The sequence below is a fragment of the Leishmania mexicana genome, chromosome 19 (assembly GCF_000234665.1).
Source record: "Leishmania mexicana MHOM/GT/2001/U1103 complete genome, chromosome 19".
Classification (NCBI taxonomy): Eukaryota; Euglenozoa; class Kinetoplastea; order Trypanosomatida; family Trypanosomatidae; genus Leishmania; species Leishmania mexicana.
Window position 1 is genome coordinate 1 of NC_018323.1, and position 114,972 is coordinate 114,972.

Sequence of the window (114,972 nt, forward strand, 5' to 3'; positions counted from 1 at the left end):
TAACCCTAACCCTAACCCTAACCCTAACCCTAACCCTAACCCTAACCCTAACCCTAACCCTAACCCTAATCCTAACCCTAAGCCTAACCCGTACCCTCCCCCGTACCATAACACACGCACACAACAACCTTTAATAGACCACACACACCAAGTCACAACAACACCCGTACCCGTACCCTAACCCTAACCCTAACCCTAACCCTAACCCTAACCCTAACCCTAACCCTAACCCTGACCCTAACCCTAACCCTAACCCTAACCCTAACCCTAACCCTAACCCTAACCCTAACCCTAACCCTAACCCTAACCCTAACCCTAACCCTAACCCTAACCCTAACCCTAACCCTAACCCTAACCCGTACCCTCCCCCGTACCATAACACACGCACACAACAACCTTTAATAGACCACACACACCAAGTCACAACAACACCCGTACCCGTACCCTAACCCTAACCCTAACCCTAACCCTAACCCGTACCCTCCCCCGTACCATAACACACGCACACAACAACCTTTAATAGACCACACACACCAAGTCACAACAACACCCGTACCCGTACCCTAACCCTAACCCTAACCCTAACCCTAACCCTAACCCTAACCCTAACCCTAACCCTAACCCTAACCCCGTACCATAACACACGCACACAACAACCTTTAATAGACCACACACACCAAGGGATAACAGCATCACAACCACAGCCATAACCACATCCATCATCATCACAATCCTGCACACAGACCCGCACAAAGCGCAGCAGCAAGGCAAACAACTAACAACACACACAAATACAGCAGCAGGCTAAACAGACACAACACGCAGGGCAGCTAGCGCAGTGGTGCAGTGGGCGCTCCTCTTAAGGCTCCACCACGTCACAGAGGCAGGACGCACAAGTGCACACAATGTAACCCTAACCCTGGTCGCTCAAGAGGCGCACTGAAGGGAGAACCCACAGAGGAAAACGATCGAAGCTGTACGGAAGGCACGGGGAGAAAGAACAACACCGCGTAAAGGTCGCCCCTACTCGCCTTGAGCGAAGCGCGATTGCGCTTTTCAGAAGACTTGTCGGTGGCCAAACACTCTCACCAGCGGCGCGCGGCACAGGAAAACCACTGCTCTCTACGGGACAATGCGATGTCGCGTTGTAGATGTGGGCCGAGCCTTAGGCAGCTACGGAGTGTGAACGACTGGTCCATTGTCAGACTGCTTCTTTTCTGTTGCTTGGTCGCTATTCGATGCGGTCTGTTTGCTACATTGTCGTGGAGAAGAGTGAAGAAGATGGGGGATGCGGAACGGTGGAGGTGCAATGGCGGATATGCGGCATAGGTGTGAGGAAAGCAAAGGAGGGACTTGAGGAGCGGTGATGTGGCTCAGAAGAATTCTCCGTGCGTTCACACGCGCCGCGTCGGGTTCCTCCTTTTCGTCACCGACTGTCGTTTTTGGTGCCCAAAAGACAGGTGCATATCTAGCAAGTGCGTTACCGCACAGAGTGAGGGTGAAGAGAGGGCAGTCGACACACTCCATCCCTATGGCTGCGACTTTTTTCTCCATTATTTTTGTTCTCTGCCTCGTCATGAGAGCAACCCTCGAACCAACACACAACACAAATAGGAGATAAGAGAAAAGTTGAAGGCATAAAAAAAAGGACGGGCAACGCAACATAGCAGCAAGGCGATGTGGGCAACTGCGCGGGCAAGAAGAAGGATCACAGTTGAGGTGGAAAGCAAAGCAAAAAAGGGGTAGCAGGACGGAGGAAATTATCGTTGGGTACTACACAAGAGGCGATCTAGTGTGCACCCGCAGCCAACCCCAGGGTACACGTAACAGTGCAGGGCGAGGTAGGAAAATGGCTGAGCACGCGTGCCACCCCCCCCCACAACCTTCAAATGACGTTGAACTGCACAAGAAAGAAGCCGATGAGGGCAATAATGAGGAAGACGCAGCAAACGTACAAGAAACAGTTCATTGGACGGGTCTCCTTCAAAAACTTTTTGAGGCGCCTGTTCAGGCCACGCAGCTTCTCGGCGTTCTTGTCAATCGCCTGCTCGGCATCATCCAGCATTGTGTTCTGCATGTCAATCTGCGCGCCGATTTGAACGGCCAAGTCATGCAACCGGCCAACGCCCTCTTTAATGCGATGCAGCCCCGCGTCGATCTTCGCGTCCTGAGCGGCGATCGTCTTCATCTGCTCTTTCGTTTCCTCGTGTTCCTGCAGCATGCCTCCACCCACGGTGTTGTCCACCAACTCCACATCGCCGGGCCCAACCGTCTCGCCGTTGCCGTTATCCTTTCGCCGCATGCCGAGTAGCTGCTGGCGTAGCTGAGCACGCCTGCCAAGCTGCATCTCCTGCATGGTGTTGATTTCTTCATGTCCCACCTCAACGCGCTGCGCCTCCATCTCTTTGAGGTTCTGCAGCGCGGAGACGCAGTTGTCGTACTGCGATCGTCGCTCCTCGTAGTCGCGCTCGAGCAAATGGACCTTGCTTTCCTTTGGTTTCTTCTTTTTGCTCTCTTTTGCTAGCCGGCGCTCCGCCTCGAGCACTAACTCGTGAATCTCTTCTAGTGTTTCTTCCATGAGTCGGAGGTCTTTGCGAATCTCGTTGGACTGTACAATGGCCATATGGTCCTGCCCGTGCTGACGGCAGCCCTCGTTGCGCTCATTGATGTTGTTCTTGGCCCGTGTGGCCGCTCTAACGAAGTCATTCGTCAAGTCCTGGAAGGGGTCACCGGAGGTGACCCGACACTCTTTCTCATCTTTGGCCCCAGCCATCGCACGCACGCGGTGAAGGCGACGGATGGTGTCGCGCAAGGTTGAGCGCATCAACCCATCTGTGTTCGGAATGTAGTGCATTCTCGTGCTTGTTCTGGAGAGGTGTGCGGCGCGGCGACGGCTATGCTACGCGTGTAAACATACGGCCACACGCTGCAGCGAAAAGCACCGTGTAGCTTTATGTGTTCGTCTGTGCACTATGAAGCATGCGGGCAGACGGATTGAAGCTGGGGGAGAGAGTAGCCGAAGTTTCACACTTTGCCTTGCTGAAAAGGAATTTAGAATAAAGGCGCGATCAACAGCCCATTGAACACCAATTGTACCGAGGAACAACATACAGAGAGAAAGACAAGGAAGTGTGGTAGAAAAGAGCGCGAATCACAGATATCGTAGTCTAAAGGTGCGCATGTGTCCACAACCATGGCGGCAGAGAGGCTCTCTCAAGTGTGCACCATCGCAAACAGGTACCACGCCGTGGTGCCCTCCTCCATCAGTCGACATAACAAAGGTGAGGGGTAGTATTCGCGCTAGAATGAGGAACAACACCGGCGTACAACACGTACATCGAGCAGTATAGCCGAAGGTGGCCTTTATCTAGGTCGAGGACAGCAAAACAGAAGAATGAACATATGCAAGGTACGCAACACCGAGCAAGGTAGAGGAGAGCGAGTGTTCAGCATAGCGTGGCGGGCCAGCCATCGTCCTCTCTATCTGCTCTCGCCGTCTTGCGCATGATGTTGGCTGTGTTTCTGTTGTTTGTGCTTCTCTTCTTCTTGTTGCCACGATTTCGTCTATTGCGGCCGTCCCCGACCGTCGGTCGTGTTGTTCATTGCTGTTGTTACTTACGGAAAAAAAAGATGCAGGCACGCAGACATGCACACAAACGCAAAACACACAGACAGACGCCTTTGCGTGATGAGAGCTACTGCGGGAAGCTCATCGTGACGGGGATATACTCTTGGGGAGAGACGTGCGGAAAACCCTTCATCTTTGTGTGTGTGTGTGTGTGTGTTTCCACTGAGGAGGAGGAAGAGCCGCGCGTGGCGATGGTGGCTGTTTGGGAGGAGACGAGTGAGGTCCAATAAAAGACCGCTTCCTTCATCATGATGCGGTCATGCATGTTGTGTTTCCCTTGGACCCGAGCAATCGCCGCTTGCTCAGTTGCCCCTCCTCCGCTCCTTTCCTTGCCATGACACAATATGATTCGAGGATACGGAAGGGCGCCTGTCTCTCACAAACGGTCTCATTCACCAGCTTCGTCTACCACACGCCACCGCCGTTTGTCTGCTGGGAAGCACGGTTAAAAGGGACAGAGGGCTGCTGGCGCAGGGCGGACTCCGGCACCTCGCTGGAGCGGAAGCGAACGGGGAACGCATTGCCGGTGGCGCGCTGGTGCGCGAGAGGCACCGCCGAGGGGTACGAGTTGTACGGCGCCTGTGCCTGGGTGCCCATGAACGGCCGCGACGCCTGAACGCGCTCTGGAGCGTTGTTCCAGTAGTCGAACTGGCTAGCCGAAGGCCAAGCATGCTGCTGCTGGGGGGGCTGCTGAATGCGCGAGTCAGTGCCGAGGGACCACTGCCGCGTTCCGAGGTTCGCCGTGTCGGGGCGGTACACAGCGTGCTGCTGAACCGTCGGCGGAGGGGTCGGAGGCTTGCCGGCCTGGGCCGAGAACATGTAGAGTCCGCGCTGCGTCTCTGCCGTCTGCGTCACACGGAGAGGCAGCTTCACGGACACGACGCGTTCAATCTCCAGTACGTAGTGCGGCGCAATCACAAGCGCCACAGGCGCCGGTGGGTCAGGAATCGGCTCCATCTCCACAACGGCAGGGGCTTGGACGGTGTTTACCACCACCTCCTCTTCCGATGACTCCTCCGGCTGCGCGAGCACAGATTGCTGCACAGACTCGGGCTGCGACTGCAGCGGCTCCGGCGGCGGTGGCGTCTGCACCTGTGACGGCGCCCCTTTCTGTGGAGAGGGAGTCTCTTTGGCGGCGGGTACCCCAGCCCCCGCGCTGGTGCGCTGACGCACCATATCCGCAAATGATGGGCCACTACCGTTCTTCGCCCACGTCGACCCCGAAGCAATGTCGCCCTTCACGTGCACAACGGGACCATGCGCTTTCTCCTCGATAGTTGGCTTGCTTCTCTCAGCGGCAGCAGCCGGTCCCGCCTGCGGGCGGCGCGGACGCTCCTGGCGCTCTGGACGATCACGGCGATCGCCGCGCTCACCACGGTCACCACGCTCACCGCCCTCACGGCGCTCCGCATTGTCACGGCGGCGCTGCGGGCGTTCTGCGGGAGCACTACTGGAGTTGGCGGTGAGGGGCTTCGGCGAGTTCCGCCCTCTCGGGGCCTGGCGGGGCTCTGGCTTCGGGCCTGCGCTCATTTTCAAAAGAAAATTAGCACCTTTTCGCTCTTGACTTTTTTTGGAGCTCTCTGGTCCAACGTCGGGTGGTATCGCTTCTTACAAAGACGGAGGGGGTTAGAGAAAAACAAATAAAAATCGCGTGTGTTCAATAGCTGCATGGTTTCCGCGTGCGGGTGTGTGCATGCGTGTGTGCACACCGTGGCAGAGGCATGAAGAGGGGTGGGTGACGGGAAGGGAGAGAGATTGGAGGTGGTAGGGAAACGAGCTGAGTTGCTTGCAGCTCGAACGGGCCAGCTCCCTGGCGAGACCCAGAGATCAATACGGGGAATCGGTGTGAAACAGAAAGTGCGACAAGAGGCTAGAACAGCTGCGCGTAGGTGAGAGCAAGAGGATGCTCCTCACGCGTGTCGCCGTCACACTCCAACACCCCTGCTGAGACGGCAGCACCCGCCGCAAGACGCGATCGACCACCCTCATCTGCGGCTCCGCAGCAAAGGGGCATTTCTTGTTCTACTTCATGTCCAGTACGCTGTCACATACACTTCACATTGAGGGAGGGGGAGGTGAAAAATAAAATGTCGAGAGAAAACAAAAGTTGCATCTATGAGGGGGCGGAGTCAAGCAGATGCATGACACACACCGCCGGAGGAGAAGGAGAAGGGAAGCGCCACACCGCAGGCGCCGAGGACAGCGTCTGCGGCAACCACACACGCCCCCCCCCTCCTTTACTCACACGGCATCCGGCAAGCCGGTTTAACGGGACGCGCTCGACACGGCCTTCGTGCCCTCAGCCATGGCGTGCTTCGCGAGCTCCGCCGGCAGCACAATGCGCACCGCCGTCTGCACCTCGCGCGCACCCAGCGTGCGCTTCTTGTTCGCGCGAACAATCGACGCAGCCTCGGTGCAGATGCGCTCCATCACGTCGTTCACGTACGAATTCACGATCTTCATCGTGCGGTGCGACATCGACATCTGGGAGTTGATCGCCTTCAGCGAGCGGCCCACGTACACGTTCCACGTGCGCTTCGGCTTGCGGTGCGACTTACGCACGTGGGAAGCCTTGCGGGAAGAAGCCATGGTGGTGTGAGGGGGTGGGAGGTGTAGAAGAGCGGGAGTGGCTGGATAAATCGAAGGCGAGCTGGGAGGCTGTTGCAGAGCGCATGAGGAGAGAAAGCAGGTGGCGAGGGAGGGAAAAGTTGGGGAAGCCGACGTGGCGGGAGGGAAAGGCGAGGAAGCATCCAGTGGTCATAGGAGAGGAGGAGATGCTACAAGGCGTCGGCACCGCTACCCTCCTCTCCACAGGCTGTCTACGGCGACAGGGCTAGATGGGCATCACCGACGACGTTACAGAATGTGTCTTGTGCTTTGCTCTGCGGTCAGCGCGCGCCGTCCACGTCACGCAGTGATCAGTGCGGCTGCAGCTCAAACAGGAAACGAAAACACAAAAGTTGCATCTATGAGGGGGCGGAGTCAAGCAGATGCATGACACACACCGCCGGAGGAGAAGGAGAAGGGAAGCGCCACACCGCAGGCGCCGAGGACAGCGTCTGCGGCAACCACACACGCCCCCCCCCTCCTTTACTCACACGGCATCCGGCAAGCCGGTTTAACGGGACGCGCTCGACACGGCCTTCGTGCCCTCAGCCATGGCGTGCTTCGCGAGCTCCGCCGGCAGCACAATGCGCACCGCCGTCTGCACCTCGCGCGCACCCAGCGTGCGCTTCTTGTTCGCGCGAACAATCGACGCAGCCTCGGTGCAGATGCGCTCCATCACGTCGTTCACGTACGAATTCACGATCTTCATCGTGCGGTGCGACATCGACATCTGGGAGTTGATCGCCTTCAGCGAGCGGCCCACGTACACGTTCCACGTGCGCTTCGGCTTGCGGTGCGACTTACGCACGTGGGAAGCCTTGCGGGAAGAAGCCATGGTGGTGTGAAGGGGTGGGAGGCGTAGTAGAAGGCTTGTCGGTTGGAACTTGAAGGCACGCGCTGAGAATCTGTCAGTGAAGTGTTTGTGGATGTGTGCACGAGAGGTAGATTCGCCAATGGCAGCGAGTGTGATGCAACGAGAGAAAGTGAAGGCGAGAGAGCGGCGTTGTGTGTGGGAGAAGTCAGAGCAGTCGTTTTCTGTCTATGAAGGGGGCACCGCGACGTGCACGGAGTGCGTTGTCCTCCGCGACTCTGCCCCACCACAACCGCATACGGGACGGCCCTCTCACCATGCGACAAAGCGACGTGGGTATGAGGGGAGAGGGAGGGAAAGGGGGTAAAAAAGAGAACAGCTGCAACAAATACGGCGGCGTGCAGCACGAGCGTCCCCAACGCGGCGGTGTCACTTCCCAAGTGGGAGGAGTCACAACGCAGCTGCTGATAAGCGTACTCAACCAATATGCTAATTTTCTTTGCGAAGACGTGTCACGAGAAAAATGAAAAAAAGTGACGAAAAGAAAAAGAGAGGGGAATTGACTGTCACCCTTGAGGTACAAGGCCTTCTCAGGTATCCAAGCCTTAGGCGGTGGTCATCTCGGCAAGCAGCTCAGCATGCTCGTCTGTCGGATCGCGGCTGGGCTCCGTATCCGCCCAGAGGTCGGGCGTGAGGAAGCCGTAGGTCTTGCGCAGGGCGTAGAAAGTGGCCATGATCAGGTTGCCGTGCGTGCGGGTCTTGCCACGGGAGCTCGTGTACACGTCCTCCACACCAGCGAACTCGAGGATCTTCTTGGGCACGGGGGCGGCGACGATGCCGGTACCGCGGGGCGCGGGCACGAGACGGACCGCGACGGAACCGCACTTGCCGGTCACCTTCATCGGGATCGTGTGTGGCTCACCGATCTTGTTGCCCCAGTAGCCGCGGCGCACCGGCACGATGTTGAGCTTGGCTGCAATCATCGAGGCGCGAATCGCCAGCGACACCTCCTTGCCGACGCGAGCACCGATGCCGATGTGACCGTCACAGTCGCCGACGACGTTGAAGGCCTTGAAGCGGGTACGCTGGCCGGCCGACGTGGCCTTCTGCACTGGGTAGATCTTCATCATCTCGTCGTGCAGCTGGCCCTCAGCGATGAGGGTGTCGACAATCTGGTGCTCCTTGATGGGCATCGAGAAGAGGAAGATCTCTTCCAGAGAGGTGACCTTCTGCGCCTTTACAAGGCGGCCCAGCTTGGTACACGGGACCCACTCTTTCTCCTCACCCGGACCACCGCGGCCACGGCCACGGCCACCGCGTCCGCCACGGCCTCGGCCGAAGTTGCGTTCGGCGCGGGGGACGTCGGCGGCGGGCGCCTCCTGAGCAGGCTGAGTATCTGCCATATCTTCCTTTCTAAGAGAAGACAGCTCGTTTGTGCATATGGCGTTCCCGATTTGTGTGCGCACATGCGTGCAAAGAAAGGGGTCGACACCAACAGAAGGGAGAGCAGTCATCGAGAGCAGGGGTGGGGAAAAAAAGTGGAGGTGCGGAGTAGAGGGTGACGTCCGCGTAGCGCCGATTTCACACTGCGATGGGGTCTTCTTCGTTCCTTAATCTCCGCTTCTACGGTATTCATGTGAAGCGGCATTTTTCTGTCGTCAGTGTTGTGAGCGACCCTCCGCATGAGCGCACGCGGGTATGCGCAGATCTGCAGCTCGCTCCTCTTTCACCTGAAACGAGAAAGATCGCCGTGCGCATCCGGGAGGAAGCGAGTTGGAGTGACGCAGAAAAGTGCTCGAGAGCCACGCTGTTGGGCAGCTTGTACACACGGAGCACAAGGGCCTTTCCACAACACAGGCACGCACGAACACACACGCTCACCCACACGCGCAGAGCCTCTGATGCGGCGCTCTGAGCTCAGCGCTCCTTTGACAAACCGTGGCACAACAGCACACAAAGGCGTGCGCCTCTTGCGCCCCTCCTCGCTCCCATCCACGGCAACAGAAAGGAGACAGAAAAAGAGCAGACACACAGACACATGAGCGCATGCCGAGGAACAGGTCACCCGCCGCATGCGCTCATGGGTCTCCCTTTCTCCGTCACAGAGTCGAAGGCACGTAAACGGCAAATGAGAGCGTTATCGAGTGACGTAGCGCTGCACCTTAGAAGAACACACGATGAAACAAACAGAGCGACGAGACAACCAGGGACAGAAGAGGAGAGCACAATGACAGACACAGACACACATGACAGTAACACGGAAGCGCAGACACACAGAGAGAGTCAGGCGGAGAAGGAAATAAACCGAGGGGCGAGACTACACAGAGAGAAAGGGTATAAATATTTGTGAAAGATGAAATTCGGACCAGAGACCACAGGAGGAAACACACACACACACGAGGGGAAAAAAGAAGCGGTGTGAGAGAAGGAAGGGGGGAGTGAGGAGTGTCGCGAACCACCAGAAAGAAGAAATGGGGACAAAAACAGCCACCTCGCTCAGCCCCTTCCCCGCTACCGCTGTACTGAACACCGACTCGCCCCTCACTTGCTCACACAGACACGGAGACTGCAGTAGATAACCTGTCCCCCACCCCTTCTCACCCTGCTCGTTTCGCAAAAAAAAGTGTTCTCGACGGAAAGAGCTGGCAGTAAGAAACCCTGAACGGAACCCTCAGCGGCGAAAGGATAATATGGGGCGCACCCAGACAAAAGGATAGGCGCCAGGTCGTCTGCGCCTCATCCCCCACCCAGGCACTCACTCCCTTAGCGCTCCGCTTCCTTGGGAACCTCCGCACATAGCATCCTCCCATCAGGAACACTAGCTACCCTCCCTTTTCCTTCTCCGTTGCGTCGCGCCGTGCCGGCGGCGCCAACGCAGTCATTGAGGATGGGAGGGGGAGGAGCAGAAGTGAGAGAGGGAGAGGAGGAGGGAGGGGGGTTGGGATACACACAGGAAGGAAAAGGCCACAAGAGAGGGCAGCGAGTGTGATAGAGCAGAGGAAAGAAAGCACGCGAAGAAGAGCGGAGCAGGAAAGACGAAGAGAACAAGACAGCGGGTGGTGAGGGACCCAAGGGAAAGCCAGCAACGAAGCGCGGGCACCACTACAATTTCGTGATGCGCTCTGCGAGACGCAGGAAGTTGCTCGGAACGAGACCACGACGACCGTGAGACGAGTAGCTCCCATCCTCCACCGCCATCGCCTCGCACCATCTGCCCTCGGCGTAGTTCTCCACCACAAACTCGTCACCCGCCTTGAAGCTCAAGCACGAACCGTCGGCCTGCTGAGCCTGGTAGTCGTACAGTGCATAGTATACTCGACGGGTACCGTTGCCACCACTTGGCTGCGCCGCCTGTGAGGCACCGTACACGCCGTCGGAGTTGTATCTCTGTCCCCATGCTTCCGAGAGCGTCTCCTCCTCGCCCTTATCCTCCTCCGTCAGCCGCGACTCGGCGTCGCTGGAGCGGATGCTCGCCTCGTACTCATCCTGGCTAATTACGTTTCCGTAGGCGTCCTCTGCTGGGCCGGTGATGCGACGCCGGCGCTGCGGTGGCTTTGCGCGCTGGCGTGTGGCGATCCCGTACACAACCTCGCCCAAAAGGAAAAAGGCAATGCAGAGCAGCCACGCCCGCCACTTGTTCGGGCCTCCGCTGGAGGCTTTGGCGACCTGCTGGAACCCCGAAGCACCCGTCACGGCCGCCTGCGTCTTGGCGACCGCGGCGCCGTACGGGTAATTAGCGCCCATCCCCATCCCCATGCCTGGCATCCGCTCCTGCGCGTTGGAGAATGCGCGCACCGCCTTCATGCTATAGTAGGTACCGAAGCACACGCCAAAGAGCTCCATGGCAGAGCGGAGGCCCTGCACGAGCACGTTGGTGAGGTGGCCGGCAATCTCCATCCGGGCCTGCAGGCGCGCTTGTCGGTGCTGCTCCCGCTGCTGCCGAATCAGCTGGCGCTCCTTCTTGTGCTCTGCCTGGATACGACGGCTGCGCTCCTCAGGTGACTCATTCAGTGGTGGCAAAGAAGCAGCGTGCTGGTGGATAGGGGATGCTAGCTGATTGGACTGGTCCGCTTGATGTTGCAAGTTGAGCGAGGATTGCATGCCGTTGCCCTGAGTACTGTCGGCGTTGCTGCCGAGGTTGTTGAGACCGCCGAGGTTGTAGGTGGAGTTGGAGCCGAACGGGTTGTTTCGGACAAAGCTGCTGAGCCCACCGCTCATGCCGTGCGATGAGCCTCCCATGAGACCTGAGTTTCCGTACATGCCGCCACCGTACATGCCACCCATGCCACCTAAGCCACCACCGTGCATGCCACCCATGCCACCTAAGCCGCCACCGTACATGCTACTCCCCATGCCTAGCCCGCCGCCGTACATGCCGCTGTACATGATGAAGGGTCTAATAAGAGAAAACGTTGAAGATACAAGGAATTCAAGAGAAGCGTAGCACACCGGCGCCACGATCGAGTTCAACTCCTCCACGAGAAGCTACGAGTTGCGTCGAAGAGAGAACATAGGCGTGCACGTGTGAGAAAACGAGAGAGGAAGAGGGAGAGGAGAAGTGTTTCATCATGGCGAAGCCACTCATTGGCAGTGGCTCATGTAGTCCCGTGCGAACTCACTTGACGCACACCATCACACATGCAAGATGGAGACGCGCATGGCTCTCTGTTTGCATGGGCATTTGAACACGGCAGACGCGGAGGCATAAGAAAGTGGGGGAAAAGGAGCCGGCTTCCAGCGAGGGATCTGGCATCCAGTGTTCGGCGCTGAGAAGCGCGAACGCTTTTATGTGTCCTAGCTCACGCGTCTCTCCTTCAACACAGCAGCTGGAGAAGGACAGAGGGGGATACTGACTGCTCACCGAACAAAAGCGCATGCCTTACCGCACCAGACTGCGTTTCGCATTGAGTTGTTTAATGTGCGTCTGGCACATGCTCAAGAGCGAGCAGTACCGATGGAACCTCACAAGTGAGCGTTGTTTCAAAAGAAGAGTGGGAAAGGGAACTGAAAAAAAAGACAAGGGAAATATAAAAAAATGTGCGCGTACGCGTGGGGGAGTTGACGGGTGAGCAAAGCAACCTTTGCGCACGTATTCTAAATTACATCAGCTGCGCCATTTTTTTCCCTTCAGCAGTCTCGTCCGCGAGGCGAGGAAGAGGTGGGAGAGAGAGGGTGAAAAAACACGAGGAAAAGCACCAACGAGGACGGAGCTGAGGGGGAAAAACACAAGAAAAAAAATACAAAAAAAAACAACAACGCAGGAGAGTCACCCAACGACCAGATGTATGATCAACCGAGACACACACACAGACGAAGGAAGGCGAAAGAAAACAAGAGAGTGCAAGTGATAGCAAGAGAGATGCGGTGGTAAAGTAAGCGAAGGGAAAGGCTACAACTTCCATTCATCCAAGTTAATAGTCTGGCCAGAGTTCTTCGCGGCGCGCAACGCCTCAAGCTTGGCCTTCATCTCCGCCTCGATGCGATCCGTCTCCCTCCGCATCGCAGACACGTCCTCCTCGTGCTTTCGCCTCTCCGACATCATTTGCGCAATCACGCGCTTCCGCTGCTCTCCCAACTCGGCTGTCGTGCGGTTGCGCTCCTCCTCCGCAGCCTCTGCCTCCTTTTGCCGCTCGCGCTCGCGCGCCCTCTCAGCCTCTAGCGCTCGCTCCTCCTCGGCGCGCTTGAGCTTCTCCTCGTGCGCCCGCTCTTCAGCCTTGATACGCTCGTTGGCCTCGCGGAGCATTTGTTGTTCCTGTGCCTCGCGCACTTTCGCTTCTGCGCGGCGCACGGCGTCAGCCAGTTCCTGCCCGCGCTGCTTGTTCGCCATGTCCCGCGTGAAGCGGTGCTCGGCGGCGAGGTTCGTCACCTCAGCCCTTTCCTCCGCGAGGCGGCGACGCTCCTCGGCCAGCTCGCGCTTCTGTGACGCCAAGTCACGCAGATGGCGCTCAACGTCCGCCTGCTGCTCACGCTGCACCTCCGCGTACGCCTCCATCTGGGCTCTCTTCTCGGCTGCCTTCTGCTCCTTCGCCTCCGCCTCCCGCTTGCGTCTCAGCATTTCGCGCTCGCGCTCGCGCTGATCCTTGGCCTGCCTCACCTCCTCCTCGCGCTCCTCCTCTCGCCGGCGCTGCATGTCGCGCCACTCCTCAGCCCTGCGTTGCTCTTCGCGCTCAAGGCTCTTGGCATACTCAGCCTTTGCCTTGGTCACCTCCTCCGCCCGCCGCAGCTCTTCTTGTTTCTTCTTGAACCACTCGGCGAAGGTGCCCTCGGAGTTGACGCCGCGGAACCCACCATCGGGGGTAGCGGAGAAGGGGCTCTTTTTGTACTGCTCGTAGGCGTCCTTGAATAGCTGCTCGTCGGTGGCGTAGCGCGGCTTCCGTGAGGCGCCGGCGTCGGCGCCGTAGGATGACGTCGGGTAGGCAGCGGGAGACGACGGCTGTGGCGCCGCCTGTCGGAACGGGTGAGCGCCAAAGCCACGGTCCCGCCGCGTCAGCTCCCGGTCGTATGCCGAGCGCTTTGTGGGGTCATTGAGTGTTTGGTACGCGTTCACAACTAATTTGAAAATTGCCTCGCCGTTCGGGTTCTTGTCTGGGTGCAGCTGAAGCGCCTTCAGCTTGTACGCTTGGCGAATTGCATCCTTGTTTGCAGTACGTGATATGCCCAAGATGGTGTAGTAGTCTTGTTTATCCATTGCTTCGTACGGCAACGCGCACTCCCCGGTTTGAGTCGAGGGTGGGAGTGAGAAAGGGAGAAGTCGCACAAACAAAGCACTGTGCGCGGCGGCGGTTGCAGAAAGGAAAGCGGAGAGACAAAGTAGACAAGGGACAGAGAGATACCCACAAGAAGAAGTGAGTGAAGGGTAGTACGAGACACGCCGACTCGATAGGACGCACGCTGAGGCGGGCCAACGAGCCAGGCGCGCCGTGGGCGTAGATGCTCCATCGCGAGTCTCGACGCCGCATGGCGTCGACCAGAAGAAGTGGAGCACGGCGCAGCGCAGCGGCCCTCATCACGCTGACGCACACGCACAGAGGCGCCCACAGAGGCGGTGTCAATGAGCACGAGGGTGGCAATCACTGCATTCTGCAGGGGAAGAGCTGGAAGAGCAATTCAGCACAAAAGAGGCGTCGCTGAAAAGAGGCAAACCGCGAAGATGCCAGCATAGGCGATCAAAAAGGATTAAGAGAGCCCATGCACAATCACACGGGTTCGACGCACAAACATCTCTGCGATGCAGTTTCACCCACGCGCAGCCGACCGCGCACGCGGCAGGGACACGGGCAGCGACAGGGTGCGAGGGAGAGAAGCGCCAGGAGAGAAGAGGAGATGGCAGGGAGAGAGTCTAGGCAGTGTGCCGAGAGGATATATGTGTGCGTGTGTGTGCGCGCGCCTTGACAGCTGTCCATTCTGCATGCGTTCTCTCTCCACCTCGCCAGACGGAAATGTGCACCACAGCACCCACACAGCTCTGCAACAGCGGTATAACCGAGTGTGAGAGAGATGCATGACCACATCATGAGAATGGGGGCCTACTCTCTCTGCACTTCCTGCTCTGCCGCCCTCTTCTCCTCCTCGGCGTGCTCGTCCTGAAGGTCCAGCTCGTCCAGGAGCCGCTGTGAGTCCTTCAGCGCCTGAGGTAGGCGCGACAGCATAAAAAGCACGACGCCTCCGAGAACGGCGGTCTCGCCCCACACACCAATGTACTGGTGCAGGAACTCCAACCACATAATGATGATGCGGTACTTGAAGGTTCCCAGCGCCATCTCCTGCCCCCAACCACCGTGGCGGGCGCTAACGTGACGCATATGCTCCGGTGGCTTCGCGCCATAGAGAAGGTAGTACTTGCGTGCATCAGGGTTCTCAATGATCTCATACGCGTCCTTCAGCTCCTCAAGCGCCATGTTGCGGTCCTCCTCGTCCTCCTCCGTCTCTAAGATCTTCTGACGCTTCTCCTCGTACTTCATCTTGAGTTGAGCAGGGGTGGTGGACCGCACAGACTTGGTGTCCTTCGCGTCCAGCAGCACGCCGAAGAGCTCCCGATCTACCTGCGACGTCAGCTTTTGGTAGGCAAGCTCCACCTGTTTGTTCTGCGCCTCACACGTGCGACCGCAGTGGACTAGCTGGCCGTACTTCTCCTGGTGATCCTGAAAGGCCCGCTTGATTTGCTGCCGCACCTGGTAGTTCTCGCGACGGCGCGCCTTGTCGGGGTCGTCGGCAGCCTTCCTCAACGGCCCGTTCTCCTCAGACGCATCAGTCGCAGGTGAAGCCGTCTTGTGCGTCAGGTTAAGGCGACCCTCGACGCCGAGTGTGTGGTAGTAGCTCTCCAGCTCCTTGGCGTCCACAGCGCGTTCAGGGTTTAGGACCTCCCCAAAGCCCTTACCAGACTCCAGCTGCGGCACCTCCAAGTTGTACTCCTCGTCGTACTTGGAGATTGTGAGGAGGAGGATGGCAGCGAAAATGAGAACGCCAAAGAAGTAGCGGAAACACTTGCCCGAGTCTTCATGCCGCTCCACAAGCTCGCTCCATTCGGCCTGCGTAATGACACCGCGGTTGGGGTCGCGGTTGCGTGCTGGGTAACCCGCATACCCGTACATGGGGTTCCTCTGCTGTGCACCGCCCATGTTGCGCATGACCGTCTGTCGTGCAAGGAGGTCCTGCTGCACCCGCGCAGCACTCTCCTCGAGCTTGACGCGCCGATTCAGCGACTGCTGCTGCCGCACCTGGGCAGCTTTCGGCTTCATTGCACGGCGATACGGTTGTTCTGGTCACTTGTGCGTCGATGTTGCAGATAATGCGTGACGCTCTTCTCGGGAGAAGGAGCGATATGAGGAGGAGGAGCGGGTGCACGAGTCGTAGCAGTCAGGGTAGACCCGCTCTGGTGCCAAATGTCCGTTGCTCGTAGTCCGTCCCGTCACTAGGCAAGATCGCAAGTGCGCCTTGAAGGATAAGCGGAGGAGGTGTGCGCCACTGAGTGTCTTGCTACTGCTCTATGAGGGCTTGTGTGTGCTGACGCGCGATGCTGCGAGGTTTCAAGGACGCAAAGTCGACCGCGCTTTTTAAGGATGTATGTCGACCGTTTCGCTGATGCACGTAGCTGCTGCTTTTTTTTATTCGTCTCTGCTCTCTTAGCTTCACAATGTGTAGGTGCACTCAGCCCGTTCTTCAACTGCACACAATGAGGGAGACACAGTACGGGGGGAGAAACAATGATACGTGTTGGTGTTTGAACGCGCATATAGGTTTATGTGCGCATGTGGGTGAAGAGGCACAACAGAAAAAAGAGAAGTGGAGAGGGCTTGTTGGAGTGCCACCATCATAGCGAATGAGCTGCGAAGTGAATGCATGAAGGCGGCTGGGGCTGACGTAAAGGGTATCGCGCGCAGCACGCGGATGAAGAAGCGTGGCCTTTTCAGCACGCTCTGGCTGACGCGGCTGCGCTGTGCTCCATTGTCAAGGGCATCGCTGGGAAGCAGCTGTCCAGAGCTTTTACCCCCTTCACTGCGCCGCCCAGGTATCGGCAAAGGGGGTGGAGGAGGGTGGGGGTGCTGTCTTTCTCCGTTACGGAGAGACCCACCGATAATGATGAGAGGGGAGGACACGGCGCTTGCATTGCTGCCGTGGAACAGCGTTCTCATGAGACGCCCCTCTCTTTGTGTGTTTCTCCATGTTCCCTCTCCACAAAACACCTCCGCTCTACCGTTCGCTACCTTGTTTGTGTGTGTGTCTGTATGTGCTTTGTCTTCCGCTGTTGCGCCTCAGTCTCTCTGTTTTGGGGGAGGGGGTGAGATGAGCACGAGGAGACACGCCACCCCTTCACAGCCGTCATCGTCGCCACATCACGAGGACGAGGAAACCAGGAAAAGAAGAAAAAAGTGTCGATTACGTCGCAGATGTTAGAGAAGAGAAGAAAATTTTTTGGCGTTTTCTTCTCCGTTATCGTTCAAACAAAAGAAAGAGAGAACCGCACACACGCGCCCAATGCACAAGAGAAAGACAAGTTATGGAGCTGAAGCGCGAGAGAGAGATGGTGCGTGTACGTGCGTGTGCATGAGTGACGAAGCGAACAAGAAGGGGGCGGCACCACTACCACTACTGCACACACGATGGGGCGCTCCTTTTCCTCCTCCGCATGCCACCTCTCGCTCTTGCCGCTCTCACGCACGCCTTTTCTCTGCTTCACATAGATCGCGGGAGAAGAAAAGAGAAACGAAAAAAGGAAGACTAGAATGGCATGGCGCTCTGCCCTCTTTATGGGTCCTGTCCTCTCAATCATGCTCTCTTGCGCCTGTGCGCTTGCGTTACCCCTCCTCGCCTTCCATTACACAACAACACACGACCGTGCACAGACACACAGGCACGTGCGCACTGGAATGGCATTCACCACTCGCCCTCGACAGGGCCGCCAAGCCGCCACTTCGCCGCAGCCGGGGCTCCATGGCCCTTGGCCTGGCATCGCACAGCCACCCCCGCACGCAACATAACATCGAAAGCCGTGCAGAGAGGAGCAGCAGGACCGGGAGCCATCAGATGAGCGCCTCTTGGACGGGGCACGGCCCTTTACGCTGCCTGTGGGACGTTCTTGTAGTAGCCCGTGACGACGCAGTGGTCGCGCTCGAAGGGCTCTAGTGAGACTTGCTCCTTTGGGCGGAGGCCGGAATCCTTCAGCTTCTGAACCTCAGACGCAAACACTGCTGCCGGATCCGCCGTGGAGTCGATGCAGTTCGCCTTGATCGAAATCACAAAGCCACCGTTCGCCTTCAAGAAGTGCTGGGCGTTGAGGGCTAGAATGCGCGCCTGATCCGGCTGGGCGACGTCCATGAAGATGCAGTCCACCAGGCGAGGAATGAGCATGCGGTACTTCTGCGGGTAGCGGGCATCCTCCAGGATGGGGACGATGTTGCTGCGGCGCTTCGTCATCTCTTCCAGATCACGGCCGCTGCGGTGCGAGAACTCTACCGCGTACACGACGCCCTCCGGTCCGACAAGGTCCGAGACGTGGCTAACAGTGGTGCCGCTGGCTGCACCAAGGTATAGCACGGCAGAACCAGGCTCCATGTATATGCTCGCTACACCAGCGTAGATCGCGGACGCTAGCTTGGAGCGGTACGGGTTCCATACGCGGAACTCGTGCGACTCAGACTCGCCGGCCACCGTGCCGTTCACACGCTTCTCGCTGTACACCGACACGCCAGGGACCAGCGACCGCGTGGAGAGGGTGTCCTTGCCGGCCAAGAGGTAGCAGCCGTTGAAGCGGGCATGCGGGTGGAAGATGTTGCCCTTCGGCGCACCCGCACCCCCACGACCGCCGCGACCGCCGCCACGTCCACCGCCGCGGCCACCGCCACGGCCGCCACCGCGACCACCGCCACGGCCGCCACCACCGCGACCACCACCACCGCGACCGCCACCACCGCGACCGCCGCCGCCGCGTCCACCGAAGCTACCGCGCCCGCCGCGCATGATTGTCAAGTTGCAAGAACGGGGAAGTATGTGAAGGAGTCGGTCTGTTGTTCTTTTTCTCCTGTCTCGGCGCTTGTGTGAAACGACACGAAAAGACTAAGAGAGTAACGTGCAGGTGAGTGTGTGTGCCGTCCTTGTGTGCACCCAGCGTACTAAAGGGTGGGGAAAGAGTTGAGAAGGGTCGGCACACGGAAGAGATCGTCGAAACATATACGCAGAGAGAGTGAGAAACGCAGAGGAGTACGGAAGAGGAGGGCGAAGATGACCGAAGCACCGCTCTCGACGTGGTCGTGACCGCATACAGCGCATCAGCTGCCAGCGAGGAGCCGCCGGGGTGGGCGCGAGGATTCAGATCAACGCCACCGGTGATGCATTTGATTCCGCACGAAAGAAATCAAGGAACGCAAGGCAGGTGCCGTACCATCGTCGATACCGTGCTTCCTTCCCCTTCTCTGCAAAGAGAGACACACCAGCGCATGAGTAGAACGTCGAATCAGGCAAGCGATCGCAACAACACAGCGCACAGAGGGGTGTGTATTCTGACTTCTCTCTCGTTTCGGGTGTGGAGCTCATGGAAGCCCACAGAGAAAGACGTACAGAAGCAACGAGCTGACTGAAGAGAGAGGGGCGCCGGAGGAGGACGGGAGATGAGGGACACCCCCTCCCAACGCGTCCTCTTCTCTCACTGTCCGTGCACAAACAGGCAACGCTACGCAACGAGGGAATCACAAAAGAAAGACAACCGCCGAGGAAACGAGAAAAAAAAGTGTGCACGCAGGGCCAAGGGCATGTATTGAGACACACACACGCATTGGCAGCTGGAAAATGCACATCACAGTTGCGATAAGAACAAACGAGTTTGTTCGGAAAGGCACATACGTCGCTGTCAGAGGAAACGGCAGGCAGACGCGTACGGGACACGGCAGCACCGCGCGGCTCCTCCTTTGACCCTCATTCTCCCCATTTTCGTCTGTTCGTTACCCCTTGCAAGATAGCGAAACAAGCCCCCAAGACGTCGTGCACTCTTCATTGTCGAACTGTGCGTGAGAGGCGCAAAATTCTAAACACTATTTCGGCTCCAGAGCATCACAAATCACGATAGCCGCTGCCGCCGCCGTCTGCCCCACCGAAGACACAAGCACAAAGGCGCGTCCTCTCTCCCACCCACACCAAAAAAAAGAGCTCTACCTTGCATCGCCTCTCTTGGACTTCAGGCAACACAAGAGGAGAAGGAAGACATGCAATGCGTGGCGGAGAAAAGAACGCGCACACAAAAGACAAACAAAGGGCAAGAAAACAAAAAAAAACTGAAAGACAAGAACTGTAAGAACGATGCCGGCAGCTGCCGATCAGCAGCATCACTGTAAGGATTTACTTCTTGGCAGGCGTGGCGTTCAGAGTGGAGAGCACCGTGCGCATCTGCTCCGTGCTTCTGGAGTACTGGTTCGGCTTCTGCAAGTCCACCAGCAGGCCCACTGCGCTCCAGAGAGCACCGCTCTTCTTGTACTCGTTGATCTTTTCGGCGCCGACCTGCTGCTCCTCCTTGTGACTTGCCTTTGCATTCCTGACCTCCTCCTCGCGCTTCGTAATGAGCGCTTTGAGGTACGCCTGCGCCGCTGTCATAATCTTCGTCTCCTTCTCCTTCGTCTCAGCGTCCATGGCGGCGGTGCGGTTGGCAATCTGCTTATTGAGTGCGTCCGTTTTGGCGACGTGAGCCGCGGAGGGCTTCTCCGGCGGCGTGGGCGGGCTTTTAGGCGAGCCCCCCGGCGAAGAGGAGGCGATAAAGCCATCCATCAGCGGTGGCGACATCGCGACTGGCGTGGGGTGAGGCTCAGCGGGGGAGCCAGGGTTCGTCTGCTCGACTATGAAAACCGGAGGAGCAGCGTGATTCTCCGGAGGGGGTAGGGGATTCGCCGGTGCTCCGACTGAAGCAGGATGTTGCACGGGTGCGCCTGGCGTGTCCCAGTCATCGTCATCCCAAGGGGCATTCACGTCAGCTGAGGGGTGCTGGCCCGCGGTGGCCAGCACTTCCGCTCCGGACGTCAGCGGCGGCGAGTGTGGCTTCGAGTGCTGGCCAACGTCCGCGTGCATCGTCAACGGAGCTTGAGGGGCGTCGCTGTCTTGCATCTCGTCGGAAGAGTACTGATTGCTCATCTGCTCAGGGAATGGAGAGCCCAAGTTGCCAGGAGGCAAGTCTGGCGAGCCCGCGGTGATGCCGGAAGGGCCTGGGTAGCCGGAGTCCACGGCAGAACTTGTCGCCGCGTGGTGATAATGGCGCTGAAATGAACCACAGCAACGGCACACACAAAAAGCGGGGGCGGCAGTAATAAGCAGTGCGTTGGCTTTGTGGGTCAATGCGGGGCCGTCTGCATGTACACAGAGATGGAGACGGTGAAAATGGCAGGAGGAAGCAAAGAAAGACGAAACCAAAAGGGGTAAAAAGAAAAACGGCAGATGAGCAAAGCTGCAAGCGTGGGCGTGGACTGAGCGCGGAGGTATACCCGCGTGTGTACACGTCAAAAGATAGTGAATCACTGGGAGACCCACACGCCGATAGGAAGGGGGGAGCGGTAGTGAAGTGGCAAACCGAAATAGCGGCGCACCGGCGGATCACCGTTGATTTGAGCACAAAAGAAGAGGAGGAACGAACTAAAGGTGAAGGTGAACGCTGCGAAAGATGGTGGGGAGATGCATGCACAGAGAGCAAGGGGAAACATATCGTCTGTGCCCAATCAAACACGCAGCCGTCTGTGTGCGCGTGGATCCCCGCTCAACAGCGCGAACAATATTCTCATCGGCGCGGGTGATCGGGAGTCACAGCCTCTTGCTCGCAACACTGATTTGCACATCTTTTAGTTTCTCGTGACTCTGTGACGCTTCATTTCGGCTGAAATCGGATGGCGGTGTGGCGATCATAAGCGTCTTTGCCGCGTGCGAGTCCGCACACGGACACAGGTATACGCACACCTATAGAAACACAAAGCACAAGACAAAGTGGAGAAAAGCGTCGACGCAAGGAGGGAAACAAAAAGAGGAGAGCAGTGGTGAGTAAAAAAGGAGGAGGTAACACGCAGAGACAACACACAAGCACAGAGCATGGCCGCAGCGGCGTGATTAGCGTGACTCGCTGCACAACACGTGCACTCCAGATCCGTTTCTGCTCCTGTGCAGGCGAGAGAGAGCGATTGGGGAGGAGGGGAAATCGGGAGAGCGGCGATGGAAACAGCAGAAAAAGAAAAATGGCAACAAAGCAAGCTACAGTCATCAGGTGAGAACCATGACTACAGTTATGACGATGACCATGATGACGATGACTACAGTACCGCTAATGCAGCCAATTTTTCGATAAGACCGCTGCCGGCGTGTGGCGCCTTGGATCTGATCGTGTCCGCGCTCAATGAGAGAGCGGGACTCCGTCACATTGTTCGTCACACGATCTAGGCTTTCCTGTTGCTGATGCACGAGTGAGTGAAACTCCTGGTACGTCATCTTGAGGTCCATCACATCCGACTCGACCTCGCGCGCACTCTGTAGCTTCTCACGCTGAATCGCCTCCTCTGTGTGAAACTCCGACACATTGAGGGGGCGCGCCTCGCAAAATGTCACCTGCGACTCTAGAACGTCGAGGTCGCCTTCCCGAATGCTGGCCGGATCTGTCTGCCGGAAGGTCTGCCGCTCCCGACGCGTGGCCTCGGCATTGATGCGCTCGAAAACTGCCTTCTGTTTGGCGTACTGCTGCCTCAACGACTCGAGAGAAGGTTCCGCGTCGCTGAGCACCTCCTCTACGCGGCTGTTGCACTGCTGCACCAGGAGCCGGGTTCGACGGAGCCTATCTCGGGCAATGGCGTCCCGACCCGCCCCCAGCTCTTTCACGGAGCTTTGCACATCACTGCAGGCCTTGGCGACTTGCTGGATACACCGTGAAAGGACCTCTCCATTCTCTAAGGGCATTTTCCTGTCGTGCGTTTCCCTTCCTGTGAGTACCGCGTGTGCGTATGCGGATCCCCGACGGTGATGCCCGCCCTCGACGCGACGAAACAGTTAAGCGAGCACTTCTCGCTCTTCTAATGCGCCGCTCCCTCTTGCCCACGAGCACGCACACTTGCGGGCCTGCGAGATGCGCCGCAGTGGACCAAGAGACAAAAACAGGAAGCAGCAGAAAAAGGTACGACGGTCAAAGGGTCAAGCGGGTGAGGTGTCACACAGGAGAGAAAAACGGCAGCATGCAAAAAGAAAGTTGCAAAACGCGCTGAGCAGAGAGCACGATGAAGTACAGGACAACTTGGCACTGGAACGATGCTGTTGGGTGTGTGTTCGTCTGTGGACTGATACGCTCATGAATGTTGAAAAAGGGAAACAATGAAAAAAAAGCGAGTGTCGTGAATGAGAAGGTTGAGAGGTACGGGAGGAGACGGGTTCCAGTGTGTGATTGCTGAGAAAGATACGCCAGCACCGATTATTTGGCAAGTTCAGCAGCACAGCGGGGTGAGGGGTGCAGCTCGCCATCGGATGGAGGTGTGTTTATTTCACGAACACCTTTGCGTAATGTACTTCGTTCTCCTCTTTTGTTTTCTTTCTCTCTGGTCGAAGTTCAGCGGACAAGAGCGAGAGAGCGAGAAACACCAGCCATGGCAGCCAACAAAAGACACACGCATCGTACGCGGCAATGCCCAAATGCGCACGTCGTCAACATGCACGTCCGTGAAAGAGGAGCCCACACCCCCACAGACACAGATGAACAAAAAGACAAGAAGTGATAGAAGATGGGGAATCGGGGAAGCGCACACACACACTCCAACCCCTTCTTACGGTGTATCCACGGGTTGCACCCGTGCCCCCGTGCAACAAAGCAGAGACAAAAGTAGCAAAAGGCAGCGCGCGCTCATACGTTTGGGTGCGCGGAATCGCAGCCACTGCACGGGTGATTCCAGAAAACTAGCACCGGTACTTCAGCTGCTACCGAGCGTCTGGCCACGTCCCCAGTTGTGCGAGCCACTGCTCCTCTGCTGAGCTGCGCCACGCCATGCCGCCTGAAAGCGAGGGTCGTACGGGTGCACCTCAGGGCCAAAGGAGCCGACGCGGTGCGTCGGCTGCGGGAACTGGCGCCGCAGCCACATCGGAGTCTCCAGCCACCGCTGATTGTGTGAAACTGGAAAAACATCTTTGAAAAATATGTAGGCGTGTCCGGCCACTATGCCAAAAACATCAGCAAGCAGCCCCTGCCCCATGACGAGGTGCAGTGCCATCAACACCCACGGAAACACAGCCGAGCGGAAGGAGAATCCAAAGAGCGTCAGCTCCTGCTCCGGGTGTCGCTTGCAGAAAATCCAGCACAGCGCCATTAGGAACGAGAAACTCGTCACGTAGACATTAAAAAAGAGGCCGGCAGAGGAGAGGACACCCACCAGCAGCAGAAACATGTACGCCATGTCTGCCGTCTTGCCTTTGAAGTCGCTCTCCTCGTTGTTCTTGACGTACGTGACAAACATTGCAACCGTCATGAGCCATGGAAAAGAGAAATTGCCGAGGTAGAGGGCGGCTGTTACAAAGCGCCATACCTGCAGCGAGGTGATGGCCTCGGAGGTGAGGATAACCGAGCCGACACCCACCACGTTGAGGGAGCAGGCGGCGGACAGGCCCACAGACGCGACGAGCGAGGCACGGGTGATGAACCCCAGCTGATTGAACCAGTCGCCAAAGTTCTGCGACATGACGATGACTATCTTGATTCTCTGTGTCTATACGTAGGTATCGTACCGATGTGTTTGTTTTTGGTGTGTTTATGTAGTGCTTTCGCTTTGATTACCGCGTGCATATGGGTGTGATACGCCAGCGGCCAAGTGAGACATGGATCGATAGAGAAGAGAGAAGAAACACGAAGTAGTTGAGCACGTTGAGGACGGGGGAGGGCAAAGAAGCCGCCCTATCACCACAGGGGAGGAAGTAGAAGCAGCGACAGTGTCAAACACTTACCGTAACACGCACACTCACAAATCCCTCTTTCGCTCGCCCTCGCGCGCAGAGGGATGCTGTGCCGCACGCGCACCTGCATCCAGAGAGATGGGCCACCATGTGACTGCCAAGAGACATACGACGGAGATTCGCATGAGAACCGTGTGACACAGAAGCCGCCTCTATGGCTCTCGTCATGACACACAACCACCAGGGGTCCAGAGGGCAAGGGTAAGCAAAGGCGGCGGAGCAGTTGGACGGGACACATGCAATGCCCCCCCCCCCGATCCACCTCTCGCGGTCAATTCGCGCATTCGTGTCGCGGGTTTTCTTTGCTTTCGTTTCTTGTGTCCTACGGAAAACGTACACACGCACGCGTTACGCAGTCATCTAGTACACTCATGCACACCAATATGCGTGCAGACAAACACAGAGAAAGAAGAACGTCATCAGAAACAGACGGAGACGGACAGACACACAGCATCGACCAGGGAAGCAACGACAAGGGAGGACGAAAAGGAGACAGTGAGAGAGGGTGTAGTGGTTTCACTGAGAAGCACCGGAGCGACATGAAAAAGGGGAGGAGGAGACAAAACACAAAAAAAACGGGGGAAGACCTCTAAGAAGGAAGGAGTCACAGATACAACGCGAGAACGGAGAGATGATAGAAGTACGACAACATATACTGTATTGAAGTACATGAATGCAACGCGTGCTCGAACGTCGACTGCAAACAGTCGACAAAGAAGCGAAAACGCCGCGCAGAGTGAAGAGACAGAGAACGGCGAGAGGGCAGCAGCGGAGGCGGAGAGGAGCGTAAGAGAAAGAGAACTGTGGATTGTAAGGACCGCGATCCCACATATTCACCACTCGCTCACCGACACATGCACCCACGCCTCAGCCCAGCTTCTTCACCTGGGAGGCGCGCACAAACACGCCCTTGCCCTTGGGGCACGTAAAGTACTGCTTCTTGTCAATGAACGAGGAGCCGTCATTGGTGCCCTCGTTGCCCTCTAACATCTCCAGCCCGATCCAGATGCCAGCACCGAACGCGGTTGACCCGTTGAACCGCACAATAGCGCGGCAACCCTTGTACGTGACCTGGTCGCCAAGGTGCAGTTCATTGGCGGGATTCACAGCGTTGGTGGAGTGCGACACGCCGGAAGTGATGCCGTTGGCGCTGCTGTGTGGAGTGCGCGACCGATCGTGGGCGCTGCGGCCTGGTGTGGCGGAGCGTGTCGGTGTGGCTCCGCGAGTGGAAATCATAGCTCGCGCCGCAGAGCCCGAGCGAGCGCCGGTGGTCCGAGACGGCGTTGCGCTGCGGGCGGGGGTGGTGCCACCGGCTCTTGCAGGGGTGCCACGACGCACCGCGGCGCCGCCTGCGCTGCGCGCCAGCGGGCTCCTGCCGCGCGGCGCAGACGCGCGACGAGGAACGGATCCAGCGCTGCTGCTATCACGGCTGCCTGTGCGGCGGTGAGTAGTGACGCGCGCGGGCGAGGAGACGCGAATGGCCGACGCAGGATAGCGTGTGCTGCGCGGCCGCGAAAGCCCACTTGGCGTCTGCGCACGACGGGCCGGCGTGTGGGTCTCTTGTAAGGCGGGCTGCTGCACCTCGCGCACCCGGTCGCGCTCCTCTCTAAGCGCGGCCACTTCACTTTGCAGCTTGGCCATGCATATGCGCAGGCGGCGCGCCTCCTCGTCGAAGCGAGCGGCAGCAGACTCGACGTCAGCCGAAATGGCGCCCGCTCGCAGCTGCGCCGCCACGACGGAGCCGCGCTGCACCACCACGTCAGCCAGCCACGGATGGTTGAGCGCAGCATACAGGGGGGTACGCTTACTCGGATCCTTGTTCAGCATCGACTGCACAAACTCCCAAGCCAGCGGCGAGATGCCGGTCGGTTTCGGCAGCGGGGTGGACATGATCGTGCGAAACACCTCCTTCTCTGACGCGTTCGATCCCGGCGAGTAGGGGAAGCTACCGGAGAGCGTGATATACGTGACGACGCCGATCGACCATGTGTCGGCGTTGAAGCCGTCGTAGTGGGTCTGCGTGAACTTAGCGTAGAACATCTCCGGGGCGCCGTAGCGGGGAGTGCCAATGACGTCCGAGCAAACAACCCGCTTGCCCAAGAGACGCTCGCAGCCTGGGTACGGCATCATCAACGCCGTCACGTCGAGCGGGTCCCTCGGGGAGTCGCCGGTGCACACCCCGCGCGAGCGCTTTGCTAGACCGAAATCCGTCAGTTTGATGTTGTCGTCCTCGCTTACCAGCAAGTTCTCGGGTTTGATGTCGCGGTGGATGATGTCGTGAAGGTGGCAATGCAGCACCGCCTTGATGATCTGGTACGTGTACAGTTTCGATTTCTCCTCCGTCAGCTTGCCGCTGGAGGACTGCAGAATGAGTTCGCACAGGTCGCCGCATTGAACCTTCTCGAAGAACAGCAGAAACTGCTTCTCCGTCTCTACGTACTCGAGAAAAGTAACCACGTTCTCGTGCGATGGAATGTGCCGCAGGACGTCGATCTCTCGCTTGATCTCCGCCATCGCCATATCGACGTCACCCTTGGCAAGCGAGATGAGGTACTCCTTTTCGATAATCTTCACCACGTACTTCATCCCAGGCCTCGACCCTGGTGGGACGTACGGGTGAATCGGTGTGCACACCTTTACCACACTGTATGCGCCACGGCCTACGATGTTCGCATCCTGAATCGTGTACTTGCCCTCCACCACAACGTTGGCGCCCGTGCTCGCCCCGTTGTCGCTACTCGGCTGCATAATCGCGCGCACCTCGATAAAAAAGGATAGAAACGAAAAAGAGGGCACTGCGAGGATCTGGTGCACTGCGCAAGCGTATCAGCAAAGGTGGATACAGCAGTATGGGCTAAGGGGCGTGAGTGAATAGCAGTGAGTATTGGGCAAGGCAGACCTGTGTGCAATTGATTGTGCTTGTGCGAGTATACCGATGTACGGTGCCGGGATGCTGGAGACAGGAGGCAGACGACCAGTGTCGTCTTGTGCGATGTCGCCCCTTGCTTTGATCGCGCTGTTGCCCGTCGATGTCTCTCTAATGAGACCCGATAGCTTATCACGAGGTGTTCGTACAACAGACGACCGATTCACAGACACACACGCGCCAATAAGGGAGACTCTGTAACTATGGTAGTGTGGCGTGGGCTCGGAGTGAAGATGCGATGGGGACTTCTGCGCACATGCATCTGTGAGTGAGTGTTGAGATCGTGAAGGCGGAGAAAAGGAAAGGGGAAGGGGGGCGACGGTGGCGTCGCAACGACACAGGCAACAAGAAAAGAAAAAGTGAGGAGGGAGACTTTAGAGAGCCAGAAAACAGCACATTCGCATGGGACATCAGTGTGTGGCCTGTGATGAGGGCGCGGCGGTAAGCACAGCCGCGCCCCCACACTTTCTTGTGCTCGAGAGAAAACGACTCTCAGGAACGAAAAGGTGTCGGGAAGTTGGTAGGGCGATGTGTGGCGGCACACACGTTGCGGACCCAACAACAACTGAACGCAACACCTTTTCCGTGGGACAGGCTTTGAGCGACGCGAGCGGGAGGAGGAAGAAAGCCTGCAGTGACTGAGTACACTCAGCGCGAACCGATAGCGCATGTGCGCATGCGCGGAGCGCACACCACTTCGCGTCTCGCCCATTTTCATTTACGTCACTTTTCCATACATTTTGTTTTGTGTAGGCGTGCTGTTCACTGTGCGTGTTTGCATGCAAAGGGTGGGGCTCGCATGTAACCCTGACTCATCTCTCTTTACTTCTATCCCGCCTTGCTTGCATGCGCGCGCGCTTACACAAGGCCAGGACACCTCTTCGAAACACGTCTTTGGTATACTGACTGTTGCTCTAAAGATTCTTTTAGTGTCTTTACTGCACACAGCTGCAGCGCCCGCGCACACACACACAACGTTGATGTCACTCGTCGCTCCCTCCCTGCGAGTTCACGCCGCATTGTTCACGGACATTCGCACGCCTACGTGTGTGCGGTAGACGATGACGAAAGCAAAAGGGAGTGAAAACAGGAGGAGGCGCGGGGCGACGCGAGGAAGGATCTCGGTCCATCAGCGCGTGTACACAGAGTGGGGGAGAGACAAACTCATCATACTTGCCTACGGGCCCTGATTGCCGCTGGGCGAGAGAAAAAGACATACGAACAGAAAGATCGGGGGCGAGGGGGCGTGGGTGTAGAGAGGGAGATGTATGGGTGCGCAACAACAGCAACGCACACACCCATACATACCGCAAAGACCGCAAGGGAATGGGAAGAAAGAAAAAAAAAGCGAGCTACAGTGAGAGAAGCAAAAATAAAAGATAAAATCATCAAAATGCAGCAATCACACGTGCAAGAGAAAGTGCAGAAAAAACTGAAGAGAGATAAGACACGATCGACATCACGAGGAGGCGGCGTGAGGTCCTACACACCCCAGCTCACCAAAGCCCATTCAACTCCACTCCACACCAGAGAGGCGCACAAAAATACGCAAACCCCAACACACACAAAGTCCACCATAAAACGAAGGACTGCACAAAGAAGAAAGGAAAACGAGAAGAGACATAGCGATCGACACAGCAACACACAAAAGGAGGTCGGCATCTCAGTTTGGTGGAGCGCAAACATCGCGGCAGTGCCCGCGTGGGCTCGCCAAAGAGCACAAAACGAAAAAAAGTGCACAGCGTGGCTTACAGCCACTGTTGCACGGCGGACGCAAGCAGGTTCACGCATACTGCTACACCGCACCCTTTGTGAAACAGTGCACCGCACAGAACTACATGAATACTCAAGGGAGGTAGACAGAGAGGATGAGGGGGGCCTTCGTGAGACACCGAAGTGGACAATTACGTCAATTTCAATGATGCACAGATTCAGGAAAAAGGAAAGACGCACCCACCCAAGCTTGGAACGATCCGCCCCTTCTCCCTCACCAACTTCACCTCACACACTGAGAAATCACCATCGCAACTCTTCAGCGTTTTCCCCCCGATCCAGCCGTGAATCTTTTTCTATATAGATGTACTACCTGCCATGAGTTGGAAGACTGGGTCATTTCATCTCTTAGCGCCATCAGACTCGCAGAAACACGTGCTTGAGGAGGGTTGCGGCAGGCGGCCGCTTCGACACATCTCGCTGGAAGCACAAGTCTAAGAAGTCGTACGCGTCTTGCGAACCGAGTTCTTTGGCGTCCTTCGGCACCGCATCAGGCCAGCCGGTCGAGAGCGCCAGCTTGTTCATGATGTGCATCACATTCGGCATCGGGGTCCACGGAGCACGCCCTGTGATCATCTCCGCCACGGTGCAGCCCGCTGACCAGATATCGGCCTTGAATGGATCGTAGCCGTCCTCGTCTGTGATCACCTCAGGCGCCATCCAGTATGGCGTGCCCGCCAACGTCGCCGTCGCTGCTTTGCGCAAGGTGCCGTGCGTGTTCATGATTTTGGCCTGATCAAAGTCGGCTAGCTTTGCCGTGCCTGTGTCCATGGAAATAAGCACATTGTCGCCCTTGATGTCACGGTGGGCAACCTGGTTGCTATGAAGATACTCCAATCCTTGAAACATGTGCCGTGCGTACACGCGCACTACTGCATAGGGCAGGCAGCCGTTCGGTAAGCTCTTCATCAGCGACGTCACCGAGCCACCAGTCACAAACTCCAGGTAGACGTAGAGTTTCTTGGGTGTGCTTTCCAAATCAATGCGGCTGTACAGATAGCGAATAATGTTGGGGTGTACCATCTTCCGGTGAATCTCCACCTCGGTGTTGGACGGCGCGTCATCTGAGAGCTCCAGTATCTTCACCGCAACGAAGTTGCCGCTGGGAAGCACACCCACAAAAACAGAGCCGAAGCTGCCAGCGCCGAGCTTCTTGCCTAGCGTCACCTCCATCAGCTCCTTGGTTGAGATTGCCGCCATTGTTGGATGCGTATGAATCTTTCCGCGCACGTTACGCTGTCACGGGTCGTCGTCTCTATCGCACTTTTTGGCCTCCTCGTGTGCTTTGTGGGTGGTGTTCTCACTGGAGGAGCAGGTCAGGGGGAGAGAGTGGAGTGGCAGCGCCGGGGATTAAGAGTGGCTGAAAGAAAAAGAAGCGTATTCTCTCAGTGGACTTCAGTTGACGGTGGTGATGTGCATGCAAGCGTAGCGTCGTCGATGGACACTCCACTGCGCACTCGCAAAAAAGGCGTGTGTGTGTAAGGAGATGAAGGGAGACGTGGGTGTTGGTGAGTGCGGCGGAGGTGATGGTGAGTTCGATAAAGCGCGGTGGGTTGGGGGAGAGGAAAGAAAGCAATGCGAAGAGGGGGAGGGGGAGGGGGGCGCAGTGCGGTGTATAAATAAGCGAGCAAAAGCCTTCGAAAAAAAGAGCACGGCAACCTCAACAGAAGAGACAAAACAGTCCTTTCAGGAGGAGAGAGCGCTTGATGTCGATGATGCAGATATGGGACAGGGGCCGTAGACAAAGAGCTCACTGGGGTGGGGGTAGCGAATACAGCAAGACAAAGTGAGAAACAGTGGAGGAGGCAACAATAATGGGAAAAGGAGAGAGGACGAAGGCACACAAACGCCAAAACAGTCCAAAGAAGCAAGAAAACTGCAGCGGTTGAGTAACGAAAGCGAAATGCCCCGCTGTGTCCGGCGAGCAGGAGAGGAGGCAACGCGGTGGGCGTATGTAGCCGTGAGGAATCGCGTGCTTTGTCCTTTTCTTCAGGCGTTATGTTGCGTGCGTGTGATTCTCCTCTCCGCGTATGCAGAAATGTACGTAGCGATGCGCGTGTGGCTTGCTGGACGTGGAGGAGATAAATCTCTCTGTGTTTGCCGGTGCCTATGAATGAGTGGATGATCAGGCGTACTCGGGAGTAAGCTGCGCACACGCACGTGTGAGAGGGAAGGGCGAGGAAACAGCGTTAGATGTTGCGCGTTCAGGCTGATGAGTGTTGAACGGGCGCGCACATGAATGCAGCCCGCATGTAAAGCAGAAAAGAGAATTAAGCGAAGGAGAGTGAGAGTGATGGAGAAAAGAGCAGATGCAATGTGCACCAGGGTCAAAGGATTGCAACGATCCACACTACACACGCATGACAGGCAGGCATCGTCTACGTACGCGCCGTACTCTCCGGCCCCCCTCCCCCACGTGGAAATCGTAAAACGTAGCGATGCAAAGGAGTCCTTGTGAATGACCGTGACGACGGTAAGATGGCCACAGGCCTGCTCCTTTTTACACGCTGTGGTTGCCCCGTCGGAACTTACCTCACGAGCGACACGCACACACATACGATGGGCAGAAGCCGCGCATACCAGCACACATTTTTAGCACTCTCCATGCCGTATCGCTGTGTCGGTAGTTCGCTGTGCGCCTCGCGTGATCATTTTTTTGTCTGGGGTTTGCTAGGCTTCTTGCTCGTGAACTTCATGTCTTCTTAGGAAAACTCGCCCGCATTGCACACTTAATACACACACACACGAACACAGGTATGTACGTACCCAGACAGGTACACGCAGGCACGCACTGCAGTCGACCTCGTCATAACACGCGGGCGCCATACAGAGACACACGTAATGAATGCAAGGGGAGACAGCAAAAGAAACAGAGGAGAGAGACAGGGAGAAAGGGGGGGTACACGAGGGAGGGAAGGAAGGCGAATGCGCTGGCGACACACAGCTGTCGAATCCTCCCCCCTCCGTTCTCCGCCGTTCCGATGCGCTATGCATACTCCCCACCCACTCACCACGCACAGACACGATCGCTCTCTGCGTCCCGCTGCCATCCTCCCTCCGTCCCTTCCAATGAGACAGAGGAGACGCACGCACGCATGCACGCGCGCGTACCCGGCCAACGACGAATGCACACTTCATTTTTTATTTTGCGTGTTCGTTTCTTACGTTCCTGCTTACAGAAAGAAAAGAGCCACAGAGATCGAGTCTCTTTCGTACTTGTGGCACGGCCCCCCCCCCGTACCGTAGTCGCGTATGCACAGGCAGGCGAGTGGGCCGTTTCTCCCTCGCACATCACACCACACTCCGTCAGAGACGCCATCGTCAGAGAAAACACCGAGAGTAGCGAAGAAAGGGAGCAGGAGGAAGGGGAACAGAGTCGGTGCTCCCTCGTCTGCAAACAGCACACGTGTACGCCTCACAAGAGACGTGCGCCTAAGAAAGCTCGCAGTGCAGCGTCACGGATGCCACGGCCGTCTACTTAGCCGCCTTTTTCTCTAGCGACAACGAGAGCTTGTTCGTCGCAAGCAGCATCTCGTCCGTGTACGGCTCGAGCGCCGGGGCCTTCTGCGGCTTCAGGCCGGTGATCGGTTCAATCTTCTTGTTGCCGATGAGCACAGTAATCTTGAAATGGGCAACGACCTCGCCTTCCTTTTCGAAGAGAATAGGGTACGGGATGACGGCACCGTGCTTCGCCATCTCGTTGAGACCGAGGCGCGCCTTCTTGGCCTCCAGGTTTCGGATGGCAAACGGGAAGGTGGCATACTTAGAGTCGATTTCCTTCTGAACCTCCTTCGCGCTCTCCATCTTCACAGAGTAGTTGGAGTCCAGTGTCACCTTGAACACGCACGGCCGCGCATCGCGCTCCTTGAGCTTGCCCTTGCCGGAAGTCATAACAATGTCTAGCGTCCACACCTGCGCCTTCTCGAGATCGTAGTCGTGCACCATGTGCTCCGCGACCCTGCGCTGCGGGATACAACGGTATCCGTCTATGATGTAGCGCTTCATCATGTGCGAGAGGACGCCGTCAACCGGAGTCACCTTATAGTGCTCTGCAGCCTTCTCAACTACGTCTGTCACCTGGTAGATGGTCGCACCGGGACGCATCTGGCGCAGCGCCGTGTTCAGGATGTTGTACGCCGCTGTAATGACGCGCGCCGCCTTCTCGTCCTTGCCGAGCTCGTCGTCCTCTGTCACCTGAATGGTGTGCGCGACGACGGCGCAGTAGCCGTCCACGTGGATGCCCAGGTCGTAGTGCACGACGTCACCCATCGCGATCTCTTGCTGCGTCGCCTCGTCCGACACACCAGGGCTGTTGTGGCATACGCAGTTGTTGACCGAGATGCAGGTTGGGAAGGCTATGCCTTTTTCCGTACCTTTGAACATCGTCTTGACCTTGGCGGTGATGGTGTCATCACCGAGGCGGCACAGGTCGCACACCTTGGCGCCAGGTTTCGTTGCATCGATAAGCACGCGCAGCGTTTCATTGCACCACGTGGCGGCCTTCTTGTAGCGCACCACCACGTCGGAGTTGTTGATGGTGGTATCCTCCTCCTCTTCATCCTGCACCTCTTCGTCGCCGTAATCCTCCCACTCCTCCTGATCGGCGTTCTTTGGCATTTTGGGGGGAGGGGGGTTGCGTTTAGTTATCGGAGAGTCCGGGAAGGCTGCCCTGTCCGGCGTGCGCCACTTTCACGTGCGCGTGCGTATGAAAAAAATCCTGAGGGGAGAGAGAGTGAGGAAAGCGGTAGCCCCAATGCCCGCGGCAGTCAAGCAGCGGTGATGAGCTCAAAGAAAAGGAAACAAAAAGGGAGTGCAGAAGGAAGCGCGCAAGTTTACTGCAACGCATGCAGCGACGTGCGCGCGCAAAATATTGATGTTGTGGCACGTGTGATGCACAAGGGCGAAGAGAGCGACAAGGCGGAAACGTCAGAAGTGATGAAAAGGGAATCGCGGAAGAACATGAGGGAAGTGTGGCGTATCACCATGCATGAGCAGGGGGAAGGAGAGGGGCAAGAGAGACAGGAGATGCACACCTCAGCGATGTGGTCAGCAAAATGGGAGGCCGAGGATGAGGAAAGAGACGACGAGTGCAGCATGGAGGCGCCGCATACCACCTGACGCACCCAGCGCCGACACTCCTCCTATCATCACGTCACTCGTACGCAACGGCCGTGCGTTACGCAAAGAGCAGGTGTGATGTGCGTCGAGCGCACGCCACCCCACACCGTCCTTCAGTGCAGTGCTGCAGCTGCGGAAGGTGGAGAGACGGTGGTAGCACCGGTAGGGATGAGAAGGGCGGTGTACGTGCTTCCTTTCCTTCATCCTCATGCTTGCGCTGACTCCCACCTCCTCTCTACCGCAAGCCAGTTTAGCTGCTATGCATTCCTAAGCACACACGCAGTCACACGGGCACCTCGCTGGCACTCCTACATATACATACGCACACGCAGCCATATATGTTGCGTTATCCGCATCAGTTCTTCTCTGTTCAGGTGCGCAACCTTGGTTGGGACATGATTGACTTTTTCGCTTTTTCGCCTTCTTTCTCTTGGGTGCTCGGTTCGTGTTATACACGAGTCCGTCAACGTCGCACCACTACCACACACACGCGCACAATCGCACACATGCCGAGCAAACCGTGAGGCCCCTCACACGCACGTACTCGCGGCCTCCGCGCACGGCATCACTAGACACCAACCGCATCCCCCAAATTTTCCTCTCCACGGCTTACACACGTCTTTGCAAGGAGCAAAGCGGCCTCATAGGGGCCGACAGAAGAAGAAAATGCCGGGCGAACCGAACGAATAAGGGGGGGGGAAGAGAAAGTGGGCGGCGGAGAGAAATGAGGGGGAAAACAAGAGGAGAGGGGAGAGGGGAGAGAGGGTGGGCGACACGCCGTCGCGCGCACAAACGCACGCACGTATGCACAGATGCCCATACAGCTGCCGCCACCGACAGCGTCAAGGACGCACATAGACACACACGCACAGCCACATATACATACACAAGCACACACGTGAAGCGTGAATTGTTTAATCGGAAAAATTAATCAGTCATCACATAATGGGCCGAGAAAAGGTTTAAAGAGGAAAACGCCAGAACTTCTCCACACACACGGCTGCGGTGGCGACGTGGTGTTCGTCCACACGCCTCAGTGCGAGCTCTAGCTCTTCTCTTCATCCTCGACGGACGAGCGGGAGGAGATGCCCCTACGGTGTGCCATGACGAATGTGTCGTTGCGCAGAGGTGGTGAGGTGCCCATATCCTTCATCTCGTGCGTCGCCCCCTCGTCGTCCGAATCGTAGAGCGGACACTGGGCAGTGTCCTCCGCTCTCGGCACAACCAGAGGGACGTCGCGGGCTTTGTCCTTCGTGGCACCACCCTCAACCTCCAGGTTCACCCGCGAGCATGGGTTGCGCGGCGGTGGTGAGTCGCCAGTCTCCACGCACACGGCCGCCTTCTTGCCGAAGTGCGAGTGCGAGAGGGTCGGGATGGTCTGCTGAACGGAGAAGGCGACGAAGCCGATGATGGTGGGCGCGACGACGGCGCAGAAGAGCGCGATACTCAGGCCGGTGTAGTTTAAGGACTTGCCTGCAGACCACGATACGGGCAGAGCCAGCGGTGGGTAGGCATCAACGGAGGTTTGGTCGAGCAGGTGCACGGCTTCCGCTTTGGCAAGGACAAACCAGGCCGTGACGTTGTCGCGGCCATTCAAAAACAGAGGCAAGTCGGTCTCCTTGGCGAGGGTCTGGTAGAGCTGTTGCGTCGGCGTCATCGTCGACTGCGGAGCTGCGCCGGTTTGCAGCGCATCGTCGATGAAGAGCTCAAAAGCGTTGTTGCCGAGGGAAGCCACCAGCACCGCCGTCTCCGGCATCTTGAGCTCCGTTGCAGCGTATTTGGCGAGGGCGTACTGTGCAGCCTTGTAGTCGAGCAGGTCCGTGGACGAGTTTAGTGGGAGAAAGGTCAACCGCAGCGACATGGGGTTGCCGGCAAGGTTGGTGGCGTTGGCACTGAGCACCAAGTATGCGTCCACAGCGACGAACTCCGGGTTCGCGCTACTCGATGCTGTGGCGCACATCTTCAAGTACACCTTAGTCGACCCGCTGCCACCGAAGGTCTGCGGCACCCGCGCCGGCACCGTCATCCAGCGGCGCCCAAGGTCGTCTGTTTCAGTGCTCAGCACTGTCGCATGCGTAGCGGCAGCACCGCACTGGGGGACGTCGCTCGGGCTACTCATCACTTGCAGTGAAACCCGCATTATCGGAGGGTCTTGAGGGTCCGTGAGGAGGATGCGCGTGTCAGCCGGGGCCAAGACGGAGAGCTCGAGGTACGGGAGATAGAAGAGTGAAGAGAGGGTGAGCTGCGTGACCGTGATGGAGCGACCACGGTGCTGCTCAAACGGCATCGGCGCTGCCGTATTACCGAACCTGTTCGCCGCGTAGCACGGGTACAATGTCGGTGCTGCCACGCCTGCCGGCGCGGCGGCAATCAGCGACGCCTCGACTGTCACATTGGCGCTGCTGGGGGAGATGTAGCGAAGGGCTGCCGTGTACGCCGCGTCCATCGTGCACGTAGCGTCCATCCAGGCCAGCTTCAAGAAGAGGCTCACGGAGGGGGAAAAAGTGCCCACCACGCCCCACGTCACCGTCTGCGTTTGGTACAGGTGAATGCTCTTCTGGTTCGTCAGCGCGTCTCCGGTGCTGATCCCCTCGGCCTGGTACACCGTGACGCCACCAATGACGACCTTGATGTACGTGCCCGTCACACGCGTCCACGCGACGCCGTTGCGCACGCACACGGCGTAATAGCCCTTTGTCTTGGTAAACAGCAGCCCGCTCATGTCGATCACGGAGACGCCGGCTGCCGTGCGCGTTACCATGACATCCGCACCGGTGTGCACCCCGCGGCACATCGCGTTCCACGGTACAAACCCCACTACAACGCCAGAGACATCGGTGACGGGGCTCAGCGCGATCTGCGGGTGATTGCCGAGTACCACGGCAGCCGCGCCGTACGTTGCCCCGTCGTCGGTGGACAGCTGCAACAAGCTGAACTGCTGGCAGTGCATAAAGGCAGCCGCAACCGGAACGTAGACGTCGTTCATTAGCACAATCGCCTGCGTCTTGTGCAGACTGCCGGCCATGAGCACCATGACACTGTCGGAGCCCACGAAAGCTCCATCTAACCGCTGCGGCCACACGTTGCGCCGAACGGCGCCGTTGCACACCTTGATGTATGCCTGCTGCGTGTGAAGGCCACACGTGGAGGCGCTGCCACATGGCGTCCACTCCGTTCTCTCGATTCCTGCTTCGTGCATCCACTTGCGTCGGCCCCGCACGTACGACGCCAGGTCCAGCTGTGACCCGGTAGACACAAACATGGACGTGCCGGTCTCGTTGAACAGCCCGGCGCAAACCGTGTGCACGCCCACGGACGCCGTCGGGATGACGATGTACTGCTGGGTGTCGTAAGACTGGATGCGGGCAGTGTAGCCAAAAGCGCAGCTGCCGTCTTGAGAGAGACGCACCGCCGTGCTAGACCCGACAGAGGCGAGGCCGCTGCTGCGCACGGAAAGCGGCACTGCGTCGTACTCCGGGCCAGAAGAGAGTACCAGCATGTGGGAGGCGAAGTCGCTGACGCCAGCCATAGACATCAGCCAGTTCGTGGGCTGGATGACCGTGTAGTCAATCCGCACGTACTCGTCGTCGGCGCACAGCACACCGTTCGCCTGCTGCAGGTAGAGCGGGAAGGGGAACTGTATGGCACCATTCACGGCGTCTCGCGTTGCTTCCTCATTGAAGCGTCGACACGCAGCCGCCTTGTCCGCCGCGGTGGCGCCTGCTTTGACTGGCACGAAGCGAAACACGCGGTAGGCCTCTGACACCGTTGAAGCAGCAGACAAGTAGGCGGCTATGTCGTCCGCGCTGGAAGGCGGACGCACAAACTCTAGTAAGTTCAAAGAGCCACAGCTGCCGTTGAAGATGGTTAGCACTGGCGCCGTGGCGGCGTCCGCCGGCAGCATCGATGCTGCGTCAACTGTGACTGGCTTGCCGTGGTACTTGACAGAAAACCTTCTGTTGGTGGAGGTGTGCCGCATGCACACGTAGCTGCCAGTGGGAACTTCGCTGCTTGCGACGAGGAGGGCGCCTGGTACGGTGGAGGAGTCGCTGCTGGTGGTAAAGGAGTTCACTGCAAGCAGTGAGATTTTCGCCCGCTCCGAGGTGCAGTCCGACGACGCTGACGCGAAAGCTGCGTAGGCACCCCTCGCGATGCCGGTTGTCGTGCCACCCTGTAGCCTGATCGGGATCGCCGCTGCAGCAGGAAATCTGGCGGCCGTAGTCGTCACAACGATGCCCTGAATCGCGAAAGGGGCCACGACGACGCTCTTGCCGTTGTACGTAGCGCAGACGCTTTTGTGGCCAGCGTGCACTCGCGCTACATAGTTGCTCGGCACGAGGAAGCGCACGTCATAGCGGGTGATGAAATACGGGATAGGCGACGTGGACGGGTTGCAGCGACTGCCGACGGCGCCGTTGTTGACCATCGAGAAGGACAGCGTGGACGTGATGACTTTGGAGACATCCGTGGTATGCAGTAACGCCGTCCCAGGCCCTGCGAAGCGCACCGTCGCCAGGATATCTGTGCCTTCTAGGATGGACTCATCGCGCAGTACCACACCGATGGACATCTGCTGAAGTGCGATCAGTACCGGTGTGATGCGCAGCTGCGAGCCGACGGCCAGGATGTCGGCGGTGTTTAGCGTAACCAGCGACAGCGCATGCGAGGTCACCACAGAGACGTTGTACAGCTCATTTGGCACATGAAACGAAACGGAGGCGGCAGTCGCATCCGTCAAAAGAGCGGACACGGGGCCTGTGGCACCAAACCGTACCGCGATCACGGTGCTGGCTGCCTGCAGCGCTTGCATGTTCTCCACAAGGGTCGCCGTCGCCGGAAGGTAGACCACATTCGAGGTGAAGTCCATCACATCCACCGTCGGCACTGCAGCGAAGATGACGCTCTTCACTGTCTGCATAACCGACGACACCGTTGGCACAGATTGCGGCGGCGCAGCGGTGGTGGAGGTTGTCGGAGAAGGAGCCAGAGTTGTCGTCGTGATAGGCGACGCAAAGCTACTGGAGGCTGAGCTTTCTGATTGAAATGATGATGACGACAGGTGAGGGTTGGCCGTCGGTGCAGGCGTTGTGGTCGTGGTGGAAGTCGTCGTCGTGTCCGGCATTTGCGTTGTCGTTGTCGTCTCCGCGTCTTCGCGGCCATCGGTGCACAGGTGATTCCACGTAAAAGGCATGGCGATGACGGCCCACCCGCCGTTCTTCCGCAGGATGAGGCGGTAATGGGCGTCAGACGGAGCTTGGAAGTCGGGCGGCATCCACGCAGCGACCTCGCCGTTCTCCCACATGACAACGCCATTGGTGACCGTAGCAGGAAGGATAACAAATGCGATGCCGTTCTCCATTAAGTACTGCACCCCCTTGTCGTTCTCACCGGAGGAATGAATTACATAGCCTGCTGTGCCGGCCTCGCAGCCGCCAAACGGTGCGGTGAGGGCAGCCTCGCTCCTCGCCAGCAGGAAGCACAGTAACAATAGCAGAGCAGCAAGTGCGCGACGGGCCATGATGCACGTGGGTTGGTCGAGATAATGGCAGACACTCAAAACGAGAGGAAAACGGCAAGAGGAAGACACTTTTCCGCAGTAGGGAACGGAGGCAACGAGCGAAAGCGGAAAACGAAAAAAAAAAATAAGGAGGTATACGCGTCCGAAGGGGCGGGGTATCGGCGCTGCACTCTTTTTTGGGGTCTGTCTCGACTCCCGCGTTCTCGCGATGTTGCTCTACACTCGCTGCGCCACACAAAAACGGATAAAGAATGTGCGATAGAGAGGAAAGAAAACAACGAAGGTTGTTGGCACACCAGTGCAAGACGAAGGGCTCTCGAGATCACGGGCAGTAGTACGCCTCCCTCCTCAACTCGCGGTCTCTCGCGGAAGGGGCGCAAACTCGCGTTGGCAAAACTTGAAAGGCGAATAATAAAACAGACAAGACAAAACGCAACAGCTGGAGGGAACGGTGAAAGAAGAAAATAGGCACAAACAGAAATAGCGAAAAAATATGCGTGAGGGAAATGCAGTACGGCAATGCAGTCGCTAATGATGCATGTATGAATGATGGGTTTCTCTCTGATGAGAATGTCGTCGCTGGGTTAAGGTCGACAGCAGAAAGACGCACAGCAACGGCAGAGACAACGAGAGAAGATGAGGTGGGGCGTCTATGAGTGGTGTTGAGCGGTGAGGCGAGACTTCTTGTATAGACGTCACCGAAACCCCTCTGAAAATCATCAAGAATGCGGGAGACAGACAGCGCCAACGCTTCGCTGCCGCTTCTCTACTCTTCACGTTTTTTTCTCCTGCCGCTGTACCAGCCGCCGATGGGCAGAGAATCTGCCCCTCCCCGACCTCCTTATACACCCACTCGCGCGCACGCCGGAACGAGAAGACGAAAAGGGAACGAAGAACGTCGTCGCTCACCCTCGCTATGCGTGTTGCATTCAAGCGTGCTAGCGCAGCGGGTAATCGAAAAGCACGCCTGGCACGTGAAAAGTGTTCCTTTCAGCAGAGGGGTGCGGAAGTGAGAGAAGAGAGAGAAGCCGTGCCCCTGCAGCAGCCCTTGCGCTTATTTTTTTTGCTTGTGTTGACCTCCTGTCTGAGTGCTTGCCTACTATCTTTGTGCCTTTTGTTGCTTTCGATGGTGCCCGTTCGACTCACAGAACAGCACTCTGTCGTCGAGCAATTGGCATTTATGCGGCCCTGCGTGGTGTCCTCTGTTCCTACAAAAAAAGGGAACAAAACAAAAAAGTCCCTCGGCGTGATGCGCCGGTGATGAACAAAAGCGATGCACTCTTCCGGCGTGACTCCGTAGTTTTGAAGGGGAGGCAGTGGGTCGTGTTGTATCTGCTGCCAGTGGGCGAGAGAAACGATAGACTCGGTGGCATGCAAAAGCGAGAGGCAGACACGGAGTGAGAAGCGGTGAAAGTGGTGAGAAAGAGCAAATCAACGGGCACGGCAACACACAAAAGCAGGTGGAAGCGGAGACGGATGGCATCATCGAGCGCAGCTCACAAGGGCTTTCACTCGCCGACTTCGGTGGGAGTAGCTACAACGAGTGGTGACGCCGTTTTCAAGCTGTAGCTTCTCATCCCACACCCTTCCTGACACCCATGGTCTTCTGGCATGGAGCGGCCTGCAAGTAAACCAAAAAATACGTAAGGAGTCAAGGGCAGTGATGCCCCTGGCCCCCTGCTCTGCCGCTGCGGTGACCAGCGTGAGATGAACGCTGACGGTATAAAAAAAAACGTCCTTGCCCAGTGCTACTATTGTGTGTGTCTTTCTTAACTGTCAAGACGTTTGTGTGTACACTAAAGGTGAGCTCGGCTGAACATCATCCTTCTCGCTCTCGCTTCCCCTGTCGTGCCGGTGTGCTTGTCCGCGGTGCCCCATCCTGCGCCTACATTTGTTTGCATGCGCTTGCAGCACCCCACCACTTCAACGCAGTCATTATCCTTTCCCTTGTGTTCTCGCCAACCGTTAGCACTCCTGCTACATCTTTACGTGAAGCAACGTGCAGAGAAGAGTGTGGAAAGAGTGAGAAGAAGCCACAGGCACAAAATGCAACAGAGGGAAAGGTCAGAGGAGCCAGAGCAATCGGAACAGATAAAGGACAGAGAGAGACGGGAGGCAGGAGAACCACACAAACACGAGGCCCAGACGAAAAAAAAGTTGGCGGAAAGGCGAAGCTTTTTTTTCCGACCGTGTGTCCGTCCTCCGCCATACAGCACGAGCTCAACTCCACCCTACCCCTCACAGCCTGCCACAGGCCCCCGTTCCGCCTGGTGCGAAGCAGCGCCAGAAGCGCGTTACAGCAATGCACCGACACAGTCATCGGAGCACCGTCGCTGCCTCATACTCTGCCCACCCGCTGAGCAGTCCGCCACACAGTCGCCTCCCATTATGCCGCCCGCCACCTCGGCGCACCACCCTCGGGGTGGCACACAGGCGTCCCCCATCGGCAGGGCAGTGAGGGCCGGGCGAGATACGCTCGAGTCACGCTCACGCTCTAGCCATCATATGGATGGCACAAATATGTTCACTCTCACAGGTCGCACCAACGCAGCGCCATCCAGGACCCGGCCGCCGACATCAGTAGCGATACGTCGAACTGGCCTCCCACACGCCGTAGGTACCTGGCCCTATCAGCAGCAGAAGTGCTTCGGCATTTGGCACGGACAGAGGGGCTGCCTGGTTTCCCCCCAGAGTGGGGGTACGGGACCGTGGATACCACGCATGGAGGTGTCCCCTCCGCCGCCATCAGGGTTGCCTCAATGTACAGACAGAAAAAAAAGGGCAGATCCGCGAGCACCCCAATCATGCTCGCAAACAAACGCACACAACCCCTTACAACGACAAACGCGAATTTAACAGTCAAAAAGAAGGAACAGAAGAGCGGCAGAGAAAGCGTGGAGGGGGTAACGAGAGAGCGCTCGAAAACAGACAAAAGAGGCCCAGAGGAATATGGAAGAGTGCACCGTCGAAGGCGGTGGGAGACTTTGAGAAGAGCACGGCATGTCATAAAAAAGAAAAAGATGAGCAGTAAAGTCGAGCAAACACCCACAGAAAAGGAGAGGATGGGGAGATCTACTACACATATAACCTCTTCTGTTCCCTTGTAGTCAGCAGTTTTTGAGTGCAGTCTCCCGAGGTACGCGCTGGCGGTTCTGTAAAGCGAAACCAATGATAAAAAATAAAAAAGGAGCGATATAAGTATATATCGCCCCTATTCCTGTGCGTGCGTGCGGGCGTGTTGGCAGACCCTGTGCTGCTTGCCACCTGCGACGCCTGGCACCATTGAAGGAAAGCAGAGCCCACAGACACCAGCACAGAAAAACATGTGAGTACTACAAAAGGGAGAAGCCGTACGCACACAGCCCGCTGCATGGAGTGCTGCAGCAACACAACAACCAAAGCATACAGATCGATGAGAGGAGCCAAACAAGAAAAGAGTAAAGTCGAGAAACAAAGAGAGAAGCGACCACTACATTACACAAACGCATACACGAGCCCCCCGCGTGAGGAAAACAGGTGAGAAGAACAAAGTCGTCGCCACTTGTTTCACCAACACCATTACTCCCAAGCCATCACTTACATATATATATATATATACATAACGCACACGCTCTTGTGAATTTTTCGTTCTCTCTTTCCCTTTCCTTGTCTTCGACTTCCTACAGCTGGCACGCACCGGGAAAAAAAGAGAGAGCCAACGATGCGAAACGGCGAAAACCAAAGAAGGGTTAGTGGAAAAGGAAAAAGCGAGAACGAAACGTAGTGAGGAGCGTAGCTTACATCGGACTGAGCTCACAAACGGATGCACTCAGAGGCGGATAGACATGAAACCAACAAGGAAAAGCGCGGAATGAAAAACGTGAATGAGAGACGAGAGAGAGAGTCAAAGAAAACAGAGCACGCAAAACGAGGGGAAAACTAGAAGAGACAAAAGAGGGGGAGACGCGAAAGGAATGTGACATGAGATCAAGCTGGCCTGGCGGGGGGGAAGGGGGGCGTCGGTTTCGTTGCCAAAAAGAAGGGAAGGCTCTGGGGTGTGAAGGGGCGGGAGCGTTATCCCTTTAGACCCTCTAGGAGGTACCGCAATGAGCTATGGGGATAGCAATGGAGAGAAAGCCTGATAGCGGGAGACCTCTCGATGTAGACGCAGTGCGGCACATCGAAAGAGGAAAGAATCAGCAAAACAGCACCAAAAAAAAGTGAAGCACACAGTCAATAAGGCAGGTGGAGCAGTGGCAGCAGCGCCAGCAACTGCAAATCAGCTTGCACGCAGACAGACACAGACATGGTACCAGAAAATGAATTCTTTTCTTTCTCATGAATCTTCCACTGAGGAGCTCCATCCTCATATCCACAGAGTACCCCGTCTCCCCTTCCGTTCCCCCCCCCCTTTGCGATCTCCCACACAAATACAGATACAGACAAACACACACAAAGACGCATGCGCGACAGGACGGGGAGAGGACGAAGAGGTGAGGATAAAGAAAACCCACAAAGAAAAACAAAGACAGACATGATGGCGATGGAGAGAGGAGTGAGAGCGACGCCATATCCGCCGCATCTCGACAACGAACGGCACGAGAGGGAGGTGGGGAAAAGCAGAGACACCACCCTACACGCAACACGCGCACACAGGAGAACAAGAAGAAAACCAACGTGAGCAGGGGAGAGGGGCGCGCGTCTGTACGTATGTGCCGTTATGTCTCAGAAGTTGAACTCGTCGTCGCTGTCCGCTGCATTGGGGACGGAGGTCTTGCGCTGCGTTGGTACAGAGCGGACCATGTTGCTGCTAGTCACGCCTCCCTGGAGAGCACTGCTGCCCGAAAATGGGGCAGAGGTGCTGCTAACGGAGAGCGGGCTGCGATTCCCCTGGTTGAAGAGATTAGCGTACTTGAAGAGGGACGCGTTCGACGTGGTTGGTGGCGGGCTACTGTTGCTGGTCAAGCCCACATTTGGCATCGACTGCGCAGCAATCGCGCCGCTGGCGGCCATTTGAAACGGGTTGTGCGGCTGGCCGGTGGCGATGCCAGCGTACAGCGCAGAGCTGCCCCCACTGCCGGTGAAATACGGGTGCTGCAGGCACTGCGTTGCCGTGGGTCGCTCCGCTGGGTTGAAACGCAGCATCTGCGCCATAAGGTCCACGGCCGCCGGCGGTGCCGTGGTGAGGATGTGGCGCAGCGGCGTTGGCGCAACAGTTGGAAAGCGCATGTTCATGCGGCGCGCTAGCTGGTACCCCTCGTCCCACTCATTGGGGGCCGGGGAGCCGAGCACGGAGCAAATTTTAAAGAGCTGGTCGCTCTCTGAAGTACCCGGAAAGAGGGGACGGCACAGGTAGAGCTCAGCAAAGATCACCGCGCACGCCCAGATGTCGACGGGGGAGTTGTAGTGCGTCGAGTGCAGCACAAGCTCCGGTGCGCGGTACCACCGTGTCGACACGTATTCCGTGAACGGTGGGCGGGAGCGAATCTCCTTCGCGAGGCCAAAGTCGGCGACCTTCACCAAGTCGCCCGAGATGAGCAAGTTCTCTGGCTTCAGGTCACGGTGCATAAAGCCAGCCTTGTGGATCGCCTGCACCCCGAGCAACGTCTGGCACATGATACTGCGGATCTCTTTGTCACTAAAGGCCATTGGGCCGCTCATTTCATTGGCACGCTGACGCTGAATTTGAAAGATGTTCTTTTCACAGTACTCGAAAATCATGAAGAGCTCTGTCTTCTCGCGCACCACTTCCTTCAGCTTCACCAGGTTGGGGTGCTGCACCTTGCGCAGCGACTGAATCTCGCGCAACTGCAGACACTCCTCCCAGCTGTGGAAGCGCTGCTTCATCTTCTTCACCGCTACAATTTCGCCGGTGCTCGTGTTTTGAGCTTTACTCACCGTTCCAAAGGAGCCGTCGCCCAGCTGGCCCATCACCGTGTAGCGCTCCATCTCTCCAACCCAAGGAGGGGCGCGACAAGAGTAAAAAAGCAACCAAAACCAAAAAAAAGACTGAGGTTAGAAAGCGAAACGGACGTCGTGGATACGATGCGTGTGTTGGAGGGAGGGAGAGGGGCTCAGTTGTACTCAGTGGAGGTCGCATCCAAATAGCCTACGGAGTGGGCGACGATTACCTCCGTAGGTATGCGTGTGTGTGTGTGTGTGTGTGTGCGAAGGGGTAAGTGCGCCCACGCTGGTGCCGTAGTTGGAGGAGGAGGGAGGGGAGCAAAAATGAAAAAGCGGCAACAACGTGAAGCCGGAGAACGCGAAGCAAATGAAGGCTAATGATAATTCTTGGGAAAGCGTTGTGGTAATGGTGATCGGTGTCTCTTTCTATCCGTTCCGATTGGATCTTGATGCTGTTGCTGGCTCTCCTTCGCACTGTCCCCCTCCACCGCGTGGAGTGACTACCTCCCTCACACGCACACAGCTTTGCGCGTCTCCGTCAGGCCGAATGTCGCTGTGCCTCAACACGGAGATAACTATGTCCGTGTGTGTATGCGTGTAGCACTTGGAGGGAGTAAGTAGGAGGAGAACGGTATAAAAAAAAGCAATGCAGCAACGAGCACTTTCGCTGAATGTGCATGAAGGGAGAGTAGGCGCGGAGAGCAGCAAAGGTATGATGCAACAGAAGCCAAAGAGAGGGGAAAGAGTGGGTGACTAAAGAAGTCACATGGATCACGTTGATGATGGACGGAGCGCGTAGGCAAGCGCACAGAAGCACACACACACACACAAACGCACGCATATGACAATGAGTGGAGCATGTGATGTCGAGACCTTAATTTTCTCTCTTGTTGTTCATTTTGCTGACGCTTCTACCGTTACACCGCCTATGTGCATCGAGCCTGCAGTCGAACCAAGCAGAGAAATAGGGAGCAGAGGCGGGGGTGGCAAGATTCTCGAATCTATTCCGTGTCTCTTTTCGTACATGACGTTTTGAAGGCACAACGTCACTTGCGCTCTCCAGCGCACAAAAAGTCCCCGCCCACTCTCGCTCCCTTCCTCTCTTCGCACACACGTCTCCTCACCTTCCACAATGATTGCGCGCACACACACGGGGCGCCGAGCACGGTATTCGCTCGTCTTCAGAGAGAAACGAGAACAACACAGATGCGTAGAGAGAGAGCGGTCGCGAAGAAAAAAAAGTGGAGGGAAGCGAAAGGTCTCAGCAGCGCGTCAGCGTCCACTTTTTATTCTGCTCGGAATGGCCGCTGACTTGTTTTCCTCCTGTTTGCTGGGTTCATGTTGATGAGTACTTCGTGTGCGCATTTCGCTGTTCTCGTATCCTCTTCTTTTTTTTCAAGTAAACTAAGACACGCACGCGCTCACATACACGCAATGAGGAAGAGAGACGATCAAGACAAGCGTTTCATATGGTCGCTCTCTCCAATCCATCTTCATCCTTCGCCCTATTCGGCTCCCCCACGCCAGCTCCCAGGTCAGAACCAGGGCCATACAGTGCGCGGTCACCGACTGCCGGCAGGGCGCTGCCGCCGCCGGAACGAGAGGAGCGTGGGCCTCATTTCCTCCGCCTATTCCTGAGGCTTTGGAGTAGGACGAGTCTTGCCCATCGGCTCGCCAGCCTTGGCGCCGCGCAAGTGCACGCCGAGCGCCTTCTCCATCTTCACAATGACTCGCTCTTCCTGCACCGCCTTACCGCTCTCGTACTCGGCCACTACAGATACACGCTCAGAAATGCGCTGGGCGAGATCCTGCTGTGACCAGTTCAGAGCCTGGCGCTCCTTCATAATACGCACGCGGAGGTGCGGGTCCACCTTCTTCACCTTCAGCGTCTCGTTGTCCTCGTCGAGCTTCTTCGCGTTCGCGCCCGCGCTGAGGGCCTGCTGGTTGAAACGCTGATGTTCCTTCCGCTGGACCTGCACGTTTTGACCGCTTTGCATTGCACGGTTAGCATCGCGCTCCGTCACTTTTCGAGGCTGCGTCGAGCCACCGCCGCCACGCTGCTGGAAGTTGAAGCGCTGCTCCTCCCAGTCCTGGCCCGTTGGAATAGCTCCCCTCGGCATTTTCTGTCGCTTACCTTTGATAGAAGTAGTTGTGTGAGAAACAGTGTGTCGTGTGTATGTGTGTGCGTACAACAACAAAAGTACCGAGGCAAAAGATGAGGTGAGGCAGTCAATGTCAAAAAAAAAAGAATATGTGGATGTAGCACGTTGGTGCTCACACAAACACGTGAGTGGATGTTGGTGGCTGTGTTCGCTTTCAAGTTGAGCAATTCTGAAGTGAGACACGTGTAAAAGCGCCCAAGAGAGGAGAGAAAAATATGAAGTCGGGGAGAGGAAAAGAAAGGGGTGCGGAGTGATAAAGAATCCGTGGGAGAAATACAGGAGGTGCGAGTCGGCGTCATATCATTCGACTGAAACAGGTAACACCCGTGCATCATGGATAAGGGGAGGTAACGGACCGAAGTGGTGAGCATTCTCAGACGGGGGTGGGTTGCTACGCACCAATGCGAAGATGACTGGAGATACATTGTGAGAGAGGGGCCAGCAGGTTGCCCTCATGGGCATCTCCCTCGGCACTGCCGGATTTCGGCGCACACAAATCCCTCTGCCTTATCAGTCGCGTCAACGCACGGCGTCAAAGTCGTTACTGGCTCGGCTGCTTTTTTTCCTTTGCTTGTGTTCTTTACGGCTGATTGACATCACTCTCAGTCACACTCAAATAAAACAAAAACAGAAAGAGAAGAGCACATGTAGCGTGTATGTGCGTGTGCGTGTTCGTATTTGGTGCTCAGTGTCATCATGGCTGGCGGAAGGGATGAGGTAAGAAGGCGATGTAGTGACTCTCCGCAACTGAGGCATAAGACGTGGTGCCAGAGAAAACCAGGGAGGCTAAGGAAGACGCATGACACACACACAAAGGAAGTGCAGGTCGACATCGATGAGGGGCACACAACCACAAAGTACACAAGCACGTCGCTCTTCTTGTCTTCTGCTTTGTTTTTTTATTTGTTTGTTTTCTTGCGCCTCCTCCTTCGTTTCTTCTTAGTGCGAAGCTGCCCAACTACACTGAAGCGGAGAGAGAAGCAAGGGAGGACCGCCTTCATGCCGTACACATGCCCATTGGAGACGTGGGGAAGGAAGGCCTCGGGGTCACAGAGAGGAGCAGCGACAACGAAGGGACGACAGGGAGGTGAGGTGGTAAGAGCCCGACCTACCGGTGTCGTTTCCGCTTTCTCTACAGTGTCTTCGCCATCTCCTTCCTGCGACACACATAGGCATACGCATATCACCCACGCAGACACGTGCGGCGATGCTGTGGAAACAGGAGAAAGGAAGGGTAAAGGAGAGAGGTGATAGGTGGCCCCTCCTCTCTTCCTTTCTTCAACGTGAGGAGGAGTGGCACGTGCACGTCAGCGTGTGTGAGTGTGTGTTCCTTTGTGTACACACGCATGTATGCTCAAGTGGTTGGTGAGGAGGGGCACGTGAGCATGCACATGATGATACGGTGCGTCCATTTCGCCGTTCTCCCCCTCTACGTGGAAACGCGTCTTCTTCGCTCGAGGATACTGTTCGGTTACCCTCAGAAATGCGTCGGGAAAATAGGAAAACAGATAATGGCGAGTGAGTAATGCATACAAGGTGAAATCCGAAAAGAAGTAAATCGGGCGACGAAAGCTGCGGCGAGGAGCGAGCGAGGAGGAGAGTTTACGGACGGTCTGGCACGATGAGGAACAAGACGGACTTGGTCCTGCACGTTCAGGGAAGGGGTGACGCAAGAAAAGCAGATACTCGCCACGCAAACGTACGCAAGCACACATGCAAAAACACTCAGCCGGGTTCGTGCCCGAAGGAAAGCGTGGACTCTGAACCGCAGACACTCGCACGCATGCACACAGATATACATCCACATGCACCTACACGCAGCACTGCGGCCTCACATCAAAAAGTGCTAACCATTTACACGTGTATGACATCGCACAGTAGCAAAAAAAAGAGGCCAAACACATGGACACACACACACCAGCATCATCACGCTGACACATGCTCACAGATGCGAGCACGCACACGCACAGGGAGAAGGAGGGGGGCGAAGAGGGAGAGACAGACTCACGTACGTATGGGGAGGGAGGGAGGGGGGCGTAAGAAAAATCAACAGCACAAAGATACAGAGGCAGACTGAAACAAAAATACAGTGGAAAATAAGCGTGTTGTTATGTTAGCCAAAGACACGCCGCGAACTTTCTTTCTGCTTGTTCTCCTTTTCGCTCGGGGGGTTAAAAACGAGATGAAAAATGAGAAGTCAGAGGCAAAGCGATGTGTCTGAGGGACAGGAGCAAGACGTAGCAAACATTATGTCCTCATCAACAGGCACACGCACACACACACGCTTCCGCATCCAACATTACATTGCTTCCAGTGAACTTTCACCGCGTACAAGATACGCCTGCACGCACACACACCCGCGCACCCTCCCCCCCCCCAAATCCCGGTCCTTGGAAAGCACACAGAACACACATCACGAGCAGCAACAACAACGGTGTGGCTTGGAGATGTGAGCGGGGACAAGGTGAGAAAGACGTGATATGTACACGGACTCGCGCATCAACACACAACACCCAAAAAGATGGACGTGCGCAGCCACGAGAAAGCACTACACAGATACACACTGTGGCCCACCTCAGGGACGGTTCTAAGAAGCCAAAGAGGAGAGATGGCGCTTCGCCCACTTTACTACCCCAGAAAACAGGCAAGCGAACAGAAGCTAAGTGCGGTGTGGAGAAGGTAGTTTCTCGTTCTCCAGTGCGCATGTGGCGGGTGTCGGGACATATACAGAGAGTACCGTACTGAATTCAATCCACATCGTCTTCGGATACCCCCGTCGTCCTCCAACGCCCTTTCCACGAGGAAATCAGCACACAGCATTACGTTACATAATAACCTCACCGCTCTCACTCCTTAATTCCTCGCCGCGCGAGTACTGATGTAGTACGGCTTGATAGCGTCAACGCCGGACAGCACCAGCGCACCAGCGACACCACGCAGAATGTTCGCGCCAGCGCCGCGGAACAGCGAAACCGCGCCCTCGTTCTTCACGCACTGCATAAAGCACTCGAACGAGTTGCGGTAGTTCTTGCCGGTGCCGGACGTCATCATCATGCGACGGCGCACCGTGTCCAGCGGGTATGAGATCAGGCCAGACACGATAGTCACAATCCAGCCCAGCATGAAGTTCACAAGGAAGTTGTTCACCGGCAGCATCGGCTGCAGCGTGTCGTACAGGCCAAAGTAGAAGCCGCGGTACGCAACAATGCCCACACATGACACGCAGAAGCCGCGGTACAGACCTGCCAGACCGTCGGTCTTGAACGTCTTGATGTAGCAGTCCACCATGCCGCTGTACTGGCGCTCGCCGCCCTTCTTCGCAGACTTCGTGTCGTTCGCGAGGCGGGTACGCACGTAGTCCAGCGAGTACACGAAGCACAGCGACACAGCGCCGGCAAGACCGCCGGACGCCATGTTGCCCATGAACCACTTCATGTAGCCGTCACGGTCCTTCTTGTAGTTGAACATACGCTTGAACTGGTCCTTGAAGGCAAAGTTCAGCGCCTGCGTCGGGAAGTAGCGGATCACGTTCGACAGGTTGCCGCGCCACAGCGAGTACAAGCCCTCCGTCTTCACCGTGCGCGTCAGGCAGTTCATCACACCGCTGTACGGGCGGTCAAGCGTGCCCTGTTTGATCATCTCACCCTGGTTCTGCACCAGCAGCTTCACACGCTCGATCGGCGCCGCGGCCGTCTTGGCAGCGCCAGCGGCAAAACCGCTGATCATGAACTCTTCCCAGAAGCCGAGCTTCGGCGCATCCTGGCGCGCCTTCTTCGGAGCGGCCGCAGAGTTACTGTTGGCAGCCATCCTTTCGTTGCGGTGGTGAATACGTGGCTTCGCTGGTGTATAGTGAAACAAGTGACTAAAAAATATGGACAAAGAGTGGTAAGCGGAAGAGGACGGAAAAATAGAAGAAGCGGGGAGGAACTGTATGTGGTGGTGCAGGTCAAGCGTAGCGACGGTCGTGGGTCAGTGAGTGGGGTGAGTGTGGTCCGGGGGTTGGTCAATGGGCCAGAAAGCGAGAAAATTGCAGAGGAAAGTGATTCTACAGAAGAGTGCATTTCACGAGGTGGTAAAGCGGAGGAAACACTGAAGCTGGCGGGGACATGTCGAGATGAACCATCGTCGGCGACGCTGCACAGTAGCTTCCGCAGAAAAAAAGAGAACGAGCCATAATGAAGCGGTGCATCCAGCACTTATGGCAGAAACGAAGCACCAACCATTAGTTCTGCCAAAGAGGTGGACGTGGAAAATAGCAACCTGTTGACCCTCCCAATGCTTGAACGCAGTTCTGCGTCCATTTATTTCCTTTCAGCTCTCTTTTTTTCTCTGTAGGCATGGATGTGCGAATCTTTCCCAAGCTCGCCGCATACCTCGCAAAGGCACGTCACACGCTCAGCTTTAGAGAACCCATTTGGTGTTAGCAAGCGCTCGACGCTATCTCAACGACATCACGTAGTCAAGCGAAGGCACATGCACACATGCCGGGAGTTCTGCAAACCTGCACTTCCTGTCACGTACAGGTCGACGAGCGGGGGAGGGGGGGCAGAGACGTGATACAGACCATTGCTGGCACTTTCAGCGGATACTGACGCGTGACCCTTTCGTGCGGGCAACTCCGTCTCCATCGCTTTGTACGCAGACCGTGCAAGAGACGCCGACATGTTGCAGCGGAGCAAGAGCGCAAGAAAACACAAATAACAATTCGAGAGAGAACAGTGAAGCAGAATGGGGTGCAAAAAGAAACAAAAAGAGCCGAAAGAGAGAGGGCTGCGGAGGCGTCGTGCCGGGGAAGTGGTGCAGACGTACAGACGGAAAGGGGTGACGCGTATCATCACAAGCAACTAGAGAAAAACGCGCACACACGCACGTTCTGTGCGCAAACCACACGGCAGTCGGTAAAAACGGGGGAGGGAGAAGAGGTTCAGCGGAAGGAAAGAAGCGGCTGTTGTGTGGAGGTATATTTTTTCCCCCGCGCCCGTCCTCCGCCATACAGCACGAGCTCAACTCCACCCTACCCCTCACAGCCTGCCACAGGCCCCCGTTCCGCCTGGTGCGAAGCAGCGTCAGAAGCGCGTTACAGCAATGCACCGACACAGTCATCGGAGCACCGTCGCTGCCTCATACTCTGCCCACCCGCTGAGCAGTCCGCCACACAGTCGCCTCCCATTATGCCGCCCGCCACCTCGGCGCACCACCCTCGGGGTGGCACACAGGCGTCCCCCATCGGCAGGGCAGTGAGGGCCGGGCGAGATACGCTCGAGTCACGCTCACGCTCTAGCCATCATATGGATGGCACAAATATGTTCACTCTCACAGGTCGCACCAACGCAGCGCCATCCAGGACCCGGCCGCCGACATCAGTAGCGATACGTCGAACTGGCCTCCCACACGCCGTAGGTACCTGGCCCTATCAGCAGCAGAAGTGCTTCGGCATTTGGCACGGACAGAGGGGCTGCCTGGTTTCCCCCCAGAGTGGGGGTACGGGACCGTGGATACCACGCATGGAGGTGTCCCCTCCGCCGCCATCAGGGTTGCCTCAATGTACAGACAGAAAAAAAACTGAGGGTGCGTTAGAAACTAACGTGCAAGTGCGTTTACGTGCAGCGGTCTCCTCTCCTCCTCGCCTTCATCCCACTCCCTCGCACTCCGCACCGCTGCCCCATTGCATATAAGGGAAAGAGCAGGTAAGCGGGAGAAGACGGTCTCTCACCTGCAGCATTTGTCTCGCCCCCTCCTTCTCCGGTGCTGGAAAGTTATCAGCGCCATGGCGAGAGTGACAGTGAGGTAGAGGGCGCTGCGGCACTACTGCGTCGAGCCTGAGAGAGAACAAAAATGAAAAACGCTTGTCCACCTGCCGCACAAGACGCGTCAGCTGTTCACACGCATGGCAATGGCCACCGCGAGCCCCCTTTCACGTGTCGACGCACTCAAGCGCGAGGAGACGTCTTGCAGTTTATGTACACGTGAGCAGGCATGCGTTTTCTTTTCTCCCCCTTTTCCCCATTTCGTTGTCTTGTCTTGGAAGCTCTCATTACGGTGTGTCTGCCCCGCTTGCATTGAAAGGACATGGTCACGAGTGAGAAGAAAGCAAGAGGGACGTGAACCGTGAAGGCGGTGATGTAGGCGCTTGATGCGGACGCCGTGGAAACGTGTCCTCCATTTTTTTCGTGCGAACATGAGTCACATTGTCGGTGGTGGTAAGGGGTGCATTGTCATCTCTGGTGAGAGTACCGAAAAGAAAAGAGAAAATGGACAGAAAACAACAGGAAGCACAGACGCAAAGTAAACCGCTGCACTGATGCAGAGGTGCAGAGGGCGAGTAATACAGAGAGAGCACACACATCCAGTCTCAAAGGTCCGGAGAGGGGTGAAGGAAAAGGCGGTGAAGGAAGTGCAAGTGGGCAAGAATCAACAGCAGAAAAGGTACTAGCGCGCCTGCCTGTATCTGCCGCTGCATGCTAATGATTTTGTCTGTGTGTGCATCCTTGTGACTGGGGGACACGTATACCTGTGCGTGTATCAGTGACACACGCACACAAAGCGGGAGGCGTCCTCTCTCAATTCCCACGCTCGCGGCTATTCTTACGCGGCAAGGCTGAGAGGAAACAGAAAAGGAAGAGAAGGCGCAAAGAATGGCAGCAGCAAAAAGAAGAGGCAAGGAAATGACGACGCCCTTGCGTGGATAAAGTGCAAGCATATACACGCACACAAACACACATACGTCAGTGCACGTCAACGATTATACAGCAGAGCGACACAGAATGTCTATAGTTTCACTTGTTTTTCCTTTTGATGTGTGAGCGCGTCTCTTCATTAAGAATCCGGGTGTTGCCATGGATGGGCATGAGCAGGACAGAAATGAAGCCGATGCAGGCATGTGGGATGGGTTCGATAGAGCATAAGTGGAGTGCGTTGTGTGAAGAAACGCCGCCGCTGTCGAGTCCTTTGATGGACACAAATTCGATAAGACAAAAAAAGAAAGACGAAGAGCGTGCGGGTAAGACGAGGAAGCCTTGGAAGTATTCAACGCAGCATGCCATGCGCACATTTTGCCATCGAAGAGGGGCAGGGGATGAGAATATCTCATGGTCTACTCCATTTTCCGTGCGTTCCAGCCAACGACGAGAGGCAGCGACGGTAAACCTCAGAGTTGCAAGAGGGGGGGTACTGCAACTGGAGGGAAGAGTGCTTTTCACCAGTTCAGCGGGCGTAGGCACGCCATGCGGACTTAGCTGACGACATGGGCCTACCTCTCCCATAATCAAGAGACCGAATGACTGCGTGTTGCTCGCGACTTCCCGGCCCCACACCACTCTTATGAACACTGTAGAAGATACAGTGGCACGTGTTTATGAGAAAGACATATGCGTGGATGCCTCCCACCAACAGCAACGCATCACGACACGTGTATGCCTGTGTGTGAAAGTGCCTTCCACATCTTCCGTTTGTCGCTATTTCTTACACGGGCCAAAAGCCCATCTTTAAAAAAAAACAGTAAGAGAAACAACGTTCACAGCCGTTCTCCTTTTCACTTCATTGGCCCTCCATCCTCTGTATTTGAAATGTACCCCATCAGACGAGCGCCTTTGTGAGCTTGAGCACCGTGAGAGAGACGCCAGAGGCGACCACAAAACAAAAACGATACAACGGCACTTTAGAAAAGTAAGAGCGCAAGAGAGAATATGCGCTGCCCAAGATCGCACGCAGAGACACCGACATACGCGCGTGTGTGGATGCGTATGATCTATTTCCTAGTTCTGCCGATATATGTGTGTGCTGGTTTGCGTACTTGACCACACATGTTATTCACCTTTTTTTAGATATTATCGCTTCTCTCCAACCTAAAACAAACGCGTGACTCGATTATCACATCGATAAGAGGCGCGCTCTCATTTTCCTACTTTTCTCGCTCTGGTGGGCAAACAGCACGCCCACAACCGGTCTTTTTCCCGCCCTTTGTTTGCGTGTTACATTCCTTGTCTTTCTTTGGCACATCCTCTTCTTCTGATTGTTTCACGCCCCCCCCCCATCAATTTCTCTCACACACGCACACGCACGTGGAAAGAGACCAGGCAGCAGCGGTGCAGGGGAGATCGCAGTGCCGCGTCTGGGCCCACCCAGTTCATACATATCTCACACCCAAGAATGCCTGACCAAACCAACACACAGACAATGGGACAAAGAGAGGCGCAAAACACTAGAGAAGAAAATAAGAGAAGCACACATCACGTAGGTCCGGATTACAACTCGAGAAAAGCACAACACAAATTGAACACAAGAAAAGCGTCGTCCGTCGCCCTGGCCCCTACCCTACCCCTCCGTCCTATAAGGACAGAGAGAAGCAGGGGAGATTGACGTGCATCTCACCGCTCTCACTCCTTAATTCCTCGCCGCGCGAGTACTGATGTAGTACGGCTTGATAGCGTCAACGCCGGACAGCACCAGCGCACCAGCGACACCACGCAGAATGTTCGCGCCAGCGCCGCGGAACAGCGAAACCGCGCCCTCGTTCTTCACGCACTGCATAAAGCACTCGAACGAGTTGCGGTAGTTCTTGCCGGTGCCGGACGTCATCATCATGCGACGGCGCACCGTGTCCAGCGGGTATGAGATCAGGCCAGACACGATAGTCACAATCCAGCCCAGCATGAAGTTCACAAGGAAGTTGTTCACCGGCAGCATCGGCTGCAGCGTGTCGTACAGGCCAAAGTAGAAGCCGCGGTACGCAACAATGCCCACACATGACACGCAGAAGCCGCGGTACAGACCTGCCAGACCGTCGGTCTTGAACGTCTTGATGTAGCAGTCCACCATGCCGCTGTACTGGCGCTCGCCGCCCTTCTTCGCAGACTTCGTGTCGTTCGCGAGGCGGGTACGCACGTAGTCCAGCGAGTACACGAAGCACAGCGACACAGCGCCGGCAAGACCGCCGGACGCCATGTTGCCCATGAACCACTTCATGTAGCCGTCACGGTCCTTCTTGTAGTTGAACATACGCTTGAACTGGTCCTTGAAGGCAAAGTTCAGCGCCTGCGTCGGGAAGTAGCGGATCACGTTCGACAGGTTGCCGCGCCACAGCGAGTACAAGCCCTCCGTCTTCACCGTGCGCGTCAGGCAGTTCATCACACCGCTGTACGGGCGGTCAAGCGTGCCCTGTTTGATCATCTCACCCTGGTTCTGCACCAGCAGCTTCACACGCTCGATCGGCGCCGCGGCCGTCTTGGCAGCGCCAGCGGCAAAACCGCTGATCATGAACTCTTCCCAGAAGCCGAGCTTCGGCGCATCCTGGCGCGCCTTCTTCGGAGCGGCCGCAGAGTTACTGTTGGCAGACATGCTTGATAGAAAACGGAAAGAGCTTTGAAGTACAAAGCACGATTGAAAAGACAAAAGAAAACAACGAGCAGATGTGGGGAAAAAGACGAAGTAAAGGAACCACTTCGGAAAGTACGAGAGGACGGCGTCGTGGCGTCGAGTGCAGACTGCACCACCACCACCTTCGTCACACTCCTGCCCACTTTCCGTGACAGCAGAGGCGGCAAGAAAGCCTCCAAAAGAGGATATGATGGTTACATTCAAAAAGCAGCGTATCACGCCTGCCACTTCACTCGCTGTTTCGTCAAGTTGCAGGGACAAAGCATTTTCGGTACTGGCGTGACCGTATTACAGCGCCGCAAGCAGGGCCCGTTTTGTTTGAGCGAGTGGCTCTTGCAGGTAACGACCACTGCTATTATATACGATTGGTATCGATTTGGAGAATAAAAGCCTGTAGCAGACAGATACGACCCACAATAAAGGACAGCAATCCTTGGCGGGTTCTGTACGCACATAGAGCAACGGAAAGTCTATCGAGTACAGCACTGCAGTACAAGAAAAAAAGTACAGGCGAAACAGACGTGAGGACGAGACCGCAGCGCAAGCCATTGAGCACCAGGCCCAAAGAAAGCTCACACTGTCTTTTTCGTTTCCGACGCACCCACCCTCCGCCATACAGCACGAGCTCAACTCCACCCTACCCCTCACAGCCTGCCACAGGCCCCCGTTCCGCCTGGTGCGAAGCAGCGCCAGAAGCGCGTTACAGCAATGCACCGACACAGTCATCGGAGCACCGTCGCTGCCTCATACTCTGCCCACCCGCTGAGCAGTCCGCCACACAGTCGCCTCCCATTATGCCGCCCGCCACCTCGGCGCACCACCCTCGGGGTGGCACACAGGCGTCCCCCATCGGCAGGGCAGTGAGGGCCGGGCGAGATACGCTCGAGTCACGCTCACGCTCTAGCCATCATATGGATGGCACAAATATGTTCACTCTCACAGGTCGCACCAACGCAGCGCCATCCAGGACCCGGCCGCCGACATCAGTAGCGATACGTCGCACTGGCCTCCCACACGCCGTAGGTACCTGGCCCTATCAGCAGCAGAAGTGCTTCGGCATTTGGCACGGACAGAGGGGCTGCCTGGTTTCCCCCCAGAGTGGGGGTACGGGACCGTGGATACCACGCATGGAGGTGTTCCTCCTTATCGGGGACAAACTAATACCGCAACAAAAATAAGGTCACTGAGGTATTATTCACCATTCGACGATGGGTTTGTTTGCAGGGTGTGACGTCCAAAAACCGGACCATCTCGTCCCTTCGCTCTCATTGCGCTGCTGCATCTTTCTTCATACGAGGCCGTGAGAGCAGCGGCGACACTACCCCTCTCCGCTAAACTGCGACGTGCTCAGTACGTGCGCTCCACAAGGAAAGAGCAGAATGTGCGCATCAGCAGCTTCGGAAAGGAGTCCTCGAGCAGCGGGTCCAGGAAGTTCCACATCTCCTGAAGCTGGTGGCGCGCAATCAGAAAGCACTCTGACGTAGCGTCAACTTTCGTGATGAGCTCAACTGCCTGGTGGATGTCTGCCGCTTCCTTTGTCGGCTTCTGCAGAATTGACCAGAGTGCCTGCCGGTCCGCGGCCTTAAGACGGCCCATCGCAATAGCGATCGGGTATGTAATCTTACCGTCCTTAATGTCTTCCGCTTCCTCTTTCAGATCTCCTTCAAAGCCGCGGATGTTTAGCGCATCGTCAACGATCTGGAATGCGAGACCCAGCGTGAGGCCGAACCTCTCCATAGCCTCCGACAAAACCGTAGGTGTCTCACAGAGCACACACGCCATGGAGCAGAGTGCTCCTACTGCAGCACCCGTTTTGTATGTGTGAATCGCATCGAGCGCATCGACCAGCGTGCTCGTATCGCCGGTCTCTACGACTTTAGGCATCAGGTAGTCGAGGCGGTAGATATCCAAGCCTTGACCCGCGTGCCCAGCGAGCAGCACGTCGAAGTAAAGCTTGTAGATACGGCTAGCCTTCTCCGGTGGGAGGTCCTGGATGCGGGCGGCACGCGGCCCCATAAAGTAGCAAGCACTGCCAGCGTTGATGGCAGTCGCAACGCCGTACTCCACGTGCACACATTTGCCGCCGCGGCGCACCACGGAGTTGTCCTGAATGTCATCGATGATCAGAGACCCCACGTGCAGCAGCTCGGCTACCGCAATGTAGCGGCTGCAGTCGAAGTACTGACGAGACAACGCATTGCAGCAGCTCACAAAGATCAGGCTACGCCACGACTTGCCGCCACGGTCGATGATGGAGCGCACAGGTCGGAACAGAGTTTCACAGATCTTGTCCGCAGGCGCCCCTCGATTCACCGCATAGCGTCCCAGTACATTCTCAGAGACCCAAGAATCGGACGCGGTCAGCGGATAAATCTCCTCGAGCGCATCATGCACATACGACCCAACGCACTTCAGCAGCTCCAACGTGTTGCTATACGGTGCGACACTCCTCTTGTACTCCAAGAAGCCGCGCAGCGTCACGGCGTCTCCGCCGCACACGCCACTGCCCTCCACGACACCCTCGTAGAATCCCGCACCGCCAACCAGAACCGTGCCGATCTCCTGCGCAGCAAAGGCCGTGTGAATCGTCACGTCCAGTCCCATCGACGCCGAGCATAGGCGAAGCTCAGACGGATACTGCATGAACGTAACAAGGCTTGACCACGTCTTATTCGTCTCTATGATCACATCGTCGTGGAAATGGCAACTACCATCCGCTCGCGTCTCCACGAGACACTTCTCTTTCGCCTCGGATTCAGTGTCACCTGAGACGAGGAAAATGCTCAATTGCGACATGTTCGAGGCATGAAGAGACAGCCACGACCAATTGTACTTGGACTCGCGGCCGACCTCACAGTTAGACCCCTCCAGCTCACGGTCATACCACCCCAAGCCCGTCACCTCGCGCTTCACACCCTTTAACACAACATACCCCGTCACGCTCATCGACGGGAAATAGTAGTAGTACATGCCGTTCACAAGTCCGTCCTTTCCATGGAGCACTGGCTCCTGCTGCGTCTCCAAGCACACCTCCACATAAACCTCATCCGCCGCGTTCGTCATTGAGAAAGTATAGCGCCGCGCTGGTCCCTCTTGTGCGACCCGCATCATGCAGCTGTCGTCCAGTGTGATGCTAAAGGGCTGCTGTGTGTAAACCGCCTTCTCCTTCAGGAGACGGTCTGGGCGCGGCAAACCCCCCTTGTTGAGAAGCTCCAGTAGCGCGAGCTCCACGTGCTCCAAGTTCCGACCAATCACTGCTGGATCAAGGCGAAGCTTCAGCTGTTCGATTGACTCGGGGTCGAGCGCGCTATCCGCATAATATTTCTTGTTTTCCAAGTCGATAAGGGCCCACACACAAGCGTCGTAGTATTTCGTAGTGGCTGTCGGACAGTTGTCCCCCGCCTGCCTGAAGAAGGAAGCGAAAAATGCCAGGGACGATTTATCCTCACCCTTCACCGTGAGGTGCGCATTGGCATACCACCACTGCAGCGTGGACGCGCTGATAAATTGATCATACACCTCGGCATCTGGTACTATTCCCCTCGGTGGGAAGTGCTGGGGCCAATAATCGCTCATGTGCAATGTGCAAATATGCAAATGAGTGCTTGGAGTCCTTTTCCTAACGGAAACGAAGCCCACAGCGTCGTCCAAGAGGTACAGAACGTTTGCAGCAATAATCACCGTTGAGGATCAACTTGATGGTTGGGACAGCGCAAATTCTGTTAAGCGAAATCTCACGGTTAAAGGCAACCTTACTACTCAGGCGCTTGCGACACCTGAACCAGATTAGATAAAAAGACGTGAGGATAGGTGAAGGTAGAGAGTATCATACTGCTATAAGAATCGAACACGATGAGCACAACAGCGCATCGCTTGTCCTGTACATAGCGAGCAGAAACAGCGGGAGATGTTAGCGACACAGGCCAAGTAGTATTTTTTTTTTGCACTTCACTCAGTGCTCTGGAATATGGCACAAGCGCTCGCTTGAACTTTTTTTTGGCGGATAACCTCATAGGTAAAGAAAAAGGGTGCTTCGCAATCCTTGTGATAAGACACGCAGAGCGCAGGGATAAAAAGCCATGGAAGTTATATAATTGCGTTTTCGTTTGCTTATTTCCATGCTTTAGCACGCGACAAAATATATATACATGTACACTTCCGTGCTTCCACTTCAGCAATTAGAAAGCTCAGCAGAAACGACACAAATAGCACATGTTGACGTTGCCGCACCCAATAGTTGGGCACTGGAAGCACAATAAAATGTGCTTATAGTGTCACAAACTACCTTCCATAAGCATGCGCCACGTGGAGTACTGCAGAACTGCCACCTACTGCCCCTGTTCAGTATAAAAACTGAGACTGCATTGAGACGCTGCAGTCGAATATTTTCATTTTTCCCAACAAAAAGGCTACAGCGAAAAAAATCGCAAGATGGTCGACACAATCAGGAAAATGCAAAAGAAGAGAGACGCCTCAGACTGGGGGGGATTTTTTTAGCGTCGCTGGAGCATGTACACATCGAAAGCAAGGGTATCGTATGAAATACTACCAGAATTTATATAATCCGTAAAGTCAGCACACCGCCCCATTTGTATGCAAGCTGAAGCACCATCTAAGGGATAGTAGAGTCTTTTTTCTTCGACTTTTTCATTGGTCATATTTACATAGGCATGTCAACTGGTTTCTCAAGAACCCCGTACCTTCTTAGATTAATTGGTGCAAGATTCCGGCATTTAGAGGAAGCAAAGGTTACACCTGACCTCATCGCCGACATTAAGCCATCGACACATCCCCACACTCCCATGCTGTAACGAAATTTAGAATACCCCAATATAAAAGTGACTCGAAACCACTCAAAAGGAAGTATATGTAGCTTTTGGTCGCTCTTCTCACGCTCAAAGGAATAATTTGAATGAATGCTACAGTGCAATAATTCCGAAATATCCTCCATGAGAAGCTCGAGCATAAAATCAATTTGTGAAATAGCAGAGGCAAAAAAAAACTCCTTTGTTCCCTACCAGCCACACGGGTCTCTGCGCTGACGTGGAAAAGTGGGTCATTAACGTGTGACCAGGAACTGAGAAATAGATCAAAAGTCGAAAAGGCAGGTGACCTGAACGCTTGTGCCTCTCGCGTTTTCGTTGAGTGTCAACAGCCATATATTAAAAGCGTGAAAGAAGCATGGCTTGTCGTTCATCTAGAGTCGCGAGCACACGTACGCCGTCAGTGGAAACGAGAAGAAAAGAAAATCTGTGTAACCAAAAATAACATGTCCTCAGCCAGCAGTTCGGCTTTTCTGTGGAGAACTGAAAACAACATTTTACATATCCTTCAACGCCTCGACTGTCGATGAATAAAGCTTATTGCATCCCTTTTCTCGGGACACTAAAAGCCTCCAAAAAATCAAGCGAGAAATGCAACTATTACTCAGACGACTTGAACAATAAAAGCACAGAAGCGGCTCGAAGTCCAAACGACTAAAGTGTAAACACAAGTATACTTTTCACATTTGCAGCAGACCATTTTTTTGTGTCCACAATGAGCCACCACGTAATTCTTTCCATCACGTAAATGACAGTCAAGTACGTTATGCTATCGAGAAATAGGAAACATATTACTCGTGTCTACAAAAGAGTTCGACAATGGTGACCATTTTCGCCAACCGCTTGTCCAGTAGCGCTAAAATATAGAAAGGGGTACCGCGTCTAAACCAGTCGCTTTGCCAGTTACTGACTCACACTAAAAAGCACAATTTTCTCCCGCTGATAGGAAGCTTCCGCCACAGTAAAACGCATGAATAACGAAGAGAATAAATCATTGGAGTGAGTATTAGCCCGACCAGGATCTGAGCACACGTAGTCTCCAGTGCAGCTGAATCGAGATTCGCTCTCGAGGCCTTTTTCAAATCGCTGTAAGTGCTCCTATTCTCAACAAAGAGAAACACGAGAGGAGGAAAAAGCGAACGGAGTGGTTAAAGAATTCCCTCCTTTCCTGCAGCAAAAAAAATGGAGCACCACCAATGAGATTGACCGTTCGCTGAGTTTACAACTCTGATAGACTTCCTTTGCTCCCCTGAGCACTTCGTCATTTCGTCATCTCGATGCTAGAACGATTTCTCTAAACCTCAGAAGGCTGTGGTTTCGCGCTTTCCAATATGCAGCACCGAGGTGCAAGCTCATTATTCAGCTGACACTCAGAGAATAAACCCAGCGGCACAACGCCATCGGTCTCAGTGTCTAAGTACTGACCCAGTAGCGAAACAAAAGCACTGCATAGAGTTCTGCCATGAAGAGGTAGATTGGCCTTTTGCTTTCATCAAATGTATCCGGGGAACAACACAGTGCAAGGAGGTCTAACAGTAAGTAGAAAGCACCGCTCTATCTCGCGTGCTCATGTCATTCATTAAACATCCAGGGCGAAGGAGCCAGTGAAAGCAAAAGTAGGCTAGGCAGCAACTGTGGTGTGCTAGTGCAGAACGTAACACTTAGCCCAATGAGTTGCTATATGCTAGCACCCACCCATCAACCTCGTTTCCTTGAGGGAGCCGAAAAAGTATAGAGCTTGCAACGTACTGGCAGGATATCTCTAGGTGGGCCTTTCACAGTTGTTAGAGAACTTCTGAAAAAAAGGATGCTTACTTTACTAACATCTACGCACTTGCCATAAGCAGTGTGGCCGACAGCTGCATAGACGGAGTGACGGTCAGTGTGTTCTTCAAATCAGCTTTTAGTGAAGCTTTGTAAATACCTGCTCAAAAATTTTTTTTTGCGTCCCGTTCCAAAAGAAAGCACCGTTTGCTTTTTTTGATCACAGAAGAAAAGATGCTCAGTCACCATTATTTTCGGAGGAAAACCAGGGGAGGGGCATAACTTCGGCATCACTACGTGTTTTTCCTGAGCCTTTCACTTTTGTGCAACGGAAAATATTCACAAAACAATTACAATTCACCGCCAAGAGGAACACTGTAAAGGTTTGCTTTTTCACCTCTAAACAGCCGTTTATCACAGCTTCCTGTCAGCATATTTCGACTGTAAAGGGACGCCAAACTCGGAGAAGGAAGCAGTACCCCCCCCCCGTTCTCACCCCAAAGCGAAACGCATCACCCTCTGTCTGCATGAAAGGGAGTCGGTCAGTGCTTCTTCGTTCCCCCCCCTTCTTATTCTCATGTGCCTCTAGTCTATATCGTCGACCAATAACTTACACTCTTAGCACTCTACGAAGGGCAAGCAAGTGGGTCGCTCAGTACTTGAGTGTGGAGTATTCTGTGATCTGTGTTCATGTTTCAATCATGCACCGCTAGAGTTGCACTACATCAGCTTTCAGAAATCGACGGTCATCAAGAATGGATGCCGCGAACGGTGTTAAGACACCACTGCTTTTTTTCAGCTCGAGGTTTGTTTGTCCTTGGACGATTCTTTCGCATCGAGCGACTCCCGGAAAGCCTAAGGCATCGCACCTGTCGAAGGCCATTCTGTGTTCTTTTAGTTTCTTTTCGCAAACCGGGGGTGGGGCGAGATGAAGCAGCGATGTTGACGCTGCACAGCGACGAACTGACGGAGCACCCGACGTACGTTAAATTGGATCTCACCTGTCTCAACGACATCGAAGATTGCTGAGCGGCATGCTAAGGACCACTTTCCGCACTCAGTGACCGGCAGGTGCTTGAAACCATTCGATGGGCCGCACTGAGAAGTGATGCTCTCCAGGTAATGCTATAATTCCTCTCTTTAATTAGAAGCAGCTTTGGTGCTCAAAGCTGACTACCCCGTTATCCTTTTTTGGACATGTGGTATTCCATTTGTTGTTCGCCAAAAAAACTAAACAAGGTTCGCTCTCTGTTGATGTGCTCTGGTGACAATCTATAGGTGTTGTAAGGGCGATTTCGCCTGGACCCTTGCTGGTGTGGTGAAAGAAGAGCGCAGCATGTCCCAGTGAAATGCCTGGCTCAAAACCTTTAATCAGCTGTTGCTCGTACACTCCATGTTTTGCTAGACTCTGTATGCGGCCTCTTCATTATTTTTTTCGTTTTGGCTAGCATGAAGCATTCAGCCTGCCTTGAAAAATGTGGACTGTTTTGCCGCTGTATTGAGACTTTTATTTCCCTGTTTGTTCAAGGCCTGATGAAAAGAACGTTTATCTTTGCTGATTGTCAGCCCAGAGTTGGCCGTCGGGTATTGGTCATACAACAGGAAAGCGACCATGAGCTGCATATTTGCGTTGTATTCAATCTTTCAAGTATTGAGAGTATCGTTCTTCTTTCATTTTTCCCTATACCTAGGGTTCAATGAGCTTAGTGACCTCAAAGAGTAGAGCACGCATCACATTCCCTTTGTTTGCTTCTAGTGTTTCAGCGCCAGACTTGAATCATACTATGTTTGCCTCCAGTGACTCGAATCCAGTAACTCGTTGCCGCTGAGAAAGCCTTGTTGCACCTTCTGGTTTGGCCTTTTCATCTTTGTTGACTGTTCTGTTGCGTCTTTCTGTCTTTCGTACCTTTTCCAGTGTCTTGACGGTGATGCGGATCGCTGGCTAATCTTGCCATTTTTTTCCTGCATACTGAAAGTGGACAGGCTCTTCAAATCGCGGAGGAATCAAAACGTTCTACAGCTCCAAGAATCATCTGACGTGAATTTTTACTCGGTCACTCGTCGAAACAATTCTTTCCTCTCTTGCCTCTTGGTGTCATCTATGTCTCCTTTGCATTTCTTGGGTACGTGTCGATTTGAGTTTCTTCACTGAGGAGACACAGTAACAAGCTGTGCAGCGCACTCCTGGTGTTCTTGCAATCCATTATCTTATCGGCGAAACAGCCCCTCCTTTGCTGCTTGGTATAGCTTTATAACTGCGCTTTGCTTCGTACTTCGAGAACTCCTCAGAGCTGCGTATCTGTTTCGGCCTCAAGCACTGGAGAATGCGAAGTGCCCGTACGGCAGAGAAAAGTACATTTTCGTTGTTAAAATGCTGCGACAACATAGTCTTTAGTCTTTTCCTTGTTGAATGAACTTAGTCCACTGTCAAGTGAGCCGTTTACTCCTTTCCGTAAAGCACCTTCTTTTGCTCTTCCAGGACACTGTTGTTCTTTTTCCCCTCTTTTGTGTATGCTGTACAGCGTTTTCGCTGTGGATAGTGAGAACGAGTCTGCCCGATAAGCAGAAGCACCGCTTATCTGCGTGCAGCGCCACATAAGTCCATAACACTGGCACCCCAAAGCTTTAAGGGTTGAAAAAGGGGGCGGGTGGTGGCAAGTAGTTTCTTCTCCTGTTGAAGCTTCAGGAAATTCAATTTCTAGCTCCTTTCTTGTCTAATCCTGGTTCGGCCGCTCTGTGGAGTCACAATCGTGCGGCCCAGGGTAGGGGCTTTTGACGGATGAATTTGCTTAATGCCGTCATTGAACATGAAAGCTCGGCAGTCGTCTTAAGCCAACAACAAAGAATGATTTGCGGGGCTACAAAGACGGAGGGTGACGACGATCAGTCTACCGTATCCTTATTGTTTCACTGGGTTTCTGCTCCTTTTTGTCATTCAGGCAGGGTTTCATTGCCTATTTTGAAGTCACGATTTTTTGTTGGTCAGGTGAATACTTCCATGGTGCAACGGAAAGTGTAGTAAAACTGTTACGAAGGCATGTGTGCACCTACTTTGCAGAGCACCAGTTTAGTTTCGTATTGGGACAAGTGAAAGAAGCGACGACGTGGAGAAGCGTATAAATATATATGTTTGTCTACCATATTGACTTGGCAGACTCCTTCTTTTTGGAAAAAAATCCGCCAAGGAAAAAGCCGAGAGACTGGGCTGAAGATGTGAAAGGTTTTTGTATCTTGTGTCGATAACTCGAATGTAATTTTCTGTCATGTGCTTCTCTGGAGTATGGAACCTTGGAAGAGAGCAAACCAGACCGGTAGAGTGTCACCAGGCCGCTGGTCGTGAAAGGTAGGAATGATAGTGATGACATTACTAAGAGTTACCATGGGTTATTGCGACTTTCATTCAAGCAAAGAGGTCGTCCGCAATCGGCGTTGCTGTTAGCTCTTTCTGTTTGTTCCCCCTTTCCCTTTTCTGCACCGACGGTTCATACCACCCTTTGACTGCAGAAACAGTTGACCTTTAACGCAAGTTTGTTTTCCCCGGTTACTGTCCCTTTGGTGAGTGCAGGCCGTCTATGCTTGCATTTCGCGTGTTCAAGCAACAGACTCTGAGTTGGGGAGCGGTGCTAGGCACGATATTCTTTGGCCGGCTGGACGTTTCGACTGTGTTTTTAAACCAAGACTTGGTTTATATTTTTTCATTGTTTTTAGTTTGCGTGGACGCATTGCCTGTGCTTTTCCGATGATGGCAACATCCAGTGTCCAGCTGTGAATTTCGGTGGCCCAAAGTCGGTTCCCATCGACTCACAAAATGCATTGGAGGAGCTTTACGCAACAAGTCGCTGTGACTTTCTTTTGAACCACGCGCCCATGTGGATGCGTATATTTTAATAGCTTATCTTCCCAAGAGAACATAAGAAAACATTGTACTGGAATCTTCAGTAACTGTTCTTGAGAGCTCGAGTAATAATAATAATGTAGTTACGAAAGCGAACAAAGGGGCGCTTGTTTGGGCGCACAGAAGAGATACAAACAAAACGCCTCACTTTGCGGTTCATTGGCGAGTACTCATTATTCTGCTGTGAGCTCATACCCGAAGACCCATGCAGAAAGAGGGCTATTGTTTTTGCCGTTTCGAGTCTCTGGTGCATTTTATGGTTCCTGAATATGCTTCTTAAGCTTCCCTGCTCATCGCATCCATTTTTTTTTCCGTGTATTGATTTCCTTTACTTTTGTTTGCTGCATCTTCATTTTCATACCACTTTACCTTCTTCCTCCTTCCATTGATCTCCTGCTGCGAGTATTTTTGCAGTGCCGTATCGTAGATAGCAAAATGCTACGACGCTTGTGTGTGCCGCTGCGTGTGGTGGCGGCAGGGTTGCGCCTCAACTCCTCCAGATCTGGGCCGTCGAAGACGAATGATGGGGGCATTCCTAATGCGACGGGCATGGACAATGCACCTGGGCTTTATGCTGAGAAGCCTTCCAGTACCTACTGTGAGGAAAAGTACCCCAACAGGATTGAAGAAGTGGATTCTCTCAAGCCACCAACGTACAACTTGCCTCATGACCGATCTGACAACATCAAGACACCTGAATTCAATACATCTTTAGGAAAGTTTGATCAGGCTCCCTACTTTAGCGGTGGCCCGCCGGCGATGCGATACCACGGCTACAAACGGGATCCTGCTGGCGAAGGTGTAGACTACCGCGATGTCGTGCCAAAAACACCGATTGAGGACCATCACCCCCACATGGAGTTCCTCTCAGTCACTGGACGCCGCGAAGGAAGCACGTTTCTGCTGGCGAACGCTGGTGTAAACTGGGAGCTGAAGGCCGCTGCGATGTCTCTCTACCGCACAATCCTCAAGTCTTTGCCAATGATTAAGCACTACTACTGGCTGCTCGTTCCCCTTCCGGAGATGAAGAACAAGATTCGCCTCCGCTTTTTGCAGAACCAGCACACGAAAGACCCTGACGCGATTCGACACTTGCTTCACAACGGCTGGATGGAGTTTCAGGAGTCTATCATGTTCCGCCGACCCCGCGCGACTGTCGAAAAGTACTTCGAGCACGAGAGCATGGATGAGCTAGGCAAGCAGTACACCAAGGAGGAAGGCCTGATGAATAGTGAACGCGAGTTCTGGAACGGTGAGGAGCAGCGCCGCGAAGGCCCGCACAATGGTCACTGGTCGTGGCTTGGTGAGCAGTGCGAGAAAGAGTTTACCAAGATTGCGGGCCGCATCCCGATTTCCTGGTCAGCCTCGAAGGGCTACTTTGAGAAGGGGCAAGCCGACGGCACGAACTTCTGGGAGAAGAATCTTGACTACGAAGGTTGGTACCTCAAGAACGTCGACCCTGACCGGCAGAATGCGCGGCGCGAGTTGCAGGGATGGGTTGAGAGCGGCTACAACCAGCCGAAGCACTACGCCAGCAAGAACCGTCGCGGCTACCGCCGCATGGTGAAGGATATTGAGACGCTTATGGAGACCTCCATGGAGGATCTGTATACGCACAACCGCGAGCAGCTATTTCAATACCTGATTCGCGAGAGCAGCCCCGAATCCAATCGCATCAACGCGGAGCGCACGCTGGCGTACCAGGACGACGACTTCTACTCTACTCGCTTTGAGGAGTACGAGAAGTACCTGAAGCAGGCCATGCGAGAGATGCCGAACCCGCGCCTATGGAAGACCGACGCTTTCTACTTCCGTCTGCGCTACCTGCTGGCGCCGTTGGAATACAATTGGGCCAAGGTACCCATCGGCGCGGCCCAAGAGAAGCTCTTCAACGAGTGGATCTCAGACAACTGCAATTACGCCATCTATACGAGTGACATCTTCGCTCAGATCAAGGCGGATAAGACGCGTAACCCTATGGCCAAGACGTGGGCTGACTTCTACACGGAGTTCGATCCCGACGTGCCCGAAACACGCCATCTCCCGTGGTACCACAGGGACTTCGACTACGATCGCCGCCACAAGTGGGACGAGCGGTGCATGCGGATGAAGCGGTGGGTGCAGAGCGGTACCATTGACGGCAAGCACGCATATTTCGACAGCATCGTTGCCGAGTGGGAGCAGTACGTGAACCGCCCAGAGCGCTTCCGTGCACCAGACAGCGCCGAGCGCCGCTACGCAGCACCGCGAATGGTACAACTGTACCGTGCCCTGAACCGCGTGATGGATGTGGCGCTTGCAGACCAGATGAGGCAGACGATCGAGAAGGGTCGCGACCTCAGAAAGATGTCTGTCGAGGACGTGCAGAGGCGGCTTGCCGCGGCGGACTTCACCAACTTCCGGTTTGAGGTGCCCGTCGTTATTTACCCTGATGGCGTCTCCCAGCCGCAGCTTGGTCTGAATGGCTGCTCTGTCGCCACCGCCACCGCCTCCGCGACAGCGGCTGCGTAGAGGGCGGGTGAAATCCACGTCGCTACGCGTGCATGCCTGAAGAACGCTCCTTGTTCTCATCGTTTTTGTTTTTCACTGTTATTGTATTTCTTTTTGTAGCGCTGCTTTATATTTTGTTAGACGTCGTACGTCTCCTCCTGGTGCGTGTGTGTCTTGGCAAATGGTTTGATGCCCCGCCTTTGGGCAGGCGTCTTGTGTTCCCTCTTTTTGTCGGCTTCTTTCCCTCCCTGTGTCTTTCATGCCTCAGGCTCTCTGTCTTATGGTTTTGTTTCTGCTTAGTAGTAGCTTGCAGCGCGTACTGGGATGTGTACATGTGACGACGTACTTGGAAAGGGAGTACGCTGCTGATGTGGGAGGAGGGAGACAAGGCGGAAAGAGGGACGTGCTTGCTGCCGCTGAGGACGGTAGAGCACATTATCAGTAGGAGCTGCCCGAGCTGACCTAGTAGGTGAAGAGCATCTTAGGACCCGCAGAGGCAACAAAGCAAAGCCTGCACTTCTAGCCCTTGTTTCTCTCCTACCTCGCTCACGGTCACCCACAGCCGCTGAGGAGCGCGTACCACCGGTCCTTTACCTCTCCCTTTTCCACTCTTGCATAGGTTTGCGTAGAGACACGAGGATACCGTTCCTCCTCTTTGTGCGTTTCATCGGTGCGGCACGCCTGTCTCCTTTTTCGTTTTAAATTCCGTACTTCTTCCCCTCTCCACTTTAGAGCATCTCGCTCGCACGAGCTTCTTTTCACCGGTGGACCCTAAGCACGAGACTTGAAGACGAGGTTGGGCTCTGTATCCGTTAGGGATGCCGAGCAATGGGGAAGGTGAGAGATACTGGAGGGTTGCTCCATCTAGCGTAGAGGAGAGGGCGAATTTTCCTGCATTCAGGGAAGGTAGCTAGCAGCAGTAGTAGTAGCGAGACACGCCTGGTGACGCCGAAGATGTGCATCGAGAACGAAACACAACAAGAGCTCTAAAAAAAGGTGCTGTTATGTCGAGGGTAGCTGTCATTTTTTTCTTTCTCGTGGCTATACTCCGGGGAGATGTAGACACAGCATGAAAGCCACACGCTGCAGCGAAGTCTGCTAGCGTGTGTGCTGGGTCAAAGAGAAGGACGCAGGGCAGCTCACTTGCTTGGAATGAAAATGGTGCGTCAACCGCTTCTCACAACAGACTTCCTCACCTGTTGCTTGCAGCGCGTGCGCCGATAAGGCGCTCCCCTGTAGAGGCGGAGCGTCGCACAGTGGCGCTTTTGCACACAAACTCGCCACGGGCGGTGCGAGAGTGCATCACGGGACCGGCAAGACAAACTGCATGATTCCTCTCCGTGCACTGAAATCCTCCTTGCCTTCTTTTTTTTCCGACTATCTTGGCTATGATGCTGAGGACGTCTGTGCGTACGCTTTGTAAGTTCCCGTTTGCTGTTGGCCCCTCGCGCGCGCACACATACCCTTGCACACGGCATACAGCGACAGCATCCTTGACCTGCGCACACACTAGCGCAGTGGGGTTTCCAAAGGTTTTTTTCCATCCTAGAAGACGCAGGTTTTCATTTTCTTCCTTGTGCCCAGAAGCGCTCATCGTTTTGCTACTCTCTCCATCGTGTTGTGAAGTGACCTTCCTTTTCCGTCTTGACGGCATCTTTTTTTTTCGTTACTCCCCCTCCCTTCGCACCCACTTGCAGGCAAGATGGTGAAGGTAAAGGCTTCCAAGTCGAAGCGCATGTCTTCGAAGCAGCGCCATAAGATTGACCGAAAAAAGCGCGAGCACAAGCGCGATCTGAAGAAAGCGGCGAAGGCGCTTAAGAAGACTGGAATGGCTCCCAAGAGGAGCAAGAAGTCACGCGACATGGCAAAGCTGGCGCTGAAGGTGTCAAACCGTCACCCAGACAAGGAGCAGATCCTCAGCCACGTACTAAAGGCGCGTGAAACTGCGCGCGTGATGAAGGCAGAGCGTCGCGCCCGCAAGGGCACCGATGCCGAGACGGACGGTGGCGAAGAGAACCAGCCAATCAGCGTCGGTGCGTGTGCTAGCAACCGGCGTCAGCTGCTCTACATTTCCGCAAAGGACTCGAATCACTTTCGTGTGCAGTTTAACCGCGCGCTCACGGAGCTCATCTTTCCTGCCGCGGCGACGGGCGAGGATGCTGCCGATGCGCCTACACTGGAGCTTCCTGCTGCAGCGTACGTTGTGACGCTCGACGCCCGGTTCGCGGTGCAGTCGATGCCGTGGACTCTGTTGGACGCCATCATTGACCAGGCCGCCGACTACACAGGAGGGCGGAAGGTTCTGCTGCTCTTCACTTTGACGAAGGCAGACGTGGTCTCTGCTCCCGCTATGGTGTCGCAGCTCGCTCTCGTGGCCTTCGCCCTTCAGCAGCGCTACCCCAAGGGCCTCGGCGACAACATCGTAGCAACTGTCACACCCTTTTCGGTTCATAGCGAGCGCACGCAGCGCCAGTTTCTGCGGGTGTTGAATCAGTTCCGTCAGAACGAGGACTGCAGCTGTAAGAAGATGGCATCGAACTTGGCAGGCAAGATTTGTGCGTTTGTAATTGGACTGCCCAACACCGGCCGCCGCACGCTGTGCCGTACCCTCTCGAGGGAGGCCAACGAGAGCAGTGTGAGCACCGTGCCGCTGCGCGCCGCCCAGCTGCAGCTCATCCGATCTGGCCTCACCGAGGAGGAGGAGAAGGTGCACACGAAGTTTGCCATGCCCAATGCAAAGGCAGTGACGCTGGTGCAGCTCCCGGAGGATGCCGGCATGATGAAGGAGCTGCGCACCCCGGTCGGCGGCGACGCGCTTTTCCGCTCTTTGGCGTTCGTGGAGCGCGCCCCGGAGCCGGAGGCGATAGGGTGTGTGTTGTTTGACGGGGTCGCTGACAAGACAACTATGGCGCAGGCCTTCTGCGTGCCGGCGGTGGGCGGGGCAGAGGGCGACGAGAGGAACTCGCTCAAAGTGGCGGAAAAGTTCCTGCGCGAGCTGGGCCGCGCTGTGCGTCGGGATGGTGGCTTCCACGTGTCCCCGCTCTTCGCGTCGGACGCGGGCACCATGGGCAAGGTGACCAGTAGCAGTCTCACCGGGCACGGCGGCTTCAACTCGGGCCAGCAGCGCAGCCAGTCTACCCTTCTGAATGTCACCTATAGCAACGCCACGCCAAGCAAGCTCGTGCACATCTCAACTGCCATGAAGAAAGGCAAGGGCAAGGCCAGCAGGTACCAGAAGGTCTCGCGCGCCGACGCGCACAACGCGCTTCGGCTCGGCGCCCGCACGTTCCTGCGCGAGATGTCGGAGGGGCGCCACGTGCCGTGGGCCGTCATGCGCGCGCCTGGCAACGTCACACTGACGCCTGCCCAGGTCGGCGCTGCGTCGGAGATCTTCTCGGTCGCGGCTGCCGAGGGCAAGCGGCTCGCAGGAACGGACGAGCTGAAAGGAACGGACCACCTCAACGCCCTCGTGTGCGTCTTTGATACAGCGGTGCGTGACATTGGGGTCATTTTACCAAACGGCGTGGTCGAGATGAGTCCTGACTTCCTGACGCCTCCTCAGTACAAGCTGGAGAAGGATGAGGCGGCCGTGGAGGAGACTGATGAGGATGATGTAGAAGAGGCTGCTGGCGAGCAGGGCGGCGGCGATGAGGAAAGCTGCGAGGAGACGGCGGAGGGCAGCGAGGAGATCGAGCTGGAGGACGACGAGGAGTCGTAGAGGAGCGCCGTGCCCTTTTTTGTCTTTTTCTGCGCAGCACGGCACCCTCTCTCTCTGGGGACGGAGCGGGCAGCGCCAGCCGCTGACGGAAGGGAGGCGCGCACATCAGGCGTAACGCCGTTGCCCTCCCCCCTCCGCACGCCGTCTCTCTTGTGGTCGCTGTTGTTAACTTCTTTTTCCCCTGTCTGTCACTCCTCACCTCTTTCCGCTCATGTCCCGCCACTCTTTCTATGTTGTTGTCTCGCTTCGAGTGCTGCTGAACTCGCCTGACTTTGAGAACATGGCTGATTCGTTTTGGTTTCGGTATCTTCTAAACGCATCTTGAGTAACTCTCGCATAAACTGCCCGCACAGCAGATTCCGTCTAATAGGCAACGAGGCAACGAGGACGCAAGACTCGCACATTCGGATAAGTCATTAAGAAAAGCGAGGCACATGCCAAAGGCACACGCACACATATATATATAGAGGGATAAAAAAGTAGGCACCTGGGAGGCATCAGTGACACCATCGCTGCTGATGTTGGACAGACGGGGCGGTGAATCACGCTGCTGAGTAGCCGGGGAAAGGGGAATGCGGGTGATGGGATTCAAAGTGAGTTGCGTCGCCGTTACCTCTGTTCACCGATGACACCTCATGACGCACTTTGGTGCGTTCCATAGGTGGCGCGCTGCACTCGTGTGGTGCTGTGAGAGCTCCTGCAATGATTATGATAGGTGGAGCAGAGAGAGCCTGCGCATGCCTTTTTGCAAAGAAGTGATGCGCAGATAAGAAAGCACAAGCGCAAACACTCTCCGTGTTGTCCCCCTTCCCTTTGTCTTTTACTTTGCACCCCCATCCCCTCTCCTCCTCCCCACCCCTTTCTCTTCCCTTCTGCGCCCCACCTCTTTTTTTTGCCGTCTGCAACTCGTCTGTACGCGACGTTCCACCCCTTTTACCGTTGTGGGCGGCTACGCGGACTCTTTTCACGGTGTGCCATTCCTTTGCATGCTCCTTTCTCATTTTCACATGAGCCCTACTCACAAAAATCAACGCATCAACCTGCCACGCTTCTCCCGCTTTCTGTGTCCGCATCTGCTAGTTGTAGAGGGCGGAGGGCACCCGCCAAGGCGTAGGCGCTCTCTCGCACCCCCTCTTCTTCCTTCCTCGTGTGTGTAGGAAGGCGAGAGGCCATTTTGCGTTCCCTGGAGACACAAATCGCCTCCCCAACACAACAAAAGAGAAAATCGCCACCGTTGTTTGTCGTTGTCTCTCTCTCCCTCTGTGTATCAAGTAACGCTCTTGCTTTCCCTAACCGACCGTCATTGAGGAAGCGGAAGGCAGGAGTGAAACCTTGCTTCAGCTGAGGGGTCGTCTCTTGACTGTTGCTGTTGCTTTGCCTCCTTGCCTGAATTTCTTCTCTTCTCCGTTGTCTACGGCCGCGCTTAAGTGGTGACGTTTTTTCCCCCCTTTTGTTCTTTGTCTTGCGCTGAGCTGTCGGCGTCGGCGATTAGAGACGCCTGTCGCTCACTGTACCCCATTCTTGTTTTCCCGTTAGTGTGCAAGTTATTCTTCCACTGCCGCCCGCCTCGCTTCCTCCCTCGGTCCTGCAGCAGGCCGTGAGCAGAGAAGGACAGCAGAAGAAGTTATGTATAGAACAGCAGCATCCGCAACACCGTCCCCCCTTCCTTCCCCCGTCGTTTTAATGATTGAACCACCCCTCTTATTGTATTCGGACGCTCCTCATGTTTCACTCCGAGGCGAAGTATGGTCCTCGCCTGCATATGTACCTGTGCCACGTTAGCTCCCATGATGAAGTCCATCCGGCAGACGCGCTTCGCGCGCAGGATGGGCACTCGTGTGGGTGGGTCTCGCGGAAACACGCATCGTACCCGCAGGAGCTGGGCTTCCGCTTTGACGGTATCGTGTTGGCAAACACCCTACGTATTCTCGCCAATGAAAGCAAAATATCGTCGTGTATGATCGTTCATGTCGCCGAGCCGACGGCACAAGAGGAGCGGGATGGTGTGTGCGGCCCGTATAGCAAGGCAGCCTTCAAGCGTCTTGGCCATGTCAGCTTCTCCAACAATGCGGCCAGTGACTACCAGGCGAGGGAGCTGAAGACCGTTGGCCTGCAGCGTTGTTGCACGTACCTGAAGCTGGTGTTGCGCAACCCCCATCCTAACAGCTACAACATGTTCCAGCAGGTCGGTGTTGTGGCTCTGGCGGTGCACGGTAAGCTGCTGACGAAGATGCGGGACTGGGTCGATACCCCACTCGCCATTCACGTAGGAGAGCGCGCCACGGTGCCACTGGATGAGATGATGCCGCCACCACACAGCGAATACACCCCAGGCGCGCCGGCGAGGATGACCGGCAAGCTGATCGCCCGCGTCAGCGAGCTCGCTGCGATGAAGCAGAAGGCCGTGGAGGAGGAGGACTTTGATGCCGCGGAGGTTCTCAAGCAGCAGATCATCACCATCGAGAACGGCGAGCGAGAGGTTGCACAGCTCGAACTAGAAAAGCAGCGTGCTGTAGCGTTGGAGAACTACAAACTAGCCAAAGAGCTCAAGCTGCGTATCGACACCCTCCGAGTGGAAAACGAGAAGATCGCCGCTGCCTCACTAAACACAGCACCGTCCGCCATGGCTGCGACAGATGCCTTTCCATCACCGCCGCAGCGCCGTTCCCCCACGGTAGGCTCGCCAGGCAGCACCGCAGCGCAGGAAAAAGGCAACGGCACCGCTCCCCCACGCCCCGTACAGAGGGGATGGAACGCGCATGACGAGGTAGTAGTAGGTGGCAAGGGCTACTATGACCTCTCTGACGCCACAGGTGGCTTGCCGGGCAAGCAGCCAAGCACCCAGAACGGCACCGACGAGGACGAGGTACCGCTCGTCGGCGACGGCGCCGCCTGGGAGGTCGCCCTCAACGCCGCCATCAAGCGCGTCTCGACGGCGCCGGCCGGGCCATCACCACTCACTGGAGATGCCGCCGCAGCGGCGAAGTCTTACATAAAGGACCTCGGTGTGTACTGCGTAGCGTGCTTGTTCAGCCGGAAGGGGCAGCAGCGGGAGGCGGCGTTGCGTGGCGCCGTGTCGAGTGACGGCTGCCAAGCCCTAGCCTCCCATAGCACTACTGCATGGGCGCAGCTTGTGCTGTACATGTCTGTCAAGGGCTACGGTGTCGGGGACCAGGTGGCAGGTGCTGCCATCGCGGCCTGCAGCGCTCTGACAAAGATTGTGCAAGGTAAGCTGCCTGGGGCCTCGGCAAACCAGGTTGCCGAGTCTATCACCAAGGTGCTTCCGGAGCTGACGGCGCGACTCGGCGAGTCAAACGCGCGCGTTCAAGAGAGCGTAGAGAAGGCAATGCTGGCTCTCGCCCGTTCCCCGCTCGGCCATCGCCGCATCGTGGAGTTGCTGCTGGTGGACCCGGACAAACAAAACAAGAAGTCTGCCAGCGTCCGCGCGCATGTGTCGCGTATCAACATGCTCAGCACCTTTGTGGACGAGTTTGGGCTCGCATGCAACGCTCCCGATGGCCTCGACACGCGCAGCTTGTGCTCCATGGTACTGCTGCCCAGCCTTCAGCATTTCAACGTCGATGTGCGGCAGGCCGGGGTGGATCTGTTGGCGAAGTTGCTCTTCCTAGACCCTAGCTCCACGAGCGGCTACCTGGAGGACATTAAGCCGGTTCAGCAGGCACTCATCGAGGAGCAGTTGGAACAATACAAGGAGAGCGAGCTTGTTGCTCGCAGCATTGTGCGAAAGGTGTCAGACATGCAGGCGGACACAGTGGCTGTCCAGCCGCTCGGCAGGAGCAGTCCAGGCTCGCCACCGACACAGTCCCAGTGTTCATCGGTGCCTCGTTCGAGAGAGGCGGATGGCGCTGCCGCTGAAGAGGCCAAACCTCGCGTCCCCACTGCGCCGCCCTTGCAGCGGGCGCCTGCGTTGATCAGCGAGATCGAATACCGCAAGTTGCGTACGTGCCAGTTCTGCGGCGAGTACAATTCAAGCTTTGATGAGCATAACTTGGACTTGCACTACGTGAGTGCCTGTCCGATGCTCTGCCCGTGCCCGCTGTGCGACCAGGTGACAGAAATATGCCAACTGCAGCAGCACTTGGTGACCGAGTGTGAGAAGCGGCGGCTGGTGCGAGAGTGCCCTCGATGCCACGAGGCAGTGCGCGCAACGGAGTACAACGAGCACCTTGCGTCGAAGAAGTGCATTGAGGCAGTGCCGACGCACAGCGTGTGCCCACTGTGCCACGAGCGCTTCAAGAACAACGTAAACGAGTGGCGTCACCACCTTGCCTCAAGTCCTGGTTGCCCAAACAACCCGCGGCATTACGACGGCACCGGACTCGCCATGTAACTCCCTTGAGACTCCTCTTTCTCTCACTGTGGTCCTGTGATGCCAGGAAATGATGGGAAGGCTCGGAGCAGATCGATGCTGCACGCCCGCCCCTGCGAGTGTGCCTTGTGCCCCACCCACCTTCTCACAATGGGGCTGACTGCCTCACTTGTGATGTGCTAGCCTTCCTCCTCTGCCCTTGTGCACCTCTTTTTTTCTTGCGTATGTCTTCGTTCCACCCGGGACGATCCAGATGCAGCCGTAGGGTGCAGCGGAAGTGGGTGAGCTGTGGTTGTGTCTGCACCTGTGTTGCTGACATGTTTGTGGGTGGGATCTGGACATGCTGTAGCAGCATCCGCACAGCAACCCGCTCTCTCTCTGTGTAGTGCCTGTGGCATGGAAACCGTTGCCGTTTTTTTTTCTTCGTTGGCTTTCTTCTCTGCGTAACTTGAGTCTGCTAAGTGATCTACGCCACTGCTAATGGGATATCCGCCTTGTGAATTTCTGTGTACATGTACAGTCTGTTTCTTTCTTGTGCTCGTCCGTGTGGGTGTTTGTGAACACGAGCTGCTGCAACACCCTCTCCTCGGCTTGCTCGGCATTTCTCATCGCCCTTCCCCTTGCTTGCCCGTCTTTTTTCCATTCCTCCCTCCCCCTTCTCCCCTTCCCCGACCTCACACACAAACATTCACCCGCTTTTTTTTCGATAGATGTGTGTGTACTTTGATGAAGAACACCTCCATGCGTGGTATCCACGGTCCCGTACCCCCACTCTGTGGGGAAACCAGGCAGCCCCTCTGTCCGTGCCAAATGCCGAAGCACTTCTGCTGCTGATAGGGCCAGGTACCTACGGCGTGTGGGAGGCCAGTGCGACGTATCGCTACTGATGTCGGCGGCCGGGTCCTGGATGGCGCTGCGTTGGTGCGACCTGTGAGAGTGAACATATTTGTGCCATCCATATGATGGCTAGAGCGTGAGCGTGACTCGAGCGTATCTCGCCCGGCCCTCACTGCCCTGCCGATGGGGGACGCCTGTGTGCCACCCCGAGGGTGGTGCGCCGAGGTGGCGGGCGGCATAATGGGAGGCGACTGTGTGGCGGACTGCTCAGCGGGTGGGCAGAGTATGAGGCAGCGACGGTGCTCCGATGACTGTGTCGGTGCATTGCTGTAACGCGCTTCTGGCGCTGCTTCGCACCAGGCGGAACGGGGGCCTGTGGCAGGCTGTGAGGGGTAGGGTGGAGTTGAGCTCGTGCTGTATGGCGGAGGACGGACACACGGTCGGAAAAAAAGCGTTTCTTGTGTGAAACGAACCCTTTGCGGCCTCTGCTTTTTTTTTTTGCTCGCCTCCTTTTTGGGTGCTGGCTATGGTGCGTTTATCGAATGACCGGATCGCTGTGCATATGGCCGTGTGATGGTGTGGATGAGGTGTTGGAGACGTGGGTGGGGCAATGTGGTGTGGGAGAGTGGGAAGGGCAGGCATCACGCTAAGCTTCTCGGCAATGCAGAAACTGGAGAGGGGATGATAAGAAGAAAATGCAGAGCTGCGCATGCCGACACACCCGACGCTTGCGGTGCGTCTCTGTGCGTGTGCTCTCTGCTAGTGCGCCGCGTACCACCCGCAGCCATGCACGACCCACCCGCACAAACTCATAGAATGATACGCTATGCAACTTGCAAATAGAAAAGAGCGATAGCCATCTCAACATGGCTAGGAGTGGGTCCTGCAGTGCTGCACGGGTTTGCCGCGCCTTTGGCCTGTTTGAGTTGTTGTTCCGTGGGTGTCTCCTGTATCTTTTTTCTGTGCCGTCACCCTCACAACCCCCGCCACCAGACGCACGTTCTGAGGGCTGAGAGTGGGCGAGTGCGTACAGCTGTTGTTTCCTCGTGTCCGACATGTGGGTGCCATCCTCCACTATTTTGCATCATGGTAGGTTCTCGCAGTGTATTTAAAGTTCAGGCCCCGCTGTCCTACTGGGTTCACTCGAGGTAGAGGGGTCTCTACGTGTCGAACCCATGCGCAGAGACTTGCCATAATTCTCCTTCATATTGGCTGTGGCACTTCTTCTTGACCTCGTGTATGCTCACCACCGACACCCTTCTTTCCAACCTCCCGCACTCGTCACGTCGCCTCCACACATACCTACTTGCTTTATGGGCTGTCAACACACCTGCCATGATCACCTGCAGCGAAAAGAAGAAACATACTTTCGAACACATACGTATACACGATCGAACAGAACAAGAATAGTCCGTTGACTACGACACCTCTATCTTTTTCCGTCGCTCTGCGTGCAGTCTCTCTCCGTCTTTCCGGGCTCCTCCGCTGCTTTCCTCTACACCGCCCTCCCTTTCTGGTGAACAACTGCGCATTTTTGTCTCTCCACGTCAGTGTTGCCCTCGCGTTTTTGCGGCTTCGGTAACGGAGCGACTCGAGCGAACAATCACACAACACCGACAACACCCCCACAAAGTGCATGATGAGTCTGTCACCGGGTCGCGGTAGTGCACAGACCCTCGGGACCTCTGCTATCGAGGCGGAGGTGCAGGAACTGCTTTCGCGGGAGCTTTCCTCGCGCACTGCGGATGGCGATCCAGATGCCACGGCCCTTCTCGTCGAGCACATCCGCCGTGGCAACAGTAGCGCTGTGCTGGAGGGGATTCGTCAGAACTTCAAGTACAACCCGCCCGCGACGCAGATCTGCATGGTGACTGTGATGGATCAATGCCTCATGCTTAGCGGTCCGCAGTTTGCCGTGATGCTGTCGTCGGAGAAGTGGACGGATCGTCTGTTCAAAGTCGCCAAGACGACCGCTTCGAATGAGGTGCGCGAGAAGATTATCTGTACGGTCATCAAGTGGTACCAGCGCTACCACACGAGCGGTCACCAACGTCTGATGGAGCGCTTTCAGCAGAGCCGCGTCCTCGGTGAGCCGTTTCAGCGTATCTTCAGCAAAATGGTCAAGGAACAGCAGCAGCCGCGTTCTACGAAGCCTCTTCAACGCGACTTCACCGCTCTCCCTCTAGGCAATCGCAACGAAATCCTCGACACGGAGGATACAATTCTGCTGGAGTGTCAGGGCGATCTGGCCTCTCTCGAGTACGCGCTGGAGCATCCGCAAATTCTCCCGGATACCGAGATTGCAAACGAATGCAAGGAGCACAAGCTGGTGTGCATGCGTATGCTCGAGTCCGGCCAGCACGAGCGCATCGCAACTGAACTGATGAGTCTTATCGAACGTTTTTCCGAGAATCTGAGCCTGTTTGAGGCCATGACCGGCATCGACGTCGGCGAGGGCGATGCTGCCAAGCTGCGCGCCATGGCCGACAAGGATTTGGAAGAGACGGATAGCGACGACGACGACGAGCAGCGGCGGCTGCGCCAGCGCCGCAGGGGTGGCGTGCGTGCTGATGCAACCGCGGTGATGCTGCAGGCACAGCAGGAGACGGAGAACTTGGTGAACCGCGAGCGCAGCGAGGCGCAGAATTTACGTGCGCAGCTGGAGGAGCTGCGCCAGAAGCACGAGGAACTGCAGAACAAGTACAAGGACGCCAAGGCGAAGAACAAGGAGGCCGTCAGCATGCTGGAGCAGTACGCCCAGCGCGTGGAGTTGCTGGAGACGGGTGGCAACGGAACCAACTCCCACCTAGCACCTCTGCCAGTTCTGGGTGCCACCTCGCTTGGCGCGCTGGGCTCTGCTGCCGGTAAAGGCTCCATGTCACCGGCGCTCACCGCAAGCATGCGCAGCGTCTTGGCATCTGTTCGCAAGTCCCTGCGCGAAATCAAGGAGGTGTACTGCACTGAACTCTCTCAGCATGGCCACTACTATTCAGCGCAGATTTCGAACGCCATGGCTGCCATGATCCGAGCGAGCGACATGGACCGCGAGGCCGACCGCAAGGCACTGCAGTGGACGCAGGAGCTGTACAAGCGTGAGGTGAAGCTGCGCAAACAGTACTACAATACCATCCAGGAGCTGAAGGGCAACATCCGCGTGTACTGCCGTGTGCGGCCGATGCTGCGGAAGGAGATCGACGGCGGCTACACGGACGTCATGTCGTACCCCTCGCAGGACGAGGTGAAGTTCGTAGACGCGAGCGGGCGGCCGAAGCTCTTCGAGTTTGACGAGGTATACCCGCCGACGGCACCGCAGGTGCGCGTTTTTGAGGACACAGCACCGCTTATCGATAGTGTCGTCGACGGTTTCAACGTCTGCATCTTTGCCTACGGCCAAACTGGCAGCGGCAAGACCTTTACAATGAACGGCACTGAGGGCGAGAACAAGGGCATCAACACGCGTGCACTCGAAAGGCTCTTCGAGATCATCGAGGAGCGCAGGGAGACGGAGGTTTCTACCGTGACGGTGTCGGTGTTGGAGATTTACTGCGAGCAGATCCGCGACCTGTTGGCGACGAAGAAGGAGGTGGCCGGGCTGACGTACGAGGTGAAGCAGGGGGGACCGTACGGCACGTATGTGACAAACCTCAAGGAGGTGCCGGTGAGTTGTGCGGGGGACATTGACGGTATCATGGCGACCGCGCAGACGCACCGCAGTGAGGGCATGACAAACATGAACGAACACTCGTCGCGGTCACACATGCTTCTGTATATCATTGTGCGCACCACGAACAAGCAGACGAACATGCAGGGCTACGGCAAGCTGTCGCTGATCGACTTGGCCGGTAGTGAGCGCCTGGACAAAAGCGGTGCGGAAGGCCAGCGACTCAAGGAGGCCGTGGCGATCAACAAGTCGCTGTCGGCACTTGGTGATGTGATTTCTGGACTCGCTCAGAATTCCAAGCACGTGCCCTTCCGCAACTCTACCCTTACCTTTCTGCTTCAGGACTCCATGGCCGGGCAGGCAAAAGTCCTCATGTTTGTCTGCGTGAGCCCGGCTAGCTACAACTCCAGTGAGTCTAGCAGCTCGCTGCTCTTTGCTTCTCGCGCCCGCGGCGTCGCCTTTGGGCAGATCAAGAAGAACGCCACGACTGAGAAGGCATAGTAAGCGGTAAAGGGCCACAAGGAGGGAAGCGAAAAAAAATGAACGAGATGTGAACACGTGCGAAAAGCGGCGTGCGATCAAGGGCGAGGGACAGAGGGGCAGGAAAGGATGCGCGCGAGCACAGGGAAGGGCGAGACTTGGTGGTTGGAATTCGAACTTCTTCATGTTGTTTCTGTGCTGTGTGTCTTTTTGGTCCGTTCTCTCCCACTTTTTTCGAGTATGTCTCCACTGCTTCAGCCATTCCGCGGGGAGGTGTGTGTGGTGGCCTCTCTTCCCCTCGCTCTGGGTGTCTGCTGTGCGTACGTGTTCAGTAGTCTCGGAACGCGTTAAAGATGAAGCTTAGAGAGACAGGAGAAGGGAAGATCGATGCGGGAGTGAAAAGGAAAGTCACATGAATATATACTATCCCCCCCCCACACCTGTACCTCCACTCCCCTTCCACACCTTCCCCCCTTCCCCGTACTCACACACGAACAGGCGAAGGCACAGGTCGATACCTTCCTCCTCCTGTTGCTTCTCCCGTTTCTCCGCGGCGCAAGCTGCGTGGCAGTCCCCCTCCTCCTTTGACTTTGTCAGAAAGGGGGGGGGGCGTAGCGCCAGCTTACACGTTTTTGCGTCAGCCGTTGCACGACTCTCTTGCCCAACAGATGGCCTTCCTCCCCCCTCCCGCCACACATGTGTCGCGGTCGTGTCACGTCGCTCGCTCTCGTTCTTTGTATCGTTCCTTGCCTTTCTCTCTCGTGGCTCTTTTTTTCTCGTATTTCTGCTTGTTATTTTGCTGTCGAACGCTTTTCTACTATTTCACCCGCCCACTGGCGGTTATGTTTAACTTTCTGTCCTCTCTCTTTCCATCTCTCTCTCTCTCTGTAAGTGTCACGCCTGTACGCGCGGTCTGTTGTCTTCAATGACGCACCTCTCTCTCTCTCAGACTCGCCCTCATCTTTCCCTTTTGGGGGCTTTTCAGCTCCCTTTTGGCTTCACTTTCCTTCTGTTGTTGTGTGCGCGCGCGTGTTCTTCGTGTGCGTGTGTGTCCCGATTCGACTTGCCGGTGTGACTTGCGTGTTCGCTGACCTGTTAGGCGATGCTTGTCGCTCTTTTGATGCTTCTGTGTCTGCGTGCGCGTGTGTCTGTCGCTCTTCTCCCTCAGTCTCGCATCGGGTGTGGCAAGTGAGGCGACTCCGTAAAAAATGAGGAAATCACCGAAAGAAGGAGAAGGGTGAAAGGGAAACAAAATTCTTTATATATTTATCTATACACCAGTAGGCCATGCTACTTTTCTGACATCCGCGCACACGTCCGTCTCTCATACATGGGTGTTCGAGTAGCACACAGAAGTAGACAGACAAATCGCCGATGAGTAGGCGATATAGTCGCCTCCGCCTTCTGTTGCTCTTCTTTTTCTTTCGTTCTCCGGTGCACAAGACAAGTTAGAGGCTAGAATGCATGTGTGCCTGCCTTTGTCGCCTGCGGGGAAATCTATAGGTGACGTAGAAAGTAACGGGGCACGAAAACAAACAAACACCTTGAAGAAAGCACATCTGTTCGACGGACGGCGTTGGATCGCTCCTCGCCTCCTCAAGCGCAAGGGAAGGGATGGTTGATCACGTCGATGCGTTGACCATGCTCTGTACCGCGTTCTTTCTGCTCGGCGTGCGGTCTTGTGAGGCTCGGATCCTCATCCCTCGACTTTGGGCTTGGACGCTGACGTTCTACGTGCACCTCTGCGGTCACTGCCCCCTCCCCCTTGTGCTCTTCCCTACTCCCCATAACTTAGCAAAGCGCGAGTGCAATGATCCACATGGGCTCCTTTTTTGCATCCTCCCCCCTCCCCCTATCCTCCTGTTGCCTCTCCCTCTGCACGCAACTACCAAGTATATCCAAAAACAAGCAACACACACACAGACTCATATACCCACACACACAAAGAAGAATCAAAGAAAATCAACCATAGCAAGAAAAAGCAATTCTTATCACAATCCACCCCTGCAGCAAGAGAGAGAGACAGCGGGAGACCCCTCCCCCCTCTCCCTTCCCCACAACACACTCCTGTGTGCTCTGTCCGAATCAACGAACGCACCCACGCACGTACACACGTGCCTCCTCACCGCCTCAGGACAGGTCCAAGGCACAGATCAACCTTCAATTCGCCTTTTTCCACCCTCCCCCTTTCTGACATCGACAGAAGAGAAAAAAACGATTGAAGTTACCCGCATCACAAGGACACACAAGACAGTCTACTCATTGCCGCACCCCCACTCCTCTCCGTCTGACCGCCACTTCTACTTGACAGCGCATTTCGCTGACTTTGTGTTTGCGCTTGTCTGTCTTTCTCGTGTCTGCCTGTCCGTCAAAACTTTTATTTTTGGGAGTCGACTCTCGGGTCATCGGTATCTTTCCATTTCCCTCATACACAGATACACACAATTCCCCTTCCCCATCGCGGGCCCTCTCCTCTTCATCCTGCTGACGTCTCTCGACCCCCTCCCCCTTCCCACCACCACCACCCAACCCTCTCTCTCTGGCTCACTCCCTCTGTATCTCTCTATATCTCTGTCATTCACTTTGAAATAAAGCGGTGCTTCTTCTTCCTCTCCACTCGCCTTTCTTTCTGCCCTTTTTTTTGTTGTTCTCTCCTTGTCGGTGTTGTGTTCTCCCGTTTTTGTTGTTCTCGTGTGTGTTTTCGTTTTCTCTGTGTCGTGTGTGCGTCTCTCGGTCGATTCGGCGTTATCTCTCGCTCTCTCTCTCGCTCTTCGTGTTTTTTTATGTTTGTTCACTTGCGTCCCTTTCCTTTCTGGGTCTCTCTCTCTCGTTCTCTCTTTGGACTTTTCACTCTCATCTCTGCTTGGCCAGTCTTTCGGGTTCACAAGAATTTGTCTATTTTTGCCTTCGCTGTTGTCGTTGGTGCTGGCGCTGGTGTCCCGCCCGTTGTTTCACCCCTCCCTCCATCCCCCACTCTCCCTTTCCCGCTAGTCTTTTCTTGTACTAGCCCTCTCTCTCTCGCATCACCTCTGTTCGTCTACGTCGTCATCTCTGTCCATTGACCATCATTACCTCCTTTTTTTTTGTTGTTCTCGCCCTTTTCATCATCGCTTGCGCGCACGCACGTGTGTGTGTGTCTCTCTATATCTGCTTCGACCACGTTTGAAATCGCAAGCGTGTCTCCCCGAGCAATCCCTCCATCAGCCTCTCTCTCCTTGTCAGAGTGAGTCTCCTCCTTGTCGTTGTCTGTCCGCTGGCACTGGTGCCTCAGTTTGTGTGCGCGTGCGTTCTCTGTCTTGTATGGGTGCACGCGTGGAACGGTACAAAAAAGGAGAACCAAAGGAGAAGGAGCGAAGGACGGCCTGTTGCCCTCCATCACACCCCTCCCCTCCCCTACCCCTGTGCCTTGTTCGCCTTGCGTAGCGTGGCTGTGCTTGTCTTCTTGAACCGAAAGTGCCTTCTATACACACGCCCCCGCCCCTTTTCTTCGACTCGTCAACGCCATTTCGTTGTGCCCTTGTTCTTTTTGCTGTCGTCGTCGACGGCTCCGGCTGCCCGCATCTCTTTCTCTCTATCTCGATCCCGCCATCTGTGCGTGTCACCTGTGCCTTGTCTGTCTGTTCTCATCTCTTCCCTTTGCTCTCGTCGAACCACAACAGAGTAGGCGATAGCGCGAGGACAAGCGCGGCGGCGTGGGCCACAAGCCGCCACCTCTGCTCCAATACACAAAAACGAGGAAATCGCTACACAGCGCATATCCTCCTCGCGATATCCGACGAACTCAAACGCCCCTTCACACCCCCAACCCCGCTCATCGCCGACGTTACCGACTAGCCCAGGCGCGATTCCATCCGAAGCGAGACACTCGAACGAATACACATAGAGACACACACAGCAGCAGCAGCAGCAACAGCAGCAACGCCGCGTTGTCACGTTGATATAGGCGCACAAAGAAGCAAAATAACAAAAAGAACAGCACAAAGAGAGGGCGGCGGATCCTGCATCGGGTAATCAGAAAAGCAAGAAGAGCGCGCCCAGTGAAAACGCGATACAGCAGGAGCCGTAGCGCAAAACAAGGAACGAGAAAAAAAAGAAGAGAGAGCGAGAGGAACAGCGGGGCTCTATACAGACACACATTTACGTACTCAAAAGAGTGTGCGCCGAAAAGAGAGGTCAGGTCCCCCTTGTCTTTACTTTTCTCAACATCTGAACGGCCTATACAGAAAATTTGTACATACTAGTGTTTGTATTTTCTCTTTCTCTGGCGCCTCTTTTTCTCTTGGCGTTGTTTCCTCTTCGCTTTTCAGTGAAGAGTCGCCTGCCATTCACTTTCCTCTCCTCCTCCTCCTCCTGTCTTGTATATTGTGCCTTGTGACTCCCTCCCTCTCTGAGTTTGTGTGGACGTTTGGGGTGTTCTCTTTCGACACCTCCTCTTTTATTTTACTTGCTGGGCTTTCTCGTAGCTTCTCTCTTTTCACGCGTTTTTTTCCTTTGGCTTCTCCTCCTCCTCTTGAGCATACACCGTTGCTACGGCGCGTGTTTCTGTGTGGCCGCATCGTTCCTGTCCACTCTGTCTCTACTTCTCTCTGTACGTTTGTGTCGACAGGACTCGATTGCTTTCTTCGCTGGGCCTCCCTCTCCTCTCCTCTCCTCTCCCTCACTCTCCCCTTCCGGTCTGCATCTCTCCTGCCACTGTAGCTCTCGAGCGTTGTCATTCTTTTTGGTTGCTCGCCTCTTCGCTGTCTCCCCCTGCAGTATTGTGTGCTGACTGGTCGTCTTTTGTGTGTGCTCTGCTGTGTGGCGTCGTCCCTGTTCCTCGTTTTCTGTTCTTTTTTTTTCTTCTACGCTACCACACTTTCTGTTCTTCGCATTCGTTTTTCCTCTCTCCTCTTTACGCCCCCTCGTCACCTGAGGGGTTTCAAAGATTGTGCGGCCTGCCTCTCTCTCTCCTTTCCTCTCCGTCTTGTCTGCGTTGATACGAACGCACACGGATATATGTATACAGCTCCATCTATCTCGCTCTCTTCTTCACTTTTTTTGTTTTCGTAATCCGCACATAAAGCTCACGCCGAGCTGCTTTCTCTCTAGTAGAGACCGAGAAGACGAAACACGAAGGAGAGAAAAGTAAGCAAGAAAAAAGAAGAAACGGAACCTGCTCTCGTTGACTTAGGCCACCACCACCACCATCACCATCACCCCTTTCCCTCTCTCTCTGACTGTGTATCTATCCTTTCCTTGGTGGTGGTGTTACTGCGTGAGCTGCTGCAGATTATCCCTTTTCGTCCTCTCTTTTTCTCTCCGTCCACTTCGACTCCTTCGCCTCTGCGCGTGTGCGTGTTTTTTTACTCCTTTTTTTTTACCCCCCCCCCACCCCACATCACCCCACACACGCAAACACACTCACGCCCCCCCCCCTACATCGATCTCTCCCCCTCTGCCAACTTCTGCAGGCCTCCTTTCTTTGTCCCTCGCGCCTGCTCTCTCTTTTTTTCGTCCCACTCTTTCATAGGATCATCCTTTTATATACAAACACGACGACACAACGAACGGAATAAAAAGTAAAGCAGCCTCGCTGTGCACACACACAGACGTACAGGCACAGACACACCCACACACACACACACACACACACACACACGGAGCACCCAACCGCATATCATCACGCCAATTATATTATTTTTCTTTTTTTCTGTTGTTCGTGTGAGTCGTCTGTCCTTACACACCTTTTTCATTTCTTTCCAAGTTTATGCACAGTTGAAGCTACACTCTATTTATCACCTCTCCTTCTCCCTTCTTGACTCTGTCTCTCTTTCTCTCGCTTTTTCTTCTTGGCGTTGTCGGTCTTATACCTCTTGCTCTGGCCTGTGCCATCGTGTGTATGTGTGCGTGCGTGTCTGCCTGTGTGTTCTGTTCGCTCTTCGCTGTCCGTCCCACACATTTGTCTCTTCCCTTTATTTTTCTCTCTCAGTCGCTTGCTTTTCACAAGCAGCTGCTCTGTATGTGTTGTTGCTGGTGTCTTCGCTCCCCTGTTCATCTTCGCTTCTCTGCTGTTTCTTGATTTTCTATCTGAAGGTGCACGGCGGTGGTACTGCCATCCTTAGTTGTGGGTTGTTGCCTGTGTACGTGTGAGCAGGGAAACGTTCCATTCTTTTATTTGCCGTCCTCCCCCCCCTCTCCGCAGCACCGACCACGGAGGAAGGAAAAGAGAGCCGTTTACGCTGCAGCTGCTGCGTATGCGTGCCGCAGGTTTATCGCTTTAAGGGATTTTATTGAGATACCACTCCGACTACTTTCATAGACGTCGAGGGGGGAAAGTAAAATAAAACACGTGCCCCACTCCTGCGAGTGTGTGTGTGCGCGCTCTCTCTGTTGTTGAAGCGAAGCCTTGATTGTTTTCGCGCTTCTCGTAGTGCTTGCTTTTCCTTCCTGTTCTTTACCTCGTGCTCCTCTGCTTCCTCCCGTTGCTCTTCCGGCTCATTGTGTGGGACGTGTTCACTTGAGTAGTCGAGGAAAGTAAGATCTTCCTGTTCTCCGTTTCACATACGTCCATACATAACATATAGACTGCAAAAGGTGCACCATAGAAGTCAGGTGCATCGACGCCCGCGCGTCCGTGCACACATTTGTTTTCAGTCCGGCGCATAATCTTGGGGGTCTCTTCCGCATAATTTTCGTTGCTACCACCGCTTTATTATTTGTTTTGCTATCATTGTGCGCGCGCGATTGTGTGAATCTGGCCTTGGAAGTCCCCCTCCCCCTTTTTTGTTTTCTGTATCCAAGCGTGCGTGCGTGCGTGCCTGTGCCCGTCTGCATCTGTGTTCGTGTGTGTGTGTCTCTCCTCTCCTTTCCCTCACACCTGTGTTGGTGTGTTGATCTCTGTTCCCCTTTCTGTTTGTCTGTTTCTATTGCTGCCGAGGTGATCCGGGAACGTTCTTCTGCATCATAGTATTGTCTCTTGTTGCTGTTTTTATTATCATCTACATTTGTTTTTCGTCTTCTCTGCATTGCACCCACCCCTTCCCTCTGTGTGTGTGTGGCGGCCCAAGCTTGCGCTCTTTTGATTTTTGCTCTCTCTCTCGCTTCGTCTGCACCAGTAACCGGCATCAGCTCCCCCTGCCTCCTCTCAAGGTGCTCTTTCCTTGAGAAACGTCTGCATCCCCACCCCCTCCGCACCGCCTACACGGACGAGCGCGCCGACAAGCGGCTCTCTTCTCCTGTGGGCACGCAGCAGTGAAGAGAATTTCCGCTGCTCCTGCCGTTTGCCTCCGCATACGTGGCTGACACCCCCGCTGACACATCACTCTTCAGCACGGGCTTTGCCGCACCCAGTTTTTTCGTTTGTGGCATCTTCTTGTTTTGTGTGTGCTTGCGTTAGTCTGCGTCGTTTTCTCGCGTCTTTCCTTTTCGCCTTTTCAACCTCCGCTCATCGCGTCTCCGCGTCTTCTCTTTCTCTGTCGCCTTTCCCGTCATTTTCGCTTCACCCGTTGCGCCTCGTCGGGTTGTGGTGGTGCTGCCTGCTTCCGTGGTGCTGTCGAAGAGACGTTGAGGGTTGTTTCGCCTGCTTTGCTCCCCATCGCCGTGTGCTTCGCATAACTGCTGCGGAGGCGTGCGCCCTTTTTTGGTGCGTTGTTGCCCTGTTCTTTGTAATCATTTTCTGTATCATTGACGGCCGCCTTCCTCATCGCGCCACCATGGAGACGAATCGACCACCTTCGACAGCGAAGTGGGTGAGTCGACGCACGCTTGACAGTCAGGCGAGCAACCGCGAAAACAACGCAGGACTGACGCATCCGCGCGGGTCCAACTCAGACAAAAACCCGAACAACGCGAACCATCACCACAGCGTGGAGAAGCGCAAGTATGGGCACGCGCCAGACGCTGTCATTGCGGCAATCGGTCGTGGCAGCGGCAGCGGGAATTCTGGTGGCGCCGCTGCCGCTGACAACTCGCCGTCCGCACCGTTCCACACGAACGGCGGCTGCGGCAGTAATCGGTTCGGCATTTCCGGCAGTGGCCACGGCGGCGGTTGGGGCAGCAACGCCCCCAATTCGCACGCTACCAACAACGAACTCAACCACCAGGGTAACGCGTTCGGCACGAACACCGTCAACGCTCATGGACCACACAGCAATGGCAGTAATAACGCCAATGGCGGTGGCCGTCGTGGCTATGGGGCCGGTGGTGGGTACGGAGAGGCGACGGAGCCGACAATCCCGCCACCGCCGCGCAGCGTGCAGATGGGGCAGGGCACCTTGTCTGCCCAAGCCGCCGCCGCCACCTCGCGGGATTTTATTCCGCAGCCGCGCCACGCTAAGGCAAACAGCAGCGCCAGCAGCCACTCTTTGAAGCCGATGGAAGCATCACCGCCTCCTCCTGGCGCCGCACCTTCTGTGCCTCCTTCCATCCACAGCCCTAGCTCCACCCCAGCGCTTCGCTGGGGTTTCAACGCCACCCCAACACCGCGCAGCGCGAACGGTGGCGCAGCAACGCCGAACGCACCCCCACTGGTTTACACTGCCGCCTCCCACTTCGACGCGCTGGCGGGGCTCCTTGCTCCCAAGTCAGCTACACCGTCGCCCCTCGCGAGCGCAGCAGACGGTGGTGGCCCCGAAGCAAATGTTGCTGCCCAAGCACCTCCGCATTTCACGGCCGCACCGCTGGCGTTTACCACGACAGTGCCCTCCGTCAACGCCCGCCTCGCCTCCTCCGCACCAGGCGCAGGTGCTCCAGCGCCACCGCGGCCGTTCGCTGTCACTAGCGCCGTGAATGCCGAGTCCTCGCCCCTCGATTCGTTTCATGTCGGCGAAAACATCAGCTTTGGCGCCTCCGCATTCGGCGGGTCGCTGCACTCGCAGCCGTCCGAGATTGAGACGCTGCTCGGTCAGGTGGAGCGCAGCACGGGGACACTGCCGGTGGGGGCGGCGGGTGAGCGCGTGATAGGCGGCTCGCTGCGCGAGCGGCGCTCTGTGACTGACTGGGGCATCGAGGAGGCGATCCGGACGGTGTTGCCGGGGATGGACGAGGACGAAAACTCGGACAACGTACAGGGTCCAAATTTCTCTGGCGGCATCGCAGCCATCACCGGCAACTGGCATACGTCCGGCGATGTCGAGACGCAACCTGTCGCCAGCGGTGGCGCCAGTGGCCTGCTGGCCGACTTCCCCACATCTTTTGCCGCGTCCTTTTCAGAGCGGGCGAGCACATTGCTGCAGTCGCCCTTCGCCGCCGATGCGGCCTTGAACACGATTGACAATCTTAGTCGGGCCTTCAGTACCGCTGCCCGCGTGGACTCCTCCTTCACTACGTCGCCAGCCACCACGACGGCGACTCCGCTGCAGCGCCCTCCAACGTCGCCGGGGGTGCGGCTGCCAAATCGCGTAACACCGGTAGAGGCGATGTCGATGCCGCCCTCGATGAGGGATTTGGCGCACCCTAGCGGCAGCCCCTACACGGTTCCCACAGCGACGCAGCCGCCGCCGCCGCGGTCTACCAAGTCGGAGGTCTCAGCGCGCGTCGAGGATCTGCCGGACGCCGGGCAGGGCGGCAGCGGTGAACTCCTCAACCTCTACACCCTGCCGCCGCCAACGACCACGTCTCCGTGGCTCGCGTCAGGGATCAGCGAGTCAGCGACGCCGATGGCGCCTGTGAACCGCACAAGCGATTCCATGGCCGCCAAACTACCAGGGCACCGCTCGCCGCGCACGACTGCGGCTCGGCCAGAGAGGCTGCAAGCGATCCCATTGAAAGAAGGGAGCATGAACAGCAATGGAGGGCTGACGACGACCACCGGGAGCACCACAAGCCCTGCTTTGGCAGCGGTCCGTCAGTCCAGCACCTCCAGCCATGGCGGCTCGGCGCCTAACACACCGTCCCTGCGCAAGGAGCTCTCGACGCCGCTGTCGGGGAGCCGCTCGCAGCCCTACACGCCGGGTGGCTCGCGCCCGCAGCGCCCTTCTCTCTCCGCCCCTCTTGTCAACCGGCACACCATAACTCACATCTTCCGCGAGACACCGCAGTCGCTGCGGCGCAGGGAGCGTATGGAGCACAACCACTATCACAGCGACCAGGCACTCTGCAAGGATTTCCACTGGCCTCCGCACGACGAGGCGGATGCAGAACACATGCTGCGGGAGCGCAACGCGACAAAGCTGCTGCGTCACCTCACCATAATCAGTTTCTCCCGGCAGCACGTCAGTGGGGTGCAGGAGTTGTTCGACACGTGGGCCAAGAATGGCATTCCAGCGCCGGACATGGGCTTCGGTGCGTACTACTTCTACGTCAAGGAGAAGAGCGAGAAGCTACTGTGCATGAAGCACAACGGCCGAGGTGCCTCGCCGGGCCACGGCTACGGGCGGTGCGACTTTGAGAGTCGCCGCCCGTACAGCACATGTCGCTACGAGCACGTCTGCCTCTTTTGCCGCTCTAAGGAGCACGGGTGGTTCGAGGAGGGCAAGTGCCAAGGCTACCAGCAGCTGCTGACTGAGATGGAGGAATTGGGGGTCACGGAGGAGGACATTGTGACACTGCTGAACGCGATGGAGAGGCCAGCGAAGCCAACGCGATCCAGGTAATGCCCCCCCCCCCCTCCTCCCCCCCGCACGCGCACAACCATCTTTCATGTGGATATCAGCGACGCTCTTCGCATATATACTTATCGGTTGCACTCCTCTGACAGACGCCACGCACGCACGTACTGGGCGCCTCGTCGAGCTCGCCCCTGCCCGTCACGTACGTGTGCAGGAACGAGGGACGTTGCGGTTCGGTGGCGCCTTGTGGGGATCATTTTTGCTTTCTTCTTTTTTTGGTTACCGCACATTCATGCACGCCCCCGTACATTCGTGCGTGTGTGTGTGTGTGATCGTCCTTCTTGGCCGCAGACTTGTATGCACAGGTGCACATCTAGGGTGAGATGTGCACGTACACGTGTATGTTATCTATGTAATCTTTGGTGTGGATGGTTGCGTGATTTGTTGTCATGGATGTCGTTGCCGCGTTCTGCTGATCATACCGTTGTGTGCGCGTACGCCTGTACCGCAGTTGTGATCGCAACTGCGTCCTTTCTGTATCTTTCTCTCACTATATGTATATGGATATATATACATATATTGTCTTGCTGGCGTGTGTACGCCTTCCTTGGCTTTTCTTCGTCGCCTTTGTCGTTCCTGCGCCCTGTTGGGTGCCGCCGTTTTCTCCTCAGCAGCAGCTGCTGCGAGCGGCTTCTATCACCCTTGTTGCACACACGCGCTTTACGACTCTCTTCCGCATTTTTCTCTATCTCTGGTCATTCGCCGTCTCTCCCTCTCTCCTTCTTCACCGTGTATGATGTCTCTGTCGTTGGGCGTGCCGAACAGCGCTCATTTTTTTTGTTGTTGTTTGCTGTGAGCGTCGGTGCGGTCTTCTGCGTCCCCAGCGTTTGGTGGCTCTCCCTCTCCGTTTCTCTCGCCTTGCACACGTTTCTCTCATTTCAGGTTGCTTTGGCATCTCTCCCTCTCTTCCATTTTTGTCGTGATACCGTCGTTGATACCGCCTGGTTGCGCCTGCATGTGTGTGTGCGTGTGTGTGTGCGCGTGTGCGTCTTGTCTATCCGTGTTTTCCGTCTTTCTGAGCAGTGGCGGCAATAGACTTGCGATTCTTCGCCTTTTGTTCGTGTTTTCTTTCCTCATTGATTCGTGCTGCTGCTTTGTTTTGTTTTGTTTCTTCTTCAAAAGCTCTGGTGCTCACAGAGGCTCTTGCTGCCACACCATTGCCAACACACACACTCACGTGCTACTAGGAGGCTCAATCCACCTTGTACAGGAACTTTGCCCCTCTTTGTTTTTTTGTTTCTTTTGCATATTATGTTCGAAGGCGAGTGACACGTGTTATGTCTGTGCGTTGCTGTCGAGCCGCTGCGGCTGCTACTGCTTCTTTGTTGTTGTGTTCACCATCGCTCATCCATCCTCTCCCCCTTCCGCTCATTCCCTCCCGTGGCCCGACTCTCTCTCTCTGTCTCCGCCTCTTTTGCGTTACCTCGTCTCCCTTCTAGATCTCTATGTTTTGATTTATCTTTGCTGCTTCACGATTCATGAACTGTTTTTTGTGTTCTTGTCGACGTCTTTTCTGTGTCACCGATGCTGTCCCCTCACATACCCCATCACCGCCTGTGTGTCTTTGCGTGGCTGCCGCTGAGGCTGTCTCTTCCCCTATCTGTTTTCGGGTTTCTGCAGTGTCCAGCGTCTCTTCTTAAAGTGCGCGTGTGCTTGTCGGCATCGAGGGTGGTGTGCGTGGGCCACCTCGAGAAACACTACGCTGTTATGTGTGTGTGTGTGTATGTATGTCAGTGCCTGTGTCTAGGCATGCCAGATGGTTTTTCGTTGATGCAGAGAGTACCCTTCAACTTCTAGACATGTTTGTCTCTCCATCCCTCTTGCTCCTCATGTGCCGTGAGCGCTCTCTCTGCCCTTTGTGTTTTGCCGTGTATCGCGGATGTGCGAATGTGACTCACCTTTTCCCTCTTGATCCTGCCAGCGCGGCTGTTCTTGTGGCTGTTGCTTCGTAATGGCAATATCGCCGGAATAGAGAACAGCATCTCTGGTGGGAGGCACTCTTCCTCTCTTCCCTGTCCTCTAGCGTGTGGCGCAGCTGGGCTGTGGGACGGTGGCGGGGGCCGTTTTCTTTTTATTGTGATTGTTCAGTCTGTTGGTGTTGTTGTGCACGGATTTGCGCGGTGCCGTACACTGGACACCTTATCTCTCTCCGAGGCCCCTCTCTGTATACATTTTCTGGCGTCTCCTGTGTGTATGTGGTGTGTGTGTGTGTGTGTGTGTCTATCTCTGCGTGCGCGCTTCGCTTGCCCTGCCAATGTTTCGCTATCCCCTCCCTCTCTCGTGGCGCGTTGATTTCGGTATTTTTTTTGTGTTTCCTCTACCGTGTTACCACACACACACGCACACGCGCTCTCTCTGTTGCTCTCTTGCGCCCCCCCCCTCTTCCCTTTTTTGACGTTTTTATAGCTTCTCATCTCCTCCTATTTCCACGCTATTTACTTCTCTCGTCATGTGTGCCTCTGTGCCTGTTTCTTCGTTACGTGTGTGCGTGTGGTTGTCTCTCGTCTGGCCCCTCCTCACCTCCTCCTGTCCGATCCCCTGCGTCTTCTGAGTCCTTTCCTCCCGAAGCGAATCGAGTGGCCAGATTGATGCGCTACCTCTTCTTCCCCCTTCCCACATGCACGCAGCAACAACAACAGTAAACAACGCACGGACAAAGAAAGAGCTGCAGCAGATGATTTGGCAGGGAGACGAGAGCACAGACGCCTTGCCTAGCTCTCCTCACCATTCTAGCCAAGGCTGGAGAATGGTGACGCGCCTCTCTGACGTGTAGGGGATGGGGCGTGACACCTCGTGTGACCATCTCCTATCTCTCTACCATGTCTTCATGCCTGGGAGGTGCACACATGCAGTGCATCTCAAACTCTTCAAGCAAGTAAAAAACAAAACAGCCAGAAACTGGCACCGATCAACCTTCACGCCTCCCCTTCTGCCTCTGCCTCTGCTCTACCTCGCTCTTTTTCGTTTGTTGTTCTGCTCCACGCAGCACATCTTCCATCCTCTCACCTGCGCCTCGGACGTGTGCATCGGTGTGCCTTTGTACGGCACCTGATCAATGTATGCCATCATGCGTGTATCTTGAGCACTTGCTTGCCTTTTCTTTTCTGGCCAGTCATTTGTTCTTTTTTTTCATTGCTTGGGTGCATCTTCTACCTCAGCGCTGGTGGGGCATGTGTGTGTGGCGCCGCCGCCGTCTTCATCCCCATCGTCTTCATTGACGTCATCGTGCTCATCGCTGTTGCGTGCGTGGGGGACCGACGTGTGCGTTGTGCGTCTGTGTGGCGATCCGAGACGGGTGAGCTCAACCGCGTCGTCTCTCGCAGCGAGTCTTCGTCCCTCTTCCTCTTCGTGTCTTGTGCATCTTTTTTTTTGTTGTTGCTTTGCCGATGCCCATCTTGGGTGCGGCTACCCCGGAGCCTCTATGTGGGAGGGAGACGGGCGGCAGCGTACCAGGCAGCATGGAGACGCTCATCAAGAAGCTCCACCTTCTCTACACTCAGCGCGTGCGGCCGCTGGAAGAGATGTACAGCTTCGACACCTTCCGCCCCAGCTGGTATGAGGAGACGATCCTCAACGAGCGTCCCTTCATTACGCTATTTGGCCCGTGGTCGGCTGGCAAGACCACCTTCATCAACTACCTCTTGCAGAGCAACCACTTGTGGACTGGTCCGCAGCCGACAACGGCAGAGTTCACGGTGGTGATGTACGGCAAAGAACCGGGCCCGATTGCCGGCCAGGCGCTGGCCAACTCGAAGCACTTGCCGTTCAAGGGCCTTCTCTATTTTGGCGAGTCCTTCATCAACAACCTCAAGGGATTCCAGGTGCCCCATCCACTCCTGGAGCGCGTCACGCTCATCGACACTCCTGGGGTGCTGGAGAGCGCTAAGGACATTCACCAGCGCAAGTACGACTACGTGAAGGTGTGCCGCTGGTTTGCGGAGCGAAGCGACTTGATCTTCGTCTTTTTCGACCCCAGCAAGCTGGATGCCGGTGGGGAGCTTCGCCAGCTCTTCCAAACCTCCTTCAAGGGGATCGAGAATCGTCTCCGCCTCGTATTGAACAAGGCCGACGCCATCTCCACCCAGGAGCTCATGCGGGTCTATGGCAGTTTGTTCTGGAACTTATCCAACTTCATCAACACAACGGAGCCGCCGCGTGTCTACGTTGGCAGTTTTTGGGATAAGCCGTACAACCCAAACTCCTTCTCTCGTCTCTTCGCAGAGGAGAAGTTAGACCTGCTGCATGAGTTGCTCGAGATTATTCCGCAACAGGCGAGGGACAAGAAGATCGCGTCGCTCATTCAGCGAGCCAAGGAGGTGCTCGTGCATGCCCTCATCGTTGGTGGCATCCGGGCCGACCTGCCGGTTCTCTTCGGCAAGTCCAAGGCAAAGAAAAAGGCGGCGGAGCAGCTGCCAAGGCGCTACGAACTCATCGGCGCTAGCTACAAGATGAACCACCGCGACTTCCCGCCGGTGCAGGCCTATCGATCTTTTCTGGAGCGCTACGACGTCGCGAAGTTCCCATCGCTGCAGAAACCGGAGAAGGCTGGTCTCATCCGCGGCATTCAAGAGCTGATTGACACGATCCTGCCATCCATGCTGCGGCCGGTGTGCAACACCCGAGCCGCGAACCCGTTTGAGGAGGATAAGTGGACGGGCTTGCTCAGCATGTACCGCGATCACGTGCTTTTGCAGCGTGATGGGCGGCCTGGCATGCAGGGAGACACTGACAAGGTCGCCTCCACCATGGGTAAGGCGGTGCCTGACTCGGCGTCCCTGGGTCCGTCTTCCAGTATTGCCGCCACCCCCGCCCCCGGCCCGTCGTCTCTACTTGGCCCCGGCACCGCAGTCGCAGCATCTTCTGCGTCGCCATCCTTCACACAGTCGCCTTCCCTCGCGATGGCTGCTTCTTCCACGGCTGCCGCCACTCCGCCGCCGCTGCCATCATCCGCAGCGACGTCGTCGCCAGCTGACATGCAAGCCATGATGGCGATAATGCAGCAGATGGCTGCATATCAGCAGCAGCAACAAGAGCAAGACCGACGGAGCAGCAGTGCACCTGCGACCGTCAACTCACACGGGACACGATCTTCATCGCCCCCACAGACATCAGGAAATCCTGTTGAGTCCTCCGTCCCGGTGACCCCGCAAGAGTCGGACATAAACAGCGAACCGTGCCTACTTACCGTGGCGCCTCAACCCGCCATGCCCGACAACTGCGCTTCCCAGATTAACGCATGGACTCGCGAGGACGTGTCAAAGGCGCCACACTGAGACGAGCGCTGCGCTTCCTTCGTATCACAAGCTCGTCTCTCCGTCTCTTCTACTCACATTCCCGGGCAACCAGGAGGATCACTGATCTGCCGCTGTGGGCGCGTCGAAGCTCCTTCCCTCCTTTGTGCGTCTTCTTGTGTCTGCGCGGGTGCGCTCGCGGTCTCTCCGTGGTCTCCTCATATTCGCCCACGATGACACCACCTTGCCCGGTGTGGGATGGTGCATGCCGTGTGGAAAGGGCTCTTGGGGGGATGACAGGCGGGGCCAGAGCTTGGCTCCGTCACCTCTTCCTCCGCTTCCGTCTGTACACGACTTCACTATCCCCTTCCTCCGTGGCGTTCCCGCGTTTCGCTAGTCTCTTCCTCAGCCTTTGCTTCTTTTTTTCTCTGCGCTGCCACCTCGTCATGGCGACCTGAAATGGTGCGGCCAGGGGTTGGAGAGCGCTTGTCCGCTGCCCCCGCTTTATGATGTAGGACACCATCAGCGCAGGGCCTACCCCCCGCACACCTCACGCACACAAAGCGAAAGGAACTGAGGAGGGGCGGAGGGCAATGAAGGGAACAGTCGTTGATGCCGCATGTGTACCTACGAGGCGTCGTGGCCATCGCTGAGATGGAGTGGCGGGGGCGGGGACACACGCACCAACAAGTTCCAAAAAGGCTTTCTCAACTTTTACTGACGCTGCGCGCACGTGACGCCGCCACCGCTTCTGCCAAGGATGTGCACAAGGGGTGAGGGTGGGGGGGTCATCCATGTATGAATGAAGGGGCGAGGGTGTGCCATTTCACGCTCTCTTCTGATATCTTCACATAGCTGCCACGTTGTAGTCCCCTTCCTAGGTGCGTTGTGCGACACGAGTCTCACCTCCGCACCACTATCTTCTCACTGCTCTGCACACGCTGACTCCTTTGTCTCCACTTGCTACGCGTCTCTTCTCTTTGGTTGCTTCTGCATATCAGGGCACATACACTGCGGCGGTTTATACTGTTGCTGCGCCCTACCACGTGAACCACGTGCGTGCGCCTTCTTGCCACGTGACCACCTCGTTGTTGATACCGCAGACAACTGCATCGTTGGTGCGCGCAGACACAGACTGTAGTGCGTGGTGAATGAAGAGAGGAGGAAGAGCCGTCACTCTCTCCCTCCCTCGTACCGCTCTGGCTCGTGGGCATTGTGCAAGGCACCCATGCAGCCGCCCACGCGCACGTTTCAGCAACGCGCCTCAGCGGCCGCTGTTGTAACGGCCGCCAACCTACAGCCTCTGCTTTTCCAACGCTGTGTGACTGTTTCATTGCGAGGGAGAGGTGAGTGGGGGGACGCGCACTACCGGCGATACCGCGAAGAGCAAGAAGCTCAGCCGTCTCTGTTGCACCGCTTTCGCTTTCTCCCTCACTCAGTGTTCGGCGGGACACGATGCGCGGCGAGGTCTGTGATGATGGCCTGCATGCAACACCCCCGTCGAGCAGTTGTGACAGCCACAATAGCAGTCATGTCCTCCATGACCCTGAGCTGCTTGATTTGATGGAGGCTGCGGAGGATATGGCGCTGTTCTTCCGCGCTCGAGCCAACTACAGCGAGGCACCGCCTTCCAACAATGAAATCGCTTCTCGCATGTCAGAGCAAACACCCAACGCCACGAACACAGACGGCCCGGCACCCGTAGATCTACCTGCCGCAGCGTCACTGCCTTGCCTGCCCACTTCGCTCCTTGTTGACGGATCGCTGTTTATGCGTGAGATTCCGGTGTCGTCGCCCGCCGCCAAAGCGCACGGCAAGATATCATTTCTCTTCGGAGCGGTGGGTGTCTCAACCGGCTCGGTCTTCTGCCCTTTCACGTGCGGCTTTGTCTCCATGTGCTCGCCACACTGGGGCCAGCTGTGCGCGGTCGGCCTCAGAGTTCGTATGTCGCTGCACGGTGGCAGGCGCGTGGTGCCACAGAAGCCGGACCTGCTGCTAGCCCGCGCACGCCAGCTGCAGGGATGCACCATGCAAGGCAGCCCCAAGATATCCAGCAAGTCGACGCAGCCTCATAGCGCCAGCTCTGCGAAGGCGCTCAAGGACTCTAGGTGTACGGAGACGAGACGGTGGCTTCCAGCAGCGCTTTTCGAGACGTGGGGCTGGAGCCCGCACCTGCAGCAGACGCTCGGCGCCACTGGAGAGCGCGGCCGCCTTCCGTGCTGCGGTAGAGGCACATATGCTCACTGGAGACCTCTGCAAAGGCGCACAAGTCATACCAGTCGCGGGGGCTGGTGGCAGTCGTGCAGGGATACCAGCTCCTTTCGGCGCACGGCAGCGCACCACGTCCGCGAGAGGTGGAACCCGAGAGGTACAGGCAGCGGCGCGCTGCCCGTGGAACACCCGATGTCGCGTCCTGCAGCCCCCCTCCTCCTCGAGGCTGGGCTGTTCGTCTACAAGGGCGGTCGCGTCGTGGGTCACCGTTTCGGCATCTAAGCCGATGGGGCAGGCGCCGAAGCTCCCGCATCCGTGGCCTGCGTGGACGGAAGCCCACACGGACCGCCCCACGTTGCGGCTATTCGGCCTACCCGCCTGCGGTGCCGCGCTGGCCCAGCTGGCGGGGCAGATGCAAGATGCGTCGGAGCAGGGCCAGCTTGCCGCGACGTCGCGACTATACTTCTGCCCCCTTGCCCACGCCGTGGATTACAGGGGCACTGACTTGCGTGCGTTTGATGTGGAGTGGGGCCGGGGGCACTGCCACGACGGCGGCGGCAGTGGCGCATCCGCTGCGCCGCGAACGACAGCGGCACTCAGTGACTCGTCTCCTGTGCTATCGCTCGGGATGGAACTGCCCGTAAGCGATGATGGTGACCCTGCTGAGGCGGCGGCCGGACGCGCGGCCTCCACTCCGCCGCTGCGAGTGGTCGTCTTCAGCAACGCCCACATGCTCTTGAAGCGAGCGATTCGCCGCTTGCTAGATCAATGGACCCGGAATGGAGCGTCAGTGCGCAAGCTACGCCAGCAGCAAGAGCGCGCGCGGGCCGGGCCGCGCGAGTGGCGCACGCTCATGGATAGGCACCTGCTTCTTCCGCTTGATGCCGCGGCCATTCTGCCCCACGTGCAAAGTCTCTCGACCCCCTTCGGCGACGTGCAGGCCGTCTTTATTGGCTACACGGCAAGCCAAGGCCCTGTCGAGGGGGCGAAGGTGATGAATCGGCCATTGGATGCGGGTAAGCATGCGCCACCTCCTCTGCCGGTGTTACCGACATCAACATCGTCTGTAGGTTTCCCCGCGCGCGTCGAGCTTGCGGTGAGCGCGAGCGCGCATTCGGACTTGCTTCATGTGGAGGAACCCCTCTCCGCTGCTTTGCTCCGTGCATCCACCCTCTATCGCAGGTGCCTCGACGCAGCACAGCGTCGTGAGTTGGTGGAGGCGGTGGTGCAGAGCACTGTGGATGGCGCTCCTGCGGGAGCTTTCTTCATGAAGCGGCAGTCTCAGCGACTCTCTAGTGGTCGTCTTTTATTCAAAACCAGTAAAGTGCCCCTAACTGGCACTCAAGGTCGCCTGCAGCTGCACGAGGCGTGCGAGGCTGCCCTGTCGCTCTTATCCCCACTGGAAGGCTTCCTGCACCCCCACCTCGGCACTGAGCGAACTCGTGGCAACCGTCCTGCGAGGGACGACGATGTCGTGTCGCTGCTTGTCATGTACCCATTCTTGAGCACCGTGCGCATTCGCCACGTTCTGCTAAGCGCTTTTCACGTACGTGTTACACCAACCTCGACCGCGGGTGACGATGCTCCATCGGCTGTGGCTGCTGCTGCTGCCGATGGCCCTGGCGCAGCTGGGGAGGTGGCGTGTGTCCGCGGCGGCACCGACAGTGGTCCTGTTGTTCCTGCAGCGGCGCCTCCCTGCGACCCCCGCGTCCACTTTGTCGAGTCGCGCCTGCGTGTCAATGAACACGAGCAGCGCGAGCGTCATGTCCTGCTGCAGGCGGCGAAGGTGTGTGCCGCGGCGGCGGCGGCCTCAGTGAGGGCAACCCCTTCCTGTGCGCCACGCGCACCGCTTCTTTTTCAAGCGTATGCCGCCTATGTGGAGCCTCCGGTGCTGCTGGGGTTGTGGACGCCAACGCTTCCGTTCCGGGCCCCCACGTTGGCGGATGTGATGGCGTTGCGCTGCTTCTTGTTAGAGCCACTCCGCACCAGCTACGCAGCCTCGGACCGAGCTCCTACAGATGCGCTGCCTCGCGCCGGCTACGCGGACGGCGGCGGTAGCGGTGGCATGGTCGCGCTTCGAGTGGATGATGTGGATGCCATTCACTTTGACGACGCCGACGGGGCAACGCGCCACAGACGCACCCACTGCATGTTTGGCATCCGGGCATCCCTGTCCCCCGCATCTACAGCTACACCACGCCCGCGAACAGGAGCCGGCGCGGTGGGTGAGGAGAGTCTGCGGGACGCGAGCGGCCGCGACCTCATCGCGCGTGAGCTGGCGCTGTTGGAGACGCTGCTGCAGCAGTGTCTCAAGGAATGCGCGCGGTCAGCGACGTTTTTCCCGCTGTGGGCGGAGCACCGCCGCTACGACGACGCTTCTCCCTGTGCTACCACGTACCAAAGCAGCAAGGCGGGCCCCATGACGAGCCGTGGCGATGGTGGCCCTGCGGGGCTCAATTTGCTGCCCTTCCCGTTCTTTCCCTCAGGAACAAATCACCATCCCTCTCTCAACTTTTCTGGCGCGATGGAGTCGTTGGCGTCGTGGGCGCCACAATTGATAGAGCTGCGTCTTTTGAGCTTGGCTGCGGCACAACGGCCTTTACTCTCCCTGACGATCCGCAGTCGGGTGGTGCTGCTTGAGTCGGTGTACGTGCCGGCCAGCGACGAGGTGGACGCACCGGACGACGATGCCGAGAAGGTTGCGGCAAGGAGCGGAAGAAAAGGGCCCAACCACGCTTTTTTTCGACGCGGGCAGGTGTGCGAGGTGGCCGGCTTTGTTCCCTGCGACCTTCTCCTTGGCCGCGAAGCGGCGTCAACGGCGTCGGAGGGCGCCGGGGGGTCCATGAGCCGCGACCAGAGCGCCACGTGTGGGATGTCTTTTCCACGCCTCGTGCGGCAGCAGGTGGCTGGTTGCTCTCTCAGTGAGCGGCGAGTGATAGAGCACTACATGGCCCAGCAACGGCACGCGTCGACCTTGCCGTTGCTGCGCTGTTGCATCGCTCCCCAGCTGCGCCAGGAAGATCATCTGAGACAGCCGTGCACCGGCCTTTTCGTGCTTGCCCCCCGCTGCGCCGTTGTCGGCGGCTACCGCTCCCTTCACTACTACGGCCTGCCTCTGCTTCACCTGCCATTGCTCATCATGGCTGGCGGTTTAGCCCGCTCTCCGCCTCCCCACTCGGCCGTAAGCGCCTCTAAGCTGAGCAAGACCGCCCTAGGGTCTTGCAGAGCGTCGCGCGCGTCTGCCTTGGGCAACGACATTGGCGCACCGCCAGCACTTCTCACCGCTACCTCGCCCTCGGCCTCCTTCGACTATGCCCTGTCGCATCTCTTTCACCAGCATCACGCCGACCCGGCCAGTTGCAGAGCAACTCTATGCTTAACATCACAAGAGCGACAGCAGGGCCTCGATCTGCTCTTCGAACAGCTGCGCAACGCCACTGCCGCGGCTAGCGATGGTGCGAAAGTGGCGTGTGGGAACGACACCTCACCACGCTCGCCAATATCCTTTGTGGAGGACGTTCTCTTTTCTGATGTGTCGCATGACCCTCGCAACGGGAAACCCGCGGATGCTGTCACTGCAGGTGACCGTGACAGCAGTGATGCACACGCGGTGCTGACGCCACTGGTTTGCTGTCCGCTGCTGACCGAGCTGGCCCTCTACGCGCGCGTGCATGAGGGCCTCGACAGCGCCGCACTCGTCTCTAAGCAGCGCACATGCGCGTGCACTGTGAAGTGATCGAATGCTGAAAAAGAGAAGAAATGAACGCGCTGGTCACCGCTACGGGCTATCCATTCGAGATGTCAGCGTGCGCGTACATGTGCGTGTGTGCTCCTCACCACGCCATGGCGTCTTTTCTTTTTTTAAAATTCGGCGAGGGGGGGGGATAGGATGGGGGACTATGACGGGAACCGCCGTGCGCTTGATAAGTGTCCTCCACTTGGTCGTTGACGGAATTGCTTCCGTGCGCGCACGCCCCCCCCCCCCACTTCCCTTCCCATCTCTCCCTCTGTTCTTCTCTGTTCCCATCGCTGAGGGGACGCGAAGCGCATCTGCTCCTCTTGATCTGCTGCCTTTGCTGCTCTTTTTATTTTTTTTCCCGCGTGGGGTGGTGTAGTGGGGGGATCTCCTCTTTTTTTCGTGTGTGCTCTCGTCGTGAACTTGAGGCCGCCTCGCCTCCCGGCTCCGCCCCACTTTTGGTTTGTCTCCCGTACATGGAACGGAGGAGGAGAAGGTCACAGAAGAACAAAAAAGATAATCAATGAGTGGCACGAAGGGCGTTGCTCACCTCCCCAGGTGTGTGCGGTTGTGTGGCGCGCCGTCGAGGAGAAGTGCGCTGGTCTCTGGGTGCATCCACGGTGCCGGAGGAGGACCAGCGACGGATTACTCACTACCCCGCATGGATCCCTCTCTTTGCACCTCTCTCGCCCCTCGTGTTCGCGTGGCTTTTGCAGCGCGCGATGCCACATCGGGTGCCGTGGCCTGCGCACGTTCGTTCGTGTGTTTCCTCGGCCCGTGCCGGTGTCTGCGCCGTCACGACTCTCTCTTTGTTTTTCACACTCTTGCACCCGTTCATCTTCCTCTCTCCCCCCATGCGCGCGTATGGGTGCGCATGTGCCAGCTGTGTAGTAGGGATAGTACGCGTGATCGCCTATTTTTGTTTGGTTTGGCTTTGTATACCCTCTCTTCAGTGGGCGCGATAGGGGACCATCTGTAGCATCGCGATTCCCCGATTTGCACGACAGACACAGAAAGGCACGCGGACACACTCAAGCCCTTGCCCCACCCGCTCCACTCTTCTTTTTCTCTCACACACACACACGCCCGGCCTTACTCAGACGCACGTCGGTGACGTCGAGCCAAGGACCTTGGGCGGCGATTTTGACTTCACAGATAACGCAGGAGGATCGCCCTCTTGTCACATATATATATATATAAGGAGTCCCGCGCCAAGGGGATCGGGTGAGCACGCGCACTTGTTGATCGCCGCGCACAACCTCTTCCTCATCCCGCCCTCCACGTGCTACCCTATCCTTTGTCTTTCCTCCCCCTCCCCCGCCCTTCTCCGCTCTCTCTATCCCTCTCGTTCCCTCGGCCCTGCGCTTGCACATCACATCGCCGCGGTCCGTCACCACGCTGAGCCCTTTTTGCGTCCCTTTCTGCCGTCTTTTCGCGTCTCTTCGCCTTCCTTTCCGTTCTCTTACCCTGCGCCGCCGCCGACGGTCGCGGGATGATGAAGTCCAACGTCGATGCCGACGCCGCCGCGATGAGTCCCTACCACGGCAACGGCATGATGGCGCCTGCCATGAACACGAACGAGCCAATGCAAGTGGTGTACAACCGCACACAGAAGCGCGTGCCGGTGTTCCGCGACAGCCTGATTGTGTACGAGCAGCAGATGGTGCAGGTGATGGAGGAGCTGCGCACGCTGACGATGGACGTGAATGCGCTTCGGGCGCATTACGAAGAGGCGCTCCAGGAGAAACTGTACATTGAGAACCTCGCCGCACAGGCGGAGAAGCGCGTGCAGGACGTGAAGGAAATCGTGGACCGCTACGTTGGTGTCAAGGACGCCGTGGTAGCCAGCGACGGCTTCACGTATGAGCGGGAGACGATCTCCTCGTATATCGAAGGCTGCAAAGAGGCTGGCGGCACGCCGACGTCGTACCAGACAGAGAAGCCGCTGACCTCGCTCCTGATTCCAAACCGCTCGCTCAAGACGTTGGTGGATCGCTTGGTGACGCTGCAGAAGGCGGAGCCGACGCCGTCGGCGCCGGCCGACCGCAACCCAGTGCAGCACCACTCGAAGTCAATGACGGCGGGTCGCGCAGGAAACGTCTCTGTCAACCAACACGAAGGCCAGCGGCGCAACATGCACGGCGGCGGAAAGGACAGCTCCGGCCCGGTGGAGCTGAACGCCAAGGGGGAACGAGTGCACCCGTGCATTCGTGTGTACGGGTACTGCAACTACAACGAGAGTTGCGCGTACGCGAAGTATCCGTACGATGCGTGCTTGTCGAATCTCAAGAACAAGTGCCGCTTCAAGAACCAGTGCCACGAGCGCCACGTCGAGTTCCGCGGCCCACTGGACGACTACGGTAACTGCGCCTCCACTAACCAGGGGCCTAACCAAGAGAACAATGCGTCCGAGTCCATGGGGGAGGCGAACAAGTAGGCTCAATGCTTTTCATCTTGGGCGCTCCTCCGTCACCCTCTGCCACACGCACACAGACGTAGACACAGACACAAGTGGGACAACAAGGGCGGAGAACGGCACCGCAACCACCCTTGCCAGAGGGCCACCCCTTTTTCTCTGTCGTTTTAAAGGTTATATTTGTTGCATATATCTGCGTGTGTGTGTGTGCAAGAAGGCTGCTCTTGCTCTTCTCACTTCCTGCCGGATGCTTGCTGCTCTATGTCCGAGTGTGTTGGTGTGTATTCTCTGTTGTCGCCCGATTCAACGCCGGCATTTGTGCACCTCTCTCTCACACACACGGCACGCTTTCGCAAAAAAAAAACCGCCGTTTCCTCTCTCCTGCGTTGTCTTCGCTGTCTCTTCACGCCCCGCGCATCCGTTGCCCTTTCCAGCCGCCCCTTTGTTTGTGTTTCGCTTCTCGTTCCCCCCTTCCCTCCCCTCCTCACCTCTCCTGTTCCGTGTTCGGCGCGCTCTCGTTTCGTTGGCTCCTCTTCTCTCTCTTCCCCCGCAACGACCCGCCCCGCGTGAGCGCCGCCGCTGAGTGCTTCCTTTCTTGCCTGTTTTTTTTTACCGTGTGTGCGGAGCTGCATCCTCCTCCTCCTTTGCTCGGTTTTTGCGCACCTCAGCACCTCAACACCCCTCCCTCCCCCTCCCTACTCGTGCCGCGTGGCTCTGGCTGCTTTCACCTTCCTTTTCTTTCCATTTTCTCTCTGTGTGCGTGCTGGCCGCGTGCCTTTGTTGGCGTCTTTGGCCAGCGTGCGCTGGTGAGGCACTAGCCTCCTTGCGTGTATGCGTCGGGTGTGATGGCTGAGGTCTAGTGAAGGCACTTCTTGCCGATGGGGGTTGGGGGCGGCGGGATGAGGGGTGGAAGGATGACGGGTCGGGGTACGTCGGTGACTTGGCAAAGACGACGCCTCGCCCACGCACTGTTGCGTGCACATGCACTCTTCTTCCCCATTCGCCCCCAAGGCAAACAGCACGTTTTTTTATTTCGGTTGTTTTTCCTCCGTGTTGCGAGACAACAAGAAGATGTCCTTGCCCAGGCCCGCACGGGCACCTGTCCACACTTTGGATGCCTTCAACCGCGGATGGTCGGAATCGACAGCGTGGAGTGCAGCTGGATCCACTGCCCTCCTGCCTGTGATCGCTGTGAGGTCATCCGACCCGGCGCTGTGTCCGATAGGCTACGTGTAATCCGTGGATCGCTCGAGGCTCGAAGCACGCCTTACTTCACGCCACACTCTTGTCCACAGCGGCCTGATTGCGCCTACCGCGCTCGCGCGGCACGGGCTCCTCACCTGTCTGGTGTCTCTGGCTGCCCACCCCCTATGCCCTCTCAGAAGTACAAACCATGGGCTCTCTGTGCGCAGGCGCATGCCTATGCACGGGCCCCTTCGGCTTGACACGCCGACTCGTGTGGGAGGCGTGCGGATTCAGGAGAGGGTGGAGTGCCCCCCGCCGTCACAGACTCATGGCTGCGTCGCATCTGTTGTGGCACGTGCGGGCAAAGCCCGCCAGACGCGCCCCGGCGAAATGGGCGGAGACCGCGGATGATGACAGCGAGCACCCGTGACAGCAGCGCGGTCCTTAAGCAGGCCCCATGGTCCGCAAATGCTAGCACTGTGCGCACGCGCTGCCAAGCACCGCTGGGATGGTGTGCCACGTTCACGCAAGGCATCCAGAGGTCGGCAGAGCAAGGATGATGGACGGAGAGGGCGCGAAGGGATCCATACGAATCAGCCCTCTCCCCCCCCCCCCCCACACACCCAGTGCATGCGTGCGAAGCATGTGCGGCACATCCTCCATCCGACCGTGTGGGCTGATGCGGCGCAGATGCGGGAAGCATGACGAGAACAGGGCGAGGCGCGCCATCGAGTCCTCCCGGCTGGGATGTGGAGAGCCACTGCATCATATTGTGGAATGCCGCGGCTTGAGGCGACTGAGGGCGAAGCATGGCATGCGGCCCGGGCACAGGGACTCGGAGGGCCCTGGCTCGCAGCTGGCCTGCTTCCTGCTTGAGGTCACCCGGCATGCACGTTGACCACCCCCTGTTATCCTCACGGCGGACGCCACCGCCTCGGATCAAGGCATGGCGTCCACCCGCGTCCCCGTCTGGCGCTGATCGCGCAGCGCGTATGGGAGACGGGGACGAAGAAGGGCGAGATGAGCCCGTACGACGCACGGCGCGATTCGACGGCAGGGACGGCTCCTCCTGGTGGGCCAGTGGGGAGCTGTGGTGCAGCAGAGGTAGGCGAGCTGTGGTTGTGTCTGCGCGTATATGTTTGCTGTGACTTGTGCGTGCTGGAATGACATGTAAAGAAAAAAAGGTCCCCCGGTGGATTCAATGCCGTGGGATATGGGCGGGCTGCTGACCGTTGCTGTGAAGCCAAGACTCTTTGTGTGGTCCCTCGCACCTGGAACACATGTGGGTGTGTTTTCGTGGGGGCGTCGCTGGATGTCTCGCTGCCCCTCGCTTTGCAGCTCTGGGGTGCACTGGCCGTATGCGTATGTTGTAGTGGTGTGCTCTTTTGTTTCTTTTGGGCGTTGCGCCGTTGTGTCGTCACGCAGGGGACTCGGTCTTGTTGACATTTTTTCTTTTTTTAGTGTCTTTATTTCTGCCGGCTTCTGTGGCGCGAAAGCGGGCGTGCCCACGTTTGCCCGTCCTTTGCCGGGGACGCGTTACCTTGATGCTTGTTGAAAGGCACATGTACGTTGTTGTGATGCGTGTGTGTGTACCTGTGAGTGGGTGCGTGCGGGGCTGCTGTTGGCGGGCCTTGTTGTTTGCTGGCGGGGTGCGTTCGTTTTTATTCTGCTCTCTCTCTCTCCCCACCCTGCGCTGTGTGTGTAGGGGTGGGGCGAGAGAGAGAGTGGAAGCGAGAGGGCGAGAATGAGAAGCACCGGAGGCGTTCTCTCTGTCTGGGTCTGTCTGTGTCTGTCGGTCCATCTTTTCGCATGTGCGTGCGCGTGTGCGATTCGCCAACTTGGTGCGCTTTCCGTTTTTTCGATCCCACTAACTAACGTGGAAAAAAAAACAGACCAAATGGACGCACAGCGTTCACATCAACAGCACGTGGGGGTCAAGCACAGATGCCGACGTAGGGCTCAGGGGGAGCACCTCGTATAAACTCATGCACCGATGCACGGTGAGTCCGGCCTGCTTGCACTCACCCACAGTCGCCAATGCGGGCACGAGTGCTACTTGGTGTGTACGTAAGTCCACAGCCGAGATACGTCTCTCCACGGTTGCGCGTCTTCCTCCGTTTGTCTCGCCACGCTGAGTGCGAGTGAAGGGCAGAAGAGGCGCCGGAGAAGTGAGTCGGAGCTGTGGCGGGCTCTGCTCGTTTTGAAAACCTTCGACCGGAGTGCAAGAGTGGGGGGGGATAATCGAGAAAAAAGACAACGCAAAGCAGCGTGATGGTGAGGAGGAGTGCGTCGACCTACTCGCCACCATTCGAATGGCATGCTGCAACGGTCATCGGATCGTCTCCCTTACACACACAAACGCAGCCCTGCACGTCTACGGCATTTTAGATGCCGAGAAGGCCGGTCATTGTAAGCGTTTGCGTTTTCCTTTTCCCCCGACCCTTCACGGCGCGCACGCGCACGTACACCCACGTGCTCCTATGATCGCTCAGAGTGATTCTACACGCTAGCGGCCACCCATCACAACCACCGCCTCTCCATTTTGCCCTGCTATCTCTTGACTTTGCGTTGTTCCTCTTTTGTGCAACGCACGTGGCCATTCCGCTCTCGACACACCAACCGGGGCCTTCTCACGCACACACACACACACACACACACAGGCTGGTGGACAGACACGTTTCGCTTTTCTTCGCCCGTGCGCGCACCTCCTGCCTCGCCTCCTCCCTCGTCTTTTTTTGACGAAGCGAAAAAAAAACGTTGAGTCTTCGACGGCACCAACCAGGGACAATAACGAAACAACGCGCGTGGAGAGCGGTACAGAAGAAGCTTGAATTGACAGACACGCCGACACGCAGCAAGGCGCTTACCCCCTCCCCCTCCCCCGAGTCATCACCTCGCCCTCGTCCCACTCCTGCATCGCGTACGCACTCTCTGTCTCTCGCTACCGCGCCCTGAACTCTCTCGCGCCCCGTGCTCATTTGGGCAGTTCATTGCTCGCGCAAGTGAGTGACGACAAGCGCTCATCCCCCCCCCCCTCCAGTTCATACCCCCGATGTCTTGGGTGTCCTTTTCTGTCCATCTATCTCCCTCTCTCTGTTTTCCCCCTCTCCTACAGGCTCGTGCCCGCTCATCTGTGCGCCACATCTCTCTTCTCCTCGTCTTCCCGAGAGCAACGACCACCCCTCCCCCCCGACTCACCCACTCACTCGCCGCCAACTCCCTCGTGTGGCGCACTAAAAAAAAAGAACGCGACTCGGGTGTACACCGCCGCCGCTTCTCCCCACTCCTCTTCTGCGCGAACGCGAACACAGAGCGCCTTCGAGCGGAGAACAGCAACAAAACGTAAAAAGATGAGCGCCATGTCGCCGTTTTATGGTCGGACGTACCCGACGCGGACAACCCCGCTCATGTGGGAAGCGACACAGACCCTGCAGAGCTCTCTGGTTGATCAGAGCAGCGACATGCGCCGCTCGCTGGACCTCGTCATGTCGCTGCACGAGGTATTGGAGAGAAATCGAGAGATTTACAACAACATCATCGCTGAGCGCAACGAGGCCTACCGCCGTCTGCAGGACGCAGACGCGAAACTGCAGCAGGTCGAGCACGTCGTCCGCCGCTACGCCGAGGTGAAGGATCCGGTAGTGGCCAGTGACGGCTACACGTACGAGCGCACGGAGCTCAGCCGCTACCTTAGCGACTGCAAGAAGTCGAACAGCAAGGCGTACTCGCAGCAGACTAAGGAGGAGCTGACAGACGTGATGGTAGACAACGTTTCGCTGCGCCGGCTGGCAGAGCTGCTGAAGGGCGTGCACTCGGTGGAGGTGCCGCAGCTGTCGAGCCGCCCGCCGCTAGCGGCGGGCGGTGTTATCGACGTTAATGGCCCTCGCTCTCACTGGCCCGAGGAGGATCCGTCAATGAGCGGCGCGGATCACACTGAGATGGGTCCCGGTCCCGTCGGCCTCGCGGGCGGCGCCGGTGGTCGTGGAGGGAATGGCATGGCAGTGGGTCTCGGTCACGCCGGCCTCCGCTATGATCGGAGCGGAGGTGCCAAGTACGGCAAGCCGAGCAACGGCAACGAGGGCAAGGGTGGGCTGCATCCGTGCCTGCGCGTGTATGGTTTCTGCAACTTCGAGGACGACTGCACGTTTGCCAACTACCCCTATGAGGCGTGCCTGAACCATATCAAGGGCAAGTGCCGCTTCGGGTCCACCTGCAAGGAACTGCACGTTGATCCGCGCGACCCCGTCTACCAGAACACGCGCAGCTTTGCCAACCATCACCACCAGGGCGGCAACAACGCGAACACCAACCACATCCACAACAACGCCGCGACCGGTGCAAACAACGCGAACAGCAGCCAGGCAACGGATGTTGGCACGGAGGCATCGAGGCAGAGCGGGAGCAAGATGCCGGAGTCTGTAGTGGAAAGGGAGGCGGAGACGGCGGCGGCCAAGAAAGACGGCAAGTTGAGGGAAACCGGGGAGTCCGCTTCTGCTGAGGGTGCAGATGCCGCCAAGGCCAAGGACCAGTAAACAGGCGGCGGAATGAGCTCGGGCGTGCGTGTGTGTGTGTATGTCATCCCCATCTCTCCACTGACGTCTTCTCACTATTGCGCGCCTCTGTCCCGCTCTCGCGGACTCCTCTCTCTTGCATGCACATGCGTGCGTGGCGCTGTTAGCCGTCGCGCGTGGCGGAAGGGGATGAGGGGAGCTGCGCTGGCATGACAACGGCGGGGCGGCAAGAGCGGACGGGAGGTCAGCCATTCGCTTCTTTGCTCCCCCTTTCCGCCCTCACCGATGACAACACGCGATGGGCTCTCTGTGCGCAGGCGCATGCCTATGCACTGGCCCCTTCGGCTTGACACGCCGACTCGTGTGGGAGGCGTGCGGATTCAGGAGAGGGTGGAGTGCCCCCCGCCGTCACAGACTCATGGCTGCGTCGCATCTGTTGTGGCACGTGCGGGCAAAAGCCCGCCAGACGCGCCCCGGCGAAATGGGCGGAGACCGCGGATGATGACAGCGAGCACCCGTGACAGCAGCGCGGTCCTTAAGCAGGCCCCATGGTCCGCAAATGCTAGCACTGTGCGCACGCGCTGCCAAGCACCGCTGGGATGGTGTGCCACGTTCACGCAAGGCATCCAGAGGTCGGCAGAGCAAGGATGATGGACGGAGAGGGCGCGAAGGGATCCATACGAATCAGCCCTCTCCCCCCCCCACACACACCCAGTGCATGCGTGCGAAGCATGTGCGGCACATCCTCCATCCGACCGTGTGGGCTGATGCGGCGCAGATGCGGGAAGCATGACGAGAACAGGGCGAGGCGCGCCATCGAGTCCTCCCGGCTGGGATGTGGAGAGCCACTGCATCATATTGTGGAATGCCGCGGCTTGAGGCGACTGAGGGCGAAGCATGGCATGCGGCCCGGGCACAGGGACTCGGAGGGCCCTGGCTCGCAGCTGGCCTGCTTCCTGCTTGAGGTCACCCGGCATGCACGTTGACCACCCCCTGTTATCCTCACGGCGGACGCCACCGCCTCGGATCAAGGCATGGCGTCCACCCGCGTCCCCGTCTGGCGCTGATCGCGCAGCGCGTATGGGAGACGGGGACGAGGAAGGGCGAGATGAGCCCGTACGACGCACGGCGCGATTCGACGGCAGGGACGGCTCCTCCTGGTGGGCCAGTGGGGAGCTGTGGTGCAGCAGAGGTAGGCGAGCTGTGGTTGTGTCTGCGCGTATATGTTTGTTGTGACTTGTGCGTGCGAACTTGTTGTTGAAGGCGTCTTTTCAGCTCTCTCTCTCATCTCTTCCTTTGTATTATGTAGCCCATTGGCTACTCTTGGCGTTTTTGCGTGTGCGTGTATGTATGTGGATGCCAGCGTGATATGGGACGGGAGGGAGAAGGCCGCCTGTGTGGTAGCCTCTTTTTCTTGTGGAGTGTTTTGCGAGACGCGGGCATATGGTGGGGAGCGACTGCCAGGGACGGCGACGCTCATGTTCTCGTTCGACGTTGTGGTGCTTATTCCTTTGGGTTGTTTCCGCGTGCACTCGAATCGGTTTTCCTCAGCGTTGTCGATAGGCAGACGGTGCACAACCCCGTGTAGTCTTTCTCTCTAACACGTGTCTCGCTACCGCCAAGTGATGTTCTTTTGCATCTCTGGTGTTATCCTTCTGTGTTCGTGTCGATGCGTTCGCCTCTTTCTCAGTCGGTGCAGCTGTGCTATGGTGCGTCCTCCACGCGCTTCTAATGCGATGGGTGGGTGGGTATGGCCTGTCTGATGGTGTGTGTGTGTGTGTGTGTGTGATGCGGGGTGTGGTGGAGACGGAAAAATGTTATTTGCGTAACGTTGCCAGACAACAACAAAAAAGCAAAG

General features: G+C 56.6%; 29 protein-coding genes and 1 pseudogene across 29 annotated transcripts, besides 1 other annotated feature; 9 read left to right on the forward strand and 21 right to left on the reverse strand.

Annotated features, from left to right (window-relative positions):
• Window positions 1-1,885: 1,885 nt before the first annotated feature.
• LMXM_19_0010 (conserved hypothetical protein) lies at window positions 1,886-2,854 on the reverse strand (the record flags this gene model as incomplete). Its single annotated transcript, XM_003874131.1, has 1 exon — window positions 1,886-2,854. One exon carries the CDS (start codon window positions 2,852-2,854, stop codon window positions 1,886-1,888), a length of 969 nt encoding a protein of 322 aa, XP_003874180.1.
• A 1,179-nt stretch (window positions 2,855-4,033) lies between these two features.
• On the reverse strand, window positions 4,034-5,158 carry LMXM_19_0020 (conserved hypothetical protein; the record flags this gene model as incomplete). Its single annotated transcript, XM_003874132.1, has 1 exon — window positions 4,034-5,158. The coding sequence occupies one exon, from the start codon at window positions 5,156-5,158 to the stop codon at window positions 4,034-4,036; it is 1,125 nt and encodes a 374-aa protein (XP_003874181.1).
• A 735-nt stretch (window positions 5,159-5,893) lies between these two features.
• Window positions 5,894-6,217, reverse strand: LMXM_19_0030 (histone H2B; the record flags this gene model as incomplete). The annotated part of the gene is made up of 1 exon (XM_003874133.1): window positions 5,894-6,217. One exon carries the CDS (start codon window positions 6,215-6,217, stop codon window positions 5,894-5,896), a length of 324 nt encoding a protein of 107 aa, XP_003874182.1.
• A 529-nt stretch (window positions 6,218-6,746) lies between these two features.
• Window positions 6,747-7,070, reverse strand: LMXM_19_0050 (histone H2B; the record flags this gene model as incomplete). The annotated part of the gene is made up of 1 exon (XM_003874134.1): window positions 6,747-7,070. The coding sequence occupies one exon, from the start codon at window positions 7,068-7,070 to the stop codon at window positions 6,747-6,749; it is 324 nt and encodes a 107-aa protein (XP_003874183.1).
• Window positions 7,071-7,651: 581 nt separating this feature from the next.
• Window positions 7,652-8,560, reverse strand: LMXM_19_0060 (40S ribosomal protein S2; the record flags this gene model as incomplete). The annotated part of the gene is made up of 1 exon (XM_003874135.1): window positions 7,652-8,560. One exon carries the CDS (start codon window positions 8,558-8,560, stop codon window positions 7,652-7,654), a length of 909 nt encoding a protein of 302 aa, XP_003874184.1.
• Window positions 8,561-10,148: 1,588 nt separating this feature from the next.
• Window positions 10,149-11,432, reverse strand: LMXM_19_0070 (conserved hypothetical protein; the record flags this gene model as incomplete). Its single annotated transcript, XM_003874136.1, has 1 exon — window positions 10,149-11,432. The coding sequence occupies one exon, from the start codon at window positions 11,430-11,432 to the stop codon at window positions 10,149-10,151; it is 1,284 nt and encodes a 427-aa protein (XP_003874185.1).
• Window positions 11,433-12,435: 1,003 nt separating this feature from the next.
• LMXM_19_0080 (conserved hypothetical protein) lies at window positions 12,436-13,734 on the reverse strand (the record flags this gene model as incomplete). The annotated part of the gene is made up of 1 exon (XM_003874137.1): window positions 12,436-13,734. One exon carries the CDS (start codon window positions 13,732-13,734, stop codon window positions 12,436-12,438), a length of 1,299 nt encoding a protein of 432 aa, XP_003874186.1.
• Window positions 13,735-14,572: 838 nt separating this feature from the next.
• On the reverse strand, window positions 14,573-15,784 carry LMXM_19_0090 (conserved hypothetical protein; the record flags this gene model as incomplete). The annotated part of the gene is made up of 1 exon (XM_003874138.1): window positions 14,573-15,784. The coding sequence occupies one exon, from the start codon at window positions 15,782-15,784 to the stop codon at window positions 14,573-14,575; it is 1,212 nt and encodes a 403-aa protein (XP_003874187.1).
• A 1,816-nt stretch (window positions 15,785-17,600) lies between these two features.
• LMXM_19_0100 (putative fibrillarin) lies at window positions 17,601-18,503 on the reverse strand (the record flags this gene model as incomplete). The annotated part of the gene is made up of 1 exon (XM_003874139.1): window positions 17,601-18,503. The coding sequence occupies one exon, from the start codon at window positions 18,501-18,503 to the stop codon at window positions 17,601-17,603; it is 903 nt and encodes a 300-aa protein (XP_003874188.1).
• A 1,371-nt stretch (window positions 18,504-19,874) lies between these two features.
• Window positions 19,875-20,312, reverse strand: LMXM_19_0110 (conserved hypothetical protein; the record flags this gene model as incomplete). The annotated part of the gene is made up of 1 exon (XM_003874140.1): window positions 19,875-20,312. The coding sequence occupies one exon, from the start codon at window positions 20,310-20,312 to the stop codon at window positions 19,875-19,877; it is 438 nt and encodes a 145-aa protein (XP_003874189.1).
• A 1,455-nt stretch (window positions 20,313-21,767) lies between these two features.
• LMXM_19_0120 (conserved hypothetical protein) lies at window positions 21,768-22,454 on the reverse strand (the record flags this gene model as incomplete). Its single annotated transcript, XM_003874141.1, has 1 exon — window positions 21,768-22,454. One exon carries the CDS (start codon window positions 22,452-22,454, stop codon window positions 21,768-21,770), a length of 687 nt encoding a protein of 228 aa, XP_003874190.1.
• A 998-nt stretch (window positions 22,455-23,452) lies between these two features.
• On the reverse strand, window positions 23,453-24,214 carry LMXM_19_0130 (conserved hypothetical protein; the record flags this gene model as incomplete). Its single annotated transcript, XM_003874142.1, has 1 exon — window positions 23,453-24,214. The coding sequence occupies one exon, from the start codon at window positions 24,212-24,214 to the stop codon at window positions 23,453-23,455; it is 762 nt and encodes a 253-aa protein (XP_003874191.1).
• A 1,138-nt stretch (window positions 24,215-25,352) lies between these two features.
• Window positions 25,353-27,233, reverse strand: LMXM_19_0140 (putative protein kinase; the record flags this gene model as incomplete). Its single annotated transcript, XM_003874143.1, has 1 exon — window positions 25,353-27,233. The coding sequence occupies one exon, from the start codon at window positions 27,231-27,233 to the stop codon at window positions 25,353-25,355; it is 1,881 nt and encodes a 626-aa protein (XP_003874192.1).
• A 2,308-nt stretch (window positions 27,234-29,541) lies between these two features.
• Window positions 29,542-30,384, reverse strand: LMXM_19_0150 (putative mitogen-activated protein kinase; the record flags this gene model as incomplete). The annotated part of the gene is made up of 1 exon (XM_003874144.1): window positions 29,542-30,384. The coding sequence occupies one exon, from the start codon at window positions 30,382-30,384 to the stop codon at window positions 29,542-29,544; it is 843 nt and encodes a 280-aa protein (XP_003874193.1).
• A 2,274-nt stretch (window positions 30,385-32,658) lies between these two features.
• Window positions 32,659-33,801, reverse strand: LMXM_19_0160 (metallo-peptidase, Clan MG, Family M24; the record flags this gene model as incomplete). The annotated part of the gene is made up of 1 exon (XM_003874145.1): window positions 32,659-33,801. One exon carries the CDS (start codon window positions 33,799-33,801, stop codon window positions 32,659-32,661), a length of 1,143 nt encoding a protein of 380 aa, XP_003874194.1.
• A 1,546-nt stretch (window positions 33,802-35,347) lies between these two features.
• LMXM_19_0170 (conserved hypothetical protein) lies at window positions 35,348-39,820 on the reverse strand (the record flags this gene model as incomplete). The annotated part of the gene is made up of 1 exon (XM_003874146.1): window positions 35,348-39,820. One exon carries the CDS (start codon window positions 39,818-39,820, stop codon window positions 35,348-35,350), a length of 4,473 nt encoding a protein of 1,490 aa, XP_003874195.1.
• A 4,704-nt stretch (window positions 39,821-44,524) lies between these two features.
• On the reverse strand, window positions 44,525-45,748 carry LMXM_19_0180 (putative map kinase; the record flags this gene model as incomplete). Its single annotated transcript, XM_003874147.1, has 1 exon — window positions 44,525-45,748. The coding sequence occupies one exon, from the start codon at window positions 45,746-45,748 to the stop codon at window positions 44,525-44,527; it is 1,224 nt and encodes a 407-aa protein (XP_003874196.1).
• A 1,583-nt stretch (window positions 45,749-47,331) lies between these two features.
• LMXM_19_0190 (conserved hypothetical protein) lies at window positions 47,332-47,823 on the reverse strand (the record flags this gene model as incomplete). Its single annotated transcript, XM_003874148.1, has 1 exon — window positions 47,332-47,823. One exon carries the CDS (start codon window positions 47,821-47,823, stop codon window positions 47,332-47,334), a length of 492 nt encoding a protein of 163 aa, XP_003874197.1.
• A 2,895-nt stretch (window positions 47,824-50,718) lies between these two features.
• Window positions 50,719-51,672, reverse strand: LMXM_19_0200 (putative ADP,ATP carrier protein 1, mitochondrial precursor; the record flags this gene model as incomplete). Its single annotated transcript, XM_003874149.1, has 1 exon — window positions 50,719-51,672. The coding sequence occupies one exon, from the start codon at window positions 51,670-51,672 to the stop codon at window positions 50,719-50,721; it is 954 nt and encodes a 317-aa protein (XP_003874198.1).
• A 4,575-nt stretch (window positions 51,673-56,247) lies between these two features.
• Window positions 56,248-57,201, reverse strand: ANC1 (putative ADP,ATP carrier protein 1, mitochondrial precursor; the record flags this gene model as incomplete). The annotated part of the gene is made up of 1 exon (XM_003874150.1): window positions 56,248-57,201. The coding sequence occupies one exon, from the start codon at window positions 57,199-57,201 to the stop codon at window positions 56,248-56,250; it is 954 nt and encodes a 317-aa protein (XP_003874199.1).
• Window positions 57,202-58,587: 1,386 nt separating this feature from the next.
• Window positions 58,588-60,816, reverse strand: LMXM_19_0220 (putative polyprenyl synthase; the record flags this gene model as incomplete). The annotated part of the gene is made up of 1 exon (XM_003874151.1): window positions 58,588-60,816. One exon carries the CDS (start codon window positions 60,814-60,816, stop codon window positions 58,588-58,590), a length of 2,229 nt encoding a protein of 742 aa, XP_003874200.1.
• Window positions 60,817-68,157: 7,341 nt separating this feature from the next.
• Window positions 68,158-70,233, forward strand: LMXM_19_0230 (conserved hypothetical protein; the record flags this gene model as incomplete). The annotated part of the gene is made up of 1 exon (XM_003874152.1): window positions 68,158-70,233. The coding sequence occupies one exon, from the start codon at window positions 68,158-68,160 to the stop codon at window positions 70,231-70,233; it is 2,076 nt and encodes a 691-aa protein (XP_003874201.1).
• A 1,681-nt stretch (window positions 70,234-71,914) lies between these two features.
• Window positions 71,915-73,930, forward strand: LMXM_19_0240 (conserved hypothetical protein; the record flags this gene model as incomplete). The annotated part of the gene is made up of 1 exon (XM_003874153.1): window positions 71,915-73,930. The coding sequence occupies one exon, from the start codon at window positions 71,915-71,917 to the stop codon at window positions 73,928-73,930; it is 2,016 nt and encodes a 671-aa protein (XP_003874202.1).
• A 1,723-nt stretch (window positions 73,931-75,653) lies between these two features.
• On the forward strand, window positions 75,654-78,281 carry LMXM_19_0250 (conserved hypothetical protein; the record flags this gene model as incomplete). Its single annotated transcript, XM_003874154.1, has 1 exon — window positions 75,654-78,281. The coding sequence occupies one exon, from the start codon at window positions 75,654-75,656 to the stop codon at window positions 78,279-78,281; it is 2,628 nt and encodes an 875-aa protein (XP_003874203.1).
• A 2,452-nt stretch (window positions 78,282-80,733) lies between these two features.
• On the forward strand, window positions 80,734-83,259 carry LMXM_19_0260 (putative C-terminal motor kinesin; the record flags this gene model as incomplete). Its single annotated transcript, XM_003874155.1, has 1 exon — window positions 80,734-83,259. One exon carries the CDS (start codon window positions 80,734-80,736, stop codon window positions 83,257-83,259), a length of 2,526 nt encoding a protein of 841 aa, XP_003874204.1.
• Window positions 83,260-90,929: 7,670 nt separating this feature from the next.
• On the forward strand, window positions 90,930-93,809 carry LMXM_19_0270 (conserved hypothetical protein; the record flags this gene model as incomplete). The annotated part of the gene is made up of 1 exon (XM_003874156.1): window positions 90,930-93,809. The coding sequence occupies one exon, from the start codon at window positions 90,930-90,932 to the stop codon at window positions 93,807-93,809; it is 2,880 nt and encodes a 959-aa protein (XP_003874205.1).
• Window positions 93,810-97,210: 3,401 nt separating this feature from the next.
• On the forward strand, window positions 97,211-99,097 carry LMXM_19_0280 (putative sarcalumenin precursor; the record flags this gene model as incomplete). Its single annotated transcript, XM_003874157.1, has 1 exon — window positions 97,211-99,097. One exon carries the CDS (start codon window positions 97,211-97,213, stop codon window positions 99,095-99,097), a length of 1,887 nt encoding a protein of 628 aa, XP_003874206.1.
• A 1,851-nt stretch (window positions 99,098-100,948) lies between these two features.
• On the forward strand, window positions 100,949-105,002 carry LMXM_19_0290 (annotated as a pseudogene).
• Window positions 100,949-105,002: a sequence feature.
• Window positions 105,003-106,494: 1,492 nt separating this feature from the next.
• On the forward strand, window positions 106,495-107,439 carry LMXM_19_0300 (putative RNA binding protein; the record flags this gene model as incomplete). The annotated part of the gene is made up of 1 exon (XM_003874158.1): window positions 106,495-107,439. The coding sequence occupies one exon, from the start codon at window positions 106,495-106,497 to the stop codon at window positions 107,437-107,439; it is 945 nt and encodes a 314-aa protein (XP_003874207.1).
• Window positions 107,440-111,953: 4,514 nt separating this feature from the next.
• On the forward strand, window positions 111,954-113,135 carry LMXM_19_0295 (RNA binding protein; the record flags this gene model as incomplete). Its single annotated transcript, XM_003874159.1, has 1 exon — window positions 111,954-113,135. One exon carries the CDS (start codon window positions 111,954-111,956, stop codon window positions 113,133-113,135), a length of 1,182 nt encoding a protein of 393 aa, XP_003874208.1.
• Window positions 113,136-114,972: the final 1,837 nt, after the last annotated feature.